At 38.8% G+C, this 144179-nt stretch overlaps 4 protein-coding genes, 1 long non-coding RNA gene and 2 other non-coding genes across 8 annotated transcripts; 1 reads left to right on the top strand and 6 right to left on the bottom strand.

Moving 5' to 3' along the window:
• Positions 1-6221: 6221 nt before the first annotated feature.
• LOC104598264 (RHOMBOID-like protein 13) lies at positions 6222-8123 on the bottom strand. The gene has a single exon (XM_010260227.3). The coding sequence runs from the start codon at positions 7495-7497 to the stop codon at positions 6682-6684; it is 816 nt and encodes a 271-aa protein (XP_010258529.1). The 5' UTR covers positions 7498-8123; the 3' UTR covers positions 6222-6681.
• Positions 8124-13881: 5758 nt separating this feature from the next.
• Positions 13882-39156, bottom strand: MED21 (mediator 21). Of its 2 annotated transcripts, none has more exons than XM_010260229.3 (5): positions 38702-39156; positions 26312-26556; positions 24286-24363; positions 21926-21977; positions 13882-14491 (listed from the first exon to the last, which is right to left on the bottom strand). In XM_010260229.3, the coding sequence occupies exons 2-5, from the start codon at positions 26516-26518 to the stop codon at positions 14463-14465; spliced, it is 366 nt and encodes a 121-aa protein (XP_010258531.1). In that variant the 5' UTR covers positions 26519-26556; positions 38702-39156; the 3' UTR covers positions 13882-14462. The 2 variants fall into 2 exon arrangements, with proteins under 2 accessions (XP_010258531.1, XP_010258530.1); XM_010260228.3 differs by having other exon boundaries at positions 13882-14496.
• A 2447-nt stretch (positions 39157-41603) lies between these two features.
• LOC148790334 (uncharacterized) lies at positions 41604-65525 on the top strand. The gene is made up of 2 exons (XR_016078889.1): positions 41604-41775; positions 65085-65525. It is a non-coding gene; the product is annotated as an uncharacterized LOC148790334 (long non-coding RNA).
• Positions 65526-71703: 6178 nt separating this feature from the next.
• Positions 71704-71813, bottom strand: LOC148790335 (small nucleolar RNA Z103). Its single transcript, XR_016079069.1, has one exon. It is a non-coding gene; the product is annotated as a small nucleolar RNA Z103 (small nucleolar RNA).
• Positions 71814-71900: 87 nt separating this feature from the next.
• On the bottom strand, positions 71901-72002 carry LOC148790336 (small nucleolar RNA Z103). Its single transcript, XR_016079068.1, has one exon. It is a non-coding gene; the product is annotated as a small nucleolar RNA Z103 (small nucleolar RNA).
• Positions 72003-81509: 9507 nt separating this feature from the next.
• On the bottom strand, positions 81510-84531 carry LOC104598267 (cytochrome b561 and DOMON domain-containing protein At3g07570-like). Its single transcript, XM_010260231.2, has 3 exons — positions 84231-84531; positions 83416-83812; positions 81510-81817 (listed from the first exon to the last, which is right to left on the bottom strand). The coding sequence occupies exons 1-3, from the start codon at positions 84408-84410 to the stop codon at positions 81699-81701; spliced, it is 696 nt and encodes a 231-aa protein (XP_010258533.1). The 5' UTR covers positions 84411-84531; the 3' UTR covers positions 81510-81698.
• Positions 84532-105087: 20556 nt separating this feature from the next.
• On the bottom strand, positions 105088-107692 carry LOC104598268 (uncharacterized). The gene has a single exon (XM_010260232.3). It carries the CDS (start codon positions 107512-107514, stop codon positions 105343-105345), a length of 2172 nt encoding a protein of 723 aa, XP_010258534.1. The 5' UTR covers positions 107515-107692; the 3' UTR covers positions 105088-105342.
• Between the last annotated feature and the right edge of the window lie 36487 nt (positions 107693-144179).

Raw genomic sequence — 144179 nt, forward strand, 5'->3', positions numbered from 1 at the left:
ATTGTTTTGGCATGAAACTTGAATTTTAACAGACCAAGCCATTTTATTATAGTTTGATGCGATTTCTAATATAATTTGGAGACTTCACGCCATTCTATGATTCTATTGGGCTTAACTCAATTAGAAAGCCCAAATAGCACCCTTAAAAATTAAAAGTTAAAACTAACTTTATTATTTTATTATAAAATTAAAAATTTATAATTATGGTTTGGTTTGGTTTAAAAAGTCCAATAAAGCAAACCAATACCATAAACTGCAATTTTAGAAAATGTCAAATTAAACCAAACTATTTTAAGAGACCGGATCTACTCCTCACGCAAGGCACCTCACACGCACATCTTACCATGCATTAGGAACATCTCCCATACTTATACGTTATTATTCACGGGAGATGTTCCCAATGCATGGTGAGATGTACATGTGAGGTCGGAGTGAGGCGTTCTGTGTGAGGAAAATATCCCAATCTCTATTTTAAAGTATTGGTTTGGCTTTGCAATTTGAACCATACAATGAACCAAGGTTCAAAATATCGATATAGGCCGATACGTTGGAAGGGTGTATTGGCTTGTATCTGTGCTTTTTTTGTGTTTTATTTATTTATTTTTTCAAAACTGATTCAGAGGGTTCAATTTAAGTCCCAACTACCATCTAAACCATGGTCTTACCCGATACACCCCCTATAGGGGCATATTAGGAAGGCCTCAACATGATACTGTTAATGCTCAAAATGGGTTGAGGACAACTCTATAGCTTCGCTTCTCGGACAAGCTGATAGATGGAAGAGTCCAAGGGTTGCTGAGGTCGATGACCAGTGGAGTCCGAGGTCTGTTGTGGCTGAGGACCTATGGAGTCAGAGAACTGTTGAGGCCAAGGACCAGTGGAGTTCGAGGTTTGTTGTGGCCGAAGACTTGTGGAGTCCGAGGTCTACTGTGGCCGAGGACCAGTGGAGTCCGAGATCTGTTGTGGTCAAGGACCTGTGGAGTCCGTCTTGTAGGGAAGGGAACGTCAGAGGCCCTAGGTCGATGCTCGGGGTGGGGACTCCAATGGTCAAGTTAGTAGGAGTGTGGCAAAGAGGTCGGATGGGGCCTAAGTAGAGTAGCTCAGACGAGGTCACCAAGAAAGCTAGAGAGCTTGGGGTAGCTGGTTTCTAGCCTAGGTTCCAGATTCATACCTTTAGGGAGGTTAGCTCCTATTTATATTTAAGACCGCCTGGAGGTAGACGGGCATGGACGGTTCGGATGCGATCTAGCCCTGGGAGTGCGACCATCTGAGGTCGCCACATGTGGTCGTGCCATTGGTCCCGTGCTGCACACTGCCCTCAGCCGCGTGTCGGCATGCTACTGGCCTACCTAAAGCACCTATATTATTTGCTCTCCACTCTCGAGGCCATGGTGGAGGTCTTAGCTGAGGACCTCGGCTTCGGCCAAAGAGAGTGTGTCATCCTTGCTGGGAGACGCTGAGTGGCCTTCTATGGCAAGGGCCTCGACTACGGCTGAGCTGGTGAGAGTGGTCTTCGGGCGTGGAGGTGCATGCCTCAATTTTGGAGATGTTGAGGATAGCCCGACTTGGGAGCGTGGAGACATCAGTTCTGGCTTAGACTAAGTGCTAGCCTATGAGCATGTAGACATCGTCCGAAGTGATGGTGCCCTGAGCAGAGGAGGTGAGATCTCTGTTGAAGAGGGGTGCGCATTCGTCGAGAGGTGTTTAAAGGGGGCTGCCGATGTATGGCCGCCGTCCGAGGTGACGATGCCCCGAGCCGAGGGGATGAGACCGCTGGCGAGGAGGGGCGGGTGGAGGGGGCCGTTGAGGTGTGGCCACCGTCCAAGGTGACGATGCCCCGAACCAAGGAGGCGAGTAAAGGAGGCCGCCGAGATGGGACCGCTATCCGAAGTGACGATGCTCCGAGCCGAGGAGGGGGCGCATTTGTCGAGAGGCGGGCAGAGGGGGCCGCCGAGGTGTGGCCGTCATCCAAGATGTGGCCACCATCCGAAGTGACGATGCCCCGAGCCAAGGCGGGCAGAGGGGGCCTCCAAGGTGTGACCTCCATCCAAAGTGACGATGCCTCGAGCCGCCGTCTGAGGTGTCATTGTTCCCTTCAACATGTATGTTTTGCCATGATTTGTGCCAAGCAGAGGGCCAATGCTAGCTCTTCAACCTAGATAAGGACTTGCTCGCTTGGAGGGTCTTCCGAGGCTGAGGCCAATATCAAGGGTCACCTCATTAAATGCAGTCGAGGTCCCTTAGATCTCTTGCAAAAAAAAGGGCAAGCAAGCATGTGACCTCCAAAGGGTCGTATGCCTTGGGTCGACATCCATTCTTCAACCTACATTCTTTGATTGTTGATTTCTCCCTCTACTCTTGCCGCCCTTACCCTATTCGATCTCTAGTTCTTGGAAATGATCAAAATTGGATCTTGATATTGTTTCTTACTGAAAAAAACAACATTGAAGTCGTGCTCACACCCCTTGCGTGATTCTTGCTGAAGAATTAGGATTCTCACTAAAGAATCTCCTTGCTAATCCTGCCTCATCCTACACTATGTCATCTTCAGTGGAGGTGGGTTTTGGTAACCTCTTTGGGCGTGAACACCTACGTTGGGAGCTACTTGCGTGGATTCTGTATCAGGTATTCCTCTCCATTCTTTGGTTTCAGATCTGGTTTGGTTTGTTCAAGAAAAACCTTTGAAAAACGTAATTTTTCTAAAATTGGGAATGTGATTCCCGGAAGGGAAAAAGAAATTTTTGAAATTTCGCACAACCACCCTACATGGTTCGACCATCCATATGATGGATCTCCCTTCCCTTCAAACTGTGGATTGGGGGAAGTCTTAGCAGTCATTCCCACAGACGACGCCAATTGTTGATGCTCAGAATGGACTGAAGACAACTCTATAGCTTCGCTCCTCGAACAAGCTGACAGATGGAAGAGTCTGAGGGCTACTGAGGCCGAGGACCAGTGGAATCCGAGGTCTGTTGTGGCCGATGACCTGTGAAGTTCGAGATCTGCTAAGGCCGAGGACCTGTGGAGTCCGAGAATTGCTAAGGCCGAGAACCAATGGAGTTCAAGGTTTGTTGTGGCCAAGGACCTGTGGAGTTCGAGGTCTACTGTGGCCGAAGACCTATGGAGTCCAAGGTTTGCTATGGCTGAGGACCTGTGGAGTCCGAGAACTAGTGAAGTCTAAGGTTTACTGTGGTCGAGGACCTATGGAGTCCGTCTTGCAGGAAAGGGAACGTCAAAGGCCCCGGGTCGATGTTAGAGGCGGGGACTCCGACGATCAAGTTAGTAGGAGTGTGGCAAAGAGGGTAGACGAAGCCTGAATAGTGTAGCTCAGACGAGGTCGCCAAGAAGCTAAAGAGATTGGGGTAACTGGTTTCCAACCCAGGTTCCAAATTCTTACCTTGAGGGGGATTAGCTCCTATTTATACTTGAAACCGTCTGGAGGTAGACGGGCATAGACGGTCGGGATGTAGTCCAGCCTTGAGAGCACGACTATCCAAAGTCGCCACGTGTGGTCACGCCATTGATCCTGTTCTACACGCCACCCTCAACCACGTGCCGGCATACTATTGGCCTGCCTAAAGCGCCTACATCAGATAATCAGCCAATATGAGCCAATACGTAACAGTATTTTGAAACTTGCAATGAACACCGCTAAAGAGGCCGAAGTTGTGGTCTATCAAACCTTCCCATCTTTTAGCTTATCACTTAGTCTTCTGAGCACACGACGCCAACAACCCATTCAAACTAAAGTTCCTCTCATCTAATAGTTTAACCAGTTGAACCTACCTTTGTCAAATTGGATTCGTGACTTTTGAAATTCCATTTTTAGTCAAACTTATTTGACCATCTCTAGTCTTCAAAGCACCCCCACCCGAACTGGAATCACCCGCCAACAAAATATGTACCAACTTATATCTCACTATGAAGCCCATCATAAAAGTGAGATCGGTCATGTATGTGGTTGATCCGGCCTCAAACTCCCCTCATTGACTCACCCTTCTACTCAAATAGTTGGATAACATTACATGCAATCACCTGCGCATAAGATTTAACCTGGGCCGTTGGATCAACCGCTTATGTATGAGATTTTCTTATAAAAGAAGAGCCATGTTCCATGCCTTTCAACTTCCAGCCTTTTGCTCTTCCTTGTGTTAAGTTCTTTCCCTCAACATTTTGGCCTCGTTCATTTAGAACTTTGCAACTTACCAGGTAAACATTTCCTGGGTAAATTCATTTACCCATGTTCTTTTATTTCTCAAGTTTTCCAAGTAATAAAATTACATTTTTACTCATAAAAAGTTGATATTAAAATGGTCAAAGTTGTCCTATCATGTTTTGTAAAATTCCCCCAGGGAAAAAGTTACTTACTCATCCATTAGCCAACTTTCCCCACCTTATTTACTGTAAATGTAAATGAATGGGGCCTTTACGTCCTTTCTCTTTTCACATACATCATCATCTTATTCTCCACCGTCACCTCTTCACCATCAAGCTTCAATGGATGAAACAATCCATGCTTCATATGCAACCCCATCAATGAAAACTTCAATAATACGTGGCACCAGCTCTGGTTTTCAACCATCCTTATCCTGGCTGCATTGAAGGTCAGATACATCTAGAAGTACCAATTCTCCTCTACAAAGTTTTGCAATCTTTGTGCACAGAGGTAGCCCCAATATTCTCGAGAAATAGCCCCTGTCGGTTTCAATACTTTTACATTACTGGAGTAAGCCCACCTTTGTAATGTTACCAGTTCCTACTTGGTCACTACTGATGTCGCAGCAAACTATGACAAACACTGTGGGATAACTACCACTGCCTTGTTTACTTCAAAAGGAATAATCTTTATCTTGCCTGCAAACTTCAAGACCCCTTTTATTTCTTCACCCAACACGCTCAATCTTTTATTTTTTCTTTCACCGAAAGCACTAATCTCTTTTGTCATTCTTTAGAATCATTAATCCAAAGTTTTGGTTTCTCTGACTTTGTAATGAAGAGAGCATCCTTTCCAGAACCAATTTTACCATTAATCTTCTCAGTTGAATAGCTGACCTGCGCTTTAGTTTCTTCCTTTTTACTTCCCCTCTCTGCAATTTTTTGAGTTTCAACATTGCTATCCAAGCACTCTTTTATCATCCTTGCTATCTGCATCCATCCTATAGCTCTTTTTCCTTCTGGGAAACATGTGTATTGCCTTCACCTTCTTCATAAATCAACCCTTCCTTTCTCTTTCCTTTCTGCATAATATTTCCTACCTTCTTTGACATGACAGTCCTTCCATTCCTGTCTTGGTTCTGCTCCTTTTGCTCCCTCCAAAATCTTCTGGAACACAATTTTGCTCTTCCTGCTAGTATCAGGGAAGCTCTTCTCAATTCTACAATCTTCAAAACTGTAGTTTTCCTTGTTAACACTTCTTCCAGGATGAACATCTTTGCCTCTGTCTTCGAAACCTTCATCTTCTTGCTGGTGTGAATTCTTCATCTTTTTAGAGAGTCATAAAATTATCATGGTACAACAATCACACATAGCTCATCACTCTACCTTAGTTTTTGCCAAAGAAAAGAGGAACTCAATATATAATGAGAAAGAAGACCAAAAGAAGTAAAAGATTTTGCATTTTATTTCTTGCAGGACATCAATCAACAAGAAAGAAAAGTTGCAAAGCCCAATGGAATAGGTACTTCATTAGACATTTTATACTGAAGTACCTATTCTATTGGACTTTGCAACTTTTCTTTATGAGATATTTTATAATGAAGCATGGTTTATTATGTCCATTATCTTTGTTTAAGTTGTTATAGTAATGTAGATTTCATATTGCGAACATGTTTATTGTGTAATGAAAACAGACATATTGATAAGAAAAATGAAAAAGAAAAACTCGTAAAGCTTAGGCCTTCCATTTTTTAATTATAATTTCGATGATGGATAATTCATAACAAATTAATGACATGGTTAGGACCAAACAATTTAATGTCAAATGAGTAAGTCAAAAAACTATTGACTAACATTTAACAACAAGGTGTCATCCTATCGAACCTTGGCAATGGAGTCAACTTGGGGGAGTCAACATTCAATGAAACAAACAAATGCGTATAACTCAGAAAAGCTTCACAGCCATGCATTCCACATATAACTCAGTTGATCACAAACAAATGCGAATTTCTTACTTTAATTTTTATTTTCTGGGGGATCTTCAAATGCAAGACAAGCCAAAACGGTAGAATCTAAAGCAATCAAAGTCATATATTTCAAAAATCCAAAAGAATACATCTGCAAAAAATTATATGGAATATTACAGAAGTTCAATGATCTGTAAGTTTGAATATCATATTTGACAGTGATTTGCATGTCAAATTAGTCAAAAAACTGCAACAACATACCCATATCAGTATATCACAATAGAAGATTCACCCATACAAGAATACTTGTAGAGGGATCATGAACCTCCTTGCAGTACCAACCAAAAGCAACTGTACTAGAACACCTGTTTCACACCATAGGAGCTCCGCATATTTAAAAGACTTCAACGCCTTCAACCAGAACCTTATAACGCATTGCAATTGCAAGACCCAGATACTACCTTGACAAAATAGGTACTGATACAGTGTTGATATGGTATAATTCTGTATAGAGTCAACCCCTCCTCCAAAACGGGTGGAACAGGGACTATATCAGAAGCTAGACAAGTTCAGAACCTCCCAATGAAAGTGTGTTCCTCTGTAATGTTCTACCATTTCTGGATGCAAGAAAACCAACAGAAGGCAATGAAGGATCTGTAACAGGTTCTATCTCAATAAAGGCAAAGTCAAAGGCACCAGAGCGCTTCAAACTGAAGACAAATACAAGTATGATCCATCCGACCATAGAAATAGCCCAGTAATTGTTCATCCCATGGATCAAACCCCAAGCAATAGAGTACCCAACAATAATTCCTGATAGATGTCCAAGAAAGCTTGCCTGTGGAACAATTATTGAAGTAATGATAAGAGACTCAAAAGGTGCAAAGCTGATAGGAAGTGAAAGGAATCCAAACAGGTCCAGCTTAGAGGATGGTTGCTTCACTGCAAGGATTGTCATCCAACCAAACACAACACATGAGTAGCCAACAGCTGTCACTCTTCGAAAATAGTCTAGCTTAAATTTCTGGATCAAAATATGGTAAATTCCTAGAACCAGCACCCCTGATAAGACTACCAGAATAAGAGTATAATGGAGATAGAATTTAACACCCAGACCCATGTGCCCTAGCTGCTCCACCACTCCAAGACTCCAAAGGGCGCTCATATTGAAAACCAAATGAAGCACACTTATGTGGGAGAATGCAGAAGTTATTATTCTCCAATAGTGGCCTTCAATAGCCGTTTCATGACTCAAACCCACATGTGCATACCCAATGCCTTTCTTCTGTATGTAAAACCAAATTGCACTGCATATCCCTATTATACAACTTGTTGCAGGCTTTTGCAGGATCTCATAGAATAGCGGTCTCCCCATCTCGGGAGGACCTATTTTTGTTACTCAAGCCTCAACCTACTTGAGTAAGACCCACTTCAGCAAGCCCAATTAATAGTGATGCTTGAATCGGAGTTCTTAGAACCCAATAACCAGTTCCAGCGCAAGGCAATCTCACTACATCATCCAATATACTAAACCCATTTGCACCAATTTTCTCATCGAAATCGTTCAAAACCTAGAAGTTGTACGAGACATTCACAATCACGTTACCAGAACAACCCTAAAAAATCTGAACTTCAACCCGTTTCACCATTTCATCACAAGAAACCATCCAAATAAAGATGAAACTATAAGACACAACTAAAAGAAACCCAACTCTAAATTACAGTTTTCTAGAAAGAACACAGAAATGCCAATGGATTTGAACGGAGAAAACGATGAAGTGAGCTTTCCTTGCGTGTTTTGCACGTAAGAGAGACCTCAAATCTAGGGCTTACAAAATCAAAACAAATTACATAAAATCAGGGTCTTTAAGGGATCTCCATCACCTCTCTGCAAGGATCCGAGCTCTTGTTTTGCCCTGAATTTCTGGCTTCTGCACGGTTACGGTGGGAACGTCGGAGCCAAACTGCTTCTACGTCTAGTTCCTTCTTCTCTCTAGACTTCAGTATGGTGTAATGAAGGTCTATTTAATGTGACTTAATTACCCCTATTAATAATTGCAATTACCGGGACAAGGACAACTCCTGAAATTTTAGTGATTACCCAAACACAGAGAAAACTTTGGCTGTCCGCTTGACAGCCTGTGCTGCACACAGGCTCCCTCCACGTGATACATTGATTCATTAGGTGGCGTTTGGTATAAATTCCTTTTATTTGATAAACAATGCCATGCCATTGCCAAATCAGTATTTATCCTATTATGCGAATTCATATGCATAGGTATTGATAAAAGTTGGTCTTAATTTATGTGCATGGCAATTGTTGGGAAAAACTTCATTTTAACGATTTTCCCAATAGTTAAGGCTTAGCTACCTAGATATGTAAATCAGGTTGTATCGTCTATAGCCTGACATGATTTTGAACCAGCTGGGCATGATGGTTCATGGGTCGTGCCCAAAACAGCATGATTGTATAGACCATGTCGGGCTTGGGGTTTCAGATCCGCAGGTCAGGTCGGCATGACCCATATATATTTATATTACATAGTATATAATATATTAATAAAATAAAAAAATTGTTTTCAATTTTATTATACAATTTTGTTTAATTATATTGTATATATAAACAATTGTATACAGCAAAATTCATAAAAAATAAAAATTTTAAGATTTTCTTTTCAATTTTCTAAATAAATAACTTTGTCCCGATCCATGGCCCAACCCGTGGCACGACACGTCATAGCACAAGCCCGTGTGGGCTTGGGCCATGGGCCGTGCTAGGCCGATCCCCCAAAATATCCTAGGGAAGGGAGGCACGACTCGGGATAGCACATGCATTTTGCACGAGCTACACGTGGGTCGTGTCGTGCTAGCCCAGCACAACCCATTTTATAGCTCTAGGTTAAGCATTTTATTCATTGTTCTGCTAATGTGGTGCCTAATGGCAGCTAGTTGTCAATAAATGATTTATCAAGTACTTTTTCTTGGTTTTGAAGACAATTCAACCACAAACGTTTATTTAATAAACGAAAGCTATACCAAACACCTATTTAATCTTCACTCTATTTGTTTCTCTTTTTGTTTTTTTTATGAAATCTTACCTCTAACTCTTGCATAGTTTTTATGCTAAATAATAGATTACGACCCTTTATAGTGGCATTTAGGTGGCGTTTGATAAATCTGAAATCTGAAAAATTAAAAAAATATTAAAGGCGTTTGAAATCTAAAAATAGACATAAATGCTTTTTGACTTTTTAGAGGCTCTAAACAGAAAAGGTTGTTTGTGTTGGACTTTCATTTGCAACAAATACCCTCAACTTTCACATTTCAACACTTTGCTTCCTCTCCATTAGAATTTTGTCGATTAATTTTAGAAGAAAGACTCTCATGACTGATATTTGTTTGATAAACATTTTTTTATAAGTAAGTTAAACATGCAAGGTGCCAATCAGCTGATTGATAAGGTCTCTTACTAATCGTAGCAGAGACTTGGGATCGAATTCCGCCTGCACCTAGGTTGGGAGATGGGATACCCCATTGTGTAGCCCTTCAAAAAATATAAAAAAGGAAAAAAAAAAAAGATTGACCTAGGGAGATGACCATACAAAAGTACTCCCCTCCAAAAACTTAATCTTTGAAACAATTGTCCTTTTCCATCCAAAGCCAACACTATTCTCGGCAATGGAGATTATCAAGATTCCTTTCCACAATGAGAGCCATCTCAACAGCTTTTCAATTCAGCTTCATAGCATCTTTCATAAAGCCAGATTTGCGTCCTTTAGCCATAATAAAAGTTTCGTCCTTATCAAAACAGTACACACCAAAAGATATTCCAATTATAATTTGTTTTATACATAATCCAATTCATACTTCTATCCCTATTCAGAAAAAAGCATATCATTCCTACTAAGGATGTCAATGGATCAGCGGTTTTGGATTGGACTCCGTCCAGTCCAAAATCAATTTGGACAGATTGGACAGACCAACAAGACATATTGGATTGGACCAATCCGGACCAAAATATTTATTAGATTGGATTGGATCTGGTCCATCCTAACAAATTTATATTGGATTGTGTTAGATTAAGCCAATATCTGATTCATTGATATAAGATAAGAATATATGTGTCAATGGACCGGGTTTAGATTAAAACCAATCTAAATCAAAATGAATTTGAACATATTGGATGGTCCGGACATTGAATTGGACCAGTCCAAATTGATACAAAACGTTCATTGGATTGGATTGGACCTGCTCCATTTATAAGGGACTCACATTGCATTGGAACGGATTGGATCAAATCCAGTCTAATTGGCACCCCTAAATTTCCCAGTAGTCAAAGTGAAGTATCAAGTAATCACTAACCAAGAGACAATATTCTGGCACATTACTTTATTAAGGATTTGCTAATAAAAAAAAACGTCTGAATGAGCTGGAAACAAAATAATACACACCCGGCTGAGTTACTTATCACGGTTGAACACACAAGTACTCAATGTAGGCCCCATCTGGGACATAGCTGTACTGCACGCCAGTGTGTTCAACTGTGATAGGTAGTTCAGCCAGGTGTGTATATTTTTGTCTCCAACTAATCCGCTCCCAAAAAATTTAAGAGGTCCAAAATATCCCTCCACCCATTCTCATCAAACAAAAGAGTCTAAGGACTAGGAAAAAGAACCGAACGAACCAAGGGGCAAAAACATAGATATGCATAAGATTTTCTTGTTGTGATCCACAAAATATACATAAATCATCTTCTATGGTTCCCATCTTATACAATTTTGACCTAACTGGGATTGATCCCTGAATCAGTCTCCACAAAAAGAGTTAAGTTTCTTAGGAATTTTTAATTTCCAGGTGCATTTAAACTAAATTAAACCAAAATTTCTCCCAATCGCTTATTCGACCACAGTATTGTGTCTTCCCTCTTATTAAAAATGTGTGTGCCTAGGATTATTTGATATTCCAATGGGAAAATAGGCTGAATTAGATTCTAATTCCATTGACTCGTACCCTGAATTATTAGGTCTTTCACTGTTAAGACTTTGATGTTGTTTCTCAGGGGGGACCCATTAGACAGACAAATTTGCCATCCTCATAGATCCAGGGGAAGTCCCATATATTTAATTCAGAGCCTTTTTGGATTTGAAAAACTAATTGGCCTGCTAAAGCTCAGTTTGGAAAGACAGTACAAATAGATACAAAATATTACAAAATACCAGATTTTGCACCCTATATATTTGTATTTGTACTCCTTCCAAACTGAGCCTAAAGAGATTAGGCTCTGGTTTAAAGCTCTCCAGACATGAGAAGCTTCCTTTGGCACTTTTCTAGGGGTTTTTTTATTTGGTTTCGAAGATATTTACCTTTTAAAACCTTGGCCTACAAAGTGTCCTATTCATGCTAATTTGACTAACAGACCTTTATTAAGCCAGCCTAGGTTTATAAATCCTAACCCCCAAAATTCTTTGGTGCTCTCAGCTTCTCCCACCCCACCCATCTTAGCTTTTTCTTTCCATTCCCTTCTTGCCACCAGAAGTTTCTCTCAACTTTTTCCATCTCCTTAACTGCTATGTTTGGTTTGAAGGGAAAAGGTAGGGAAAGGAAGGGAGATGTAGGGAAACCTATATAAGGTTTGTAAAAGGTTTTTCTACATTTTCCCTTCCTTTCCCTACTTTTTCCTTTAAACCAAACACATCCTAATTGTTTTCAGAGAAAATTTGGTGACACTCATGCTATAGAGGAGAACCGCATGCAACACAGATTTATCAAGATAGGGAAGAAGCTTTCCAGCTGTTTAATTTTTGGTGCATTTTTTCCATCACATACTCTAGACTGATGTTTTTTATTTTTTCTTTCAAACACAGAGGGACCCTTAGATATCTTGAGTTTTTATCAAGATCAGCCATTTTCATTTGTCTCCTTAGCATCCTTTCTCTCCTGTGGAGAGTATTTTTACTGAAGAAGATACCTGATTTTTGGAAATTGACTCAAGTCATGAAAGTTTTTTTAACACATCTAAAATATTAACTGCCTCTTCTCTATTAGTTTTTCCAAACAAAAGAACATCTTAGCAAACAAGTGTGAGACTTGAGGGAACCATTTTCTTACATATTTGTATAAATCCTTTACTTATGTTTCTTTTTTCTTCTCTTATCTAAAGTGGGTGAAAAAAGAGATGATGTAAATTGCCTTGTCCATTTTTATCATTTTGAAATGTCATCCTTTCACCCATGTGAATTTTGAAAGGGTATTTTAGTAAATTAACCTTTTTCTGTTAATCTAATTAATAGAGAGAGGAAAGTGCTGAAATCTAAAAGTTTAGGGATTTGTCTCAAATGAAAGTTTAGGGGGCTAACTTTCACTACCGCCAAAGTAGAAGGTGGTAATCTATAGTTTCAGAAGAGAGGTCAACTGATTTATATTCTAGATTAACTGGCAAAGGTGAGCGACAGGGGAAGTCTCTGGTGGAGTGTAAGTATTCTTATCAGGTTTGGACTGTAAGCGCTTGGTCCAGCTAGGTGGATAGCTTATAAGTTCAAAGCGCTTCTCCCTGATATGGAGAGGGTGCTCATAATGATCACAAAACTGCCGGAAACATTGAGAGTTGTAGCATCAAGATTGGGTGGAACTCTTATTTAATATGCTCTTCTTGAAGAATTAGTGCATAAATCTTATTGAGAATCAGAAAAGGAACGAATGGATCATGTTGAATGAGTTCCCTGTCTCATGAGAAATTGGTTAACTTTTCCTTTCTCACATTCACCACTGCAATTGTAGTTAGGTAGGTGATGGAAGCGAGCTCATCATGAAGATTGAAGACACTACCACAGATAAATTTCTCTGTTGGAGCGTCATGCTTAAGTTGATGTATGCATGTAATAACACCTGTCCAAACCTTTCTTTAATGAAGGCACAGTTTTCAAAACTGGACTGGACCGAACGGTCGGACCAGAAAAACCGAGAACTGGTTCCATTTTCCCCCAAAACCATTGATTTTGGTCAATAAACCGCTGAACCGGCCGGTTAACCATTGAACGGTTTTGACTGTTTTTCAGTTTTTTAATTTTTTTTATTTTTTGTGTAACGAGACCCTTCGTTTTTAAAAACCATGAACGAAGGTTACAATATGAGAGCATTCTTTTTTTGGATTTTGAGAGGGAGAAAGTTGGTCAATGAGATTTTGATTCCTACTAACCAAGAATCCCATATTCATTTTTCATATTTATGTGAGGACTAGGGAAAGTTTACTTTTCTGGATATGTGATACCCATCTCCTAGATGGATAAATAACTTTTTCATCTGAATGAAACAAAAAATGTCCTTGGTCATTACCTTATTTACCTAAGAAATAAAAAAACATGAATAATTCACTTATCCAGGTCTTAAAAGATCCAAACTACCATTGAATTATATTTGATCGAGATGCTTTAACTCGATGGTCTCGACAACTATCCATCAACAAAACCATATTTATTTTTGGCTCGTAAGACGTTCTTCATCGCACGTTTCCAAGTCCAGAAATTGCCACCAAGGCAAGAAAAATCAGACCAGCTCCGGATTATCACAAGGATGAGATAAAAGGGCAAATTCATCGGATCGGATCTGATTTCCATGTTGGAGTTTCCCACAGTGGAACTGGAACCTCCGCCATTAATGCAGACCAGAGCAGAGCAGTTGGAGAACAAAGGAAAAAAAGAAGACAAAAAGAAACAGATCAGAGTTGGTTAGGCTTTGATACATGATAACTAGCACCGAAGAATGATGCAAACTGACACAATATTATTCATTCGATGAGTATTTATAGATACAAGTGTTCAACAGCCTTAGACAAGTGGGACCACGTGGCCTTTATACAATAAAGTTGTTACAAGTTAGAACCGACTATGTCTTACTCTCGTCTAACAAGGAGAGAAGAAAAAAAGAAAAATCTTTGTCCATGTCTGTAGTTCTTGAAGCATTGTCCTTGTCATCGCCACCGGGGTAAAATGAGGCTAACAGATCAGGTTGGTTTTAGGCATAACGAACTTGTTTGGTGGAATCAAATCCCTTTGGTTCCGACCTTCCAAACTTTGGCCGAAAGCACACTACCTTCACTAATTCTAGATATAATGGTCTAATCACACCAAGAAAACCAGTTAAATTAATCTCAAAACTAAGCATGAAAAGAGACGTGCATCACATCTATCACATACTTGAATTATAATCTATATCATTTTACTAGGCAGTGGAATCCAGAATTTAGGAAATATGTTCAATGCCAGAATTAAACTCATGGGGTCCCAAAATGGTGTTAATCATCAATCAGGTTTCTTCAAGTTTAAACAGTTGTCTGCTGCTTGGTTAAATAGCTCCTGGACCTGTTTCAATTCCTGTTCTGGTAGCAATGAAAGCATAGAGTTAGTTAGTGTAAAGCAAATAGCAAACTGTCTAAGTTTACAAATCTATATATAAGAGCAAGAGGAGTGTGTGGGGGCCAAGGGTCTCTCACCGTAGGCCTGGAAAGGAGTCTCTCTTCCTCTCTCCTTCATACATGTAAAATATTAAAAACCTTCTTATGCCTCCTTATAAAACCCTCTTATGTCTTAATTTTCTCTATTAAAATAAATCATTACTCTTCTCCAATAAAATAGTTCTTAATTCTCTCCCCCCATCTTTCTTCGATAGTCAATGTATATGACATCTTCCCTTCCCCCATTAAACCCTTATATCTTTGAAACTCTTTTGGCCCTGTTTAATAAAATATGGGTATAAATTAAAATGGTCGGGTGGGGTTAAGGGCCAACCTTGAACAAAGACCTTGGCCTGGAACCAAACTGATATCAAAACCTAAATTTGCCAACCCAAATCTATCAAAATTTTTATTCAACCCTATGCATTTGCATGAGTTTGCTTGCCAGTAATGGTATAAAGACCCAGTGAGCAATGCACACTGAAGTAAAAAGGGAAACATGGGCAAAAAATAAGGAAGAAAAACATCAATAAATGCCTGAAGTGAAATAAACAAGTAACTTGTCATTCTGGACCATACAATCTGTGCTGTAATTTTTTTCTGAACCATATGCTATCATTATTTTGACTGTGCAGTTGTTTAGTCATAGTGATTTATCATAAAGTAATTTTCTTGCATGGTCCTTGTCAAGGCGACGCCTAGGTGACAAGGCACCCTTGGAGACTCACCTCACCTAATCGCCAAGCAGTATTGTATTTGTGTTATAAATACTTTTATGTTCTTAATTTTTTGAGATTATAATTATAAAGTAGACATTATAACTTAAACTATTCATTTTGTGTGTTTATATACTAATTTCTTTATATTATTTTCTTATTTGCTAGCAATGTTTTTAAAATCGTGCAATTCATGATTTGAATCTAATCAGCCCCAAAATGATTCAAATTGTATGTCCTAATCGTTTTTTAAATTAATCGTGCGACTTATGTTCCAATCGTTGTATCAAATCATAAATCACAATTTAGAACTGACTTAAACGATTAGAGCCAAAACATAATTTAAGATAAAAAGACCATTTAGTCCTCCACTTTTTTAAAAGCTATACATTTACATCAAGGGGCAGCATTGTCATTTTATTTTTATCAACTTAAATAGCATCTTTAATCAATCAAAAGAGGCTTACTATTGAAGCTCCAATCCTCATCCCCTTGTTTGCATGAAAGGTAAGGATTTTTCTTCGTTTTTTTTTTTGATCAATAACAATGAATTTTATTAATAATTGAGAAAATCAGAATTTGCAAGGGAAGGAGCTAAAGAATCTTAACTCCCTACTACCCAATGTACACCCTAACCATGAAACAATTACAAAACAGCCCAAAAGATGGAGTTTCTGTTCACCCCTTGCCTGGCTAGACCGTCTGCCAATGCATTTGCATTTCTCTTTATCCATGTACAATGAATTTCAATGTCCTTGGTGAGCCACTTGAACTTCCTCTTTCATTGTTGTATTTCCAGAGCATAGAACTGTCCTCTTTTAGCCAATTCACCACAATTCAGAATCACCTTCAATGATCAACTTTTTAATATTCATTTCCTTGACCCTTTGTATCCCTTCAAGAGCTCCTAGACTCTCAGCCCTCAAGGAATCTCCCACCCCAATTGGACCAGGATACATAGCTAACAAGTTCGCTTTTTTCATCTCTTATCACTCCCCCTACTCCAGAGGGCCTTGGATTGCCCATGCTGCTGCCATCAAAATTCAGTTTGGTAAACCCATGAGGTGGAGGTGTCCAGCAGGAATTTAAGGTCTCCTTAATTGAGACTGAATCTGCAATATCCTTCCAATTTCTTATCATCTCATCAACTGAGAACATTGTAAACAATTCCAAGGTTTTCAACCAATGTATCACCCTAATGTGGATCGTCTCCAAGATTACTTCCAAACTTTTCTCCTTATTTGAGAATATCCTTGAATTTCTCTCCTCCCAAACAATCCAACACCGTAGGCCTTGCACATTCAAAGGGGAAGTCCACCTGCACCCAAACAAAGAAGTAAACCATTCCCAAATAACTTTAACAAACTGAAGAAATTAATAAATGGTATCCAAACTCACCATCGGATTTATAAAGGACACACCAGTGAGGAGACAAACAACTATTGGGTCTTTTTCTTTGAAGTGTATCCCCTGTATTAACTCTTTCTAGAAAGGCTTCCCAATAGAAACTCCCAACCTTTGGAGGTATAGGTCAACACCACACTTCTTTAACAAGGAAAGACAATCCAATAGGAAAAGGGGGTAAAAGGGCCTTAAAAAAAGAGGCACAAGTGTAGGAACCTGAGGGAGTGAGTGTCCATATTCTATTATCTGTCTTTGATGGCTCAATGAAGACCCCTTCAAGAATGGATAATAAGGCTAAAGTACAGGCTAACTTTGTGTTCCTAACATCTCTTCTCAAGCTCAAGTTCCACCCAAACCCAGAAGGCGAATTAAAAGGTACAATAAAAGAGGAAACTGGTTCAATTTTTAAGGGTAGAGATAGCAAAGAGGCCTGGAAATTGATCTTTCAAAGAGGAATCCCCAACCCAAACATGTTCCCAAAATTTAATAAGGTTACCTAAGTGCAAATCATACCTGATCCATGGAGAGAACAAGGGCAAGATGGCTTGAATAGCTTTCCAAGGAGAATCTCTTGTAGTCCTTGCTAGGATCCCAAAGTCCCATCCATTGTTTGCCAGCTCATGCATACTTCCCACAATCTTAACCCACAGTGTTTCTTTCTCCAATAAAAATTTCCACAGCCATTTCCCTAATAATGCTAAGTTCCTAATCCTTATGTTCCCAATTCCCAAACCTCCCTCCTCCTCCCCTGGCTCCCAAATAAAATCTTTGATTAGTTTTTCTAGCATGCTAGCCACCTTAGCCGGAATCTTAAAGATTGACAAAAAATAGATAGGAAGGTTAGCAAGACTAGACCTAATTAAGGTGATTCTCCCTCCAAGAGAAATAATTTTTCTTCTAGTTGGCAAGTCTCTTTTCAAACCTCTCCACAACAGGGGCCCAAAAAACACCTTTTTAAGGATTATTCCCCAGTGGTAAACCAAGGTAGTTTAAGGGCCAATTAGATACTACATACCCCAAAATGTTTGCACACTCACATACCTCCCCTTCCCCCGTATTGACTCCAACTATACAACTTTTTCTCAAAGTTCACTCTAAGGTTTGGCATTTGCTCAAAAAGTTGTATAGTGAGCTTTAGGTTTCTAATCCTATTGATATCCCCTCCTTCACAAAACAAATTTGTGTCATATGCAAATTATAGGCGTGTAAGTGGTATGTTTTCTCTTCCAACTCTCCAACCTCTTATTAAATCCCTAGAATCTGCTTTGGATATTAGTCTCCCAAGTACTTCTACAACCAATGTAAACAAAAAAAGGGGATAAGGAGTCTCCTTGTCTAATCCCTCTCAAAGCTGGGAAATAGTCTACCACTATCCCATTCACCAAAATGGAATAATGACAACCCCTAATGCAGCCCATCACCCATTTGCACCAATTGTCCCCAAACCCAAAGTTAATCATCACCTCCAATAGGAAGGGCCAATCAACCAAGTCATAAGCCTTTTCCAAATCTAATTTACAGACCACCCCTCTTCTCCTAGATCTCTTAAAGTCCTCTAGACTCTCATTTGCTACAAGTATCTGATCTGTTATCTGCCTCCCCTTCACAAAAGCTCATTGATTATTTGCTATGATTGTTGGGAGCACCTTCCTAATTCTAAAGGACGACACCTTAGTGATGATCTTATAAAGGCTATTAACTAGACTATCGGCCTGTAATCCTTCGGAAGACTTGCATCACTTTTCTTGGGTACCAAAGCAATGAAAGTGGAGTTTAGCCCAGGGTTAATTACTCCTCTGGTATGGAATTCATCGAATACCAACATTAGATCTTCTTTTAGTATTTCCCAAAAATCCTGGTAAAAAGCCATCGTAAAACCATTTGGGCCCGGTGCCTTTGATCTATCCATTGAAAAAGCTGCCTCTTTTACCTCTTCCAAATCAAATTTCTTTTCCAACCACTCCCTATCTTCTCTCTTCAGTGTTGGCCATTCCAAACCTTCCAGCCACACCCTATTATTTAGGGGCCTTCTAAATATATGCTTAAAATGATCTGCAAATGTTCCTGCAATTTCTCTTTGACTTGTGACTGTTACCCATTCAATCTCCAAATTGGAAATAAAGTTTCTTCTCCTTCTGCCACTTGCCAAAGCATGAAAGAACTTAGTATTCCTGTACCCCTCTTTCAGCCACTTGCATCTTGACTTCTGCCTCCAACTTATTTCCTCCTGAAGTATATAACCCTCTAGCTGCTTAGGCAATTTCCATCTTTGTTCCCCATCCTCTACTGTTAGGTTGCCTCTCTCTTCTTTCCTATCCAAATCTTCAATTTGTGTAGTCACACTCTACTTCCTTTCCTCCAGTCTCCCAAACTCTAGTAGATTCCATTCCTTGATTCTAAATTTTAGATATTGGAGTTTTTTGTGAAACCGCATCCCACACCACTCCACTGCTGGATTGCTCTCTGACCACCACTCTTCTACTTTCTTAATGAAACCAGGGTGTCCAAACCACGTGTTTTCAAATCTAAATGGAGCGGGACCCACATTTCTCACCTCCTCCTTACAAAGTACAACAGGCCAATGGTCAAAGGTCACCCTTGGGAGTGCTCTAGAGTTCAGATTCCCCCAATGTTCTTCCAAATCATTTGAAAACAAGAATTTGTCCAGCTTAGAGCAAATTGGGTTGGCTTGGAGATTGGACCATGTATAACACCTTTGTGACAATGGAATTTCCTTTAGTTCAAAAGCATCATAAAATTGGTTAAATCTCCTCATAGTTGTGGTAGACCTTTGCCTAGGACTATTAGTTTCTGCCAAGAATCTGATTATATTGAAGTCACCTAAGCACCATGGCCCATCCCACAAACCCCTTATGTCAGCCAGTTCTTCCCATAATTTCCTCATTTCTCTATAGTCATTTGGCCCATACACATTGGTATGCACCCATTCAGATTCATCTTCCACTTGCCTAAATTTCAAGGAAACTGAAAATTGTCCTATCAATTCCTCCAGACCTACAATTACCTCATTCTTCCACATTGTCACAACACCCCCTGCAGACTCCCATGAAGGTAAAGCCACCCAACTAATCCCCCTACCTCTCCACACACTCCTTGCCCATTTGATGTCGAAATCTGCTCTTTTAATTTCTTGTAACAGTACCACATCTGGATCTATTTTCTTGATGGCCTCTTTTATTACTGCTCTCTTTCTTGCACTACCCAGTCCCCTAACATTCCAGCTAATAAAAGGGTTTTTCTTCTTCTTTTGACGCAAAACAGGGGCTCTGCCCATTTCTTTCGTTCTTCTGGTTTTTTTGCATGGAAGGTAATGGTTTTTCTTTTTTCTTTTTCTGATTTCTGTTATTATTTTAGTTGTAGATGAAAGGGGTAAGGTCCAACCCTTCTTTTGACGCAAAACATTTCTTCTATTCTGTTTTTGCATGAATTTTTTGCAATGAAAACAGGGTCTCCGCCCTATTGCATTTTGCTCTTTTTTTGCTTCATTTTTTTCCTGTTTCTTTTGTATACAAACATAGGGGCTTCAACCTCTTATACTTTTCTTTTTTTCTGATGCAAAACAAGGGCTCACCCCCAATTTTCTCCATCTTATTTTTTACCCATGTTATGTTTTCATTATTTCATAAGACTTTTCATTTTATCTATGTGTCATATTTTAATTTTTAAGTTAGTTGTTCTTCTTGTTATGTGTCCTTTTGTTTATAAATGGTTGGAGGCAATGATAGAATATTGCATCCTTGCTGAACACTGAAGAACTCTATATTCCTTATTGATCAGTGAGGATTTTTTTGTTAGCTTCAGTGTATAAGTCTTCATTTATGTTGGTTTAGTGGATATGGTTAGGCTTATGATTTGGCTAGATTTGTAATTTATTATACATGTCCACATAGCATCTCTTTGGTTGTTTAGCAGTTTATGTCAATGGATGTGCTTATGAGTTATGGCCAATTATGCAATGGCATTAATTACCAAAAATATTATTAGATTTTAGAATTTAATTTCTTTAATTGCATTGTTTCACTATTGTATTCTTGTATTGATGATTTGGCTTAAATTATTGAAACTTGAAAGACATGAATATGAACATGATGTCATGTAAAGCTCATATTTATATAATTATTAGATCGTATCAAATAGCAATACAATTAAGGATATAATTTTTTATTGCTTAAAATTGAAGTTGAACTTGATCATGCCCATGGCATCTATTGAATTATGATTTATGAAAGTGGTGTAATTGTCAGACTCAGTACCAGTCTACTACTATAGTACTACTACTACTACCTATTTATGTTATGTATATAGGCTAAAAATTAGTACAAAGTCATTCATTTTCATAATTTTTTAGGGGTTTAGGCATTTTTGTAGTTTTTTGACAATTTTTATAAAAATCAGAATAAATCTTACAACTTACGATATGATTCGATTTAAACCTCTTTACGGTTTACGATACAATTACGATTTTCAGAACATTGTTTGTTAGGGTTTAATCAACATAGATGTTGCAAACTGCCATATTGAACCCTCGAAGACTTCAAAACCTGAACCAATAAGTAAGGAAGAACTTAAAATTTTATTCAATCAACACATTTTCTTCCTCGTAACATCTTCTTCAACATTTTCTTTTCTTCTTTTCCTATAAAAAAAATAGGAATTCAACCCCTATATTTTTTAATTTTCTTTTTTTTCTCATGAATATGCTGATTTTCTACATGAAGTTCATACTTATGAAAATTATGATATTATTAAGGAAATATGGTTATGAAACTTAGGGAACGCCCCTAGAATATGTGTTTTTTAGTTAAAAATCCATCCCCTAGGTGACTAGGTGACAAGGTGCCCCCTGTTGCCTAGCCTCGCCTTGGTGCCTTGAAAACTATGGTTCCAAGTAAATGGTGAGCTACATGATATAATTTACTGTGGTTCAAACATAAAATAGATGCCTAATTATGCATTTATGGGTGTGATTCTGTCCCCCCTGTACAAGCCTCTAATATGGTATTAATATTGTCCTATGTCTTCTAGATTACACTAATCAATAAGAGAATATAGATACTAGGATATAAATTAGATATTAGGATATTTTCCTCTCTACCAAAAAAAAAAAGATATTAGGATATAAATAATCCGGTTTTAATGACTTCCATAAGACCCATATATGCTAGTATACAACAAAAGAGCATTTGAACAGCAGAAAAGGCTAAAGAATTTACCTGCAGCTTCTAGTTGCCTCTGAAGTTCTTGCCCAACAGCTTCATTTTCAGCCTGGAAAATTATGAAATCAAGACTTAGCATTGATTTCAGGATCTAAGTAGCAAAATTTCAGAACAGGGGTGAGATTGCAGGAACAGAAAATTTTAGAAGCTCCCAACTTTAGGAGTGCCTTAGGAGTATTTATTTGTGCATGTATACATGTACACGTGTTTGAGAGTGTATGTGAGAGGGTGACTGAGGCAAAGAATAAATGAAGAAAGAGATAGAAAGGGGGTAAAATGGATATATTAAAAATTCAAAAATAAGGCAGAAAACGGAAATTAAATAAATTTTGTTTGAAAGATAAAAAATGAAAGAAAGAGAATGTTGGATGGTGGCAATACTTATCAATAATGAGTGATGGTTTTGAACACAGCTTTCAATTGTCAAGTCTATCATGAAAAAATAAACACACTCAAGAATATTCAAAGGATAAGGCCCTAATAATCTTCTGCAATTTTGTGGCCGGCACTTGTATTATTTCTCTTCTTTGTTTGGGTGCAGACAGACTCAGCGGTGAGACATTAAAAGCCTCTTCAGATCATGTGGAAATGTATAAGTGCAGCATTATTGGGCTGCATGTAAGAAGAAAGGAAAGCAAGAATTTTCAAAGGTAAGTCTAAAAGTAAAGAGGCTATCATAGAAAACATTATCATCAAGGTTTTGGACCCACACCTCATTTACAGTATCCATCCACAAATAATACTGGTTGATATGAGGTTGCATGAAATTTACTAACCAGCCCACAATTGTATAATTTTCTTGTATTCACCTTTTATAGGCAAGACCATCCTCCTTGGGTTGCTTCTTACTCCTAGTAATATACCCCCATTTTCCTCTACTGCAGACATGGATCTTAATTGACTGAAACCATGCTAGATAATTAGTCCCATGTCCCATCTAACTTCATTGAGGTTATGCCCCCAACAGTCTCCACAAACCTTGTTGGGCCAAACTGGGAGTTTGTAGGTTGTTTCATTTTCATCTCACCTCCAATTTGCTCCATTGGCCAAACGGAAACAAATGAAAATAAAGTTAGAATGCTACTAATAAAGACTCACTGCCCTAAGGCCAGAAGGCCCAGAACTAGTCTTCAATCAACCAAAGAAAGAATTTCACTGGACCCGGCAATACAAGAGAAAGGGAAAAAGTCTAGCCGCTCATACCAAAGGCTCCAGAAACCTCTCCAACTTGGAATGATCTCAAAGGTAATCAAAAACCTACTATTCTTACCCCAAGCACCACTTCCGAACTCCCTCTATACCCCTTAATCCAAAAACTCTCTAGTTAACTAGGGTTTTCGGGAAACACTCCAAGATCCTGCCTTGGGCCTCAAAGAAGCACTACAATCTTCTCCACTCCAAAATCCTCCTCCAACTGGGCTGAATAATTGTTAATCAATCAACTAATCAACACACCATATAACTTGTGTATGGGACTAAAAGAGAAAAGGAAGAAGGTAGGAACCTTGCTTTGATACCAAGTTGTAAATCCCGCCTGTAAAAGTCTAAAATAAAGCAAAAAAGAAGAGGAATAATGAAAAAGATGGAAAATAGGAAGTGTAGAAGAAGAAGATGGAAGAGAAAGAAAGAAAGGGAAGGAAGAGAGGTTGAATCTCCCTCTAGTCCCCCAAAATTATATTTTATTGTAATATCAACATAATAACATGAACACCCTTAGTAGGTTGGCCAGCACTAAAAGTAATAATAAAAGAAAGAAAACAGGCCCACTAATCACAAACATAAACATAAACAAGACTAAATAAAAACAAGAAACTATAGCCCATTTGGCCCATCATCTCTACACCCTCCAATGATTTTTCTTAAGGCTGTGTTTGGTTGCAGTGCAATTTTATTTGAACTAATACAAATACATGGGAGTGCAAATGAAAAGAATGCAAATTCTGGTTTAATTTTGTTCTGGGTTTTACTTTATTCTGCTTCAGGTCTTATTTTATTTACTTCATTTGTACTGCAATCAAACAAATGAAGGTAAATATTGAAATAAAAATAAACCATAATTTGCACCAAAATCATTTGCATCAGTGCAAATATATTCGCATTGCAACCAAACACAGCCTAAGGCTCAGTTTGGAAAGAGTACAAATACAAATATGTACAGTAAAAATACATACAAAATAATACAAAATACAAGGTTTTACACTCAAAAATATTTGTATTTGTACTCCTTCCAAACTGAGCCTATGGTGTTTGCATAGCAGTCTGTTTCCAAACATGAACAGCAATTTTAAAAACCTACCTCCCCCTATATACACAGTTCTGATTACTAAGGTCAGGCAACAAATTAATGAACACCATACCTGAAGTTCTGCAATCCGTTTCAATTGTGCTTCTTCACCTCCTTCTGACAATGGAAGTGCTGCAACCAATGCATCAAACTGGAAAAAAAAAAAGAAAAACCATTATTTAACTGCAACCAATGCAAGGTGCCAACTGGTTGGTTGGTAAGGGGCTTGGGATTGAATCCTGCCTACATCAGGGTTGGGGGATGGGCTACCCCCCCCCCCCCAATTGTGTAGCCCCATCTATAAAAAAAATAAAAAAACAACTTGAAATATTTCTCAAAAAAACAGATATAAAATCCAAACAATTTAGACAGTAAGACACCAATTGACAGTAATCTGAACAATCAAAAATATATATTGATCGTTATGCTCTCAAAGTTTCATAATATTCTGTCAATAAGCAGCAGATATCATTAGGAACACTCAATGTGCACAAAGAGTTAAAGACACAATTTACAAGTCATATGCATTGCTTGAGATTTTGGATGTGGTGTTGTTTCAAAAATCAAACTAGTTAGAAAATAGTAAGCAGAGACCATCCTAAGACAACAAATTATTCTATAGTCAGGGCAAGAATCATAACCCTGATCTTTTTTTTTTGATAAGTGAATTTAGATTTTATTAATTCTGAAAAATATAATCATTACAAGCATCCCTCAGAGGCATGAGATGCTACCTCTCTATAAACAAAACAGAAAAATTACAAGTGAGCCCAAAACAAAGATTGTCTATTCACCCCTTGCTTGGCTAGAGTATCAGCTAATCCGTTTGCCGATCTCCTCACCCAGTGTATCCTCAAATTCATATTCTTGGTGATCCACAAAATCCTTTTTAATTCATCCCTGTAGCACCATATCACAGATTCTGGATCCTTTAACCACCCCACCACCAATAGTTAAATCAGGGCAAGAATCATAACCCTGATCTAACTATTGATTCATTGAATGCTTGGAAATAAACCAAGAATGGTGCCACAACCTCCCTATGCATCATCTTTTCAATGGGTATATGGTGTGGCATGGCTGGCTTCTCTCTATATGTAGTTAGAACAAAATTATTAGGCTCATGCTAGCAATCTCACTTTTGAGAAAAGGGGTGGTTGATGATGGTGAGCATGAGTCCAGAAAGATTTTGTTGACATTTTTGTTGGTGTATTTTGGAAGGAAGGATTTAGTAGTTTATTGTGCAAGCTATGGGATTAATTCCTTAAGGATGTGTCTAAACCTATAAATAGTAATCCACCCCTTATTTTCCAAAGAAATGAAACAATCATTTTTTCCTTTTTCTTTCCCACATAATTTGCTTGTTTGTTTTTAGAACTCTACTTTTGAAGGTGAAGAAAATTTTCACTCTCCATTGAATCGATCACATTGCAATGGAGTAAGACTCTAGCCATCATCCACCACTATCACAATCTCTTCCTATTTTCCTCCTTTTCTTTTCTGTGCCCAACCACCGTTAACCTTCTTCACACCTTAGTTCAAAAGCAGTGTTCACACTACCAAGGAGAAGCTAAGGGGTCCTACCCCCCATCCTTTGAAAATGTGTCTAATATATGTTAGAACTGATAGAAAGACACCCTCCTCAGTGATGAACCTTGGTTCCACTCCTGTGTACCAGAGTTTGGACCATGCAATATTAATGTATTTGTAAGAAGACCAACTTTCAAAGGGAATCCCAAGTACCAAACAGGTAAAACCTTAACATGTACTGGGGCTTTTTGTTGCCATGTTGGACACATGCACTTATGCAAGAGGTTAGATCCAACATTAATGGATTGCATATGGTGGTCATACAGGGGGAAGGAGGGAAAAGACCTGATCACATGATATCATAACAATCTATTACATTCTTTACATTTAACACAGCCTAATCCATCATCTTATTGGATTTGTCATTAACCTTTTACCTTTAATGGACCTTTTGCCATGTCAAGTTCCTGTTTGATTGTTATTACCCACTATTCCATTTAGAAGCAGTACTTTACATGCATAAGATACTACTAATTTTTTGATTAATCACTTCTTAAAAAAAATTTCACCTGCTTAGCAGCTTTAACCAGAGTAGCACTCATGAGCTTGGGTTGTTCTGCAACATTTATTGCATCCTCTGAAGGATTAGCAGGTGGTTCTGGATAGTTTGGAGAAAGCCGCACAGGAGGGGCATCTCTTTGTAGTGTCCCAAAGGTATTGAAGGCAAGAGCAGCAATTGTATTGACTTGTTCTTGCAGCTGAGAGATGATGTCCATCTTACACTCTAGGGCTTATAAATCCAAAATGAATGATCCTGGATAAGAAAATGAATGAACAATCAACAAAATCAATATATACTCTGTTACGACCAAAGATTCCTGAAAGAATCTTAGGTTTGATCATCTTATACTTGTTCATGAGTAGCAATGCAATGATTCAACTCATTGTTTGTAAATTATTAAGATTTTATGACAGAAAGCAGAGCTTTTAAGTGCAACAAAGTTGCCACCTACTGCTACTAATTTCACTTTGGTTGAATCAAGAGTTCAAGACACTACAACCATCTTATAATGTTCAATTTTCATCCATTTCCTAAAGAAAAAGAAAACAAAGAATGAAAGAAAGGGAGAGTATAATCAAAAGGTCTACAAACTTTGGTTCATAAATTAATAGTTAATAAAAAATAGTTAAATATATAAAATAAAACAAATTCAGATGTCCTTAGTTCTTCCATGCCATGCCAGACCAGCTTTATGAGAAGTACACATATGTCTATATGAAGAACTTAGTAAATTGCCTTTACTGGACCAGATCCAGATCTGGAAAAAGGGAAGCAAAAATATCCTTCCCTATGAAGAGCTTCCCAAATCAAATCTCAAAGAGAAAACCCTCTTCAGTAATGATTTCCTCCATCTATCCTAGTTGACTGAAAGTAAAACCTATCACTATCACTAACATGCACTGCCAGCTTCTCCCAACCACTAAAAACTAGTGGCTATTAACCTTGCATTCTTTTTTTTTTTAAGAAAATATTAACCTTGCTTTCTACCTCTCATGAACTATGAGAATGTTCAGATGAACCTTGTAAACATGTTATACCGCTATCAGAATTTTCACATTAACATCTCAGTCACGTCCATGGTAGTAAGAAGTTTGGGTGTATCTGTTTTAAAACATCCTTTCATGGACTGCAAGGGAAATGTCCATTTAATTTACGCTATTTGTCTGATTTCAAGTATGGACTATGCTTCCTTTCTTATTGCTATTAGTTGTACTGTACCGTGAGAAAGTTGAGCTTATTTTGAATCTAATGCCCAATGTCAAGCTGCAAAACTATTAGAATCATCTTAGTTTGGATGCACTCAGTAAGTCAGTAGGTGGTCAATTAAACAGTCCAGGTAAGTAATACATGAAGATCAACCATCTGCTTACAGATCAAAACTCTAATATGGAACTTTGCCCACATGGGGAAATGGATAACTCACAACAAATATTCAGAAGCCTCTTTGAAGACATTGCAACTATAATGGTTGTAAATTCTGTTATTTGTGACACAAGGGTACTCTTGTCTTTTTACTCTTAATGTACTGCCACCCTAATATAAATAAGGTACTAGGTGCTCCCAGCCTAGTCTTTTTAGACTGAAAACTTTTCTCTATACTTCTCTTCTTCCTCTCTCTTGTTTTCTCTTATTTCTTGGATAATATGGTATCAGAGCACTTTTCTAGGTGCTAGAAGCAGATCAGTTCATGTTCTATGTCAGAAACTTTCCATTTTTCTTTTCTTTTTTTAATGAAGACTGTAGAAATACCTCTCAGCCTGATCTGAAGAACTAGTTTCCCCCTTTTTTTCTCTTTTTTCTTGGTTGTAGTGCCAAGAAAGATTATTTTGGTGGTGGCTGAGTGCTGTAATGGAAGCCTAGAGACCCCATGAGTTTGTGGATCATGGGGTCCTTCTACAGCTAGGTGTAAGCCTTGAAAGTGAGGTATGATAATGTTTTGCTACTGCTGAATGTATGATTAGTGCTTATGGTGAAAGGGTGAAGAAGTTATCCCTCATGGTTACTGAGGATTTGACTACTGTTGTTACCTCTTCAGAGGCTATGCTGAATGATGGGACGGACAGCATAACTTTTCCTATGGCTATCACACCTTTGGATGGGCTAAAATTCCTGGAATGGTCCAAGAGCATTAAACTTTACATTATAGGAAAGGGGAAAGCTGGTTATATCAATAATACAGTTAAAGAGACTAAGGTTGGGACTGTAGAACATGATAGATGGGACTAGGAAAATAGTATAATTATGTCTTGGCTCCGTGCTTCTATGCAGCCACAAGGAAGAATTTCATGTGGGCAAACACTGCTTATGAGATGTGGGAGCAAGTAAAGGCGACCTATGCAGAATAGAGGCATTATGCTAGGGTTATACCAGCTACAGGCTGATAGTTGTCAAGGCGACTAGGCAAGGCTAGGCGACCATGGGGCGCCCAGGTGCAAAGGCGTCGCCTAGGCGATGGAATCTATAAATTTAAAATCTATAGATTTTTATACTTCCTAAAGGACCTAAACTATTTTATAAGTTACATTTGCTTACTAGCTACACATTACATTAAGTAAACTATTCAAAATAAAGCATAATGCAAATCAGAAAATTCAATATTGCAATATTCACGTATTTCCTAAATCCTAAGTAAGCAAGCAACCATAATGCAAATCAGCAAATATTGCAATATACTTATATACAAATAGAAAAAAAAAAATCAGCCCTACAATCAAAACAAAACTGATAAAAAAATAAAAGAGCATTAGAGTAGTTCAGCCATGTAAAAAAAAACGTTAATGAAACAAAACAAAACTTAAAACATTTCAAATCTCAGATTTTAGATTCAGCATAGCATACAATCAAGTTTCAGTTCAGATTTTCAAAATAAAGCATTTCAAACATTTCAAATCTCAGATTTTCAAAAAAAAAAAAACAAAAGAATGGACTCAACTCAAGGAGTCAAGGGGCAGACGACTGTTGAACTCATGGCCTCATGGGGCAGAATGGAAGAAGAAGAAGAAGAAGAAGAAGAAGAGTGGAGAGAGGACTGACTATTGAGAGGAATAAAGGGGCTCCGCCCCTGTTTTTTCCAAAAAAAAAAGGAGGTTTGGTGGAGCCCCTGTTTTTTCAACTGAAATTTGAAGAAGAAGAAGAAGAAGAAGAAGTGACTACAGAAGAAGGGAGGACTGGCGCCTGGCCTGGCGGACTGTTTTTTCGAAAGAAAAAAGGAAAAAATGTTGAAGAAGAAGAAGAAAAACTTACCTGTCACTGCCGAAGCTGAGGTGCGATGGAGTTGGGCTGGGACTCGGATGCTCAGTTCGGTTCTCCTCCCTCTCCAATCGAACAAAGAAAACCCTTGTCTTAATACTAAAACCCTTTTGTTAACTTATCTTAATATTAAAATGATACTATAGCTGAATCTTCAAAATAGTGTTCCTTGCAAAAACAAGGAAGAATTTCTGCGGCCAAACACTGCTTATGAGATGTGAGAGCAAGTGAAGACAATCTATGCAGAATAGAGGCATTATGCCGAGGTATACCAGCTATAGGTTGAATCTTCAGCTTGTAAGCAAGGAGAATGTAGTCCATCAATTAATTATTCTGCTCTTACTTTGGTGTGGAATGAGTTAGATCACTACCAGAGCAATGACTAAAAGGATCAGGAGGATGCCAAAGCCTACAAGTAACCAGTGTCACAATAGAGAGTAATTGCTTTAATGTTGGATTTGAACTTGACCTTACTCATCAAAAAAAAAGGAGAGTAAGAGAACTGCTATGAATACTTTCTGAGGGGAGCCGATTGTTCTAGTTGCAGAGGGTGGTGGTAATGACGTGAGGAAGGGTGATCTCCATTGTATACCTGAAACTGATTTTGCTCCCACAACTATCATGTGATAGATACAGGATGGGTCAACCCATAGAAGGGTTTCAATTTATTCAAATGAACGATTTGAACACCTATTGATTCTAACAACTGATTGCAGAGTTGATCACTCGGACCTTTCAATTCATAGATGTGGATCTCGGACCTATGAATGGGGATATTCCCGAAACTCACAAAAAAAAAAGAAGTGACTTAGACAAAAAGAGAAGTGACTTAGACAAAAAGAGAAGTGACTTGGACAAAAAAAACGAGGTAACTTAGACAAATCTTGTTTGTCAATAACCTCGGGCCAATCAATCAAATATTGATTAATACCTAATCAATCGAACACTACTTGAAAACAGCTCTTCTGCTCAGAAATGAAATGTTCCAAATGTTCCTAGAAATTCTTGCTCCCATTGAACCATTTGTGTCTATATGCATCAACCCAAAAATTGTAAAAAAATGTAGAAAGATTACAGAAAATTGCAGAAATTTTGCCAAAAATATTGCAAAAAAAGTATGAAAATGCAGAAAATAAATGAAAATGAAAAACAAAATTGTAGAAAGTGCAAAATTCTGCAGACAAATTACATAAAATTAAGAAAATTGCAGACATTGCAGAAATTTTGCCAAAAATATTGAAAAAAAATGTATGAAAATGCAGACAATAAATGAAAACGCAAAAAAAAAAAATTGCAAAAAGTGCAAAAATTTTGCAGAAAATGTAGAAAAATTGCAGAAGTATTACAGAAAATGAAAAAAAAAATGGAGATATTGCAAGAAAATAGAGAAAACCTATCTTCTTTGCAAGCTCCGGCAATTTCTCCGATGTAAAAAAATAGAAAAACCCTTATTTTTATTGCTTACATCAGAAAAACCTAATACATTCTTTCTAGAAAAGAAAAATAATTAATTACAGACAAAACTGGAATTGAATAATAGAGAGAATGGAGTTTACGCAGAAAGCAACCTGAAGAAGAGTTCTGAAGGCTGAAGCTAAAAACTTTTCCTTTGAGATGTTCAAAGTAAAAGGGAATGTAACGTTAAACATCAGAGAAGTGAGGAAAGCCATGGTTTTGCTGGTAGGTATGGAGGTGATTGAGTGGCTCAAACTGTTCATGGAAGGAGCACTACAGTCAAGCAAACTTAGACTGGAAGAGCGCTAAAGAACAACAAGATCGAAGATACCTAGTAGAAAGAAGATGGAATATAAAAGGTAGATTCATTGCTCTGACCGAGTATTTTGGAGAAGGAAAGAAACAACTCGTCTGCTTTCCTGAAGGTAGAAAAGGCATGGTTTGGAGGGAGATAAAAAATATTCTACAGGACTTCTTGAAAGAGATGAAGGAAGGTACCGAGGGTGTTCAGTTTACTGGAGAAGCAAGAGTATCTCCAAGGGAGAAGGAAGAAAATGCTGGGAACATTCTGGTGAATGGCTTGGGAAGAGACAAGTTGGTTTTCAATACCAAGAAGATAGAATGGGAAAAAAAGTTGGAAGTTGAAGTCAAAAAGAAACCAGAAGATTGGAGGGTTGTAGTAGCAGATTTACTCAAGATTCTGAAGGTAAAAGGTCCAGTAATGATCACCCCTTATGAAGACTGTAAAGCAATTTTAGATCTGTTGGAGGAGGTCTTAGTAGTTAGTGCTTCAAACATCCAGTTGCAGAATGGAGCAGCTACAGTGATGAGGTGGTCTCCTAGCTCAAACCTGAAGGACTTCTCAGTGGAGGATGGGGTAATCAATAAGGCTTGCTGGCCTACCCTTCCATTTGTGGAAGCTAGAGTTATTTCAATCCATTGCTTCCTTGTGCAAAGCTAAACTGGAAGGTATGTTCCTAAAAGACCTTCGATCAGCAGCTATGAGAGTAAGTGGAGTAAAACCAGAAGAAATTCCCAGGAAGATTGAGGTTTATGTTGACAGTGCTTTCTATTCGGTGTGGCTATTCCTCCATTGAAGTAGCTCTGTGGAAGGAGTCCAGGAGGAAGGAAGATGAGGAGGTAGAAGAAGACTACCTACGTGGATCACAAAGATTGGTGCATTTCAAATTAACTGAAACTATCACAGAATTGGAAAGCTTAAGAAGAGATAACAAGAAAGGATTACCCGAAGAGGAAAATGGAAAGAGTGCAAGCAAAGGCAAAGCTTCAGAGTTCAAAAGAACTTTTGCAGAGGTGGTGACAGGTGTGTTAAATGCAAAACCAGACTGCCAAGGCTCTTGGATTGGTGGGACTGACAAGGGGGCTAAACAGAGAGAAGTAAAGGTCACTTCAAAACTCCAAGGAGAGAATGGGCCTAAACAGACTTTAAGTAAAGCGATAAATGGGCCTTCAAAGGGGCTCACAAAGCAGGACAAGTGTTTGGGTTTGCAAAGTGGGCCAGGCAGATTAGAGAGGAGGTTATGTCACTTTTTAAGTAACCATGTGACTTTAGAAAAAGACAAAAAGAAAGGGGACAATAACTTGGGTGTATCATCGTCCCCTATCCAACCTGTTTTGAGTCTTCCCCAGCCGAGAAGCTCTGTTATGGAGAAATTTGAATGGAGGCCAAGGCTGGTCTGCTACTCAACCACCCCTGAACGACAAAATCCGAGGTATGATAGAAACAAAGAGGAAGATGGAGATTTTGACTTGGATTGAGTAAGCTGTGAAGAAGAGAAATTAGAAGAAGAGTCCTATGGCCAGTCTAGTATCAGCAGCATTAAAAGCAGTGCACGGAATGTTCTTTTGGAGGATGTAGATTTAGGAACAAGGCTACTCTTCGAAAACTCTTTGCTGGCCCCAACCAAACTTTCTTTGGAACCTCAGAAGAGCGACGGTTTGAAAAGTTCTCCCTTGAGAAGAGAAAACACCCCTTTCAAAGACAGTAGATCCTTCCCTTTCTAAGAGACAAAACCAGGGTGTTCGTAGAGAATTTACAATTTCTCATCACTCGGAAACAAAAGCTGTAGATGGCTCCCCTTCCCCTGCTAGCTGTTCAAAGGTTAGATTGGAGGAGAACTACCCCCAACATCGGCCCTGTTCAGAGTCAGCCTTCTTTGCATGACAGTCCTCCTTTGTTTCTAGGTTCTGGTATGGTTTGTCAATTTTTAGATAATTCTATCTGTGTTTCAGCTAACCCTCCCCACCCTCCTGTGTTTGTGGTCTAGCCTTCAGGTGACACCTATTCTTGTCCAGCAACTGCCAATCCTAGTGTGTCGTTGGAGGCAACAGAAGTGTTAGGAGATATTGAGGTTGTAGAGGATCCTAAGGAGGAAGGGGAGAGAATCTGGGAGATAATAATGCAGCTCTTTGATCAGTTGGTTCAGGTAGAAATATAGTCTAGAGAAGGTTTGGAGGAGGAAGGTAATAGTCCAAATCTAAAGTGCTTGAAGGAGGAGAAGGAAGAAAGAAAGAGGGGGTTGAAAGTCAAAAACACAAAAGGAAAAAAACAACAGAAAAAAGAGGTAGGAGAAAGGAAAAGATTAGAAAATAAGGAGTTAGAGTCTGAGATGTGGAGTTGATTATGAAAAAGGAGGTACAAGCAAAAAGGAAAAGAAATTGAGTTAGGTTAAGAAAAACCTCAAGGGTCTCAACATCTGATTTTCTCATGAAAATAATCAGTTGGAATGCTAGGGGGTTGGGGAGTCAAAGAAAAAGAAGGGTGATTAAGAAAGTTTTTAGAAAAGAAAAGTCAGATATTGTTCAAATTCAAGAAACAAAGTTGGAAGAGGTGGACAGAAGATGGGTTAGAAGTTTGTGGTCAGCTAGAGGTTTAAGTTGGGCTTGTGCACAGTCGTGGGGAGCCTCAGGAGGCATCCTAACAATTTGGAAGAATGAGGACATGGTCTACATTGAAGAACTGATCGGCAACTTTACAGTCGCAGTGAAGTTTAGGAGGAAACAGGACGGGTTAGAATGGGCTTTAACTGATGTCTATGGTCCAAATTTATACAAGGAAAGGGAAGAATTTTGGGAAGAACCGGTAGCCATAAGGGGTCTCTGGAGTGGGCCTTGGTGTTTGGCGGGAGATTTTAATGTCATTAGATTTCTGAATGAAACAACGAACCATAGCCATAGGATCACCTCTAGCATGTGGAAATTCAACCTTCTTGTGGAGTCCTTTGAGCTAAGAGAGAGCTGCCCATGCTACAAGCCAGTTTCACTTGGTCCAACTTTCAAGAAGAACCCCTGTGTTGTAAGCTAGATAGATTCTTATTCTCTGCAGATTGGGACTGCTTGGAGGAGAATGGTAGTAAGGGCACTTCCTAGACCAACTTCGGATCATTGTCCAATTAGGCTCTCACAAGAGAAATTAGGAAGAGGACCTTGTCTGTTTCGTTTTGAGAACATGTGGCTACTTCATCCTGAATTTCTAAAGAAAGTACAACAGTGGTGGGAAGAAGATCAAGTGGAGTTCAAATGGAAAGGTTATAGATTCTACAAAAAGCTACAAGTTCTAAAAGCTATGATCAAAGAGTGGAACAAAGAGGAGTTTGGAAAAGTCGAAGAGAGATAAGAATGGATTGCTAAAATGATTCAGGAAATTGATATAGAGGAAGCAAAGAGAAGATTAAGAGTAGAACACTGTGGATGAGAGAGGTAAGTTGGAGACAAAAGTCTAGATGCAAATGGCTCAAGGAGGGAGATGGAAATACTAGATTTTTTCATACCCTGGCAAATGGCAAGAGGAGGAAGAACACTGTGGAGAGGTTGGAATGGAATGGAGAAGTGCTTACAAGGGAGGAAGAGATAGCGTTTGTAGACCACTTTAAAACCATTTATGACAGTCCTAACAGGATGAGAGAGGACATTTCTGATTTTCAGTGACAAATAGGGAGTAGAGAACTAATGGAGGAATTGGAAAGAAATTTTGAAATCCAAGAAGTCAAAGATGCCATTTTCTCAATGGAAAGATCTAAAAACCCAGGTCCAAATGGATTCACGATGGCCTTTTAACAAGACTATTGGGGAATCATAGGAGAGAATTTAATGGAGGTGTTTTTAGAATTCTTTGAGAGAGGGAGGATTAATTCAGGTGCTAATGCTACTTTTATATAACTCTGGTCCCCAAAAAGATGGAAGCAAGACACCCAAAGGATTTTAAACCCATTAGTTTGATTGGCAACATATATAAGGTCATCTCTAAGGTGTTAGCCTCAAGAATTAAAAAGGTATTTCCTTATCTGATCTCTCCAAACCAGGGAGCCTTTGTGTCTAGGAGACAAATCACGGATCAAATCCTTATTGTTAATGAGTGTGTTGATTATAAAAAAGAGAAAATGAGAGAAGGGGTTGATCTGCAAACTTGATTTGGAAAAGGCTTATGACTTGGTATATTGGGATTTTTTATTAGAAGTTTTAAGAAACAGAGGTTTTGGAAAAAAGTGGTGTAGATGGGTAAAAGGTTGTGTGACTTCATGCCACTACTCTATTTTGGTGAATGGGGTAGCTAGGGATTTCTTCCCTGCAAAGAGAGGTCTAAGACAAGGGGGCCCTCTTTCCCCCTTCCTTTTTACCTTAATAGTGGATGTTTTGAGTGTTATGATCTCCAAAGATGACTCCAGAAATATTTTTCATGGATGGAGAGTAGGGAGGCAAGAAGTAGTAGTTATTCATTTACAGTTTGCAGATGATATAATTATCTTTTGTGAGGGAGAACCTGAGGAGATGATCAATCTAAAATTGTTGGTAGAAGGTTTTGAAAAGGTCTCTAATTTGAGAGTGAATTGGAATAAAAGTTGTGTGGCTGGGGTTAATAGATCAGATAAGGAGGTGTCTTCCTTGGCTAGGTTGTTAGGCTATGAGTGGAGTGATTGGCCTATAAAATACTTGGGTTTATCCCTGGGGGGAACCCAAAGTCAAAAAGTCTCAGGTACCCAGTCTTGGAAAGATTCACAAAGAGGCTAACAGGGTGGAAGAGGAATTACATCTCTTTAGGAGGTAGAATCAATTTAATTAAGTTAACTTTAGCAAATTTGCCAGTGTACTTCCTGTCTACCTTCACAGTGCCTGTCAAGGTGGCAAATCAATTGGAAAAAGTAATGAGAGATTTCCTCTGGGAACCTAGGGAGTCAAAAAAGGATCACCTAGTGAAGTGGGAAATGGTCTCTAGGACAAAAGACAAAGGGGGTTTAGGGATTGGCAATATCCGTCTAAGAAACATAGCACTCTTAGGTAAGTGGTTGTGGAGATTTCCCAAGGAGCAAGAAAGCTTGTGGCATAGAGTGACAGAAAGTATACATGGATTGGCAGCAAATGGATGAGATGCTGGTATCAACCCAAGGGCTTTTCGTTCCCCTCTATGGAAAGACATTGTTGGTATCTTACCCACCTTTTCTCCTTTCATCAAGTATGACGCTTGTTCGGGTAATAAGGTCCTTTTTTGGGAGGACGTTTGGGTTGAGGACCAGCCTCTTAAGGATAGGTACCCGGCCCTCTACTCCTTGTCCTTGAACAAATTTAAAGTTATCTCTACCTTTCGTGTTTCTAATGAGGTGTGGGATTTAGAGTTCAGGAGAGGGTTGAGGGAGTCAGAAATAGGGTTGATAGATGATCTTTTCTCCCTTTTAAATTCAGTGTTTTTGGATCATTCTTGTCTTGATAATAGAATTTGATCTGAAGAGTCCTCTGGTTGTTTTTCATGTTGTTCTTTCTTCAATGCTTTAGTGCACTCTTCCAATTTAGTTTACTCTTTTCCTATAAAAGAAGTGTGGAGTGCTCTTGTACCTCCAAAGGTGAGGGCTTTTTGTTGGGAAGTGGTTCTCCAAAAAATCAACACTTTGAACTTGCTTCAGAAAAATAAATAAATAAATAAATAAAAATAAAAAAAGACCGAATTGGTTCTTATCTCCTCATGTTTGTAGCCTTTGCTTGAAGAGTGGTGAGACGGTAAATCATCTACTAATATCTTGTCCTTTTGTTACTCTTATTTGGGATTGGTTTTCCTCTCTCTTTGGGTGTAGGTGAGTTCTTCCTACAAGCGTGGTTTGAATCTAGCTTTTTTCATCAATCAAAGAAAAGAGGAAGGATAATGTGGAGAGCAACGAGGGCAGCAGTTGTTTGGGCAGTGTGGGAAGAGAGAAATAACAAAATCTTTCAAGGGAAAGAAAAATCAGCACATGAAGTCATAGAAGGGATCACCATCAAGACCATACATTGGCTGAAATCGCTGGATCTGTTCAGAGACTTCTCTGTAGATGACTTAATTAGAGGGTGGAGTGCGGTAGCAGCTTCTTCCTGCCCCTCTTTAGCTATTTGAGAGGACTGGTCGCCTCCGTTATCTTTGGATGTTAAGTTAAACTTTGATGGCAGTTCTATAGGTAATCCAGGCCCCTCTGGAATTGGGGGTGTCTTTAGAGATGGGGGAGGAAATGTCCTGGCCCTTTATTCTGGCCCGATAGGACTGGAGGACTCTCTTAGAGCAGAAGTTTTGGCACTCCTACAAGGGTTCAAACTAGCTAAACAGCAGGGTTTTCAACAGTTGGAAGTGGAAGGAGACTCAAAAATGGTAATAGGTTGGATGCAAACAAACAGCTTAGGCACCTGGTCCCTTAGACAACCTGTAAGGGAGATTATGCAACTAACAAGGGAGCTTAAAGTCAAGTTTAAATGGAGTAGGAGATCAGCCAATGCAATGGTTGATACTTTAGCAACCTTTTTTGGGCCTGTTTGTAATCTGTGGAGGGGTCACCTTGTTTTTTGAAGGTGACAGTTGTACTAAGTTTCTTAAAGAATTAATGAGAGTTACTGTTTCCAATCAAAAAAATTAAAAAAAACTAAAAAAAGAAGTAGAAATTTTGCAGAAATTGTAGAAAATGAAGAAAATTGCAAAAAAAAAAGAATATGCAGAAAATGAAGAAAAATGCAGAACCATTGCTGAAATTGCAGAAATGCAGAAAATTTACAGAAATTGCAGAAGAAAATATGCATAAAGATTGCAGAAGTATTACAGAAAATGAAGAAATTTGCAGAGGTTGCAGAAATTATGCAGAAAATGAAGAAAATGCAGAAATAGGGATGGCAATTTCACAGGAATTTTTGGGTATCCGACCCATCCCAACCCTATTAGGACCCAATGGGTTTTGAGACTTTAGGGTATCCGATACCCAGTTTTAGTTGACATGGGTACCCATTCACCCGGCTATTTTATATATATATATATATGTGTGTGTGTGTGTGTGTGTGTGTTTTACTTTTTAACATTAATAAAAAGGTTAACCAAATATTAAATTCTCAAATATAAATTCAATTATCATTTAACGATTTATAAAAATATATAATTTTTACTCCAAATAAATCAACTCTGTTAACTTTTATAAAATATATCATATGCAAATTCATAATTTTTAATTACTAAAATAATTATTTCATTATTAAAATTTGAACTTCTATCTGAAATTTTATGTTCTTCAACCTGAAATCAAATGCCAGGTAGCAACTAGAAACCATACACTGAGAAACAGCGGTGATTTGAGATAAATAAGACGATTCCATCTTTATTTCCTACTTCAGTATGCAATCACTATATAACAACTATGAAATTAAAGAAGGTGAACAATGTCCAAAGATTTACCCATCCAAAGCTCCGATCTACACGTGACTTAAGAACTCTGAGAAACAACGGCGTTGAAGATAAGAGAAAAAACTTGCTTCAATGGAGGAACATACAGAGAATTGAGAGAGCTGAGAAAAAACTTCGACCCTAACAGCTTCAAAGGCGAAACAGCGGCGTTGAAACCCTAGAAGCTTTCGACCCTGCCCTCCATTTGGTGACGGGTGGAACAGAGAACTGAGAGAATAACCTATAACTAATTCTTCAATGAAGGAACAGATTCTAGGTCCTAATAGATTTCGACCCTAACAGCTTCAATGGTGGAACAGAGAACTGAGAAAAAACTTGGAGAACTCTGTTCGACTGTTCCGACTTGCAGTGTTCTCTCTCGACTCTGTCCTCCACCTAACTGACCCCGACCCTTTACGACCCAATGGGGTACCCCTCAACCCAACTCCACTCTCACCCAAGGCTGCGTTTGATTGCAGTGTAATTCTATTTGCATTAATACAAATGTATTATGGTCCAAATTTTGTTTAATTTTGAACTAGATAATGACCCCGTCCTAAATGTGTGTTTAAAGTTTACATTTAGTTATCAAAAATTAAATTAAAAAAATTAATATAGGTTTTGCATCTTTGTAATTGATAATTTATTCTGACTTATTTTATTTAAAAAATATTATTAATTTATTTTTTAATTTGATTTAATATATTAAATGAGATTTTATTCATAAATAATAATTCATTTTATTTAGTATTCATTATTTATCTAATAAACATATTTTGAGTTATTTATTTTTAAAAATTAAGTTAGATTGCTTCTTAAAAGTTAAATCAAGTTTGTAGTTAATGAAATACTAGCAGTAGGGGTTTGTTCATAAACTATAAGGCTTGAGCTCAATTCAAATTAGAGACTTGAGTTCGAGCTTAAGCTTCGTTCGAGTCAAAAGTTTACAAGTTCGAACTTGATTACCTTTGATTGTAGGTCTCTCAATTAATCGAGCTTCCGAGACGAGGTCTCCCTCAATTGCTAAGGTGACAACCCTAGGTCTCCCTCAACTACTGAAGTGTCAAGCTAAGGTTTCTCTAGCAGGAAAGGTGTCAAGCTAAGGTCTCCCTTAAGCTATGTTTGGTTTGAAGGAAAGAGTAGGGAAAATTAGGAAAACCTATACAAAGTTTGTAAAGGTTTCTCTACTCTTTCCTTCAAACCAAACAAGCCTTAGTTGACAAGGTGAGCTGAGGTGTCTCCCTTAGTTGTCGATGTGCTGAGCCGAGATCTCCCTCAGTGATCGAGGTGCTGAGCCGAGGTTTCCCTCAGTGGTCAAGGTATCATCTAACTCGAACTCAATTTGAATTAGAGACTTGAGCTTGAGCTGAAAAGTTTGAGCTTGGCTCGGCTCGAGCTCGACTACCTTTGATTGCAAGTCCCCTATTAACTGAGATGTCGAGCTAAAGTCTCCCTTAGTTGGAGAGAAAGAGAGAGAGAGTGACATTCCTGTATTTTATAAGGAGAGAGAGGGATGGCATTCTTGTAATTTGCAAGAAAAAAAGCAAGAGAGAGAGAGAGAGCTAGTAGGAGAGAGTGGCATTCTTGTAATTTGAAAGAAAAAAAGCAAAAGAGAGAGAGAGAGTTGGTAGAGAGTGGCATTATTGTAATTTGAAAGGAAAAAAAAGCATAATTTACTATTAGATTCCATTTATTGGCTTCTCATGTTGGGGCTCGCTCATAAACTATTAGACTTGAGCTCGATTCGAATTAAAGACTTGAGCTTGAGCTCGAGCTCGGCTCGAGTCAAAAGCTTGAAAGTTCAAGCTTGGCTCGAGTCAAAAGATCGAAAGTTCGAGCTTGGCTACCTTTGATTTCTCTCAAGTAGTTGATGTTTCGAGTAGAGGTCTCTCCCTCAATTGTAGGTCCCCTAGCAGTCGAGATGCTAAGCTGAGATTTCCTTCAGTTGGAGAGAGAGTGGCATTCTTATAATTTATAAGGAGAGAGATGGCATTATTGTAATTTGTAAGAAAAGAGAGAGAGAGAGAGTTGGTAGGAGAGAGTGACATTATTGTAATTTGAAAGAAAAAAGCAAGAGAGAGAGTGATATTCTTGTAATTTAAAAGAAAAAAGGCAAGAGAGAGAGAGAATTGGTAAGAGAGTGGTATTCTTGTAATTTGAAAGAAAAACAAAAGCAAATGAGAGAGTTCGTATAGAATGTCATTTTGCAATTTCCAAGAAAAAAAAGGCAAAAAATAGTGTTAGGTTCCATTTTCCTCATCCTTATGCCTTTTTACATACACATTTCAGTTTAATATATTTATATAGATTTTCTTTTTGAAGAATAATCATTTAAAAATAAATATATGTTTATGGTAATCTTTTAATAGGTCCCACCATTTGTATTTAATAAACTATTGTTAAACATGTGTTAAGCTAATAAATAACTATCTATTGAGAATGTTTAGGAATGAAACTAACAACTTTTTGAATCATATTTCTTAAATTAATAGGATAACACCATACTAAATGATGGTAGTGGGTTGTGGGTTTTAACACCAATTTCTTAGAAAATGCCACATGCCTATCATTCTAGAAAAATGAAAATGCCACATGTTTAAATGGTGGGGGGCTATAGTCTGGTAGTGGGTTGTGGGCTTTATCAAGAATTTCTCAAAAATTGCCACGTATATAGATTTATAGAAAAATGAAAATGCCATGTGTCTAAATGGTGAGGGGCCGTAGCTTGAATATATTATATTTGGTTTTACTTTAATATGCTTCAAGTTTAGGTCTCCTTTTACATCATTTATACTGAAATCAAATAAAATAAGGTAAAATTTGAAAAAAAAAATTCAGAAATTTGGACCCAAACCATTTAAATTACCATGGTTTTGCATCAATGCAAGCAACCAAACGCAACTTAATAGATCATTCGACCCACTGTTCGAACGGATGGGTTTCAAGCGGGTGGGTTGGGTCGGTTAAATGGGTTTGGGTCAAATTGCCACCCCTAATTAGACAGTGGACAGAGAGAGCGAAAGAGAATGCAGTGAGATGGGTGGCCAAGAGAATGTAAAGCATCTCGAAGAGTGCTCTGTTTCCAAGTGAGTTCATTCCTCTTTCTAGAAATTTTATCCCTAGTTGGTGATGTTTTTGATTTAGTAGATAGTATCGTCATAGCAATTGCTGATTTTAGGCATTCCGAGTTACACGACTGGATGTAGAAGGAGAGACAATCTGCTTTCAGTAATTAAAATGGAGAGATCAAACCCCTTTTTATCCTCTAAAGAAAAAAAAGACACCTAGTAGCAAGAAAATTACCTGAGATTTGGATAACATACAGTCATTGATTTTTTGTATGTTCATTTACCAATATCAGAACGAAAAACAGAACCCAAAGCCAAATCAATTCTATCAATAAATATGTACATCTCTCCCATGTTTCTTGCCTTCAATTTTCATTAAAATTGTTTGTTATGATAAGTGAGCCTTTGATTGTAAATTAAGTTACAATGAGAAGAAATCTTTGGAAAGGCATACTTGTCTTTGCTTATTCAGGTATTATGCTAAACATGGAGAATCGGAGATCAGATGCGTCCACCCAAGTCTCCTTGTTTCTCCTGGTCCAAAATATATGGTATAGGGGACAATGCTTCCTTGGAACCCAATTTGCTTGTGTTTAAATCTTTGACAGATGCACTCTTTCATGCATACAGATTGGCAATCAGTCATTCTCCTCAACCTCAATTCATCCTATAACCCATATGTTAGATATGGTGCAGGATAGTCCAATAATTGTGGGAGGTTGGACCATTAAGTTCCATTTTCTTTCAACATTTTAAGCTTGCCTATTCCAAAGAGGCAGTGATATCTGAAGTTCTCTTTATGAGTAATAGCTTTTGGTAATAAGCCAAGAAGCAGGTTCTCGTATGGTATTTTGGGTTGCTTTTGATGATGCTTGGTGCTTCATGTAAGACCCATATACATGTTAAAATGTGTCCAGCCATGAAAACCTACATTGTCACTAGAGGGTTGTTTTAATACATAATCATGTAAAGCCCGAGAAGATTAGAGAGTATAGACCCATTTACATGATTGGATTGGGTTTGACCACTGGATCCTTGAATTGCAAATCGAATCAGTGAGGTGAACGTGTTGAACTGTTGATACTCTACTAGAGGCTTGAACTGAATGTTGATGCGTGCTTGAGAGGCATTATGCTTTTTTTTCTTCTTTTTTTCTAATTTTTATTTTTTCCTTTCCCTCCATTTCTTTCAGTTCAGTTTAGACGTATGAGGCAAATACATTACTTCCTTTCATTGTAAACTTAGATTCTTATCCTTTTCTCATTTCTTGAAGTTTTTAAGCCAAACCCGTTATCACAGATTGATAAATATCATCAGCTGAAATATGTTGTTTGTTGAATCAGATATGTGCCATATAGGAGTTCATTTATCTTGATCTGCTTTCTTCTAATTGATGGAATGGATGCTTGAATTAATTTCTTTACCAAAATCCCCCATAAAAATACACTTTAGGCCAAGCTTTTTTCCCCTTTCATTGAATATCATTTTGTCCTTTTTTAGTTGATACTCAATGTCTTTTCTTTTACTATTTTTTTTTCTGTTTTTATGTGCTACTGCTTATTTTCCTCAAATCATAATTCTATCACCTCAGTGCTTGCATGGACCTATCTCTCCTTTCTCATTCATATGATTTATTTATCGATCTCTTTTGAGAGAAGACAAATTATAGTTTCATTAAAAGGGGAAACCCTCCCAAGAAGGCTTTACAGTGAGAAAAACTAACATCCAAGAATAAAGGGAAGGTACTATTATCCACCAAATTCCATCAAGTTCATAACTATTTTTTTGGACAATTCTTTGGTTTCTTTTTTTTTGGAAAATGGAAACGTAATATTTATTGAATCAAAAGCTGCACATACAAGCTGAGATCAGTCCCAGAAAGGCAGACTATTCAACTCAGCAATTACATACTCCACCAAGAACTGGAATGAAAAACAACAGACAATTACAGTTTCTGAACTCCTCAGAGACTGATACCCAAGAGATTAACTTTGCTACAGCTTTCTGGATTAAATCTTCTGGACTTAAGGCCTTATTACAGAAAAGCCTACTATTCCTCTCAGACCAGATGGACCATAAGACAGCACTAGGAATGGTCTTCCACACTATCTTCCTTTTCTTGTTAAGCCCTTTGATGTTCCAGCAACACAAAAGCTCCTTTACCGATCTTGACATAGCCCATCTTAAGTTCATGGAGCTGAAAAAGTGGTTCCACAGCTGAGAAGAGAACGGGCAATGAATGCACAGATGATCAGTAGATTCAGAATTGTTCCCACACAGACTGCACGAAAGGTCCAAAAGCTGAATGCCCCTTCTCACAAAATTAGCTTTAGACAAACATTTATTCAGAACCATAGTCCATACTATGAAGTTGGATTTAGATGGGCTAATGGGATTCCAAACCTGAGAACAAGGGAAACCAGTGGCACCCATTCTACAAAGTTGGGAAGCCAAAGACTTGACAGAGAAAACACCATTTGGATTCCACTTCCAATACCACTTATCTTCTGAGCAGAAATCAACCTCTTGAGTCTGAAGAACAGTCAACATGTTCATTATCTCTTCCATCTCCCAGTCGAAAAGATTCCTTCTAAAGGTAGGGGACCAAATAACTGAATCTCCAGACAAGCTGCAACACTCAGCAACAGAAGCCTCTTGATTAGATGCACACTGAAAGAGGAGAGGAAAAGATTCAGTAAGAGAACCATCCAAGCATCAAGGATCCTTCCAAAACTTGGTTCTACTACCATTGCCAACCTTAATTGAGATCCCATAAGCAAGAACAAATAAGTTCTTCATTATCCCTTTCCACAGAGAGTTTCCCCAACTGGGAGGAGGGTCCCTAGTTCTCCAGTTTCCCCACTCCACTCCATACTTACTAGCAATGAAAATCTCCACCAAGCATCATTTTCAGCCGCAAATCTCCAAATCCACTTACAAATAAGGGTAGAATTAAAGGTTTTCAATTTCCTTATGCCTAAACCACCTTCATCCTTGGGGAGGCAGGCTTGATCCCGACTAACAAGATGAATTTTTTTCTCCTCTTTCCAACCCCTCCAAAGAAAATTCCTTTGAAGTTTTTCAAGATTTCTTGCAACTTTGTTTGGGATAAGGAAAAGGAAGAGGAAATAGGTAGGTAAATTGGATAATGTGCTCTTAATCAAAGTCACCCTACTCCCAACAGAAAGATATTTTGCCTTCCAAGATGCCAATTTTCTCTCCATTCTTTCAATAACTGGGTCTCAAATTGAAGACAACCCATAACTCGCCCCCAGAGGAAGACCCAAATATTTAACTGGAAGGGACTCAATCTAACATGCTAAAATCTCTGCACAATCAACTAAGTTGGATACTTGACCCATTGGAATGATTTGACTTTTGTTCCAATTGACTTTAAGACTAGAGACCACCTCAAACCAAGATAATATCCCCAGAATTAAGTCCACCTGAGAGGGAGAAGCATCCACAAAACATAGTGTATCATCTGCAAATCGGAGAATGTTAACCTTCTCCCCCTCTGGAGTAATTGCAAAGCCTTCCCACTCACTAGATTCAACAACCTTTTTACAAAACAAAGTGAGGATCTCCATTACACATATAAAGAGTAATGGAGATAGGGGATCACCCTGTCTAAGACCCCTGGAACTATCAAAGAAGCCTGCAGATTGTCCATTAATCAAAACAGAAAATTTTGGAGAGGTGATACGTACTTTAGTCCAGTTCCTCCATTTCTGCCCAAAATTCATTTGCTGCAACACAAGATCAACACATCGCTAGTTGACATGGTCATAGGCCTTTTCAATGTCAAGTTTACAAATCAACCTTGGGGAACCCTCTCTTCTTCTTGAATGAATCGGCTCATTAGCAATAAGAACTGAATCAAGCATTTGTCTACCCGGAACAAAGGCACTTTGATTGTTAGAGATAACACTACCTAGAACCCCTTTCATTCTCTCAGCAAGGACTTTGGCTAAGATTTTATAGAAGCTATGTAGAAGACTAATCGGCCTGAAATCTTTTATGTTCATTGCACCTTCAATCTTCGGAATAAGGGTAATAAACATAGTGTTTAAACTCTTCTTCAATGAATCTCTCTCATAAAAACCTTGAAAGACATTCAAAATATCCTGTTTCACAAAGTCCCAACATTTAATGTAGAAAAGATTTGTAAGTCCATCTGGCCCTGGGGATTTTTCATCTGCCAACATTTTAATTGCTGCTTTTATTTCCTCCTCCGTAAAAGGTCTTTCAATGAAGGTGGACTGAACATCACTCAACTATTTAAAGGGAAGGGACTTAGGAAATGGTCTGAAGAACCAAGATTCTTTATAGAGCTTTTTATAAAAACTGGTTGCCACTATCTTCATATCTGCCTCAGACTCCCCTACCCTCCCCTCCCCTTCCAACCTAGTAATTACAAAAGCTCTGGCTCTTGCATTTGCCATTTTATGGAAGAAGTGTGTGTTTCTCTCCCCCTCTTTTAGCCAAACCACTTTAGCTCTTTGTCTCCATTTGATTTCATCAGTCACATCTAATTTATCATACTTCAACTTCACCTGAGATCTTTTCTACACTCCTCTAATAAAGGACCCAACTCTTCTGCTGAATCAATCTCCTTTATGGTACTCAAAAGAGCTTTCTTTTCCGTTTCTAAATTGATGTTTTTCTCCAATTTCTAGATTTTTAATCTTGCTTTAATGGCACCCAGTTTTTTTTGCCAAAATGAAAGAGCTGGTTCCCATTACTTGCAAATCTTTCCACACTGTCTTCAACAAAGGGATAAGATTAGCATCTTCAAACCAGACATTCTCAAATTTAAAAGGGGGTCTAACTCTACCTTTGGCACCACAGACTAACTGAATTGGAATATGATTTGAAACTGGCCTAGGAAGGGCAATCTGCTTGAAATCAGGGAAGAGCTCTTCCCAATTAGAAGTAACCAAAAACCTATCCAGTCTCACAAGAGTGGGGATATCTTGATTATTGGTCCAAGTAAACTGACTACCATGGAGAGGTAAATCAATCAATTCAAACCTGTTGATGAAGTCAGCAAATTGAGCCATTTCCCTGGATCTTCTCCCTCTGGAATTTTTCTCTTCAGCAGACAAAGTGACATTAAAATCACCACCAATAACCCAAGGATAAGACAGATGTCCCCTCACCACAACCAGTTCCTCCCAGAACTCCTCCCATAGATTTCGATCAATAGGACCATATACATTTGTGACTTGACAAATATTTCCATTTGCAAAATTCAGAACTAGGGAAATCGAAAAGTTTCCAATGTGAGAGGAGATCAAGCTACAAACTGATGGATCCCACATGCTCAACAGCCCCCCTGCACTCCCAACTGCCAATTTAGCTTTCCATCTGACCTTCCCCTCCCCCCAGATGCTTCTAACTACTGCAGCCTCCACACTGTCCAGCTTGGTTTCTTGCAACAGAATGATCTTCGACCTCGACTTCTTCAAGGACTCACACACTACAAGTCTTCTTCTACCTGACCCCAAACTCCTTACATTCCAAGATAAAAATTTTACCTCCATTACAAATCATAGATACAAGAAAATTTATTTCTCAAACTTTTCTCCGCCCCCCCCCCCCAACTCCCCTAGTTGTTGCCTGCCTTGTCGTTTAAACCCCATGTTAGCCTCATCATTTCTCTGCTTCTCTTGGAATTATTTCCCCATTTCTTTGCTGCTACCTTCCATCTCTCCATGAGAATTCTTTGTTCAACTTCCTCCAGATATTTGATTGTCTCCTCCTCCATCCCCTCTAAAGAAATCCCCAGGTATTTACCCAAACCCAACAGTTTCGACGATACCCAAGAAGGGGCACTAGAAGTAACTAGTTGCTTACCTTTCTGAATCGATTGGTTCATCACCTTTCCATTGTTCATATACGGCTGCTCTGCTATTCCAACACCCTCAGTAGTTTTAATACCTCTTCTTGCTTCCTCCTGAGCTCTATCATGGTCTTGATCCACTCTCCTGTCTTCGGGTTGTAAACCTGAAACCACCATCGCAATCGGATCCACCTCTATGAGGGAATCTTTCACTCTTGACAAGGCTAGGTGATGGACTTTCGATCGAGTCTCTTCCCCAAGAGAAGCAACGGGCGGAGACAAAGGATTCGAAGAAAGAGGTTAAGAAGCCAAAACTCCCTTGCAGCCTTTCGACTCCACCCGCAAAGGAAATAGACGCTAATTTTGAATTCCCTGGCTGACCCATGAACTCTTTGGAGGTTGGCTAGACCATCCATGGTCCTTGTAACTCGGGCTGCTGGGCTTCCTTCGACTAAGTGGATGCCTGGGCTCATTGATTGCTTTGGGCCTAGGCCCACAACCCGAAATAGGGGGGACCTTGACTGGGCTGGAAGTGGCGAAACAGGCCCATTTCCTTCTAATAAATTCTCCTAGGCCAAGCAATTCTCGAAAATAGGCATCTGTCGGTCTACCCCCTGGCTTTTTGGCGAAGAAACCTCCCTAGGTGCCATGTGCATCTCAACAAGGCATTGTTTAATCAAATTTTTGATATCTTTGACTCCCAATATTTGCCCACTTTCCCTAGATTTTGAATTTTGAAACCCACCCACCGCAAATTCTTCAGTTGCCTCATTTGGACCCTCCACGCCCTTTAAGATTGGACGGCTCGGGTTAGAGCTGAGCTTGTCGCTATCTTCTCTTCCAACGGCCGCCGGAGAACCCAACCGAGCACGAAACTCCTGATGCAACTCCCCAGCGGAGGTCCAGGGTTGGACACTTTCACCGATATCTTCCAGGACCAACGTATTAGTATAGTTCGAGACTACTTTCCCCTCTTTCTGGAAACTCCCAAGCCCCCCATCTCCCCCTCTCCATCTACAAATAGTCGGCAATATTTCCGGCCAGATTTGGACGGAAAACAGAGCTTCCCTCGCTGCAACTTCGACCTTGTTCGGAATGGATTCCCCCCTGCGTGCCTTTATTCTAACCCACTCATAGGTAGCAACCTCTGGAGGCGAATCGTCCGTCTCAATGAATCCCCCACAAATGTCTCTGATGGTTTTATTACACTTGGACACCAGAGAAGAAGGGGAAGACCGAACACCCTGATCCAGATTGACTCCATGTCCTCACCTTCAGAGAAAGGATCCGGGTAGAAGCATCCCACACTCACACCCCACCAGTCCAGCAGGAGTGAATTCCTTCCCATATGCCAAGGCCCATTACGTAAGACCCATTCCGCTTCGGCTCTTGAAGGGCAGATGAACAAGAAAAGGCCATCTGCCATTTTCTTTACTCTTATTCCCCCACCTCTCTCCACAGTTTACTCACCCATGTTTCCAATTCACTAATCCCCACCCCCCACCGAAACCTTCCAGCCAAACAGTTCTGCAAAAACTCTCTTCTTGCTTCCACCGCCTGTGATTCTGTGACCACAACCCGTTTATCATCAAACTTTTTCACCTCCGTCGACCCAAAACCAGGCCAAGCTCCTGCCGCTGCCGCTTTACTGTAGGAAAAATTAGCCCTTGTCCTCGCATTTTCTCCTCTCTTCGATACCAGTTACTTGTTTCCCACCTCCTCTTCCCACCAGTAGATTTTCTGGGAGGAAAGTAACGAAACATTTGGACTGAGAACAATCTCCAATCACCCAAAAAAACAGTTGCCAACGTTAACAGACCCCACTTTTCAGAGATTTATCATACAATCCATTCACTCCATTAACCTTGCACTCCTCTTTGTAAGCAGAGCTGACCCAAAATGTTCCCAAGCTTCATAAAACAAACCATTTTGCAAGATGTTCCAAAGTGCCAACAAAGTGCCACCGGAATAGAACTTCCTTGAGGGTCTTTGGGAAACAGACCCCACTTTTGCAAGACATTCACACCGTTCCTTGAGATGCCTCTACTTTTCCAACACAATAGAACTTCCTTGAGGGTCTTTGGGAAACACCAAGAGCGCTTTAACATGTTAATAAACTTGTACCATACCTCCCATGCCACAGAATAATGGATTGTCAAGGCGTCACCTAGGCAATAAGGCACCCGTGGAGGGTCCCCTCGCCTAATCACCTAGGAATTTTCTAAATGGTGCTATTTTATACTATTATATTCTTTTTTTTATCAGTTTAGTATACTTTTATATTCTTAATTTTTTGAAGGTTCCCATTGGAGGGCCCCTCGCCTCCTAGAGGACCGTAGAACATTATTTTGAAAACCACAAGACACAGGGGCATTAGAGGGTACCTATTGCTTCCTTCAATCTTGAAGGGGAAGCCATACTCTAGTTCTAGTGGTTTTGGAAATGTCACCCTCCTGTGACTTGGTTAGAGTTTACAGAAGCTCTTTGTACCCTTTTTGTCCCTTCTGGTTTCAATGATTATGATGACGTCTTGTCCAAGTTATGACAGATCATATCAGTTTGAGATTATTAGATTAAGTTTGAAAAGCTCGCCTCTAGGGTGCATAGATCTTTTTTTTGATGAATCTCTAGGGTGCATAGATCGACAAAGAAGACCTTGGTTGGGTGTTTTTACTGGTGGGCTCAGTCATGATATTTTGTTTTGAAGATAATAAAGAAGAAAGTTTTATTAAAGGAAACTGTATAAAATACAATAGGTGACAAGGAATCACCTGAAGACCTCACACTCAAACCTGACCTCCCCAAAATCAATAGAGATCAACCAATATCAAAACAAGCACTCAAAACCTCCCATATGCAAAACCCAGAAGAAAAAGCATAGTCCCTTCGAAAGATTTATCTCCCATCTATCCAAAATCAAACAGGCAAACCACCCAAAGATCCCTTACCCTATGCAATCATAAGACCCTTCCTTCCAATCATTCATTTGTAGGAATCAAAACCTCTTTTTCTTCTTTATTGCTTTTCTTGTCTTTTTTACCCTTTCTCTATTGGCAAGTCCACACCCTTCTCCCCTTCCACAAATGAATGTCTAAAGTCAAAAATTGGAAACTCCTTCCCAATCTTCATTGCAGATTCTTTCATTGATTCTTCCACTTAAAAACATTCCTTGCAAATTCCTCTCCACCCAAGGAAAAAAAACCAGTGTTTGATGACCATATTCAGATCAGCTTTATTTTTTCAACCTCGTGTATTTCATCCATCAAAATCTCGCCTTCCTCGCCTTCTACTTCATCTCCCAAGTCATCCACAATAGGTAGCATTCCTCGCCTTCCTCGCCTCCAACACATTTTCTTTTTCCCTAACATCTGCTTCATCATTAATCTCACCCATGTCTAGGGTTGTCAATTGGACTGGATTTAGTTCAATCCAATCTAGTCCAACATTGGTCCATTTACAAATGGACTGGACCAAATCTGGTCCAAATCCCATACAAACCAGATCCAATCCAGTCCAATTGAAATGCAAATGGACCGGATTGGACCCAATCTAGTCCAAACTAAATGAAACTTTAAAAATTACATGAAGCCCAGGAAATATAAAAAATTGCAGAAATATGTTATTAAAAACTTTAGAAAATATAAAAATTGAAAAAAATAAAGCCTACATTAAAACTGTATCAAGAATTATACAGTTGCATATATGAGTATAATATACAGTTATATCCAAGGTTTTTAAAACTGAACTGGACAGGGAACCGTTCTGGGGATTGGTTCCCGGGTTGAACGTCCAACCGTTTGAACCAAACGGACTATCCGTTCGATGGTTCGACTGCTTGGGTCAACGATTCGCTGACCAAATCAACGATTTTTGGCCAAAAAGTGGTTTTCGGGTAAAACAGAACTGATCAAGTGATTGGTTCCCTATTTTTTTGATCTGGTTGTCTGGTCCAATCTGATTTTGAAAACATTGGTTATATCAAGCATTAAAGCTTGCATTCTTTTATGCCAATCCAACCACAACAATTTCATAAGGAAAATCAAGTTAAGTGGGTGACGTGGATTATGGATAAAGAATTGATCCCTAGACTTCTAAGCAAGGTTTTTAAAACCAGACTGGATAGGGAACCGTTCTGGGGACCAGTTCCTGGGTCGAACGGTTCGACCATTTGGGCTGAACAAACCATTCGTTCCCAGTTTTTGGCCAAATCAACGGTTTTTGGCCAAAAAGCGGTTTTGGGGTGAAAGGGAACTAATCAATTGCCTAGTTCCTAGTAGACCTGTTCATGGGCCGGGTGGCCCGACGGGCCGGCCCCCAGATAGGCTTGAACAAGATTTTTGGCTCGCAGGCTTAACCTCGGGCCAAAAAGCCCGGCCCGCATAAAATTCGAGCCGGGCTCGGGCTTTGCCAAAATAGCCCGGCCTGAGCCCGGCCCGACCCGACCTATAGTTAAACCTAAGTAAACCCGACCCGACCTATAGTTAAACCTAAGTAAAAACCCTATGTGATGTCCATTTTTTGATTTGAGAATGTTGTTGATTCACTTGTAGGCCCATTGTTCATTTAAATAGGGGAAAAAAACACCTAAATTGAAATAGAAAATGTCCTTTTGAATAGGGAAAAATTCAAAATTCTTTTATTAGGTCGGGCTTCGGGCTCGGGCTCGGGCTTCGGGCTTTTTATCAGGGCCGGGCTCGGGCCCAAGTTGTAGGCCCGTTGGTCGGGCTGGGCTCGGGCTCGGGCTCGGGCTTGGGCTCGGGCCTAACATTTTTCTGTTAATAAAGAGTCAAAGCCCGGCCCGGCCCGGCCCATGAACAGGTCTAGTTCCCATTTTTTCCGGTCCGACCGTCCGATCTGGTTTTGAAAACACCGCTTCTGAGGTGGGTGGACCCAACCAAATCTAGATCACATCTGAATGGTAAACAGTTTTTTTGGTGAAAATGGTAAACAGGTTATTGTCCCAATATGTGATATATTTGTGCATCGGGGCAGATCATATACTATCCAAATTTGGTAGGAAAAAATCCATATTATCGGATCAGGTTCGGGTTCATTTCAAAATAATATGAACTTCGGTAGATGATCGAAATCCAAAATATGAGTAAGAGTAGGGTCAGATCTTGGATTGTATCGTTTTGTTTCATCACATCGCATTGAGAACCGAGAAGGGAAGAACATGAGTAGGGTCGGATCTTATTGCAGAAGTCTCTGTAAAATGCGCCTTCTTGAGTACAATACATATGGTGTCATCTCTCTGCCTACGTGAGACTGCATGAGACTGCCGTTTGGAAGTTTCAAACGAAAGGAACGGACCAACAGACTTTTGAATTAATCCAACTTCAGTCCATTCTATACATGGACGATTTATGGTATGGGTCCAACTATCCGAGTCCATACCATCTTTAGGACCATCCAATCCTTCCATACCACTTTCAATTTGGGCGGCATCCAACCCGAAACCAGTCCATTGACACCCCTACCCATGTCCTACTTCTTCCCCAATCTATCCTCTTCTTCGTCTTCGTTTAACCTTTCTAGTATTTCTCACCTTCTCATCCTTACTTTTTCCTACCAAGCTCTCGGTACCAGCTTCCTCTCCACCTATGACCCCCTTACCAAACATTTTCCTCATATCAACCCCAACCAACAAGAGTTATGGCAGTAGTGGGTTTGGCCTGCCTTCAAAAGGAGTGACTCAATCACCTAAGACCAAGCCCATACCAGCTCAATCCATTAATCAGAGAACAATCCAGAGCTACAATATTCGAGCGTTGTGTGGTGGGAGTGAATTTAGGGAGGGGAGAGATGGACAAGCTAGGAAGAGTTCTGGAATGTGAAGTAGGGGATTGGCCATTACAATATTTGGGACTACCATTGGGAGGAAACCCTAATGCAGATAGCTTTTGGTACCTAGTGATTGAAGGATTTACAAAGAAGCTAGTATGTTGGAAAAGAAACTACATTTCTTTGGGGGTAGAATAACTCTAATCAAATCTATGTTAGCCAATTTACTGGTTTACTTTCCGTCAACCTTCACAAGTAAAAGTGGCAAACCAACTAGAGACAATCATGGGGGATTTTCTATGGGAATTGGGGGATACTAATAAGGATCTTCTAGTGAAGTGAGAGAGAATTTCCAGGACTAGAGATGATGGAGGCCTAGGGATAGGTAACATCAGATTATTAGCATACATGGATTGAAAAACAATGGTTGGGATGTGTGTCTCGACCCTATGACTTCTCGTTATTCTCCTTGGAAAGCTATTCATGGTATATTGCTCACTATGCTTCCTTTTTCTCAAATACGATGTTTGTGCCAGTAACAAAGTATTTTTCTAGGAAGATGTTTGGACCAGGGAGGGTTCCCTTCCATTTACTCTTATCTCAGAAAACTAAAGAAAAGTGATATCCTCAATGTTTATTGATAACTCTTGGGCTTTGGGTTTGAGGAGAGGGTTAAGGGAGTCAAAAATGGGAATGGTTGATGAACTTGTGTCTCTACTAGGGACAGTTTACATAGAACAATCTTGTTTGGATAGCAGAATTTGGAAACCTTCCTCTTTTGGCATTTTCACTTGTTCTTCCTTCTTTATTGTCTTCCTTCAATCATCTAACTTTGTAGGAAATTTTCCAACAAAGGAGGTTTGTAGCCCTGTGCCTTCAAAAATTAGGGCTTTCTGTTGGGATATGGTACTCCAAAAAATCAATACCTTGGATTTGTTGCAAAGGAAAAGGTCATATTTATGCCTTTCACCCCATGTTTGTATTTTTTGTTTGGGATATGGTGAGATGACCACACATTTATTAATCTCCTGCCCTTTTGTGTCCTTTATTTGGTCTTGGTTCTCTTCTCTGTTTGGTTATAGTTGGATCCCTCCCTCAGATGTGGTAGGCCTCGTTGACCCAATTTTTTCAGGCAACCAAAGATGCGGGGAAGAATTTATGCAGAGAGCTACAAGAGCAACGATGCTTTGGTCAAGTTGGGAAGAAAGAAATAATAAGATTTTTAAAAGCATGGTTAGATCCAAGGAGGAAATGTAGGAGTGACTAAAAATTATTCACTGGCTGAAAACAATTGGTGTATTTAAAGACTTCTCATCTGAAAATTTTTATAGGAACTAGGGTGTTGTTTTTTTTTTTATCAATAACAGAGTGTTGTGGCAAGTATAAACTCTCTTAAACCTGTGGTACGAGAACTTTGGTCCCCGCCAATACAAAACGAGGTGAAGCTGAACTTTGGTGGTAACTCTATAGGCAACCTGGGACCCTCGGATATACAGGGTGTCTTCAGAGATGGAGAAGGGGATTTGGAGTTGGTAATTGGATGGCTGTAGTTAGGTAGTTTGGGAGCATGGACACAGAGATAGTTGTTAAGGAAAATTGTCATGCTAAAAAGGGAGATTGGTGCTTGCTTCAAGTGGACAAGAAGATCAACTAATGGATTAGTGGATGCCCTAGCAAAACAAGGGACTGTTAGGGGGAATATGTTTTGGGTAGTGTTGTAATTCAGTGTTTGTAATTCCTTGTCACCTGTGTAACTAATTTTTTGTATAGTTGTTCTTTTGGCACTCCCTGTAAGAGTGCAGTTTGAATGTTTGAGATCTAACCCACAAATTGAGGGGATGGTGTTTGCGATGTTGTCGGCTCTTTTTCCGGTGATGGGATCTGGTAATGTCGATGACTGGTTTTAGTGAGTTTTTGTAGTTTTGTTTTTTCTTAGTTCATATGGCACGCTACTTCCCTTCCAGCAAATCTGCTGGGGGGAAGAGAAGATGGGAAGCTAACAACTGGTACCAAAGAGTGGAGAAAGAAGGGCGGACAAGGGCCAACTTTTCCTACAGCAATGCAGCGGCAATAGGAGCCTGGCCTGATTTTGGGTCGTCGGAGGTGAAGAAGGTTGGCGGCAAATCGGTTGTAGTTACTGACTCTCAGGTGGTGGATTCAGGAAGGGAGTTTTTGCGGAACTGTTTGGTGGGGAGAGGGGATTAAGGACGTGGAGACTTGGGTAAACAGGCAATGGAGAGTGGTGGGGGGAGTGAAAGTGAAGAAAATGGCAGATGGTCTCTTTCTTTTCATCTACCCTTTGAGAGCTGATGCGGATTGGGTTTTACGAAATGGGCCATGGCATTTGGGGAGAAATCCACTCTTGCTGGACTGGTGGGGTGTGAGTGCAGGCTGCTCCTACCCAGATCTTTTATTGAAGGGGAGGACTTGGAGTCGGTTTGGATCAAGGTGTTTGGTCTCCCTCTCTTTCTCTGGTGTCCAAGTGTAATAAAAGCTATAGGGGATGCCTGTGGGGGATTCATTGAGACGGATGATTCGTCACCGGAGATTGCTACTTGTGAGTGGGTAAGAATCAAGGTTCGTGGTTGCGGGGGAAGTCCTGTTTACTGTCCAAATATGGCAGGAGCTTCTGCTGTCTATTCGTAGATGGAGAGGGGAAGAAGAGAAGCTTTGGAAGGTTCAGATAGAGGAGAGAGGGATTTCAGATTGTACCAAGACGTTGGTCTTGGAAGAATCTGGTAAAAGCTTCCTTCCCTGAACGTCTGTAGAAGTGCAACATCAGAAGTCTCGTACTCGGTCGAGCTCCCCGGTGGCCGGTGGTAGAGAAGAAGGTGAAGGGCTCAGCTTTATCCCGAGCCGTCAAATCTCAAAGGCAGCGAAGGGTCCAGATGTGTTAGCAGAGGAATCTAGTGGGAAGGGATTTCGAATTTCAAATTTTGGGGCTAGAGTGTAGACTTTGGGAGTAGAGGATATTAAGTGCCTGATTAAAGAATGTCTGGCTGAGATGCACGTGGCACCTAGGGAGGGCTGCTCGCCTAGAAACCAGGAGTTGGACCACCAGCTCCCTCATGCTGAGAACCATATGGCCCAAGATAACTTAGAAGAAGGTACTGGTTCTAGCTCGTCTCCTCCAGCCAGTTGGAGTTTCCCCTCTTTTTTTCGGATGTTGGGCCTGGGCCCAAAGCAAGTAGTGAGCCCAGGTTTCCTCTTGGTTGTGGAATGCCCAGTAGCCCGTCTTTCAGGAATCTTGGCTGGTCCATCCAACCTCTAATGGGTTTAGGGGTTAACCGGGGCTCTCAGGACCAGTGGTCGAGCTCTCTGCGGATGGAGAAGAAGGGCGGGGGGGGGGGTTGGACCTTCTCTCTCCTGCTTTTAAGCCCCTGCCTCCTCCGGCTGCTTCCATTGGGGCCGGGTCCCAGCTAGATACTTATCAGTTTGTTGTGTTGCAAGTTGAAGGTGATCTGATTGAGGTGGATCCAATCGCGATGGTGGTTTCAGATTCACAGGTCGAAGGTAGGGGAGATGATCAAGACCATGTTAGATCCCAGGCGGAAGGAAGAAAGATTTGTGCAACTACTGAGGGTGCTGAAATAGCAGTTCAAACGCAGGAGAACAGTAGTTTGATGTTGGTTCAGCCGAGCCTGGGAGGTAAACAACCAGTGACTTCAAGTGCTTCTTTGGTCTCATCAAAGCTGCTGGGTTTGGGTACATTTATGGGAATTTCGTTAGAAGGGTTGGAAGAGGAGACAATCAAATATTTGGAGGGAGTTGAACAAAGAGTGCTTCTGGCAAGGGGGAAGTTGCAGCAAAGAAGGGGGTAACAAATCTAAGAAAAGCAGAGAAATGATACGGTTGACGTGGGGTTTAAACGACAAGGCTGGCAGTAGTGAGGAGGGGAGGGGGAGAAAATCTTGAGGGTCATGCTTTCTTTTGCTTTAGGTGTTTGTAATGGAGTTAAAATTGCTCTCTTGGAATGTTAGGGGTTTGGGGTCGGGTAGAAGGAGGCTAGTTTCAGATCACATTCCAATTCAGCTGGTTTGTGGTGTCAGAGATAGAGCAAAAGTCCCTTTCAAAATGGAAAATGCTTGGTTTGAGGATGCCACTCTTGTTCCTTTGTTGAAGTCTTTGTGGGATGATCTGCAGGTATTGGGTACTAGTTCTTTCATTCTGGCAAAAAAATTGGGTGCCATCAAAGCAAGATTAAAGATTTGGAAATTGGAGAAAAATATGAGTTTAGACACTGAAAAGAAAGCTCTCTCGAGTACCATAAAGGAAATTGATTCAACAGAAGAGTTGGGTCCTATATCAGAGGAGCATAGATTAAAAAGATCTCAGGCAAAGATGAAGTATGATAAATTGGCAGTGTTGGAAGAAATTAAATGGAGACAAAGAGCTAAAGTGGCTTTGCTTAAAGAGGGGGACAGGAATACACACTTCTTTCACAAAATGGCAAATGCAAGAGCTAGAGCCTCTGTAATTACCAAGTTGGAGGGAGAGGGCAGGGTGGGTGTCTCTGAGGCAGATATGAAGTTAGTGCCAACCAGCTTTTATAAAAAGTTGTACAAGGAGTCCTGGTTCTTCAGACCTTTTCCTAGGACCCTTCCTTTTAAACAGTTGAGTGTTGTGCAGTCTTCTCGTATTGATTTCACGGAGGAGGAAATAAAAGTAGCAATCAAGTTGTTGGTTGATGAAAAATCTCCAAGGCCTGATGGTCTTACAAACCTTCTCTATATTAAATGTTGGGATTTTGCAAGGCAGGATATTCTGAATGTCTTCCAAGACTTCTATGAGAGAGGTTCCTTGCAGAGGAGCTTGAACACTACCTTCATAACCCTCATTCCGTAGATTGAAGTTGCAGTAAACATTAAAGATTTCAGGCCGATTAGTCTTCTGCATAGCTTCTACAAAATCTTAGCTAAAGAGAGAATGAAAGGGGTTCTAGGTAGTGTCATCTCCAATAACCAAAGTGCCTTTCTTCCAGGTAGACAGATGCTGGGCTCTGTACTTATTGCTAATGAGCTTATACATTCCAGGAAAAAAGAAGGTTTTCTCGGGCTGATTTGCAAACTTGATATTGAAAAGGCTTATGATCATGTCAATTGGAGATGTGTTGATCTTGTGTTACAGCAGATGGATTTTAGGCAGAAATGGAAGAATTGGGTAAAAGTTTGTATCACCTCACCAAAATTTTCAGTTTTGGTTAATGGACAGTCCGTAGGCTTCTTTGATAGTTCCAGGGGTCTTAGACAGGGTGATCCCCTGTCTCCCCTACTCTTTATATGTGTAATGGAGATCCTCACTTTGTTCTGTAAAAAGGCTGCTCAGATGAATTTTGGGCAGAAATGGAGGAATTGGGTAAAAGTTTGTATCACCTCTCCAAAATTTTCAGTTTTGGTTAATGGACAGTCCGTAGGCTTCTTTGATAGTTCCAGGGGTCTTAGACAGGGTGATCCCCTGTCTCCCCTACTCTTTATATGTGTAATGAAGATCCTCACTTTGTTCTGTAAAAAGGGTGCTGATTCCGGTGAGTTGGAAGGCTTTGCAATTTCTCCGGGGGGAGAGAAGGTGAACATTCTCCAATTTGCAGATGATACATTATGCTTTGTGGATGCCTCCCCCTCCCAGGTGGAATTAATTCTTGGGATCTTATCTTGGTTTGAGGTGATTTCTGGCCTTAAAGTCAATTGGAATAAGGGTCAAATAATTCCAGTGGGTCAGCTTTCCAATTTAGTAGATTGTGCAGAAATTTTGGCTTGTTAGATTGAGTCCCTCCCAATCAAATATTTGGGTCTCCCTCTGGGGGTGAGTTGTGGTTTATCTTCAATGTGGGACCTGGTAATTGAGAGAATGGAGAGAAAACTGGCTTCTTGGAAGGCAAAGTACCTTTCTTTTGGGGGTAGGGTGACTTTGATTAAGAGTACACTTTCCAATTTACCCACCTATTTCCTTTCTCTTTTCTCTATTCCAAACAAAGTTGCAAGTCAGCATGAAAGCCTTCAAAGGAATTTTCTTTTGGAGGGGATGGGAAGAGGAGAAAAAAGTGCACTTGGTAAGTTGGGAGCAAGTCTGCCTCCCCAAAGATGAAGGGGGGTTAGGCATAAGAAAGTTGAAATCTTTTAATTCTACTCTCCTCGGCAATTGGATTTAGAGATTTGTGGCAGAAAATGATGCCTGGTGGAGATCTCTCATTTCTAGTAAATATGGTGTGGAATGGGGTAATTGGAGAACGAGGGACCCTCCTCCTAGTTGGGGAAACTCTTTGTGGAAGGGGATAATGAAGAATTTCTCAGTTCTTGCTGTTGGAGTCTCAATTAAGGTTGGCAATGGTATTAGGACCAAGTTTTGTAAGGACTCTTGGTGCTCGGATGGCCCCCTTGCTGACTCCTTTCCTTTCCTCTTCCAGTGTGCTTCAAGTCATGAAGCTTCAGTTGCAGAGTGCTGTAGTGTATCTGGTGGTTCAGTTCTTTGGTCTCCTTCATTAAGAAGGAACTTTTTCGACTGGGAGGTGGATGGGGTTTTGAATCTGTTGACCTGTCTTCAGAATCAAGAGTTGGATTTCAGCTCAGAGGATAAGTGGCAATGGAAGTGGAACTCAGATGGTGTGTTCTCTGTCAAGTCTCTGGCTTCTAACCTCTGTAGAAGGGGTGTTTCTGATTTCCCTTGTCATCAGGTGTGGAATCCTACCAGCCCAGCTAAATCTAACTTCCTAGTTTGGACTATGGTTCTAAATAAATGTCTTACTAGAGCTAACCTTGTGAGAAGGGGAATTCAGCTTTCGGACCTGTCATGCAGCCTGTGTGGGAGTAGTGCTGAATCCACTGATCATTTGTGCATTCACTGCCCATTTTCTTCTCAGCTGTGGAATCATTTCTTCAGCTCTATGAACTTAAGTTGGGTCATGCCAAGTTCGGTGAAGGAGCTGTTGTGTTGCTGGAAGCTCATGGAGTTGATCAAGAAAAAGAAGATTGTTTGGAAGACTATCCCTAATTCTGTGTTATGGTCCATCTGGACTGAGGGGAATAGAAGGATATTCTGTAACAAGGCTTTAAGTTCGGAAGAGCTAATTCAGAAAGGAATGGGCAAATTGATTTCTTGGGTGTCTGTGTCTGAGGATTTCAGAAATTGTAATGTGTCTACTGTTTTTCTTTCTAATTCTTGGTGGAATGTGTAACTGCTGATTAGATCAGTTGGCCGTTCTGGGACTGATCTCAGCCTCCCTTGTGTATCTCTTATCTCAATAAATATTATTTTACCTTTTCCAAAAAAAAAATTATGTTTAGAGACAATTTATTTTAAGTTTAGTAGAGACAGAAGTATTACATGCTTTTCCTCATTCTTAATTTGGTGAGGGGATTCTCATGCCTTTCCTTAGTTCTTAAGTGGGCACCCACCAACTTTGATAAGTAAATACATGCACAATATTGAAGAAACATTGAAATGTAATAACCATGAAGCCCATGAATGGCACAAGTATATATAATATGCCAATATCAAATCTCAGGTAATGTTTCAAAAATGGACCAGGATTGCTATGTCTTTCTAGAAAGCTAACCACCACCTATTTATTCAGGTCACTGATTCATTAGTTTGATCTTGTTCTACAGGTATTGAAAACACTAGTTTAAACTAATGTTATTGGTTCATTCTCCACCTCTTTCTGGACTTGAGAGTAGGACTAGTACGATATTTTTATATCTATATCTATATCCATATCTATCTATATCTATACTAATGTTAAAAGTACAAATGAGTTTTATTCATAAAAAAAAAGTACAAATGAGTTTGTGAAACTTTTCTTTTGGACTAAAATATCCCTATTTTTGAATTGGTCCCTCTGTAATTGGGAGGGTAGAAAATGTAATTTGAACTATTACTTTTCACCTTTAATTTACTCTCATTTAAGTCTTATTTTTAATGTATCAACTTCCATTCTCTCTCATTAAATCCTATATTTAAGGTATTTTTTCTCACTCATTAATTCTACTAATTAGAGTTATGTCCAATACTTTTAACAATATAAATCCCATGTTTTTTTAGAATGATCCAAAAATAAAACCATTCTTTTATCTAGGTGGAAAAAATTTGGAACATCTCTAATATTTTATATTAATCATATTAAAGAAAATAAGTGTGATAAACAAGAATTACTTTTATTGATAGAATGAAATACAAATTTTAAAACTCACAAAAATGAAATTGTTTTCTTGTCTAGTGGTGGGCCGATAGTTCAACATTTTGGGTTAAATGTGTCAACCCTTGATGTCATAATTAGATAACAAAAGAAAAATTAAAAAATATTAAAAAAATACTAAAATTTTGTAGGAAACATTTGGTTACATCTCTAATATTATGTATTCATCATATTAAACAAAAATAAGTGTGATAATTAAGAATTATTTCTATACACATTGAAATATAAAAAATTATAAAAAAACTTGGCCACATTTCCTATTATGTGAAAAATTCTAGCACTAGATCCATTGAAATATGAAAAATTCATATTGCCTGAATCTACAGATCACCTAAGTATCCATTGAAATATAAAAAATTCTAGCACTAGATCCAAACATCTCCAGTTTACATGATCATTGGCCCTTTCAATATCCAGTTTACACACCAGCCCTGGAGTCTCCTCCCTTTATCTTGAGTCAATGAGCTCATTTGCCACAAGAACTGAATCAAGCATTTGTCTCCCCAGGGCGAAAGCATACTGATTGCTTGATATCACACTACTCAGCACCACTTTCAATCTTTCATTCTTTCAGCCAACACTTTTTCCAGAATTTTTTCTTGTGGGCCATGTGGACTGATGCCTGAATTTACAGATCACTTAAGTATCCATTGCTCAGTCTCTTCTAGAGTGCGGGAATATTTTCTTATGTCTGCTGGAGTCTGTTGGGTCATGCCAAGAACAGTCAACGACCTCTTGTTTAGCTGGAATCTGACAGGTTTGAAGAAAAAAAGGAAAATTAGTCTAACAAGCCAAAGAGCTCTGATGAGGTGGTACAGCAGGCCAGCAAGCTGATCTCCTGGGTGTCTGTAACTGCTAAATTCAAGCACCTGAATGTGTCTGAGTTGTTCAACTCTCAGTCCATTTGGAATCTGTAATTTCTTGTTGTTTCCGAACTAGTAAATATGTCTTGGAATCTGTTGTACCATGTTTTGTTTTATGAAATAAATTTTACCTTACCTTTTCCAAAAAAAATTGCTTTTAACTTTTTATTATTTATTTATTCAATATAATGTTTCAATATTAAGTAAGATAGTACAGATATTAACCATTTAACACTGACACCCCTCCCCCTAAATCCCTTTAAACAGCCCATTGGTAGGTTCAAAAACTGATAGGTATTGTATATGCATCAATATGTTGTGATAGGAAGGAACTGGGTAGATATTAGAGGTGTTTCAGTCCACTATTTCCTATTTGATGGGTAGTCAACCTAAGTAAGTTGAGTTGTTAATATTAGGGCTGTCCATGGGTTGGTTTGGTTTGATTGTATTTAATTTTGTCAACTGAACCAAAAAAAGTCGGGTTGACTTTGAGGCGAACTAATACCGACCAACAAGGAGGGAAAACTGACCTCAATTTTCCATTTTGCTTGACATCGGTTTAATCGGTTTTAATTAAACTGAACCAAAATCAATGGTTGCAGCTTAAAAAGGTCAATTTTAAATAAGTGGGCTCAGCATCTAATTATGCTCCCTACACCAATTGCAGTTGGCCAGTTGCAGCGTTGTGACTATTCTTGATGAACAATTATGTTGTCTCTTCAGTCCTCTCCTGGTCTCATAGAGTCACAGTTAGCTTTTACTTTTTGTCAGTCAGCTTTCACTTTTTTTGGCTTTTTGTGGAAGTATGGAACAAAAACAAGAGGATTGAATGAAGAAAGAGATGGGTGAGATGACAGAATGTGGAGAGTAGTGGTTGTCAAACAAAAACAAAAAAAAAAACAAAAAGGCATAATATATATATATATAAATGTATGTGTGTCAGTTCAGATCGGTTTCACATTCGGTTACAAAAGGCATAACTGCAACCAAACAAAGTCATTAGGCTCTGCCATTTTCTAAACTGAGACCAACTGGATCATTTTAGAAACTGACCATCTTGGAACAAGCTGGTCCAGTTTGGTCGGTTTACAACATCTTGTGAACTGTCCTACTTAATATGCAATTTTGTAGAAACTGACCACACTATATCCTCATTCCAGATCAATGAGGATATGGTGTGGTCATTCAGGTTTTTAGTGGTCAATCACAATGCAAGAGGGGGTGCAGCCTTGTTAATTGGCCTACAGATTGCCTACTGCCTATATTTTTTTTAATGGTGAACAATGAAGATCTGAAGCAAGACCTTTAGTAACCAAATTGAACCCCTCATTCTGCTTAGTTCTGAGATCTGCAGTTATAGTTGCAGGTAACCCAGGTAGAGGTGTTCTGAAAAGAAAGCATTGGCATCAAGGTTTACCTTGTTTTGGGGTGCTTTTGTATATTTATATAATGAAGCCAGTACTACAAAAACAAGAAGCTCAACTATAAATGTAACACAAGGCAAGGTGTTTCCTTGAATGAAGTGAAATAGCACTTTGAAAAAAAAATCAAAAATATATTTTATATAAAGAACTGTAAATATAAATTCAGATAGAAATAAAAATATTTCAATGTGTATTAGCTTAATTGGTTCAGGTCTGTGAGCCTGGGTGCAGTTATTTTTTTATTACACTGAATTTTTGGGGGTTTTTGTGAGCCTGTATACAACATGATATCCAAATATATACTGTTAAGTTTATTCTTTAATAAAAGGGGAGCAATTTTGTCGCATGCTTTTTTTAATAAATTGGGCATATCTCTAGTTAAAAGACAAGGAAACCACAGCCAGAAGGAAAATCTTTTTGTCTTTTAAAGCATGAACCTTTTTACCAAACAATTAGGGGTGTGCCACTATTAAAAATTGGATATGCCCAAATCAATCACGTAGTATGATATGCATTGACTTTGCAACAAAGAAAAAGAGGAAGATGCTGTGTTTTAAAGGTTTATCTGTGATGCAGTACTGCTGAGATTTCCTCCAATTCTATCATGGGCCAATGGTGGTGCCAATCATGCCATGATGGCAGTTGGTATCTATTATGATTTATGAAGTATGCTGTGATCAAAATGATTGTTGCTCTGTGCTGTATGTTTAGGTTAAGTGCGTATGACAATTGGAACTAATCATCCTTCTCCCTCTTTGTATTGTTATGGTTGCAATGAGGAGGCTCTCTGATCAGTAGGGTTGTGTTATTTTATGGTGGATGGATCTGTGTGTTCTTGCCTTCTTGGTGGCATAGTAGCAAAAGAAAAAATTGTATTTTCACCTGCAGTTCTGTAACAATTAACCAATTACCAAGGAACCTCTTGATCCTGAACGTTTCCAGTTTTCTTCATAAATGCTATCATGCTTAAATATCCCATAAAGAAGCATATTTGCCTTGAGGCTCAGCTGGTAGACCTTAAAAGTTATCGAAAATTTTCCATATGAAGGGTATACAGCATATCCTGAATCTTTCCAGTTTTCATTATTAATTAAAATGAAAAGATCATGTTTGTGTTGTACATGTTCTGAAGAAACTTTACTAGCAACATAATCCATCCAGAGCTGATCTTCACAATCACTTGGTATTTCTAGACATGATGTTTTACCTCTTTTGTGCAGCCATGCAAATTTGTCCTCGCTTACTTCAATATAGTGGTGATCAGATATTAACTTGTGGGATGTCTGTAGTGCACTAGGCACATGGGTTTTCTCAGTAGCAGGAGCTTTGCTTGCAATTCCTGTGGGGATACGTCGGAAGTCTTTAGCACCCTTGGTATTCTTTGGGACAACTGGTACTATGCTCGATATTATCATGGGAATTAGTGCATGTGAAAGAGAACGTGCAGAACGCCAAATGAAGCTTTTGGAAGCACAAAATCTTGCAACTGATGCATCTTTGGTAGACTGGAAATGAATCTTAATGTTATCAACCTGTTTGCACTTAATGTTTTTGAGGACTGGTTTCAACTTCTATTGCTGTGTAAAGCAAATACTTTTTGTGGATAAGCTTTTCATGAGTTCTTGTATCAATGAAATGGATAATTTGTTTCTTTGATTTAACCTTTTCCCCTTATGTTCTCTGATTTCTGATATTACTACAATTAAGCATGGCCTTACTGCTAAAAGGGATGAGATTATTTGGCTAAATCAGGTGATGCTCTTGGATTTATACAAAAAGAAAGGCAAATGTTCTTTGATATCATTGGGGATAGAATACTTCAAGAGGGTGTTCTTTAAACCGAAATATGTTGTTTGTTGATTCAGATACATGCCAGGTAGGAACTAAGGGTGTCAATTGACCGGTTTTGGATGGATTGGACAGACCAATAAGACATTGGATTGGACCAATTCAATCCAAAATATTTATTAGATTGGATTGGACCTGGTCCATCCATAATAAATTTATCTATATAAATATATTAAGCTGAAATGTGTACATAAGAAGGCCTGAGGATGAGGGAAATGGAACCTAACAGTATTTTTTGCCTTTTTTCATGGAAATTACAAGAATACCACTCTACCAAATTTATATTGGATTGAGTTGGATTAAGCCAATATTTGATCCATCGATAGTGTCAATGGACCAGGTTTGGATTCAAACCAATCTAAATTAAAACAAATTTGAACAGATTGGACAGTCCAAACATTGATTGCACTGGTCCAAATGGTCCAAAATATTCATTGGATTGGATTGGACCTGGTCCATTTGTAATGGACTTACATTGGACTGGATTGGATTGGACCAAATCCAGTCCAATTGACACCCCTAGTAGGAACTGATCTATCTTCATCTTCTAATTGATGTAATGGATGCTTGAATTAGTTTCTTTACCAGACAACCCCCCCTAAACATATGATTATTCAATGTTTTCTTTTTTCTCTGAATATCATTTGGTTCTTAATTTAGTTGGCACTCAACATCTTTTCTTAGGGCCCGTTTGGCAAGATCTGGGCAGCCTGAAGAACGTTTGACAGATGCACATCTTTTCTTTTCGTTTCAGGTCTTTTCGTGCGAGATTAAAACGCGAAAGACGCGAGAAGCTTCATTTGGAGCTTCTCGAAATCAGCCCAAAATGGGCTTCTCGCATCTTTCTGGCATTCAGTCTTTTGGCGGCTAGATCTTCCGTGTGCCAAATGGAAATAGATCGATTTTTTGTCTTATTGGCTTGTAAACAGTCAAAAAACTGCACGAAAAGATGTGCCAAATGAGTCCTTATTCTTTGGGCCCGTTTGGAAGGGATTTCATGCAGCAACATCAGGCTTTGCAAAGTGGTCCCTGCACAAAAAGCCTAGAAACTATGTTTGGTGAAAACTCTGGAAAGCCTTATTTGGGCTTTCTTCTGTTCACATATATATATACTTTCCTAACACGTTCTAACATCATCTGTATACGCACATCCCACCATGACCGCTTTACAACATCCCACAGCACATCCCCACCGTGTATTGAGAACATCTCCTAATGATAACATCACTCTCGATGATGTCATCATTGAGAGATATTCTCAATACACAGCAGGGATGTACTGTGGGACGTTGTAGGGCAGCCCCTGGTGGGGCGGAGATGTAAACTCAAAAAGACCTGACAAACAGTTTTTTTTCCTATTTTTATGTGCTTATTTACCTCAATAGTTCTCCCACCCCAATGTTTCCATCAACTTCTCTCCTATCTTCTCATTCATGTGATTTGTATATCCATCTTTTTGAATTAAAAATAGAAAAAAACCCACATTAAAATCCTCTATAAATTGCATTTAACTCCTAGAGATGTCAGTGGGTCTGGTTTAGGGGTAAACCCACCTTGAGTCAATCTAATCATGTCAGGCTTGGCCTTGGTCTAAATGGGGTTTCAAATCGATTATATCTTTAAGTATTATTAAATATATATTAACTTTATTTTAGGTAAATTACAAAGACCCCCCAATGGAGTATCAAGTAGATTATATCTTTAATTATTATTAAATATATATTAACTTTAATTTTAGATAAATTACAAAGATCTCCCGTACTACGGGTCTGTGACAAAGATCTCCTATACTTTGTTTTGCGACAAAACCCTCGTACTATAACCGTCAAAGAAATACCCCCTTCCATTAGCCTTCCGTCCAAAAAACAGTTATCTTCCCCGACCTCACGACGGCAGTAATCCTCCAACGGCTACTTAGAAAACTGGGTATTTAAACCAGTGCGAGTGAGTGAATGAAAGAACGAACGCCAAGAAGATGGAGCAACAACCGCTATCAGTGGTCCGCCACAACAACGAAGACGATGACGATTTCTATGAGAACATCGAAGCCCCCAAGTTTGTGGATTTCACTACACCTGATTTATCACGCCCAGACGATCATCTTTGGTTTTGTTTGCGTGTTGATGAGTTATAGGTCTATCTCTTTTCGTTTAACTATGAATTCCGCTTGGTTTTTGCTCCAGTTCTGCGGATTTCAATGGTTAGGCAGTTAATTTTGCGTAACCTGACATTTATATCTCCCCTGTTTTCTGCCTAAATCGATTTTGTTTTCTTTTTCACTGTCTACGTTGTTTATTTGTTTCTATTTCCAGATCTGTCGTTTGTTTTTCATGCAACTTAAAATGTCTACACTTTCCATCATTCACATTCTCGTCTACCGACTAAAATCTGCTCCTATGTTGCTTTCACTTTGTCTAATCCAAATTAATTTCAACCTCTTTGTTTTTAACCCAATCTTTTCTTTTTATGCTGGTCTTAAATATTAAACTGAACTAGTGTTTGAGAACAAAGGTAAGAAGTATTTCTTTTAAAACATGGGATCACACATTAAGTGGTTTATAACTACTTATAGGTGTTTTGTACAAAAGTGGGAAAATACTTTTTTTAAAATACTTATTTGAAAAAATGTCTTCAAGGTTATTTTTTTAAGTATTTCTCCAAAATAATAAATCGAATCAGCCCCTGACAAAGTTTTATAATGACCAAAATCCCCCTGTGAGGTTATACCTCCTCCCCCTTCTCTACTCATTCACCCTCAAACCCTAGCAGCAGTGGTGCACCAGTTGGCAGGTCCACCGGCGACGATCGGTGGTGAGAAACAGTGGCCGGCAGACCTGTCATTTGGTCACTTCCTCCTATTTTCTGAAGTTTGTTTCTAATTTTAATCATTTATTTTGGTTTTTTTCCCCTGTTCTTCACAGGTCTACACTTGAATTCCCTTGTTCGAATTTCTTCCTAGTGTTTTTTTTTTAACTTGAAACTCGACAGAGATCAATCTCTGTTATTTCTTTCTGGTTTTTTAACTTGAAACTCGACAGAGACCTCGAAAAAGGTTTGATAATGATTTGCTTAGTTCCCTAACCCAAAATTAGACATCAACTTCAACTACATCAAAAGACTGCTTGGCTGTTATCCTCAAAAGCACATACCTTATGGAAAATCTGTTTTGCTTCTTCAGTTATTCTTCTTTCTTGTGGATTTCTTTTCCCCACGTACTGTGTGTGAAACCCACTAAACGACATGTCCAATTTTCTCACGGGTCCCTCCATGTTTGAGGAATGCAAGAGTTGCATGAATTCCTATTTTATCTAGAATTTCTCAGTAGGCTACACAGTTCCTAACTTATATGATAACAGTGCGGCTAATTGTGATTCAAAGACACTCTGGAATCTGGATCCCTCAACTGTTGAATGTTTGAGGAAGATCTGTTCAATGTTCTAATTGATTCAGGGACACTCTTCAGATTTGGCATTGACCACTGAAAGCCTACCTATTTCAAAGCAAGTTTCCAATTGTTCATGTTCTAATTTCTGATTTGTGTGTGACTAGGAGTCTAAAGTCTTGGCATTGACCACTGAAAGCCTACCTATTTCAAAGCAAGTTTCTTCTCCACATCTTACAGCTAGAAATAGGTAAATTCAGACCCCTTTTCTTTACAATATTCAGGGTTTAGAAATAACTCAAAAAGAATGAGGATATTCCAATGCTAACTTCACAAGAATCTTATTCTTTTCAACATTTTCACATTTTCCTAAAGCATATGTTGCCTCACTTTTTACATTTTAGAAGCTTATATGGTTATATGATTCAGAAAAAAATTCACAACTTTCTTCATTCTGATATGTCCTTGATTATTTTTTGGTTGCATTAGCTGAATTTATACTATGCTGAAAAGATCTGATCAATTGCAAATATGCAACTTATTAGAGATAAACTTGCTATTTGCTGAAATGAACTCTTCAGAACTAGAAATTTCTATGCCAGGGGCTGGGCTGAAATGAATTTGTATTTTGCTTGATAGAGAACTCTTCAGAACTTGTCCATTGCCAACACCTTGTGAAAAGAAAAAACCAGCTTTGAACCCCTGACCCTAATCCTAACCCAACCCAACTTTCAACCTGATCTAGGCAATCCTAACCCAAAGTTGAATTCAGGTTGGGTGTGCCCCACCGGAACTTCTCCCACTCATAAATTATCACATTTTGATCTTATTTTTATTGGTATTTGATCGTTTGATGTTGTTATTGGTTATTTTAGTACAAATTGAAAAAGATATGTTTCAAATGTTTAAAATCTTTTATGAATTATGATAGATCACTCATCGGAAATCTAAAATCATGAAATCATCAATAATAAAACATAAAACTGTGAAACAAAAATCAGTGATGATAACTAGTCCTTAGGATTAGGGCATAAGAATTGAGCCAAAACAACTACTCAACATTAAGAGGTCAACTAAGGGTTACCTAACTTCATGGATAGTTGAAAATCCCAGAAATTTCTGATCATAATTCATACACTTGGCTTTAGGTATTTATTCTTTTAGAGCTAAACCTAGGTCAACTAAAGTGTCAAACTGTCAACCTAAGCTCATTGCCACCAAGAATTCTAAGCCCATTCCAATCTAGGCCCAAGCTCATCTCAAACTGATTCCATGCTCAGCCCAACTCGGCCAAGGCCATGTAGGCCGGCTGTATCCTTAGGTCCAAACCATTCCAACCCACATCCAGAATCTGCCAAGTCCAAACACATTTCAGCCTATGGCCCAACCAAGGCCAATGTCAAATAGGCCTAGGCCAAGATATCTGTCTAGGGTGTGAGGTAGGATGTGTATAAACATGTACTTATGTAAAAAAGATAATAAAATGTAGCCATGAATAATTCTTTGGATTCTCCCCCAAAAAAAAAAAAAAAGAAACAAGAACAAAGTGATATGTTAAGTGGGGTAGAGCTAAACCTACGTCCAAGCCCATATCCCCTTAATTAGTACAACTAAAGTGTCAAACTGTCAACCTAAGCTCATTGCCACTTAGCCAAATGCAACTTCCCTACACTTTGTTGTGAAATCATTTGTCAAAAGAAGTATCTTGAGAATAGTACTCTGCAGCTCAGTGCAGAATTCTGAATTACAGTCCCCAATAGCTACGCCCACCCTTCTCATAAATCGCATCTTGATTTGGCATCAATCCACACTCAAGATTCATCCAGTGTGGTGAGAATTAATGAATTCTAAGATGGGCTGATCAGTCATTCCCCCAAACATTTTACTTCCAATTTCCGGCCTAATACCAATCCTAGCACCAAGCAAAATGCATTTGAGAAATCTTTCACATAGCAATGGGCTATATTTTGTAAGGATTTTTTTACTGCTCAGCCATTGCAGATCTCCATATAAAGGATATAACTTTTAAATCAAATCAGCCTCCAAGAATCCTTGTCGAAACAGCATCTCTGACTGACTCAAGTGGCCATGAAGTGGGTCCAAGCATCTCTGATCCCTATGAGCCACCTTTGGAAGGTAGATTCAAAATTAATGTTGATGCAGGTTTTAACTTGCTACTGGTGTTTCTTTTGGTGGAACTGCCTTGGAGAGCTGGTTCCTTTTGAAGTAGTTCATCTTCATTTTCAAGCAGAGGCATTGACTATGCTTTTTGGTTTAAATCTAGCAAGACTGGTTGGGTGAATGCAACTTCATTTTAGAAAGTGAATATAAACTTCACAATTGTAATCAGAATCCTTAGACAATCATAATAAGAATAATTCCATCAAATGAGAGAATGTCAATCTATCAAGAATGGAATGAAATTCGAATTGCATTCAACCAAACAGTTGGGATCAGTTCGTCACTTATTTTTCTTCTGAAGCCTTTCGTTTCTTTTATGAAAATTGAGCTCTTGAAAAACTAAATCAAACCAATATAGCAATAAAATCATACCGTTCTCTCTTGATAACTAAAAACAAAGAATAGAAAATGAAAATTAGGGTTGGAAGAAAGATCAGAGATCTGGCTTTTAAATCTCCGCTATGAAATAGTGGAGAAGAATGAAGAAGCACAGTTCGAATCAACGTCGATCATATGGGGAAAGTCTCCTCATTTCTAATTCCCCCAACCCAACAATCAGACTGGAATCGTCAAAACATAGTTCTAAAAGTGCAACCTACTGGTTAAAACGAAATAACACAGATGGATGGATCAGATTCCTGGCTTGCATTTTCTCCAAAGAGAAAATTTGATAAAAAGCTCAGTATAATCAGTGTCGATCATCTGGGGAAAGGCTCATCCTTTCCATCCATCTTAACCTTTTAGTTCGCAAAGGGAAGAAAGGGAATCAAGAACAAATACTAAAGAAGAAATAACCCAAAGACAAGATTTCCTCCGTTTCTGCTCTCTAAATCCTTTAAAAAAAAATTGGATTTTAGGGTTTGCAGACATGGAGAACGAGCAATTGTAGCGTCGGCTCATACACGAACACCCATTCAGAAAATAGAGTGCCGGTAATCAGTATTCGACGCAACCATGAAAAAATCCTAAAATTCATAAAAAGAAAGAAAATGAGACGGAACCGGAGAGAGGACGAGAATTGTAATCAATCAGAGACCTCGAAATTCCTGATTGCTTCTCTCTCCCCTCTAAGCTGGATCGGCGAAGTTAGTCGAGAGATCTCCTAAAGAAGGAACATAAATCCTGATATCGAAAAAACAGCATTCTAATCCCGTTATTTATAGTTGAGACTGGAACTCAAAAACCCTAAAACCCTAAACCTAATTACGATAGAATTGGCGGTCCGTTTAGGCACCACGTGTACGGTTCATATTTTAATGGGAGAATGAACAATCAGCGTACTTCTCCGTATTTTAATTCCGATAGAAACCTTTACCATTACGGCATTAAAATGATCTGAGAGGCGGAGTGGAAACTATAAATCCAAATATTGTGATTTGCTCCTCACATACCGCTACTCACACCGACTCATCTTGGGAATATCTCCCATGAATTTTGATTTGGAAGTACGAGAGATGTTCCTGATGTGTGACTGGGATATGATGTGAGGTTTGTGTGAAGAGTGCTATTTGAGGAGCAGATTCGGGCATTCGACTTATTCAATTAAAAACTAAATTGAGTAAACTGAAATTTAAAAAACTGAAATAAAAAGTGAGAATCGAATCGAAACTGAATTACAAGAAAATCGAAATAATCGAAACCGAATCCAAATTTCACTAACAAACATAAAATATATATTATAACATAATATTAATATATAGTTATATATGAAGTTGAGTTTCATTATAATATATAATATATTAATAAATAAATATATAGTATATTATATATTACATGTTATATAATGAAATTTGGTTAATTCAACTTTTTCGATTAATTGAATTTCTAATTCTAAAAACCAACCAAAATTTTGGTTTTAACCAAATAATGCTCACCCTTAGAGAGAAGTAGTAACTAAAATTTAGAACAAGTACAAATTAATGATTAGATGAAAATTTGATATGGATGACTGAAAATTGGCCTTCATATAAATGAACATGGTGAAGGGATGAAAGTTGTTTATCATATATTTTCTATTCTCTTTTTTCTTTTTCTTTTTTTCAATTTATCAAAAAATAGGCAAATCATATCTCTTTTTTATGGAACCAAGAGGGGGGGGGGGGGGTAGCTCAACCCCAAAAATCAAAAAGGCAAACAAAAACAAAGAAAATAGGAAGGCTACAGAGACTAAAAGAGACTAAACTGTGAACTAACTTCTGAGCTTCATGAGTGAGCCAATCTGCACTCCACTCCCTCCAATTGGTCCTTCAGCTTTAAGCAATCCTGAATTATGTTCCTTAGTTTCCAACGTGGGTCAATCACTTGTTTGACACAAGATCACTAGCTTTGAATCGCCCTTTATGATGATGGGATGGTCTTTGAAATTCATCGTCTAAGTTGTGAGCTTCCCAAGGAAATAAGCTTTCTGAATCATCCTTTATGATGATGGGGTGATCTTTGAAATTCATCACCTAAGTTGTGAGATTCCCAAGGAAATAAGATTTTCCATCAACAATTTCATCCAAATGATTTCTGGCTATTGTCGCCATTGAGCATGTGCCCCCACTAAAACGGGAAGCATCAAAATTTATTTTAATTGGTGACGGGATTTGCTCCTCACAAATGGGTGCCTCACAGGCACATACACTGTGCATTGGGAACATCTCCCATGAATATTCACTAATAAGTACGGGAGATGTTCCCAATGCATGGTAAGATGTGTGTGTGAGGCACCAGGTGTGAGTAGTAGATCCGGTGTCTTTTAATTGACCCATGTTTCGGAGATTGCCATGTAATTGCCTTCCAAATCTTGGAAATATTCTCCTTCAAAACAAATTCTTTAGCTTCTTTGATTCCTATTTTTTCACCAATCTATCAGTCCATATTAGTAGGTCCCTCGATATTAGGCCTGACCATATGCCAAATTTGCTTAGCAAAAGAGTAGCTTTCGAAAATGTGCTTTGTATCCTCCTCATCCTCATTATAAAGGTTGTAATCCCCATCTATATCTATAAGAATAGGCAGCTTAGCCAATAGGCTAGGTTTATGAGTAGGAAATAGCAGCTAGCTATATAGGCCATCCTTCCATTCGTCATTTCCGGAAGAAGGCAGAGTTGGCCTTCTCCGTCCTTCTTTGATCAATGGTAAGTACTACGTATCCTCCGTCCTTCTTGTTTTCATCTCTCTCTCTCTCTCCCTCTCTCTCTCTCTCTCTTCCTTCTTTCGATTTAGGCTCCTTCATAGCCATATGGATGAGGATTGGTCTTCATATCCTTCATCAACATGAACTGTGTCTTTTTATTGATTGTGGAAGACTTTATTTTAGGACGAAATGTAAATAGGTAGGGAAGATTGAAATTAGTGGGTGAATGTCATCATGAAATATCCCATAGTGATTGAGTCATCTTACCTACCCCAATTTCTTCTAACTAATCATTGATTCTCCTTTTTTCAATTTACTATTCCATCAACCTTCCTTGATAATTGTCCAACTTTCCTTAGTTATTCCCTTCTCGATAATGCTGATAAAGTGTGATATAAACTTAAAAATGTGTTAACCCTCAATGTCAAAACTAAATAATAAAAACCTAAAAAAAGATAAAAACACAAAAAAAATATAATTATGTAGAAAACATTTTAGCACAACTTCGGATTTCATTTTTGATAATTGGATTTGATACTTCATTTTAGAGGCAATGGACCCTCATTTCAGCTTTGAAAACTCGATTTTCAGTCCTTTGATAGTGACTCCCTTCTCCATCCAAAAAGGCACATAATCAAGAGATTTTGGATTCCCAAGGATTGGGAGAGGAAAAGTGTTTGGAACCCCTCTCTCCAAGTTGTTGTAGTAGCCTATTATGAGAGTTATTTAGGCTCATTTCTAATGAAAAATAAAATAAAATGATTGCAACAATTTCCAAAATCTAGAGAAAAATGCTCTTAACTTCTCTTGAGAGCGATTTTGAGGTGATGCTATCAGGCCTTAGGTACTAACTTCCCTAAAACCCTTACCTCTTTACCTCTTTTTCTTAGTCTAGATAAAATTGAGAACAATGGTTTTCCAAGGTCTCAAAACTTCAAGCAACCGAAAAAATAAAAACTCGATCTAAAAGAAGGGGTGAGAGGCACTTCCAGCAGTTGAACTAAACAAAAAAGTGATTGAATGAGCTCAATAGAGGTTTGAAACTGTTGAATGCTTGGAGGTTTTGTGCAAATTTTCAGATCTGAAACACAGTGGACGAATTTAAAGTTTTATAGAGATTTTGTTGAGAGTGGGAGTTCTACAGAGGTTAAGAATGCTCTTGAGGTCTCTCTTCTATTTCTCCCTTCTCTAATCCACCCCCAGAGCTTGAGTTGGGTCTCTATTTATAAAGAAAAGGAGGGGAAATCAAAGAGCTTGGGCTTCAAGAGAGCTTTTATAAGAAAATGACCAAGATTTTTTACATAAAAAAGGTACTCAGTCGACCTTTCCTTGTTGGCGAAAAGGTTCTCCTTGATTTGGAGTTGTTTTTCTTGGGTTTTGTGTGACCAATTGGAGCTTAGGGCATGCTTGTCATCATAATCACATATTTGGGGTTATTAGTGGCATAAAATGTAACTTTGACTCACTTGTAAATATTGTTTTGTGTTTTCTTAACTTTAAGTGGGGGTATCTTTGGGTTTTTGAAGTTTACTAGACCTAATTTTATTAGTCCAGGTGTTTTAACATGTCAAGCAATGGGCTAATGTCAGCCCTCACCCTTTTAAAATCTCAAGAGGGGATAGCTGATGTGGCAATTTAATGCGATGTGTCAAAATTGAGCCTTTCTAGATTAATGGTCAAACGGGTAAATTAGGTCGTAAAATTTGATGTACAAGGGTTTTTGGGTTTTTGAACACAGTGGTGAGGCATGATTGGTCAAAAAGGGTTGGGATGATGGAGATCTACGGCTGAAAAATTCGGATCAACATGATTTATTGAAATAGAACCTTTGCTCGATGAATGTTTAAATGAATGAATTTTGGGATGAAATTTGGTGGGTAAACACTTTTGAACATTCTGTATTTGATGAAGGCGATGCATCTTTTATTAGAGGTGTGGATTGATAGATTTGGTTTGGGTCCAAGTTTTCGCCAATGATTTATTAATTAATAAGAATGTTCGAAATAGAATTTCACTTTTTTAACGGTCAAATAGAGGAGTTTGGTTATGAAATTTGACGTAGAAGGTTTTTTGGTTTCTAGACATAGTAGTGAGGTCTGATTGGCCAAATAGGGTCAAGATGATGGAGATTTATGGCTATCAAGTTCAGATCAACAAGATTTGTCAAAATAGAAACTTGACTTGATGGAGGGTTAAATGAAAGAATCTTGGGATGAAATTTGGTGGGTAATCACTTTTTAATGCCCTAAAACTGATGGAAGTGATGAATCTTTGATCAGAAATGTGGATTGAAATATTTGGTTTGGAATAATGTTTTGACTAATGAAAAATCCAAAGTAGAATCTTGTTTATTCTAGAAGGAAATGGAGGAATTTAAGGCTAAATATGATGGGTGATTTATTTTAAGAATTTTGGACTTGGGATATGACTTTTTGTGTGGTTTAATTGTAAATGTCAAATCAAAATCTTTATTGGCTGAATGGTTATGCAAAGAAATGTTGAGTTGAAATTTGATGTGTGGGCACGAATTAAGGTTAGGAGTCGAGTGGATGGTTTCGATCTAAGAAATAAATAGTTGATCTTGGTTTTCTAGCTCTAATTGTTTAGGGTCGTCGAAATGGAATCTTAGTATTTTCAAGGTGGAATTTGGGGGGTGAGCCTATCTTAATGTTGCTGGTGTAATGAACGTGTCAGATTTGGATTTGCGAAGTCACGGTTTGGACATCGTGTAGATCGGGAGCGCTAGAAAGGAGGTTGGCATGATGAAGTGTAACTAAAACTTAGTTTCCTAAGTCTAAGGATTATATTTAATCTAATGTTTGATCTCGTTTGTCATGTGGATTGCATCAAAAACAGGAATTTTGGGTTTTGGCAAGGTCTAATTTTGTTTTCAAGTGTTGGGGGCTAAAAAGAGGTAGGTGAAGGGACCTAACAAAAATTGGGTGCTGGCAGTAGGTGTTTTGGGGTTTGACATGGTTGAGGGGGTAAACAAGCTTTAAATTAAACCCTTAAACCAGTTTGAAAAAAAAAAAAAACTAAAAAGTCCACAACTTGATACACCCCAACCGACATATCGGCATATATCGATATTTAGAACCTTGATAAAAATGATAGTGAATAATAAACCGTTTAACCAAATTTTTTTTGTATACTGTCTATGAAATTCACCCTTTTAAACATAAGATACAACAAAAATTTTATATATACTATAATATATTATAATAATTGATTTGGAACAACAATAACCAATCCCAACCCAATTATTAATCGAGACACAAACCACATAATCAGTTCAGTTGGTTCGGTTCTATTGGGTGGACGCAACCTATTTACAGCTTTAGGTTCAAAACCTTGTAAAACAAAAACAGAAAAAAAAAGAAAAAAGCTCTAGCAAACAGCCCCTCTAGACAAGAATTGTTTTTAAGTAATAAATACTAAATACCCAATAGATCTAAATAGAAAATGGAACAAGTTAAATAAATCATAGTGCTCCAACTATCAGGAATATTATTAAGTAGTATACGTATGGTTATATTCTTTGAAAAGAAAAAGGTGTTTCTTACAATTTGCTTAGACTCAATATTTTATTTATTAAAGGATAAAACAATAAAATTTTCAGTTCAGCCATTTCAGCTATTAGCAAACAACCCCTCTAGACTTCTGGACCCAGACATTCATAGCCAGAAGCAAAGGTGCTTTTGGGTTGCCGGCTGGTTCTTTGAAATGTTGATTTAATCAAGTTTATTAAAAATACATGCATATTTTAATTAATAATTAATTGGTATTATATCATGTAATATCTACAGTTTTATGATTATTTTTATGTGAAATCGAAATAGGTTTAAAAATTAATATATGGAAACCATTTTCTATATTCTTCTATCCATTTTTAGATTTTTATTTAAGTCAAACAATCAATCTCATAACGTTGGCCTTTGTGAATTGCCTAGAAAGAAGAATTTAGCAATAACATTTATAAGAACTAATATATATCTTGTGGTGGTGGATAAAACTTAATTGGGTGCAACAAAAAAGGCACCAACCGTTTGATAAATTTTCTCTGTGGTTCAACCACCAACCCTTTCTTAATTGAGTGCTCAAGCATAAATACCCATGTACGTAGCTAGGCATCTTGCAGCTAGCTAGCATCCGTTCTTGTCATGTCAAGTAGCAGAGTTCGGCCATGGCAAGACTCCACTCCAGACTATTTCAGGATGATCGATTCGCCGTTGCAAGCAGTTGGTTATAACCAGATCGATTATGGCTTCAGGGGTCGCCATGAGTACTATCATGTAAGACAAGCATTTCTCAGAAGTTACCAGTTCTCTACACAAACAAGTTTCAAAGAGAAACTGAAGAGATCAGTGAAGGAGCTCAATGAGAGAGCCATGGATGTCATCGTGGAAATTTGGCAGGAGATGTCCCCCAGAAAATTGAGAATCAGAATGCTTCGCTGCAGATTGTCCCATTTCCCATCTTTTGTTTTCCGGTGTTTTTCTGTTCAAGGAGACAGAAGGAGATGTTTCAGTGTGATTCGTCTTAATGGATGAGTGGTTGTGCTGTTTTTTCCTTACCTGTATTTTTAATTCAGTGTTCTCAGTTTTTTACTACTGTTTGTTTTTTATTGTTTTGGAAACAAGGGGAGTAGTTTGTTTCTGAAAACACCCCAATTACTGAAGCTGAAAACAAAAAACTTTCAAAAGCTGAAACACTTTTCTCTTGTTGCAAAGCATCCAAGAACGTAATCATAAACTTCTCTAACTTCAGCTTTTAGACCCAAAAACGAGATCGGACTGGACGGTCGGACCGGTTGACCCGGGAATGGTTGTGGCTCCAGGTCCGGTTTTGGACTCCAAACCGTCCAACCAGGGTTTGGACTGGATGGTTGGACAGTTTAACCCTGGAACCGGTGGTAAAATCGATTTTATTTTAGACCCAATTTTCAAAACCATATTTCTAATCCGGTCGGCCACTTGATTTCCTTCTCTGTATATATCCAAATAATGAAATTCCATATCTTCCTCCCTGCTGATGATATGTAGGATGCAAGTTGAGCCAGGTTAGGCCACGTTGAGATTAACCCTAATCCAACCCTAAAATTTCAAGTTGGATTGGAATTGGTTTGGATTGGGCTCGGTTAGTCTTGGGTTGGCCTGACTTCTTTACTTCCTTCTGCTGAGTGTACTTATTTCCTAAACTTCATTGGTACATGTTAAATCAGTATTAGCGTTGTAGAAAAAAAAATGTTTTTAAACTTAATATTTTTGGCATGCAATATACATGCAGTGGAAAATACATAAATATATAGATATATATTTGTGGATACAGAGTAGCATATATATACACGCATGGATAGTGATTACACATAATTAACCGAGGGCTGGCTAGTTGGTGTGTTAGATGGTTTGTTCCAACGTTGATATGGAATCAAATCCCGCAACCAGCACTTTGGGGAAAAAGGGGTAAGGGGAAATTATTAGTGGTGCATAGCACTGAATACCAAAAAAAAAAAAGGAATAGTGATTACACATATAGATAAGTTTTTACATGCATAAATACACATTATATAATATTAAGTTTGGGTTCAGATTGATCAAGGCTTTTTTAGGCTGGGTTCAGGATAATCTAACCCAAGTTGCAGTCTTAACGATATGACAATAGCCTTGAATTAGCCAGGATGTCCTGTTCACTTTTCGGTAAGTTACTTATCCGGGTAAATGCAATTACCTAGGTAAGTTTTTCCTGGCCAAGAACCACTTACCCGGGTAACTGCAGTTACCTATGTTCTTTTCTTTTCCAGGTAAATAAGGCAATGACCATTTTAGCCATAACAATTCATTATTAAAAGGGGCATTTTTGTCCCATTCAAGTTTGGCAATTTTCTCCCATGGTGGGAAAGTTATTTACCCACTTAGGAGATGGGTATCCAGGAAAATAAACTTTCCCTAATCCCTACATATATCTAAAATAAGAACTTGAGATTCATGGGGAAGGGCTAGCATGCAATGCCCCATCCTATTATCCAGCTAGTTTAGGTTCAGTCCAAAAGGATCTTAGTTAGATTTGTTTTTTTTTTTTTTTTTTTTTTTTTTTGATTCCTGGGGAAAGGCTACTCCTGTCTTATGTAGCCCTTAAGTTTTTCCTATAAAAAAAAAGAACATGAGATTCTTGGTCAATAAGAATCAAAATCCCATTAACCAACTTTCCTCAGCCCCCTCTCAAAATCCAAAAGAAGAAGGCCCCCTTAGTGAGCCAGGGTCAGTCTAGGATAGGTCCACTCTTGAGAAACTCAAGGACTAAACCTAGGCCCAGTCTAAAAATGAAAAGGCCCAAGATTTTGGATCTGGGTTCAGCCCAAGGATCAAGTATCCAACCCAGTTCATGTAAAATTTCAGATTGGGCAGTTCAGGCTTGGGTTGGGCCCATCCTAATTGCACCCTCTACTAGCAAGCCCTTGGAAAACATTCTAGAATAACCTAATATCCTATTAGCAGCTTCTACTGGTTAAGGTAACATTCAGAGCGCATTAGCAGCATGCAATGACTAACTAAATAGTGTGAAATACATTGAATTGATAAACAAATTCCCTATAGGGAAAATCTATGATGCCGGAAAGATATTATATCGGAAAAAACGGTTTTGACTAATCACAACCCCCATGAATTTTGATGAAAATCCATTTAAGTGATTCCTACTTATATGATGCCGATTGATTAATTACAAGTTTTTCTGTATCATATCTTTCCGGCATCATAGTCAAACCCATTTCTTAATCATGTTAGTTTAAGTCTTGAGGACCTGATTCTTTGAGGTGCCTTCTTTGCTCCAACATTGAGGAGATCAAATCAGCCCCCCACAAGATTGCCCCCCATAACGTCTCACAGCATATCCCGGCCATTATTTGGAAACATCTCCCGGTGATAATACCAGAAATGATAATATCATTATTGGGAGATGTTCCCAATACACGACGGGATATGCTGTGAGAAGTTATGGGAGGCAATCTTGTGGGGGGACTGATTTAAACTCAAGATTGAGGTCTAATTACATTTACTGAGTTCAAAGGTTGCATGAATCATTCACAACTCTGATGTATTCGATGGAGCAGTTAAATAAGGATAAAAAACAGAGACAAATGAGGAGATGGTTCTTATTAAAATAAAAACGTCTAACAGGTAAAACTGATAAATAATTAAAACATGAATACATACAATGATACAAAGCTCCAACACTCAGAGATCACTCACAAACGAACCCCAAAATAATGAAAAAAAAGAAGGAATAGTAAATTCGGTGCAATCATCAAATAAACATAGGGAGGATCAAAGCCAATATACTGAAAACCCCATAGGTATTTCTTCCACCTGAACTTTTGTTTTTTGTACTACTCGAATCTGTTGTTGTATTTGTAGTGCTCTTACCTGTTTGTAAACAACCCAGAAAAAAAAAACCAAAGAAATTAGTAGATAGAAATTAAATAGTTGTTCATATTAGTACATAATATAAGCAATTAAGACAAACATTTACATCAATTCTATCTATCTAAATAGAGTTTGAATATAAGTATATTTACTAGTCATAGGTTGAAGTCTTATGAGTTATTTTCAGTTCAAAGTAATGTTTATTTATTAGTTATAAATGATCATTTTTTACTTTAATTTATCAATGGTATTCAATATCTGAACCAAACCTGAGTCCCATTTGAATCTGAAAGCTAATAGGGTTGATCATTTTTACCTAATTCTGCATTATTCGGCCTGATATAGGCCTTAAATTTTTAGGCATAAACAGCCCGTCTTGTAACAGAAATTATATATATATATATATGTATGTATGCATTTCCAAACAAATAATTTTATTTATTTATAGGATAAAATATAAAAACCTCTCTTGAAGTTTCTAACAATCATAATAATTTCCTCTGAGGTTTCATTTTAACAAAAACCTCTCCTGTAGTTTTATAAAAACCTACAATCACCTCTCTTCCACCTTTGTCCCAGTTATGGAAACCTCAAAGTTACGAAATTACCCTTGCATCTTATTAGGGCATCTTTCAATATAATTTAAAATGTCAGATTTTCCGTTCTAGACCGCACTAAACCTAACATTTTTATAGAGTAAAATTACTTCATTCTTCTCAATGTAGCTTCAGGGATTTTTTTTTAATTAAAAGTGAATAATTCTTTGAGGTATTTTAATAAATTTTCATATGAAATGATAGATATAAGAGTAAAATGGGTATTTTTGAAAAACTGATGCAATAATAAAAGGGAGGTAACTGCAGGTTTTTTTAATACTACATGGGAGGTGCAAGGTGCCAACTGGTTGGTTGCTAAGGCCTCCTGCTGGTTGTAGTGGGACTACCCCCGTTGTATAGTCCAACGGCGGTAAAAAAAAAAAAAAACTACATGGGAGGTTTTTATGAAAATAAATCTCATGTTAGTTTTTTATGATTGTCAGAAACATTAGGGGAGGTTTTTATATTTTATCCTAATTTATATGAACGGACCTGGGTGTGTAGCCCGGCTCTAGGTCCAGACGAGTTGGTATCTACTGCGACGGGCATGGCCAATGAAATATGAACACACCAGCATTTGACTCAAATTAAAAATCAGTTTATGTGATGTTTTCAAACGCTGGTGTTTTCGGATTGAGCAACAGGTTCACAGCAAATGTGAATTAGGCCCAGACGTATATTATCAAGCCCAAGGTGCAGACCCGTCCCGAGAAATTTGGACTCAGTCCTCATCACTTGCAGTTGTGCATTGAAAATATCTCTCCATGAAAAAAACATACAAGTAAGGAGATATAATCTCAATACACAGTTGCAAGTGGCTGTGAATATGGTGTGAACACGGTCTTGTGAGGATTGAATCTGGTCTCTATCCCACGGAGCCTAAAATGCTGTTATTTCCCTGTAATAAGTCTGCCCATGCTCGGCCCATGATCATCTTTAACAGAGAAGATTCAATTCGATCCATTTACAGCCCTAACAACTCTCCATACAGGCTGCACTTACCTGCGACAAAATTCAATGTTGCAGAGGTCTGTGATCGGTGCTCCGACATGAAATAATCCGGCGAAGCCGGAAAGCTGTTCTGTGGCCCAATAGCATATATCAGATTAGGGTTAGGCTGAGTGGTTTTGAGTTGGAAGGCAAGGTACAAACGTGATGACCGAGAAACAATGGTCATGTTTGCAACTTCTAGTTCCCCTTTGTCTGGGGTGCAGGTCTGTGGCTTCATTCCTCCTAGAAAGTACTGCTTTATTACTCCATTGCTTCCTGTAGGAACCCAACCTACAATTGAACTAGACCCAACCATTCTCCCATTAGGGGAGAATCCAATGGCTACATATGAACTCTTGTCTGGCACTGAGAGAAGGAAATTCCACAAGCTTGGTCCATTCTGTTGATACTGCAAAATTTTCCCAATGTTAGTCCAACCAAGTATATGAAAGTAATGGTTGCAGTGCAAATTTCATTTGTGTTAAGCTAAAATGATGGGAGTGTAGATAGGCTGATGTAAATTCTGGTTTAGTTTTGCTTCAGAGCTGACTTTGTCTTGGTCGTTTGTAAGAAGTAAAATGAAGTGATCTCCACCTTTTATACAAGAGAATGGTTGTAGGAGCCAGGAGGAGGGCTATTTGTTATTGAGAGTGAGGTAGGAAGCTAGATGATGTGATCTCCACTTTATATATATGATCAGGAATTGTGGTAGAACCGTAGAAAGAAGGTGGTGCAAATAAGAAAGCAAAACTGAACATAGGGGTGCAAATTTTGCATCGATCTGATTTGCATTGGCATTTCGAACAAACAAAGCCTAATGAACTTACCCTAAGTATGAAATCTTCAGAACTCCAAACTGGTTGGCAAATAAGAGAAGTTGTGTTGAAGGGAATACCCACGATTTTGAGATTAGAATTGCAAGAATCTGTCTGAGAATTTGTCAAGGAAGAGAAGCCAAGCAAGCAGAGGAAGTAGGATGTGGCAACAAAAGAGGTTTTTATCTCCATCTCTCTCTGTGTTTTGCTCTCCCTCTCTCTTTGGTTTTTGCACTTGGGATGATATGAAGTTGCAAGCAAATCCAAATGAGGAACTGTGTGAGATTAGTTTGCGTGGTGGTCAATATAAGAAGAGAAGGAATTGACTTGCATATGGCATATGTGACAAGTACAATTTTGCTTGGCCGTACAGATTACAAGTACAAACACTAGAACCCTTCACTGAATGTGTCCAGGAGAAATCTTAAGTAATTGCAAGGAAATGGAACCATTTCATTCTACTTTTGCCTTTTCATAGATTCTGAACCTATCTTCATATAATTTAATATCAGCCTGGTCAGAAAAATTGCACATGAGTTCATTTGGAAAGAAATGAAATAAAATGACCTCATCCCAATATTTTATTTGCAAATTAGAATTCACAAAAGATCCCTTTAGATTATGATTCTTGATTTAAATATGTGGGGAATTTTGACTTTTTGATCAACAGAATAATCAAAATATCACCATAACCACTTGCTTTCATCAGGCTGTCTTCTTAATTTTTTTTAGGGAAAATTTCTGATTAGTATCTGTACTTTCATCTTACTGTCACTTTGATCCTTAAACTTTAAAATGCGACAATTTAATACTTAAACTTTTAAAACGTGACAATCCAATACCTGTTGTTAAATAGTTGTTAACCAGCCATTAAGGGATATTTGAAAAAAAAACACAAATGCCCTTCAAGTGCTATTTAATTTTTTTTATCAACTATCTAAACGTTGACAAAAAATTAATAGTCCCAAATGTTTGCCTTTTCCATTCAAGAAAGTTGGGGCCATGTTTGAGTGGGCATTCTGGTGACCCCAATTTTCTTGAACAGAAAAGGCAAGGATTTGAGACTGTTAATTTTTTGTCTGTTTGGATGATTGATAAAGAATATTAGATGACACTCAAAGGACATTTGTTTTTTGCAAATGCCACTTAACGGTTGATTAACAACTAATTAACAGTAGGTACTGGATTGTCATATTTTAAAAATTCATATATTAAATTATTGTATTTTAAAATTCGAGGACCAAAATAGCACTAGACCCAAAGTACAAGATAATAATTGAGAATTTTCCCTTTTTTTAAACCCCTTTTTAGTCTACTTTACTATTAAGGTAGGGCCCAGTCAACGTTGGTCCCTCACCCTCTTACATTGGGCACCTACACATGGTTCCAAAGGATGAAAGGACTATTGCACAGTCATAGGATAGGCTAGCTCCAAATTTTATTCATTTATGTTTTGGATCCGAGTATAGATTGCAATTGGATATTGAATAGCATCAATAATTAAGTTTAAAATATATCAAAATATCATATTATTGAATCAACTTAGTAAAAACAAAATATTTAAATCAATTGTATTTATATTAAATCTGGCTTGACCCGTATATGGTTGGGTTAGGGTCAATATATTTGGCATTAGGGTTGTGTTAGGGTTTTGATTATTCAATCTGAATCGGATTTGAGTTTTGGCTGACCCGTCTTCTGGGTCATGATACCTTGCATATATACAATATATTCTTGTAACTTTTTGACTTCTAACTCTATAGTTTTAAAGTTTAAGATTTATTTACATGTTGGTTTTGATTTTCTTCTTTTTTTTTTAATAGGAAAAGTGACATCTTAAATTCTATAAAACAATTTCCTAACTTAAATTAATAGATTTTAGGTCTTTAAAACATGTTAAAAAATATAATTGAAATACTACGGGTCAGGTCAGATCGGTCTCGGGTTAGACCCTATAGGTTCAGGTTGGATTTAGAAATCATGTATTTTAAGGCGGGTCGGATCGGGTTCAGGTTGAGGCAAACCCGTGCCAAACCTGACCCGTTGACATTCCTACTTGGGCACGTAGGTCTATCAGGACAAGTATTTCCTAGGTAAAACTTACCCGAATAAGATAAGTTCCAGCATTCTTGTGTGAGACAAGTTACTTGAATAAAAGAAAAGATGGGAGGGAAGGAGCATTATTTTAGTACAGATAAATTATTTATCCATCCTCCAGGAGAGTATTAGTTATCCAGTAGATATCAATTACTCTTCAGAATGGTTGCTTATCATGACACCCAATATAGCGATTACCGGCCGATTGTCTTTCCGGGAGGATTTGGACGGTGAGGGAACTTCTACTATAAAATGATACAAATTACTTGAATAAAAGAAAAGATGGGAGAGAGGGAGGCTGTGCTATTTTAGCACAGATAAATTATTTACCCATCCTCTAAAAGAGTATTAGTTATCCGGATATCAATTATTCTTTGGAATGGTCGCTTACCACGACACCCAATATGGCGATTACCGGCCGGTTGTCTTTCTGGGGGGATATGGACGGTGAGGGAACTTCTATTATAAAATGATCGTCGTTCTGGAAACAATGTATAAATTACAAGGCACCTTGTCATGGCATTATTTTAAATATGGAACGCATGGAGAATTACAAAACTGTAACGCCACAGGTATGCGTCATGTGGGTTCACACTAAATACAATACAGAAAGGTCTTCTATTGGACGGTTGAGAAATGAGATGGAGGAATATCTCCTTCTGCAGCTGGTATAATCACTGGTTCTACAATAAGTCTTTCATAGCACATTAACACTGACCATGTGCCAGAGACAAGTTGGTCTCATCAAGGATTATTTTTTTTCTTTTTTAATTTTCATTGACAGATGGACATGGACCGGCGATGGTGGGCTTTTACGTGGTGTTAGGATTAGATTCTTGGCCCACGTGGTTTGGTCGGTTAGCTGGGTTTAATTATGAATACTGTTGCCTTTCAATAAGAATATACAGAAGTTCTCATTCCTGATACCGCCTTACACTTGGGGAAGGGATTTAAAAAACATAGAAAATTTTTGTTTGATGGGTGCGACTATGATATAGAAAACATATGATATCTCAAACAACTGACCAATACGGTAGAATCATAAACCTCTGGTAGCAAAATAAGGTGTAATTTATCAAAATTTATGGATGGATTTTGATTAGTCAAAAGCTCTTTTCATATCATATCTTTCCCGCATCATAGATTTACCCAGTATATTTTTGTGTTTTTTGAATTATTTCTGTTCAAAATGTTTAATTTTTTATCTATTTATTTCTAATTGATAAAAGAATGGGACCCACTTGATTAGCTAGATTTCCTAAAAGCAAAAACCATAAGAATGCTCTGAAAGCGTAAGGAATCTCTTCCATATATGTATATTAAATTCATATAAGATGTTTTGATGCAGGGCTGAAATCCATACTCTCAATGTATTTGCATGTAGGGGGTCGCCACGAGCCGAGCTTCTCATGAGTTATTCGAGCTCGGCTCATGAAAAGCTCTGTTTGGATCGGTTTAAACTGAGCTTCGAGCTGAGCTCGAGCCTGATATATAGGCTCATTTGCTAATCGAGCCAAGCTTGAACCCAATGAAACTCGGCTTGTGAGGCTCGCGAGCCTAGTATAAAAAATGAATATTTTTTTATTATATACATACATATATACATACATACATACACATATAAATATATATAATAAATATTTTTTATTTTATATAATAATATTTTATATATCATATTTTTATTTTTTATGTATAATAGTAAATAATTTTTATAATTCTTCTTTTTTGTTTGTAAAATAATTTCTTTATATGTATAATAATAAATAATTTCTATAATTCTTAATTTCTGTTTGTAAAATAAAAAATATTTTTATATGTATATTTTTTATTTTTTTTTAAAAATTGGCTTGCAGTCGAGCTCGAACTTGCAAGCTTTGAACCAAGCCGAGCTCAAGTTCAAGTTTCTAGCTCGACTCGAGCTCAAGCCTAGTACAGTTTCAGCGAGCTAGGCTTGAATAGCCAAGTATTTGGCTCGGTTCAGCTAGAATCCACCCCTATTTGCATGGTTTTTGCTTTTAGAAAATCTTGTTCCTTGAAAAAGAGGATGGTTGAAGGTTTATGGGTAAAACTCAGGTGGGGTTGGGATGGATTGGAGGTTGATGAAACAAGAAATGGAAATTTCACGGGAATTATATTTTAGGGGTGCTCAATTGGTCCCAACCCTAATAGGACCCAATTTATCAAAACCTATAGGATTTGGGTTTTGACCTTAGGGTAGCTGGTACGATAGAGAGAGAGAGAGAGAGAGAGAGAGAGAGAGAGAGAGAGAGAGAGATCACCCCAATCGAACATCGGAGTGCAAGGTTATGGCCTCCAAAAGTTTGCACATAATTAATTGTGCAACCCGTAACCCGATGACTGGGTCAAGGGGGTCAATGGTTGAAATGCCTGGGTTCGACGATTTTTGATTGAAAGGGAGAGCCTCAACAAAACTAGATCTAAAATCAAGGCTGAGTGGCGGTTCAAATGGTTCAATCAACCGGGTCAATGATGGGTTGAAAACACTGATGATAGATAAGAAATATTTTTAGTAAAGGTGGAATGGAGTATAAAATTTCAAACAAATTGGAAATAAAATTATTTTCCTTTACTATCTTATTAAATATCATATCTAAGTTATATTCTCTTATTAAATCTTATATTTAAGATATATATTTTTTTTACCAATCAACTGGTATAGAAAATGTGGTAGCCAATTAGATGTTATTTATCAAAATTCATGGGTGAATTTTGATTGGCCAAAACTCTTCTGGTACCATGCCTTTCCACCATTATAGATTTTTATATATTAATTATGTCAAACAAAATTAAGTGTGATAAGTAAAGGTTATTTATATAATGTAGATGGAGTATATTATTTAAAATTGATCTAGAAGAAAAGTTATTTTCTTATTTAAATGGTGGGTCAGTTATCCAACTGTTCTAAGAAACTCATGATGTCATAACTAAAAAATAAATATTTAAAAAGATAGAACACAAAAAATGAAAATTATAGAATTTTGTCAAAAACATTTAGGAACATTTCTAATGTTATATATTCATCATATAAATAAAAGTAATTATTAAATAAAATTGTTTTTATTTGTGATAGAAATGGAATACAAAACTTAATAATAATAATAATAATAATAATAATAATAATAATAATAATAATAATAATAATAATAATAATAATAATAATTGTTATTGCAATTTAAAATTTCCACTGTAGTGCATGTGCACATTTACTATAAGTATTTAAATTTATTTTTAAACATACTATTGTTTTTGTTAATTTTCAATTCCTATCTTAACTATGATATATCTAAAATTCAAGTAATTAATATGAGAAAAAAATCTTACATGCAATAGGCATGTTTAACTACTAGTGGCATAAAAGACTTCAATATACCTTGAGTTTTCATAAATTGACTTAAATGTACCCTAAGCTTTTCAAAAAGACTTAAACATACCAACCATCAATAAAAAAGTACATTTTAGGTGTCAATTAAAATTTTAAAATCCTATTTTACCCTTTTGGGCAATAAACAAACATACACAATATATATGTACCAATAAATCGTGTATGTGCATTTGCATGTAGTTCATACTTTCATGTATTTGCTGCATTTATTTAAGCCTTATCTATTTTTTGATGATAAAGTGTGGGGGCTGTACGTGTTATTTCTCTTTTTCATCTCCATGATACTATCGTCTTAAAGACTCTTTAGTAGACCTTTTCTTATACAGTTAGAAGTGGGCAGTTTCATACATTTGAGGTGTCAATTAAAATTTTAAAATCCTATTTTACCCTTTTGAGCAATAAACAAACATACACAATATATATGTACCAATAAATGTGTACATGCATTTGCACGTAGTTCATACTTTCATGCATTTGCTGCATTTATTTAAGCCTTATCTATTTTTTGATGATAAAGTGTGGGGGCTTAGAAGTGGGCAGTTTCTAAAGTGAGGGTAAGGCTATGTTTGGAAGGAGTACAAATATAAATTTGTAGAGTACAAAACCTTGTATTTTGTATTATTTTGTATGCATTTGCACTGTATATATTTGTATTTGCACTCCTACCAACTGAGCCTAAAGGACATATATACCCTCTTTATGCCCACTGTATGCTTATATATACATATATATATCGGGTTGGGTTCAGGTTTTGATTGGGCTGGGCCATGCTATTTAGGCTTGGGCGGGTTGGTTAGGTTTGAAAGAATTTCTGTATAAAGTTTTATATAACTATCTTTTATTAGGTTTTACGAGCAGAATTAATTGAAAGTAGTTTATTTAAAAAACATGATTTTTTAGTAAAAACAAAATATTTAATACTGATATAAAATTCGAGTATATATAAACATATGTATTTAAATTGAATCATATCGGATGAGATAGGATGAATTACAAACCGATCAAATTCGAGTCACCCCAAACCAGATCGAATTAGAATTTGGATTCGGACATGTTGAGAGGATGAGGATGAGAACTTGTGATTTAGTTAATTTCCACCTTGAAATTGACTTGGAATAACACATAATGTGGCTGAGGGGATTTGGACGGTGAGAGAACTTTGAAAGAAACTTTGTCAATGCATCATTTTAAATATAGAAGGCATGGAGAATTACAGAACTCCAACGCCACGGATATACATCATGTGGGTCCACAACAAATACGGAAAAGTCTTTTATTGGACGGTTGAGATTTGAGATATTTTTATCTTTTTGGATTATCTTTTTTGATAGAAATTATTAAAGAATGCTTGATTATGTTAAAAATTGCTTTTAATGATACATATAAGAGGGCATTTTTTTTTTGGATTTTGAGAGGGGGAAAGTTGGTCAATGGGATTTTGGTTCCCATTGACCAAGAATCCCTTCTTTTTTCAGATTTATGTAGGGACAAGGGAAAGTTCATTTTCCTGGGTACCACTTACCCGGGTAAGTGATACCCATCTCCTAGTTGGGTAAATAACTTTCTCACCTAGAGGGGAAATTGCCAACACTTGAATGGAACAAAAATGCCCCTTTTAATAATGGATTTTTATGGCTAAAATGGTCATTGTCTTATTTACATTAGAAATAAAAGAACATGGATAAATGCACTTATCCAGATAAATATTTTCCAGGAAAAACTTACCTAGATAACTACATTTATTCGAGTAAATAACTTACCGAAAAACAAACCAGGTCTAAATAATGTATTCTCTTAAATAATTGCTTTTAGTGATAGAAAAACTTAAAAAAAAGAACAATGTGCAATAAGATAAGGGCCACCTCCTTATAGAATAATAAGTCAGAATTGAGAATGTGGGAATCTCATTATGGTATATATAATCACTGGTTCTAGAAGTCCTTCATAGAACATTAGCACTGACGCAAATACACAAGTTGGTCTCATCAAGGTCTTATCCATTGATATTTATCAATTAGAATATGTTTTTTCTTTATTTTCTTTTTTCTTGCATTCGTAGATGGCATGACCAGCGAAGTTGGGCGTTTACTTGGGGAATGAGATTAAAAGCATAGAAAATTTTTGTTTGATTTAAAAATAAAAATATATAAATGTGATTATATTTTAATTTTTGGAATTAATCATTGTAGACATTAAAGCTTTCATGGGCTCCTAAACGGGCCCTACCCCCATAAACTCAAATTTACCCGTGGACCTTAATATGGATCATTCTATTTGGACCATACTCCCTACTCTCAAATATGTGCATGAGCCTTAACACTTGGCTTTGCTGTTGGAAATCTATTAGCATGGTGGAATGGTCTTATGTGAGACCCACTTTGAAGTCAAGCTTAAATTCAAATTTGAATTACAAGTCTTAGTGGTTTATGGAAATAATCCAACTATAACCCATCTCAAGTTCTAAAAATGGAAATATAGTTAATGATTGAAAAGGGAATAATTGATTGAAAATCATTCTCTCCACAATGGCAAATTGTTAATTTTCTCCTATATGAAAAGGCAACTAAAGCTAATCAAATCTCTAGTCAATTAAAGCACATTTTCCCATAGATGGAAACTGAGTAATGATTGAAGAGAGAGAATGATAAATTATTCTCTCCAAGAATGTCAACAATTACAAACTTTTACTTTTTAAAAAGGGTAAGAAGAACTAATCAAATTCTCAATCAAGGGGAAGAAAAAATTAGACCAAGAGATATATAAATAGGGGTTCCCATAAGAGGGAGGGAACATTTTTTGGTCAAAGAGGAAAACTAAGTGAAGTAAGAAGGCTCTTGAGAAAAAAGAAGCACACACACACACACCATCTTCTAAAGAGGAAAACTAAGTGAAGCTTTCTAAGCCCAATTTTTGGAAGTAATCCCCATTGTTGTCTGAAGTATGGGAGCACGCCATTCACACAAATATTCATCAAACCTTAGCAAATTTTCACACAAATATTCATCCAACCTCTCAAAGAAATAATCATAAAAAAAAAACAAAAAAACCAAACATGGAGGGGAAGAGTTTGGGCGAACTCACATTCTTGTCGCCGGCTTCTGGATGGTGGGATATCAAAGTTGAAGTCGCCCAAACACAGATTTGCATCCAGAGAGAAAATGGGAGTTTCAAACTTCAGAAAAAATGCAAAAAATAGCCTCAAATCAATGGAATACTATAGAAAAACAAAGATAAGAGCAAAACAACAGGTTCATTAGCCATTTTTTGCTCACCGTCGAACGTTGTTGGTGGACCTGCAATTGACGTCATCGCTACCTGGTATGTTGTAGGGTTTTGAATGGAGGAGGAGGATGATAACCTCATGCGGGGGTATTTTTGTCATTAAAAAATAGGGACAGGTTCATCCCATTTGAATGAAGAAGCACTTCTTCAAAAAGTGTTGAAAAAAAAGCCACATCCAGGTCACTTTTTAAAGAAGTGCTTCTTTTAACAAGAAGTACTTCTTCCCCACTTTTTTACCGAACACCTATAAGTATTTAAAAACCACTTAATGTGTGGTCCCATGTCTTAAAAGTACTTGTTGAAAGAAATACTTTTTAAAAGTGGAATCAAACAGGGCCTAAATCCACCAACATCATTAGTAGTACAATCAACATCATCCTCATCATCATCTTCCCTATCAAGTTCTATGTCTTCATCTTCATTATCCTCAATGTTTCTATCCCACATTGAGTTTTCTTATTCTTCTTGTTCTTGCACAACACTTTTTTCTTTGTCTTGCCCCTACCATTGCTTTTTTTTTTTTTTATCAATAATGAGTAAACTTTATTAGAAGAAAGTTTTCCCTATCAAGTTCTCTGTCTTCTTCTTGTTCTTGTCCCCTATCTTTCCCTTCCTTTTCCTACCTTTTCCTTCAAACGAAACATAGCCTAAGGGAACTAACCAAGCCAAGATGCCTTGACTTCAATGTCTTTTGTTAGCCATTTGAACTGCTTCCTTTTGTTGCTGTAATTCTAGAAACCATCACTTTTCTTCTTTATCCAGTCCACCACCAACTTTAAGTCTCCCTCAATAATCAACTTTCTATGTTCAGTTCCTTCACCCTCTTAGCCCTTCCATAGCTACCAAAATCTCATATCTTAATGAATCGCCCACCCCAATTGGACTTAAGAATAAAGCAATTATATTTCCTTCATCATCTCTAAAAATTCCACCAATTCCTCGTTGCCCTGGGTTTCCAACATTACTCTCATCAAAATTCAGTTTTACAAATTCATTAGTTAGGGGGCACTAAACCTGAATTAAGGCCTCTTTAGTCAGAGCCGAGGAAGCAATTTCCTTCAAATTACTTAGTAAATTTTCCATTGGGACATCTTTAAAGAGATCCATTGCCTTTAACCAATGCATAGCTCTGTTAAAAGCCACCTCAATGATAGCTTCTTTGCTTTTCTCTTTATCTGAGAATAGCCTTAAGTTTCTTTCTTCCCAAGTGGTCCAAATTATTGCAGTCCTTACACATCTCCACATTACTCGACCTCTCTTCTTTGGACAACTAAAAGCTGTAGAGCAAAGAAGTTTTGCATATTTGGTGAAAGGAACTACCTGTACCCAAACAAAGATAGAAACCAGAACCAAATACTTTTAGTAAAAGTGCAGGAGATTAATAAGTGATAATTAATCTCACCATCAACCTTATAGAGAATGCACCAGTGAGGGGATAAGCAGCTGTTAGGTCTCTTTCTTTGAAGCAAGACACGTGAATTGATTCTTTCTATGAAGACTTCTCAGCATAGACTCCCAACCATAAGAGGAATAGGCCTATTCCAAACCTCTTTCACAAGGAAAGAATGTCCACCACTATCAATAGGGTGAGTCAAGGATATGAAAAAAGAGGCACAAGAGAACATACCAGAGGGCGATGTGGTCCCAAATTCGGCTATCAAAGTTATTAGGGTCTAGGAAAATTCTATTAAGAATATTAAGAAACACTACTCACCACCTTCATGAACTGGCTTCAGTTGCTCGGCCTATTTGACCCCTCAATGACTTCAGTTGCTCCTAATGCTTCATCCATTTTATTCTATGTGAGATCACCACCTTCATGAACTGGCTTATATGATGGGTCTTTTCCAACAAATAAGAAGATTATAAAAATAAAATATTCTAAGTTTTATAATCAATTAATAATATAATTATTTACATGCTCAAAGGTGCTCCTAGTTACATTCACAGGTAAAAGATGTATATGTGAGACCTAATATGCATAATGCAATACGCCTAAGGTCCAATGTGCAATGTCTATAAGTATGCTACCAATCAACTAGAAAGTATAAATTACAAAATAGAGAAATAAATTAAATTAGAAAATACAAATTTAAATAACAATATAAAAATATTAATGAATTAACAATAAGATTCTAGAGATAGATATTACTTAGATATTTTGTTTCTTATTGTGTAATTGTCATTTCCTTAGAAAATGCATAATGGGCATATGCTTATATTCTTCCAATTGATGAAAAATCTAATCTTGAATTTCAATATCACTTACCATCATCTCAATGCAATCTACAAAATCCATCTCAAACTTCTCAATTGATGTTTTATCTTCAACTTTAGCTTTATAAAAGATGGTTGGATTGAGGAAGAAACTAGCAAGGTGCACAAGATGTTGCATCATATTATTCTAAAATTTGTAAAACATTTCCAAAATGGACTTATTTTCTTTCTCTCACCAAAATTTGTTTTTATCTTTTCTCTTGCCTATTCCATTGCATAGTATAAGTACCCCATGTAGGTTTTCATCACCATTAACCAATCGTAAGACCTCCACAATTGGTTGGGAAGCTAAAAAAGGAATCCTTATATTTTTCTAAAATATAACAAAAAGAATAGTGCTTAAGACTCTTAAACCCTTTGGTTTGTTTGCCCATTTACTTTTATTCCATACATCACTAACAAATAAAGAATGCAATGGCTCCTTGAAAGTGATGTCTACTTCATATAAGTAAGGAGGAGGAAATGATGTCTACAAATATAGGTCATCACTTGTCATGCCTTAGCAATATAAGTAAGGAGGAGGAAATGATCCTTCAACATGGGGTTTAAACAATGAACAATGTAAGAAGTCCAAAATAAATTCTTTCTCTTTGTCTTCAAAAGATCACCTACAACAATATAAGCAGAGTGGTCATTAATAATCACTTGCACCACATGTTCTCATATTTCCTCAACAACCTTATCTATCAGTTCATATAATTAAGTTGCATTGTGGATTTCATTGGAGGTATCAACTAATTTCAAGAGAAAGGTACCTTTAGGAGAATTCACTAAAAAGTTTATCAAATTTATTTGCCTCTTATCTGTCCATCCAAGAGGCCTCATATTTCTTAAAAAGAAACTTTGTTTTCTCAACCTCCCCTTTCAAGAATAGCTCTCTCAACTCATGGTAAATTGGAGGCTTGTACCCATACCCAAATTGTGCAATTGTTTCCACCATAATCTTAAAACTCTTCAATTTTGTTGTGTTAAAGAGTATTCTGGCTTGATAAAACCACTTCACAACAAATTCATTCACCTTTTTCTTTCTTTCTTTTTCAACAGGCTTTTTATGCTTGTTTGCACTAAATCTCCTTTGTGCCTTGCTTCTACTACTTCTTCTAGACTTGGCCTCACAAAAGCATCTATGTCCTCTAACATTTTCCTTCTTTTTTTTGGGCATTATGTGGTTTAATGTTTGGGAACTTCTACCAATTGAAATGTAGTCACCTACTTTTGTAGGTTGGTTACTTTCATAACATGATGCTCTCTTAGAAACCATTTGCCCCTAGGGCCCACAATTTTTCTCAACTATAAAATAATCTAATGGTTTATTCCTCTTAGTTTTGAACATGTATTCTTGCATCTTCTTTGCAATACTTGTAGTTTTCAAGCACTTATTAATGTCCCCAAGTCCTTCAATTAAATGTTGTTTTATTCTCTTAATTCTTCCTTTGACAATCTTGCCACATAACACGTAATAGCATTTATGTACTCCATATCATGCCAATGCTCATATTTCCATGTTGGATCCTTTGATTGAGTCTTATTCCTAATGCTAGAAGTGTTTTGATTTCCCTCCTCATTTGCCATTATCTAATGAAAATAAAACCGGTGAGCATTAAGTCAAAGACAATAACAAAATTAAGTTAATTAACAAACACAAATAAACAATAACAATAATAAAACATTTTCTTAGAATTACTAAATCTGATTTACATTCACTAATGATACATCATACATGAACGAAATCTAATTCACATTCACTAATGATATTAAAAAGGCTAATATAAGTGCAAAAATTCGTGGACAAACATAATACATGCAAAAATAAAAAATAAAAAAAATAAAAACATAATCAATATAAAAGGTAAATGATATGTATCATGTATGATCAGTCCAACATGCAAGTCAATGTCCATTTATTGAATTTTTTCTACTTGCTACTTTCTATTTTCTATTGGAAAAACCCTTGATTTTTATAATTTTTTTTTTACACAACAGGTGAAGAACAAGCAGAGGTGAATCCCAATTGTTTTTACACAAAAATGAACAAAAAAAGGGGGGTGAATCCCTTGTTTTATCAAAAAAGAATTAAAAAAATAGCAGGGGCTAGAGCCCCTATTTTTTCACAAAAAATTGATAAAAAACAAGGTGTTTTATCACAAAAAATGAAAAAAAAAGCAATAGGATAGAGCCCCTATTTTTTCACTCAAAGTTGACAAAAGGAGGGGGGTGAAGCCCTTGTTTTGTAACGCAAAACTCAAGAAAAAGGGGTGGGGGAGGGGGTGGAGCACTTGTTTTGTCATGCTAAACTAACTAGAAAAAAAAAGTGGGGGAAGTAGAGCCCCTGTTTTTGTTACACAATATAAAGGGGGGGGGGGGGGGGGGGGGGCTGTTTTGGGGGACTGGGGTTTTTAGCAACCTAAAGAAGAAGAAGAAGAAGACAAAGCTTAGTTTTAAGACAACAAATAGAATCTTGTTAATATATTACGAGGTGTTTGTTAAAAACATAAAACCACCAATAATATTTCATAAAAAAATTTAAAAATGTCAAGATTAATTACACTAGGTACCTGACTTGTATTTAGTCACCTAGGCAGCCGCCTAATATCTTGGGTAGGTGCCTAATGTTAAAAACTTCAGTCGTCTAGGCGAGGCAATCTCTGAAAACCGCCTAGTCACGTAGGCAATTTAGAATTTTAGAAATTGAATGCATGATATTTAGAATTTTAGACCTTTTGGATTAGAATTTTAGAAACTTAATCCAAAACCACCTTTCGGATTGAATTTTAGACCTACAAACTGAATGCATGATGTATAGAATCAATTGAAAACTAGTTGAAGTAGCAAGCAAATCAATGGGCATAGACAATAAAGCACATTAGATGAAATACTTGAGATTACACAGAAGCCAATTGTAACAAGTTTGATGGACATTTCTAAGGATGGGACTGAGGAATGGTATAATTTCCAATTTGAGAAATTACCAGTTTTTTGTTACCTTTGTTACATTATTGGCCATGAAGAATGTAAATGCTTCACAAATTATGATTTGGAAATTGAAATGAAGAGGAAAGGGAAAATTCTGCTGAAAAGAAAAAATAACCAGCAAGGATCCAACCCTTATTCTTATGGGCCTTGGCGTTATGCTATATCTCTATGGAGTGGGGGATGAAGATCATAACATAGAGTGTGAATGAGATTAGAGGAGTTAGTTAGAAAAGCTATTTGGACTCCTCAATAGGTATGGAAGGAAAATCTTTGATAGCTAGTTAGGTGTTGCCAATCTTAGATCAAGCTTCCCCAATGGAGATTAGTTTTACAAAACTTCTTGCATCCATAAACAAAGGAAAAGTGGTGAGTAATAAAGATGATGCTAGCGGCTGCAGTAGGGATGCAAATGGATTGGATTGGATTTGAATAAGGCTATATTTGAATTTGATTCGACATTGTTAAGAAGTGATCTGAAGATCCGATCGGATCTCATAAGTATAGATTCAAATTCGAATCCGATGAAGAATTTGGATTTTTGGATCTAATTCGATCTAATTTAAATTTCTCAAAAAATTACTAAATTATTAAAATAAAAATATAATATAATAATTTAAAAAAGAAAAACAAAAAATACAAGTATCTTTTCAACTATTTTCATCATATATATATACATATTTTTTGTTAAAAAATAATTAATATAACAAATTTACAAAAATTCAATATAAATAATATGTTTATAAATAAATAAATAAATAACATATATGTGTTATATATATATTTATAATAACATATATATACAATATTTTTGAACCATCGTTCACCCGGACGGTTAGATCGTTCAGCCTAAAAACCGTCCAAACAACCGGTTCCATTTCACTCATAACCCGCTCCTAGGTCAAAAACCATTAACTTTGTCAAAAAACCGCTGACCCGGACAACAATTCGCAGTATAAAGTTGCAGGAGAGAAGCACTCAAACTCAGATCTGAGTTCATGTCTTAGATTTGAAGAAGAAGAAGAAGAAGATGAGAATTTAGATCTCAGATCTGAGAACTCAGATCTGTGTTTGTTGTCGCCGCCTCGCCTTGCCGTCGCCATTATCGTCACCGGTGAGTGTCGAACCACCCTCCTCTTCCTTCTTCTTCCCTCCTTCCCTCCTTCCTTTCCTTTCTCTTCTTTTCTTTTTTCCTTTCTCCTTTCTTTATTTCTTTTCTTCTTTCTTTTTTTTTTTTTTTCTTTCTCAGCCGACATCTCTTCTCTCCTTTCTCAAATCTCATAACTAGTATAAAATATTTGCCCTAATATGCAAATTGTCCAAACCATTCGACTCGGATGGTCGAACCGCCGACCCAAAAACTGGTAGCTAGAATGGTTCCATTTTCGGGTCGGTTTTTAAAACCTTATATATATATCATATCTGATCTTCTCGAAACGGATAGGGGGGATCTGAATCCGATCCGATTTCTGATCAAATCCTATTTCCTAATCCGATCCAAAGATCCGAACAGGGGAGATCTGAATCCAACAAAATAGGATCGGATCCATTTGCACCCCTAGGCTGCAGCTAGGGATGTCAATTGGACTGGATTTAGTCCAATCCAATCCAATCCAATGTGAGTCCATTATAAATGGACCAGGTCCAATCCAGTCCAATGAATATTTTGGACCAGTCCAATTCAATGTGTGGACCATCCAATCTGTTCAAATTGTTTTGGTTTAGATTGGTTTCAACCCAAACCTGTTCTATTGACACCTATCTTCTTATCTTATATCAATGAACCAGATATTGTCTTAATCCAACCCAATCCGATATAAATTTATTATGGATGAACCAGGTCCAATCCAATCTAATAAATATTTTGGATCGGATTGGTCCAATCCAATATGTCTTATTAGTCTGTCCAATCCGTCCAAATTGATTTTGAACTGGACGGGGTCCAATCCAAAACTGGTCCATTAACACCCTTAGCTGCAGCAACAAGATGTGGGGAAAGAGACCAGGTTAACTCAAGCATCAAAATCCAAGGAGACAAGCACATGGAATTGGCTGATGTTCTAAAAATTATGGAGATACATAAGAGTGAAGAAGTCTTTCTTTAAGTGGTATCTTCCGTTAGCCTACAAGTAGACAAGAACTATATATAAATTAGTGGGGATAGACACTGATACAGGGTTGTCCTCTTTCCATCTTGGTCTGAAGGGGAAAGACTCGTGTAGAAATAACAGGAATACCCCTTCTCAAAGACTCATGTGAGCCTATAAAACAAGAACCGATAAGTCAAATGACTATTATCAGCTACATAGTTACTTCCCTAAGAATACTCATGGTTGTTTGTGAAATTGGGTCTAGGTCATTATTATTTTATGGGATTATAGATGATAAGGACAACTTTTGGGTCCTAATATCATTAAAAATAGTCCTTTTAATATAATTTCTAAAATATGTTAACTTTTTAAAAAATATATCAAATAAGGAAAAAGACACTGTTTATCATCTTCCTCCAAGCAAATCAGTGGTGAGTTGCCTGAACCCAGAGGATTGCTGATGGCACTAAGCACCCGGTGGTTGGCATTGTTGAACAGAGATCCGTGACTCGAAGGTGCTTAGTTTCCTGAACCCAGAGGATTTCCGATGCCCCATCTCTCTTGAGATTATGACCAGTCCTGGTGGTTTCTTTCATTTTAAGATTAAAGTGTCATCCCTCTCTTCTCCCCTATTAGTTATTACCAGAGTATTTCGGTAACCCTTTCAATTTAAATGTGGCATCTCTTCTCCCCTGTCCCAGAACAGGGGAGAAGCTAACAAAATCAGAGTTGGTCCCCAATACAATTCTCAGAAAAAGCTCCATCTCTCTTCCCCTCCTACCGCCTCTACATGAAGCCATTTTTCTTTTGGAGGAAAAATGATTCAAAGAAACTCCATGTCAATAGATTGGCGGTAGTCATTGGTGTAGTAGAGGCATGTTGTCAGATTGGCGTTTCCAGAGGTGAGTGGAGGTGGTGGGGGCGCTGGTGGATGATGGTCATTGAAATTCGCAGGGCTGGGGCGGAAGTAGTTTGGAGGAGGAAGAAGATGAATAGTGTTTTTGTCCTTATTTGATATATTTTTTTATAAAGTTAACATATTTTAGAAATTATATTAAAAGGATTATTTTTGTTGATATTAGGGCCCAAAAGTTGCCCTTATCAACTACAATCCCTTATTTTATTATAATTTAAAAAAAAATATTGTTTTATTAAACTGAGTCCAGTTGCCTGGACTCAAGACCTGTACAGGTGGTTCATTCAAGCAGTGGAGCAGCTAGGTATGGGAATCGATTGTGTTACCCACCACAACATTGCTAGCCACCTTCAAGTACTCATCTTTCTTAGTTGTTGAGACTGTTTCCTTCGTTAGCTCACTTGGGTTTTTTGAGAATTTCATCAACTTTTCTAGTGTTAAAAAATATGTTGAATCTTGAAACATAGCTGCCGAAGAATGGAGGCCATACGTGGGGAGCTCCAGCTTGGCTTTTTAGTTTATACAAGTTCATGAGAAGAGATTCCAAAATCTGAAATCTCGACTTATATGAAACGAAAAGTATATGTATCTGAAAACTTGTATTTCTTTTACCAAATTTAATGAGAATATTCAGAGAATTATATAATTTTTATTTTTGTAGAAATGTCGATCACATCGGAAACATTTGTTAGCATGGGAGGCTGAGGCGGGGAGCTGGAGACAGAGACAACAAATGTACGGTGGCGCCGGAGGAGGGAGTGTGAGAGATATGAACCCTCCTAGGTGTCCAAGATTCAAAGTCTGTGTGGTGTGTGTTTCGATTGCAAACAAAATGTTGGGATTCGAGCCAGATCTGCAATGGCAGCGGTATGCTTTGTTGCACAACAGGTGAGAGTTCCAGAAGTCAAAACATGATGGAAGATAGGAGGAAGAGGAAGAACAAGTCGGGTTTGAGTTTGAATAATTGAATTAAACCTGCAAAAAAAAGAGTTATAACAACCCTTTGTTTTTACTATGAAGATTGAGCTGTTCAGTATTTCTGCTTGATCCAAGATAAGAACTCCATTACCCTATTCTCTCAAGGTAGTACCAAGATCGTTCTCTACTTCTCTCTACCAAAACAACGTACAGACAAAAAAAGTGGGCTAGTCACAGGAAATTAAGATCTTATGTTGAGCTACAAGAAGTGAAGAAACCTCCAAAGTTTACTATATAAACAAAACAAAGTTGAAAGACATACAAGGAAGTATTTGTCATATCTAGAGGTATAGATCGGACCGTGCTGCCAGTGGCCCGGCATAAACTTGGACTGGCCCGGCACGATAGTCCACGGGCTGTATTGGGCCTGGGGTTTTAGGTTCATGGGCCGGCACAACATGGCACGACCCATATATATATTATATATATAAACAATATATTATAATTATATAATAATATATTAATAAAATAAATATTTTTTTTAATTTTATTATACTAATTTATTTAATTATTGTATATATAAGCAATTGTATACAGAAAATTCATATAAAATTAAAATTTGAAGTTTTTTGTCAATTTTTTTTTAAATAAATAGCTTTGGCCCAATGCACGATCCAACCTGGCCCAAGGCTCGGCCTGCGGCACGGGCCCACACAGGCCTGGGCCGTGGGCCGTGCTGGGCTGACCCCCGAAATTTTCACTGGGAAGGGCGGCACGACCCGTAACGCCCTGCACTTTGCACGGGCCACCCGCGGACCGTGCCATGCCGGCCCGGCACAGCCCACTTTACACCTCTAGTCATATCCGACCTTTCTACCCAACAACCAGATGATTTAAGAAGTATACAAAATCTATATACCCAGATACAGAAAGCAAACGGCTGGACATAGTGTCAAATATTAAACTTACACCAGAAGTTGGAATATCAAAGATGGTATAGCAGACATCTACAGGTATCCAGGTATCATAGAAGAAACTATACAATGCAAATTTAATACAAATTCATAAATGAAGAAAATGGGCAAACATATATAAACATTACAAGCAGCTGCATCTAAATATATATCAACTATGATGTTAACATTCCTACCTATCCAAAAGGGTATAAAAGATGTGAAAAGAAAGCACAACAGAATAACAGTCAATAACATAAAGCGAACTTAAGTAGCTAATGACAAAAAATACTGTAAACCACTCAAACTTATGAATACTTTCATCAGTTCATGTATTGCAGAACAAGTTTTCTAGATCATATGTGCTGTCCATTTAGTGCTGTCCATGTTGTTAAGTGTATACAAAATTTTCCCTGCTGCACAGAAGCAGGGATGATGAAATATTTATTAACTGATTCTTTGAATGATATGGACAATTCCCAGGATGCTACCACAATCAATTAATTTTATATTAAGTAGAACTATTCCTTGAAGAGAATAATCATGTCATTTGCTTCAAAGTAAATTCCATACATGCATGCCAACAAAAGCATAATGAGGAATATCAGAATTCAGAACCCTATGTTACCCAGATACACAAGGATATCCAGGTACTATAGATGTCTAAAAACTCAAGGTTCTTTTTTTTTTTTTTTTATATATCTATTATTCACTAGAAAACAGCAAGGGAAAGAGAGAATGAGAGGAAGAGAGGAGAAGAGAGGGGAGAGGAAGAGAAAAGTTTGAGAGGCAAGAATCTGGGCTAGCGGCGTCCCCTTGTCTATTTATACTTAAGTGACAGAAAATAAAAAGGGAAGTTACAGAAGTGCCCTTGTGGCACAAGCTATTATAAGACATTGTTACTACATCTGATCTTTCTTCAATTTTCTTGACATAAAATCAAAAGAATAGCATGTCATAAAAAATGTCTACTTGCACCAAAATTGTCATAAATCAAGTCTTACCAGAATCTAGGGTTTACAGATGAAGGATTGCAGGTTTACTGTACTTTTTTGAAGGTAAAAAAGAAAATTCATTAAAAAGAAGCAAATATAACCTAGAGAGGTGTTGAGGTTACACCTCCAAACAAAGCTAAGGATTGCAGGTTTATTGTATGGCCGTTGATGTTATCGATACAAATGGTGGCATAGATAGTGCTCCAAGAACTGTGCAATCAGATTTTTTTTGAAGATAAATAAAAAATAAACTTTATTAGAGAGAAAGGAAAAGGAAATTACAGCAGGGTGATACGGAATCACGCAACAATAGCAGACCTAAAAAACATCAGACCCACCCTAACAAAGCCCCTAAAAACAGAGAAAAAGCCTACAGACACACCAAAGCACCTTAAGAAACAAACCCATATCCAAATATATCCAATTCCAATATAATATGATGAATAATCATCGAATATGATGATTTAGGTTAAATAAGAGTCAAATAATGAAGAATAATAGAAAAGAGGAAGAAGGAAGAAAAGTTTGAGAAAAAGGGGCAAGTATCTTTCTTGGTTATCATACCCCAGTCATTAGTATTTGTACTGAGTGTGAAATAATTACAAACATACCTCTCATTAGGTGCCCCATTATTAGATTGATTACAATGACTAAAATACCCTCAACAATTATATTACCCATTGAACATAATTGTTGCAATGGAGAGTATAAAACAAGCAAGTCTGGAGAAGGATAAAGAAAAGAGTCAAGAATCTCGGGTGGAGGTAGAAAGAGAAGAAAATTTTTGGATTAGGGTAAAGAAATGACAATAGTGTTGGTTGAATTTCATAAATAGCTTCCGTTATGTGATATCTTTCAAGAACAAATGGTGCCTCACAAGGTACCTGACAAAATGATTATAATCAGCATATAGGTAGCATAGATAACTGAAGTTCTTTGCCCCCCCCAAAAAAATCAAGTATACCAAATAAGAAACTACAAACACTACAATTTGAATAGAATAATACCAGAAAAGTTTGTACATTCTATGCAACCATTAGCAAAATATACTACATAAGGAAAATATGGTTGTGCATAGGCCAAACATATACAGAGGATAATAGGATAACATAGTCAAGGGCATGGAAATGGGAAAGTAATGAATGTAGTTCATTCTTCATTCAGGAGCCAAAACAGTATTAGGCTCCAATTACAAACTTAGACAAACACATCCAATCATGAACTCAGACAAACTGTTTTTCAATTTGACCATGATCTCTTCTCTTAACCCTTTTTTTCATCATTTCAGACCACCTAGAAAATAAATTGGCAACTTCAAACTTTCCAGAGAACTTCATTTTCTGAGCCAGCTCCCCTAAAATATCAGGCTTCCCAGCTCTAGAGTAATCAGCTGCGAACTTATTGTAATCAAGCTGAGGAGCCTTCATTCCTTTCTCTATCATCTCCTCTATGTATTTACAAGCCTCTTCTGGTCTTCCTTGTCTTATGAGCCCCCCGATGAAAACAGTATAAGAATTGTCATCAGGGCAACACTCCTTCTGATTCATCTCATCCCAAACAGCACACCCCATCTCATAATTCCCTGCTATGAAGAAGGATTTCATGATCATGTTATAAGTGTGGATTGTTGGTTGGTTACCACTCTCAATCATCTTCTTGTAAACCCTAACTGCATCATCTGGCATTTGCCTATTGGTCATAAGTTTGATCAAGGCATTGTAAGTTCGGCCATCAGGAGGGCATCCCTTCTCTTTCATCTCCTTCAGCAGTCCATACACCTTATCCATCTTCTTTTGGTTTCCGAACCCCACAATCAAACATGTATAAACAGCAGGGTCTGGCTGGCAACCACAATCAAGCATCTCATCAAAGTACTCAACAGCTTGTTCCATCTTACTACCCTTGCACAAATCTCTTATCAAGATGGTATAGCTTCGGACATTTGGAGAAGGACCCTTGGCCTTCATGATCTCAAACAGCTTGATTGCTTCAGATCTCTTCTTACCCCTCAACAACCCTTCAAGCATTATGTTATGGGCTACAATGTCAGGTTTAAGACCCTTATCAATCATCTCATTCCATACTTTCCCTGCCTCCATTAAATTCTTCACTTTACACCATCCAGCAAGGAGAACTGAATAAGTCTGCAAATTTGGTGGGAACCGATCCTTCAACTTCTCAAAGAGAGCTTGAGCTTCCTTTCCAAGCTTTGCCCTACCCAAGGCGTCAAGCAAGCAATTGAATGTATCAACACCTGCTTTGAACTTATGCTTTTTCATCAACTCAAAAATCCCAACTGCTTTTTTCATATGCCGTGCAGCAGCAAAAGCCTTGATAGCAATGGAGAACGTCTCTACTGTTAGAAGCCCTTGTTTACCCATTTCTTCAAGCATAACCACCATGCTCTCAAACTGCCTCGTCTTCCCAAGTATGCCCATCATTGAATTATACGTTATTGAATTATGTGAAAATCCAGGCCTCTGTCCTGCCCAACAGAAGAATCGGAATGCCGGACGCCAGGCATGCCGGAACCGAGCCAGCACATCCACAACAAGGTCATGAGAGATATCAACTCCACATTGATCAAGAACCGCTTCCATGCTCCTGTCTGATGTAAACAATTCTTCAATCACCTTGCAGACTCTTTCCACCTCTTTTGGATCTGCAGTGGACTCGAAACACTTGTCCTCACTCCTAATATCCCCACCTTCACCATCTTCCTCCATATCTCCTTCCTCTTCATTTATTATTGTATCCTCATCTGAAACCCCAGAAAACAACCTAATGTTTGAAGCTTTTGAATTCAAAACAATCATTTTTTCTGGTAGAACGAAGTGAAGCGGCTGTGAATAGGAGCGTAGCCAAATAACTGGAGCAGCCCCACTAGAACCATCAAATCGATGATTCAGACAATAACGCAAACACGAAGGTGGCGCAGATCTAGCGCCGAAACCGCCACCACTTCTAGGAATGTCGATTTCTTCCATTGGGTGTCTGTGTGTCGAATATTCGTATGAAACCCCAGAACAACTCCCAGTGCTAAAAACCCTAGAGCCCAGGGCTAGCATTTCTTCTTGTAAAACAAACTCGAGAGACCGTGAAAAGGGATATGACAGAAAGCACGAAACTTCACTACGAGAACGATGGAAACGACCATGAGGAGGATAATGAATAAAACGAGACAAGGGCAAAGAGCTACCACTAAGAAGGCGCATTTGCTGTCGCCATAACCGTCCTTCTCGTCTGGTTCGTTGTCTCTGACCTCCAGAGCATAGCTTGGAACAGGAGCAGCTGCCATGGAGACCTGGGATTGTAGAAACTTTAGTACCACAGCAGTGAAAATGTCGGACAAAAGTCGAGTCCTTGACGAGGGTTCTCAGGGATGGAGCCGTCATTCGAACGCCATAAATGGAGGAGAGAAGATGGGTATGAGCCTGAAAAATGGATTGAAAGATTTGATGCGGCTCGGAGACGGAGACGGAGATCGGAGATGTATCCAGATCCAGTTATGAGTCTACTCGGAGTCAAGTACAATCAAATCACTCGCTCATACCACGATTCAAGGATTCTGAATTTCTGACCAGAAGAATTTATGCAAGTTGTGGGACCCGTTTAGTTCATGGGTTGAGTTCAAGTCGGGCCGCGTTAGGTTGGGTTTAAGTGCACCTTACCCAACCCGAGATGTTAAACCCTAATCCAAAGTTGGCGGGTTGGGCTCAGGTTAATCTGACTTATGTTTCACCATGTGAGTTAACCTAATTATGGGAAATATTTCTAATGTACTGTACGGTTGTATTATAGTATATGTTTGGTTCCTTTTATTTTGGTGATGTGGTGTCTAATGGTGTCTATGTGTCATAAACGTCTTCCTTAAATGTATTTTTCAGTTTTACAATCATACAAGTACAAAATGTTTACCGCACATAAATGAAACCAAACACCTTGAGAGTGTTTACATGATTTTTACTTTCAAGGAGTTTTGGCCTCTCACTGAAACCAATGCACGGCGAATAGAGAATGAGTAAGAAAAACGAATAGAAAATCCTGTTTGCACAGAGTGTTCCTCACGCCAACCTCACGGCGTATTCCAACTGTACATCGGGAACATCTCCCGTTCTTGTTTATAATTTTTTCTAATAGATGTTCCCAATAAATAGTGGGATGTGGAGGTCAGCATCAATACTCTACCTTTGGCAAATGTTTTCTTTTCCTTATTCCTAATTTAAGAATTGTGTCAATTCCGTTTTAGCGTTATATAGGGAAATAGACTTAAACCTCCCCATGGTTTATGCTAAATACTAAAACCTCCACTCTTTTCAAAACGGGCTAATGCCTCCCTTGTCAGGTGACATTATTAGACAAAAGTCTCCCCTCCATTAAGAATTTATCAAGACCAGTTGCATATTAATTGACATATAGTTAAATTTTTTCAAAAATCCAATTTTGCCCCTCTAAAATATTCCCCATTTAGCAAAAGAGACCCATGGGCATTCAATTGACCATTGCAACTACTATTTCATCATCAAGTAGTAAGTTGAAGGAAAAAAAAACAAAGAAGTCGAGCGCTCCCCTTCCAACGTAGGAATTCTAGGTCTTTAATTCAGAAGATAAAGGATTTTGTCATCCTCTTGATTTTCTTAGGGACTCTGAGTCTGACTCAATCCTTCTATCTACAGCTATTCTTTGTCTATAGGAGTATTACCTTCTCGTTTATTGGTCAAAGATTTCTATAGATTATTATTAATTACTCTTAGTTGAGTCAACTATGACTTCTACTACAAAATACCTTGGTTCTTGACCACTTATGTTATGATCCATTTATCCCAAATTGGTAGTATGGGGTGCTATGTGAAGTATACCACATTGATAGTATGGGATGTTTTGTGGGGTATATATGTGTTTGGGTTCCCTCTCTCTGTCAACTAGCTTTTAGGGGTGAGTTCTCCTAAGGCACATAACAAATGGTATCAGAACCTACACTATGGCTCCCAGTTGCAATCATGTGGCGCAAGTGGTGATGTCAGTATTGCAGTGTTCGGCCGAGACTAGGTGGACTAGTGCAAAGCCAGCATATGTGGGTGCCGAGACTATAGAGCATGGTGGAATGTTATGATCCATTTGTCCCACATTGGTAGTATGGAATGATAATGTAAAGTATCTCACACCGGTAGTATGGGATGCTGTTGTGGGTATATATGTGCTTGGGTTCCCTCCCTCTATCAGATAACTTTTAGGGGTAAGTTCTCCTAAGGAACATAACAACTTCCATGAACCTCAACCAGAAAATATCACATTTCTTGATGTAATTTTGACATTCAAAAAACTTCATCTAACTCTAGACATTAGAATGCATTTAGAATTTTTGAAAAATAAAGCATGAAGATCCAAGTTATTTGTTTACTTGATGAATTTGAGCAAGGAAGAATGCTCGATGTTGTGAAATTATGAATTTTCTTTATCAAAAAATTAAGGATTCAAGCAACAAAAATTTTGTAAAACTAAGATTGAGCTTCTATAGGAATAGGTTTATAATCATGAAGGGAACAACAAATCAACTGTATAAGTACTCAAAAGGCTTCATTTCACTCACTAGGTATTGCAGATTCTTGCTTTTTGGATTTAAAGAAAAAGAAGAAATGGGTTTTGGAAATTAGAAGAAGGCACAAAAGGTGAAGAGTCTTATTTATCAGGAAATTGGGAAGACCTTTGTTACTATTCCAATTATTGTCCAATCTCATTGGATTTGATGAGAGATCCATTTATAACTTCTACCAAGCAAACTTATGATCGATCATCAATTTCTCAATAGATGAAATAATGTCACTATAGCTGCCCAAAAATGGGGAAAATGCTTCTCAAGACACATTTTTTCCAAACAATGCTCATTGAAACTTTATTTCACAATGGTAAAAACAGTTGATACCCATGGCCTTGAGCTAAGATTGCTAGAGAATTAGGAGAAATTCCCCTTCTTCATTGGTACTCTCTTCACCCCATCTAGTTACACTAGAATCCAGTGAGATGGCTAGTATTACTGTTCAGTTGGAAGAAATATGTTGGATTGGTAAGAGGTGGCCCCAATCCCATTGTTGATAACTTGTGTTGCCTAATGGCCTAGCCCAAGAGGGGGAGGGTGGATTGGGCTTCTTAAAAAAGTTTCTTAAGATTTCTTCTTCTATTGAGGATGCAACAATGAATAAATGGACAACTGTTGTAAAACTAGATGTATATACACAAGTATGTGTAAAAACAAAGATAACAAGAAAGCATATAAGAATTATAGAGGTTTGGCTATTCACAACCTACATTCTCTCCTCAGTTACACTACCTAAGAGTTTTCAATCCATTAACCAATTAGATTTTTGGGTGTTAAAAAAATCTTACAACTTCCTAGATAGACTTATAGGTGCTATGCAACCTTTCAATGTTCAATCCCAATCATAACAACAATAACAGTGAAGAATGTATACAACAATAATGAAATGCCTCTATAAATTTAATATGCAAGTACAATGCAAAACTATTCAAATGCAACTGTGCACATATACAATAATACTAGGGCTCAAACTCTCAAGAGAGTTAGATTTCTCAGTTAGAAGCCAACTATAAATCAAATTCATCTTTTCATTTTCTCACTAAGATTTCACTCTTTTTGGCTGAAGAACTCTCTTAAAACTCTTTTCTTCTCTTTCTCACTTGTTTTCCTTTCCTTATTCTTGTTAGGGTTTTTCAACTGAAAACATGATTAAATACTCTTGGATCCAAATCTTGAATTTGAACATTTTTAGTCTATTGAAGAGTAATCAAACTTCTATTGGAAAGTTTCAGAGATAATTTCCAATAGGTTTCAAAGCTTGCTTGAAGAGGAAAGAGTTGTTGCTCTTCAAATGGTCAAAATTTTCCTCTTGTTAGAGAGGAATCTATGTAAAGTAGTTGACTATTAAACTCTAGTAATTGACTAAATCTATCTGAGTCACGGGACTCTAACATGCTTGACTGGAGTTGACTACGTAGCCTTGATAGTCGACTCTCAGATGAAGAGTAACTTTCCTAGGCTTGACTATCTCAGTTAGTAGACTACTTGGTCTAAGTAGTCAACTACTTGTGCCTTGCTTCCAAATCAGCCTATTGCAGTTAGTTGACAATAAGGGTTAAGTAGTCAATTGCTTGCTACAAGTTTCTTTGTAAAGCTCAAGTAATTGCTACAATAAGGGTTAAATTTTCTTCTTAACTCAAGGTTTGGGAAATTTCCTAAGGCCTTACTTAGCCTAACCATTGGTTCCTAAGGTATGAGTTGAACCATTGTGGGTCTATAATGAGCTTATGCATTGCACATGCATGCTAATTACATCAAGTTTGTATACAAAAGACTCTTGAAGTTCTTGAACTTGATCTTGTTAATCTTCCAAAGATAAAAGTTTTGCATTTCTTGCTCAATTTCCATTTCAAATGCAAGAGAATCAAAATTATCTATACATCTGGAGTCGCATCATATTAATACCTTCAACGAGTTTGTTATCATCAAAACACATATGACCAACAACTTGTTGCAACAATGATGGGAGCAATGACAACAGTTAGTACTGCTAGAAGGTTGAAGATGTTTTTTTTTTTAAAGTCTATCTAAGCCCATATGGGCATATTTGTTTTTTAACAATTTTGTTAGACATAATGGCTAAAAATATATCTTGTAGGAGGTATTAGTCCATTTTAAAAAGAGAGGGGATTCTTAGTATTTAGCATAAATCTTAGAGGAGGTTTAAGTCTTTTATCTTATCATATACTAGTGTATGCACGTGGGAAAGTAAAGAAAAAAGAACAAAAAATTAGAAAATGGATTTTAAATTAATATTTGGACAAATGTTGTTTGTAAAGTATTACTCTTATATATATAACATGATGATAATATGATTTAACTTTGATGGTAAACTAAGTATCAACATTATATACTTATAGATAAACATGTTTTGGAAAAGTTTTGCCTTTAAAATTAAAATTGTTGACATACGTACATGCATATACAAAGATAATAACATGTGTACATACATACATTTATAGATGCATAGTTGCATATATAAATATATGCATATGCACATGTAATACACAAATACCCACATGTACTTACATACATAAATATATGTTTATATACTTTCTTTAAGTTTGTTTAACATTATATTGTGAGAGAATTAAAGTGTAACTTTATTTAAGTTAATGGAATGGCCTTTTGGGGCTTCAAAAAGAGAAAAAAAAGTCAAGTTGGTCAAGTCCACAACCCTAACTCAACCCGTACAGCTGCAAATTGATCAAAGTGAATTTGATATAGGTAGATCCAAATTTGATTTATTTATATTCAAATTCAAATTGGATCATATCCATCATATTTATATTGGATTCAAATTGAATTTTGATTATAATTGAATATTGACTAGGATTAATGAACATAGACTAAAATTGATCAGAACATTATGTATTATTAATAAAATGAATTAAAAGTGACTCTGATATTGTATTTCATGAAAAAAGTGAACCAAAAATAACATGTATGAAACTTGAATCTATGACAATTTAGTAAAGGCATAATATTGAAACCAAATTTATAAATAGACTATAAAACCTAAGTACACACACATACATACATACATATCGTACATACATACGTACATACATACTACCAAATTCATACAAATGAATACAATATCTAACCCTACCAATTGGAAGTTAAGTCAGGTTCATAGTTTTCAACCAGATGCCTAATTATAATTGTCAATGCATCACCTACGTGCCTCATCCAAATGCCTAGCAATTAGGCACCTCTCTAGGCAACAAAAATGATGATGTATGCACCTTATTATAATATCATCTATATTGTTACATCTTATTTATCAAAAAAAAAATGTTACATCTTATTAATATGTGTATTGACATTCTATTACATATCATTTATACTTTGTTTTAGTTTATTATTGAAATTTAAAAGCCCAAAGGGCTTTGAGCGAAAAATGAAGAAAGAAATAGAAGTATAGAGAAGTTTCTCTTCAATTAAATAAAACAACAACTGCATCCTTATTTTCATTTTCTATTTAACTTTCCATCTTGAATTTTTATTATATAAAATTAATAGCCTCCCCTAGCTGCTAATTGATATGAAATTGCTCTTTACAAATAGTATTATTTTTAAAATAATGAAATTTATATATTTAAAATATTGTTATTTTTTAGGTTGATGGTTTGCCACATTTTGAGAGGAAATTTAATGTTATTAAGAAAAAGAATGTTATTTTTCAATTAATGTGCATGTTGAATGGTATATAACATTAGCGAATTAGCTAGATAAAAGTTAGTTCTTTATTTTGTAAAATTCTTGTGGCCTCAGTGTTGTCTAGTGTCACCTATAATCACTTAGACACCTTAACAACAATGCCCCTAATCCAAACTTCAAACCGACCCAACCTAACTTGACTTTTTTCAGGTTTTGTTTTAGTCTAACTTGAACCAAGCTGCAGCCCTATACGTGGGTGCCAATGATAGGAATAGGATGTCAATGGGTTGAAAAGATTTGAAAAAATCAAACCAAACTAACCTAAATATATAATGTCTGGGTCTTTAGTATGTGTTATCATCATAATTGGGTGGATATTGGGTAATGATACTTTGTCTTTTGATATATAGTTGAGTTGGAACTGGTTTTGGTTGTTCCAATCAAATAAGATCCAAATCTATGTGTATATTATAGGGGTGAGAATGGGTCGATTTGGTTTGGTTCCATGGTAGAACCTGAAACCTACCCTGTAGGAGTTGATTCTAGGTTATTGAAATTGGAACCCGCCATTGACCTGGCTAGTCGAACCATTCAAACCGTCACCCAACTAGGATTCCAAGTCTAGTTCAGTCAAGACCCGTTAGACAGTCAAAAACCATTGACTTGGTCAAGAACCATTTGACCCGATTTGTTTGACCATTGACCCGTTTGACTTGGTGACTGGGTCGTGGGTTGCACACTTAGTGCATGAAAACTTTTGAAGGCCATAATTTTGCACTTTGATGCCCGATTGGGGTGATATTTTTTTATTTTGGGTAACTTTTTGAGATCTATGCGTCCCAAGGTGGTGTAAGCGCCTTGCCTTGCTATTTTCACGAAAAACCCCTTTTTTGTCCTCAAATTGCAATTTTTAATATTTTTAAAAGTAAAAAATACTAAATTAAAAAGCATAAATTAAATATAAAAAAATGGTATGGCCTTTGAGTCAGTTTTTAAAACATTGGTTCTAGGGTCTACCCATGGAACCTTTCTTTCTCTACTCTCCTTCTAAAAAAACTAAAACATGTCCTTTAAAAACTTGATTTTCAATAATGATAATATATAGTTTAAAACTTATATTATGTTATTAATTAAATTAAGTAATTTAATGTAGATTATCATAATATATTAGTATATGGTTCAAAATTTGTCATTATAATTTAAATTTTGTAAATATTACCTTTTGCATTATTATTATACACATTCAAATATTAAAATGAAAATAAATGATCAAATCACTTAAGTAACTCAATGGTCAAGTGGGACCATGGATTTTGTAACCATGAGTGCTTGAGCTCAAATCTTCACAAACTTAAAAATATTTTGGAGTTTATTTCAAGGCCAGTTTATTGGGTCGGTTTGGGTAGGGTAAACCCCTAGACCTTGGAACTGACTTTGGTGAGAGTCAATTCCAAGAATTTGGAACCAAACCCTACCCTATAACAAATTGGGTAGGGCCGGTCCAAGGCTGGTTCGAGGTCGGCTCCAGGTAAAACCTACCTATTTGCTCGCCCCTACTATATTATACCTCAAGTCTAATAGCTATTTTCATCATAATATACTTGTAATATTATGGACTAAAGGTGCCAACATGGCAAGTAAATTGTTAAATATAAATTATAGGTTAAAAGAATTGTTGTCAATTATAATTGGGTCTTACTAGGTCAACATGGCAAGTAAATAGCTCTGGTTTGGAGTTGGTTATGTGCATTTATTTATCGGGTTAGGACTGGGTCAACACTAATCCAGAAAGAACCAACCCATTGATAACACTAATAGAAATAAAATAAAGGAGTTATATAAACTTTTGCTCTCCCTCCCAATTCTCTAGTCAAGAATTGTTGGCTTTTGTTTGTTGGAATTCAGGTAGATTAGCTTTTCTTTTATTTTAATTTTCTCATTTTTGCAATATATTTTAAGTTGCATAAGAAAACAACCAAATGAGATAAAGAAAGTATGCATGTATAGTTGCTACCAAATCTGGAGACAAGGGCAGCTCCATCACTTCCGAGGTGAAGAGGCCAAGGGTTCCACCTACGAACAGTCAAAAGACATCAGAGTCCCCGAGATGTGGTCTCAGAAAGAAAGAGCGGTTGAGACTTGAGAGTATTAATGTGTGTAAGAGAACTATTTGAGGCCATGGGTCGTTTATATAGTCAATGCTACCCGGGAGTCAACATGGTGTGTGTTGTGTAATGGCTCTACACGTTAGGGACCTTGACTGTGGGAGTTAATGGTAACGTGATCCACGCGACCAAGCATTATCCTTCCATAAATGTGCTAGGGATGGCTCGACCAGGACCGTAATGCCTGCAGTGAAGGCTCCCGCATTAAAGACAATGAGAAAGGATAGAGATGCCCTTGTATGAGGCCGAGATGATAAGAATGTCCCTTGGGCGCACCGAAGTGACCAATAACACCTGTATCAATTGCCCTCCATTCCCGAGGCTTGGGCCGAGGTCAATGCCAGCTTAGGCATATAGACCTTGACTTCGGGCGAAGGGAGTAGAGATACGAAGTTTAGAGGTTGTTCCTGACGTCACTTTATGTCTTTGTCTTTTGATGAAGGTTGTGGTTCAGTATTGCATTCTCGTCCATCGATCGGTAAAGGTCGTGACATGGGACACATTGAAGTGCTAGTTTGAGGGGGTCTGACCTAGTGGGTGGAGACAAACTAGGATCAGGCCTCTTGGCATCGTTTTTATTATCAAGACTAGTGCCACGTGGAGGTTGTTGTGTCGGGTAGTTGAGTTGAGATAGTGGTGATTGTTGGATGCAAAAGATTTGGAATGTCCATTTTACAATAAAAAAGGAAGGAGAGAAGGGGTTGGAAGCCTATCATTCACATTCCATCATTGCTAGGGAGCTTCTAGAACACCTTGGCCAAGGCCGTACAATCAGAGTTGGGTTGCACCCTTCATTATGCGGATATAGATGAGACTTTGTGATAAGTACCATATCCCCGACGACTATAGGGCTAGGATTCCTTGTGTGGGTGACAGGCCTTGGTCAACCAAGGAAGGCGAGGTGTGCACTCACAAGCATTATCTGCAGTTCATGCTTTAGTTTCCTTTGCATCCCCTCATACATACTCTCTTAAATCACTACAAGATTACCCTCATCATGTTTACACCTAACACCATTAGGACCATCATTGTTGTCCTCATAGTGGCACACCACTAAGGGGTTTTATTGATGCTCAATCTCTTTATAAACTTGTTTGCGTTGAGGAAGCATCCTATTGGTGAGGGATGGTGTTACTTCTAGCTCCAACAGGGGAAGATGGTGGATCAAGGTCATGCCCCTAGTGCAGGAGGAGCCTATTAGCAGAGAAGATAAAGTTGACCAACTCCAAAGAAGAGGAGGTGCTATTAAACGGTTTAAGGATATGCAAGATTTCAAGGCTAAGCCCCTGGTGTGGGAAGAGAACTTAGTAGAAGCTATTCTCAGCCCTACCCCCCCATAGTAGTGACACTTCCATTACCCATTGTCAAGTGAAATCTTCCTTGATTTGCTTTCTGACTTGCACTTTTCTTGTGCAGATATGGATCCTTCCCAAAAGAAGTTGCTTATCGAGGCTACAAAGAAGATAGTTGCCGATAAGGGTAAGACTGTGAAGAAGGGATTTGAGGTTGTGGCTGCCCAAAAGAGGGCAACAGCCGATGCTATAAGAAAAAAGGTAGAGGCCAAAGCTGCCTAGAAGAGAGTGGTGGCAACTAGGGGTGTCCATAAAAAACCGAAAAACCAAACCAAACCAAGAAAATCGAACCGCAAAATATGGTCAACCAAACCGATCGGTTTGTGTTTTGGTTCAAGATTTTTGAAAAACCAAAGGACCGGTTCGGTTTTCGGTTAACCTACAAAAAAACCAATGGGTAACCGAATCGGCCGGTATATATATTTTTATGTATATTTTTAATTTATGTCACATATTTTCTATGCATTATATTTAAATATATATTCATTATATATATAAATATATACATATATTATATTTATAATGACCTATTTATAAATATATTATATATTTTTCAAATATTTATAATATATTATATATCATTTATTATTTATTACATAATATTATACATATATTTGTATAATATATATTATAAATATAAAAAACCAAAGAACCGAACCGGTTAAAAACCAAAACCGGCAGGCCAATTAACCGGTGGTACCGGTTCGGTTTCGGTTTGATGAATTGGAAAAACCGGTACCACCGATTCAGTTTACAAAAAGGTGCCATGGTTCGGTTAACCAAACCGTGGACACCCCTAGTGGCAACGAAGACGCCTTCTGATGGAAGAAAGGACAACATGCCCTAGAAGATAATAGATGTCAACAAATGGTTCTTCACGCCGAGATGAGGGCCCTTCCACAACTCCAACCCATTAATAGGTGGTGCTTCTCACTACCTTGACTGCATTGCTAAGGAATAAGGATGAAGAGCCACTAATCCACAAGCTCCTTTCCACCCCACTTAGAATGCGAAGGAGGGCGATACAATCTTGAAGGAAGGTGTCAGCTAGCAACTCACAGTGGGGATAGTTGCTCCTTGAAAACCATTAATCTTAGTTTTAGGAGTCGTCTTCAACTATCCAGGGGATGTTATTAGACAAAATAGCCAAGATGAGTGTTTAACTTTCCTTTCGTTGGCTAGTTATCCTATTATAATTTGCTGCTATATCCTAACTTGTTTGTATTATAGTTGGCTTTGGTATCTATCGGGTTTTGTAATTAATTCAAGGTCTAATCCTAATCGTTGAGATATGTGAGGACCAAGACCAAGGTCAAGAGCAACTTTAAGCGGGAGTTGGTTGAGATAAATGGTCATGTAGGCATTTTAGACCCCTTTGCTGAAGTTGGGCAGGACAAGACAAGCCTGAAAACAACTGAGGACAAGTAGGAGATTGAGGCTAAGGGGTAGACTAGGGATGCCCGAGTTTAATTTTATTTTTTCTCTTTAAAGATGTTCTTGTTATCGACCCTGCATGCCCTTTTGATTTTGTTCTCTCTCTCTCTCTCTCTCTTCAATGGAAATTGAATTTTACGCTTGGTGTAGTTGTGCAATGTACTTTGGTGTGGTGCGCTGGTAGTTAGACTTGTGATGGCCAAGGGCTATTAAGTCTTAATTATCTTAGCACCTAAACAATAGCAAGGTCTAGTGGTCCTTCGTTTGGTTGAGGTGACCTATTGAGCATGTAGCCGTTTAGGGCTGTATGCCTTAGTTCGTAACTAAGGTCAAGTCGGAGTCATGAGAAGTCACATACAAAATTGCACTAAGTAATTAAAAGTGCAAGTACAAGAGAATGGTAAAGAGAAAATTTTGGTTTTTCATTACACTTGAGACATCAGCTTACATGAATGCTAATACATTCGAAGGTTCTCTGAATTCCAAGTGTATGGCACTGATCTTCCATCAAGGTGTTCAAGTTGATAGGTTCCTGGTCTCACCACTTGTTTGACTCTATATGGCCCTTCCAAGTTGGGGTCGATCTTTCCCATGCCAAGTTCTGGAACGTTGACTTTTTTGAGGACTAGGTCACCTTGAATTGATGTTTTCTGACTCGGGAGTTGTATATCGTGCTACTGTTTACTAGTAGGATACAACTCTAATTTGAGATTGTTCTCGAACACCTTCTAGTATGTCAAGATTACCTCAGAGTTTTTCACTGTTCTTAGCCTCATCTTAGGCTTTAATTCGAAGTATCGTATGGTCTTTAGGCCATCAAGGTGTTGTTCTATAAGCCCACAATACACTTGGGAGTTCATCTTTCCATAGTTCTTTGGCTCTGTATAGTCTAGTCTTTAGGCCATCAAGGATGGTTTTGTTGGTGAACTTGGCTAAACAAATTGTTTGAGGGTAGCCAATCAAGGTGTACCGCTACTTTATCCCAAAATTTGTGCACCACTCCCTGAATTTGGCATTATCAAATTGTCCGCCATTATTAATGACAAGCATGTAAGGTATGACAAAATGGTAGTCAATGTTTTTACAGAAGTAGTTATGGAATGTTCCTCGCTGTGATGACTGTAAGGGGCTCAACTTCCACCCACTTGGTGAAGTAGTCGATTGCCACAGTTAGGTGTTTCCTCTATCCCGTTGTAGGAGGAAAGGGGAAGAGGATGTCCATCCCCCATTGTGCAAAGGGCCATGGGATACTAAGGAAGGAGAGTGTTGTGGCAAGCTAATAGGGCATGTTGGAATGTCTCTGGCATCGGTTGCATTTCTAGACTTATTGGAGCACATCTTCCTTCATGTATCTGCTTGAGGATTGCCATAGAGGCCTTCATGCATCTCCCTAAGGACATAATTCCCCTTGTCTAGACATAGGAATTTGAGGTAGGACAGTGTGAAAGATCTTTTGTAAAGCTTGTCTTCAAGTAGTACATACCAAGCCAATTTGTGCATAGCATTTCTGGCTTCATTCTTGTCATCGAGTAGATGTTCATGACGTAGATAGGCAAGGATTGGGTCCCTCCAGCATGGCACCATCTAGATTGGGCACACTTGCTTCTCTTTAATACTGGGGTTAGCCAATTCTTCAATGCGAATAGTGCGGCCGAGGTCGAAGCCCAAGGAGTTGGTGAGCTTAGAGAGGGCATTAGCTTCTCCAACCGTGGCACTTATAATAGAGTGAAGCACAAAAACTGTCCAATTCACTCTTAGTCTTTTCTTAGGTTCTTGGCCATGGTAGGTTCTCTAGCCTCGTACTCCCCTTTCTCCTAGTTGATAACTAGTTGTGAATCGCTAAAGGCCTCAACTTGCTCTAATGCTAAATCTTTGGTTGAGTGCAGAGTAACTAGTAAAGCTCCATACTCAACTTCGTTGTTTGAGGTGGACAAACTGAACCAAAGTGCATATTCTACTTTGTTATGGTTCGGGGTCAATAGGATGAGGCCAAATTAGCTCTCCTTGGTCTTAGAAGATCCATCTACATGCAAAGTCCAAGTTGGTAAGAGTTCTTCTAGTGCTAGGACGTTGTTGCTGAAGGTATATTTGACTAGGAAGTCTGATAATGTTTGGGCTTTGATTGTAGGCCTCAACTTGTAAATGATGTCAAACTTTGTCAGCTCTGTTACCCACTTCATCAGCCGACCCGAGATCTCTACTTTTGCAAGTTCTACTTCAGAGGTTGGTTGGTCATGACGACTATGGAGTGAGTTTGGAAGTTGTGTCTCAACTTTCTGGACAAGGTATCTAGTCTTTGCATTGGGAAGAACCTTGCTCACCTAGTACACTAGTTTTTGAATCCTGTCTTCTTCTCGAACCAGTACTGAGTTGATTGCTTCATCGCCCATCAATAGTTACAAGTAGATTTCTTCTCTTGGGTTTGGCTTGCTCATTTGTGGTGGGGAGGCCAAATATGTCTTTAGCTCATCGAAGGCTTTCTAATAGTCCTTTGTTCATTTGAAGTCTTTTAGTTTCTTAATGGCTCAGAAGAAGGGTAGGCATCAATTGGCTGATAGAGACATGAACCTATTGGGTGTTGTTATGCGGCCTGTGAGCTTCTATGTTTCCTTGGCCAACTGTGGGGGTTCCATCTCGAGGATGGATTGAATCTTCTCAAGGTTGTTTTCCATGCCTCGCTATGTGACTATGAAGCTGAGGAACTTGCTCGAAGTAACCCCAAAGGCACACTTTGTGGGGTTCAACTTCATTAAGTACTTCTGTAAGACTTCAAAGACCTTGTCGAGGTTGATAATGTGCTAGTGGGCTTTGAGACTTTTCACCACCATATCATCGATATAGGCTTCGATGTTGTGGCCTCTAATCCTTGAACACTTTGTAGGCAAGCTTTTGATAGGTGGTATCGATGTTCTTTAGTCCAAAAGGCATCACCTTATAGTAGCATGTGTTGTGCTCTGTGATGAAGCATATCTTCTCTTCATCTCTAGGGTGCATCCTGATCTATTTGTAGTTGGAAAAATGCATTGTTAAAGTTGAGGAGTTCATACCCAGAGGTGGCGTCGATGAGGCAAATCTATCCTCGGTAAGGGAAAGCTATCCTTAGGGCAAACCTTATTTAGATCTGTGAAATCGGTCTCTTTGATCACTTCCTAGCATTCTAGTGCATTCTTTTTCCAAACCAACTTATAACTTAGGTCCACACTCAGCCTGTAAGTAATGACGAAAGGGTCAATTTCTGTCATTTCAATGATAGTCCAAGCAAAAACGCCATCATTGACTTTGAGAAAGCTTACCAATTCGGAAAGGGTGTTGTTAGAGGGGAGAAACCCAACTTATATAGTTTTTTTAGGTTTGGCCTTGTCTAGGGGTGTGGTAATGAGGTCTTCCATTGGTTCATCCCTAAGGTCAAGCCCTTCAACTGGTAGAGTTTCTTTGTTCTTTCCTTTTAGTGCTATTATGTAGCACTGCTTGGCTATCTGTTGGTCACCTCGGACCACCTCGATGTCGTGCTTCATGGGGAACTTCATCACTAGATGGTATGAATATACCACCACCTTGAGTGCTTGCAGGGTCGGCTAGCCGAGGATGGCATTATACAATGAACCAACCTTGACGAACAAAAACTTGGTCATCAGGGTAGTGTGTTGAGATTCTGCCCCCACCATGAGTGGCAAGGTGATCTTCCCTTTAGGGTACATGGCTGCCCCAAAGTAACTGACCCAAGGGACGTTGAAGGTTGGAGTTGATCCAAGGGCAGTTTCATCTTCTTAAAGGCCTCAAAGAACAAAATGTCAAATAAAAAGTCGTCGTCTATGAAGATCCTTCCAACTTCGTAGTTGGTGATTATGACCACTAGTGCATCATCATGGGGTGTAGAGACCCCTTTCAATTTGCTGTTGGAGAAAGTGATAACCTCCTCTAGCTTTTGCCTCTTCGGTGGCTTGTGTCCTACTTGCATCTATTGGGCATAGACCTTATGGGCAGAGGAACTTCCTCCTTCGGATACTGTGCCTCTAGAAATGACATTGATGACCCCTGCAAGGGGCTTGTTTGATTGGGAATCGACTACCTTCAAGGCCGATCTCGTTAGGCGTTCACCCTAGACATAGTCCTTGAGATGCCCTTTTTTGATAGGGGACTCTACTTCGTTCTTCAACTTGCGACATTCTTCTGTGTCATAGCCGATGCTACGGTGGTACTTGCAGTATTTGTCTTGGTTGCCTTTTTTGGGGCTTTTCTTCATTTAGTTGGCCATCGCATGTACTCTTGGTCGCCGACTTAGTTTCCCTTTCAAGTAGTGTTCAACAGAGTGTAGCTATTGTATGATGGTGCGAATGGCTTCTTTTCTTTTCTTTTCTGCCATATGAGCTGTTGAGCCTTGACTAGTCTCTGTCTTTCCTCTTCCTATCGGTTTGCTCTTGGGCTAGTGGACACTTACTGGCTTCGGTCTTCTTAGCATTGATGTATTTCTCTACCCTCATTAGGAACTTGGCCATGTTTTGAGGTGGTTTCTTAAGGTCCTTTACTTCTAATGCTTCAATGTTGAAGCCCTAGATACAACTCTGCAATGATTCCTTGGGCTTCTATTTTATGGCCATGAGGGCAGCCAAGGTCTTCTAGCATCTTCAGCTGCTAACAAAATGTGATAGGAAGAGGTCTGGCACTATCGATTGTTAACAATCAGTTAACCATTTGGTTTTGGTTTCCATTTTTTCAAAAACCGGTGGTACCAGTTAGTTCAAAAAAAGTGTCATGATTCTATTAACCAAACCGTGAGCACCCCAATCAACATCTACTAGATGCCAAAGGTCTTTATCCCTTGTAGGTAGTGTATATGGATACTATTAATAACAAAGTGGGGATAGAAATATAAATTTAGGAAAGAATAATTTTGTTGTAAGAAATCAAAGAGATTTGAGAGAAAATATTTAAATAAAAAAGTAGAAAACCAATAACAACAAGTAAAAGAAAAAGGAGAAAATTGGACTTATCGACTAAGGTGTGTCTAGGACATTGTCCTTAAGTAGAATTTTGCCTCCTCCGAATTAAATCCAGCGCATACAAGGTATGTAGGTGTCTTGTTGTAGGATTCAACAACCTTTGGTGGCTCCCAATAACTATGCACTCAAAAGTACTTGGTCACACGAATTGTAGCAATCTTCCAACTTGGTTGATGCAATCCAATTTAGTTAATGCAACGTATGAAAACGGGAAAATGCCAAAAACAAGTGTAGAAAAAAATTAGGAGAGGAGAATATTCTTCCTTGTGTGTGTTGATTCTCAAATGCCTTTAGGTATACAGAGATCCAATGGCACCTTGTGACAAATGCACCTATGAAAGGTTACCAAATTCTAAATCAAAATACACTTAATAAAGAAAAGGTTCCAAATAGGGCTGCAAATAAGTTAAATCAGATCCAATTTGAATCCAAATTCAATCCAATAAGAGCCAGATTTGGATACCTCCCTTGATACTAACAATTTGAATGGGATCGGAAAAGTTTGATCCATTTAGTTAACAAATTGAATTTTGATATCCCTCGATCTGATCCGCCACAACCCAATCCGATCCGATAGTTATGAAATATTATATATTATATTATATAAATAATATAATTGTATCATAAAATTTGTTATTACAATTCTAATCGAATCAGATATCCGATAGGATATTCCAATTCAAATTCGAATCATACTCTTGAAAATCCATTGGATTTCTTCTCATATTGGATGGGATATATCTTTTTTCCAAATTGGATCCGATCCATTTGCAGCCCTAGTTCTAAATGAAGAGTTGCTAATGAAAAGTCACTAATAAAAGACATGTTTAAAAAGACACTTTTAAAAATGAAGAGGCACTTCAATGGAAGTTCACTAATTTAAATTAAAAGACATATTTAAAGAAACTTTAAATGAAAAGATATTTTAAACTGAAAAATCATTTAGAGTAAGAAAAGTCACTTAGTGATGAAAGGTCATTTAAAAGTTTAAATTTAAATTAAAAAATTATTTAAAAGAACTTTGGATAAACTACACATATGTTTTAATTCATAAGCATGTGAAAAAAAAAAAAAAAAATTACCCCTACAAAACTTTTCAATCAAATACACAAAAAATAAAGGGAAATTGTCTAAAATTCACCATGAGTTTTGAGCATTTCTCTTAAACTCACCACAACTTTTCAAAATATCTAAAACTCACCATGTCACTAACTTGACGTTAAACAAACTAATAGGTGTTAATATATTACCATTTTAATATTCATAGAAAAATATAAAAATATTTAAAAAATAAATTAACGGTGTTAATATATTACCATTTTAATACTTGGACATGAAATAAATGGAAAAAAAGTTCAAAAAAACATAAAAGCATAGAAATTACAAAAAAATATAAAAAAAAATTATAGAAATTTCAAACAAAATAAAAAATTGTTTTCAAATTATAGAAACTATAGACATTGAAAAACAAAATCAAAAAATAAAAATTGTAGAAAAAGAACTAAAAATTATAGAAAACACAGAAACTGCAAATAAATAGCAAAAAATATAGGAAAAATTATAGATTGTACAAAATAGAAAAATGTAAAAAAACAGAAATTATAAAAAACACTAAAATGATAAAAAAAACAAAAATATTGAAAATTGAAAAAGACATTTTCCTCTAACTCGCCATTCAAGGGTAATTTGGTTATAAAAATTGTTATTTGTGCTGACATGGACACCTCTGCTAAGAACCATTAACGATTCACCAACAGAAGGTGAGTTTTGGAAAATAAAACTTACCGACATTGTGAGTTTTAGACATTTTGAAAAGTTATGGTGAGTTTAAGAGAAATGCTGAAAAGTCATTGTGAGTTTTAGGCAATTTCCCAAAAATAAAGAAATGCAAGATCCATTCTGATGATGCACAATTCGCCCGGTCTTAGCTGTCAATGATCTTGCCTCTGAATTGAGTAGCGGGGGACCTGAAACGGAGGAGATGAAGAAGCTCCGAGGAGATCCCGGTGTAAAGGCTCCGAAGCTCAAGTTCGAATCCTTCGAAGGCAAGATAAGCCAGATAGCGCAAAGTTAGCATACCTCGTTGTTGGGGGGTAGGGAGCCTTTTATAACCACCTCGCGCACTCACTCCCAGGCTTCTGTCAGATTGGATGTTAGCCCCTCTGGCAGGGCAGAACCGCCACTGCTCCTTTTGTCGGAGCCGTCCCTGCAGTTGGTGACGACGGTGGCAGGTGGCGGTGGCAGGAGACCGTTTGAAGTGCGGCTGTCAGGCGTCAGATCCCAAATCAGTCAGAAGCGCCGCCCTTGGATACGGACTTCCTCGGTGTCAGGTACGTTTGGTCAGTCTGGTGTTTCGGAGGTGAAGTACTAGGGTGGCGAGCGAGATGGTCTTGAGTTCGGTTTGGGGAGTGTTCCGAGCTACCGTGGACCAGGGCCTAAGAGAGAGTTCGGGCTCCTTACAGGGAGCTCGGGTTCTTAGTGGGGAGCTCGGACTCCTAGTAGGGAGCTCGGGTTCTTAGTAGGGAGTTCGGGCTCCTAGTAGGGAGCTCGGGTTCTTAGTAGGGAGCTCGGGTTCTTAGACTGCTGGTTACCTTTGGTGCTTGTGTTTTGGGCGCTCTGCTGCCCCGAGCTGCTTGCTTTTGCTACGTGTCGGGTGATTGCGAGGTCGGGCCAAATTTCCCTTCATCAATTGCCCCCACTCCTTGCGCTAAGGGTCCTGTCTTGGCGTGGGGAGTTTGTAAGGTAGCAGGAGGGTTTTGGCCCGTACCTTGAATTTTTACTCAACTGATGGCGCGCATTTTGATTTTTCAAAAAGGCGCGCGTTTGGGAGTCGGTAGCCGTTTTCTCAAATTTTGGGAGTCGTGCTGCAGACGCTTTTATTGCGAAGAGACGTGCACTGACACCCTGTCAGTTTCGAAAAGACGCGTGCCGGCGCCCCGTCATTTCGGCAAGACGTGAGCGACGCCTCGTCAGTTTTCGAAAAGACGTGATCCGGCGCCGTCCGTTTCAGAAAGACGTGCGCTGGTCACGTCTCGGCTTCGGAGGACTGCGGTCAGCGCGGCTGTGGTCCATTGGGTTGGCTTCGATCTGGACCGTCGCTTTCTGGTTGCTATGGATATAAATCGGGGGGGGGGGACCCCAGTCGCTGCCATTGTACCTCTCGAGCTCACGTCTAAGTTTCAGTTCGCGTCCAGGCTCTTCAGCTCGCATCCCAGGTTCCTTGTGCTTGTTTGAGCTTTCGTGGTCTACTCTAGTCTTCTTACCGGGTGAGTGCTTTTTCTGGAACTCTCTTCCGTTCCTGGATGTCTATCTCGAAGGGTTCAAATAGTCCAAGCGGGTCTGATGCTGGTTCTACGAACCGATTTGCATCCCCCGGTAGTTCTAGCGAGCCTGATGTAGATTTTGAGGAAGAGGTTGAACCTGTAGGTCGAGGGGTTTCAGGAAGTTTTGCGTCCACCTCTCGTCGGGGTCGGGTTTTGGACCAGTTCGGGCCTTCGACCATGACGCCTGAGGGACTCCAATCCCTCATAACTTACTATAACTTGCCTGGGGAGTATGCCTATTTTATCCCTACGGGCAGCTTTCCTTGGGAACACGGTCCTGATGAGATCGTGATATTCCAGGAGCAGCTCGCTGCGGGGCTGCGGATGCCTTTCCATCCTCTTCTTGTCGAGGTCCTGAACCACTTCGGTGTAACGGTCGGCCAGCTTCACCCAAACTCCATTAGGATTTTAGTGGGGACGATCTCCCTATTCTGCGACGAGAACTTTCCTTTGGACTTGGAAATTTTTTCTTCCATTTTAATGCTGAAAAAGCAAGCGGGGCACCTTCCTGGGCGTAGGCGGGCATACTACCTGTCTCCTCGCCCAGGCTTCAAGCTTTTACACGAACTCCCTAATAAGGTCCCGACGTGGAAGCGGGACTATTTCGGGGTGCGAAGTGCACTGGGGTGGCTATTTCAGACCGGCTGGGGGATGACTGCTCCCGACTCCGGCGTCACACTTGATAAAGAGACGGTGAAGGGCCTCCGGCAATGGGCGCGGCTTGGGCTGACATGTCAATAGTATCTGATGGAGGCCAAGCTTATTGCTGCTGGCCTGAGTTCGGGTAGGTTCTTCCCCTAGCGGTCCTGTCATGCTCTTTTTTTTTTGTTTGTTTTACTGATGCTGAACTTCTTTTCGCAGGTGCGATGGACTCTCGAGGGACCCAAGGTGGGCACTTATTCCAAGGCATGAAGAGGAGAAAATGGGTGGCCAAGCGACCTCGCGCCGAGCTGCCCCAGGGTGCTAAGTCGGTGGATGATCCGAAACACCTACCCCGTGCTCGACACCAGCGTCATATCCACTTCGAGCATTACTCAAGAGATGGCCAACGCTGCGGATGCCAAACCGGACTCCGAGTGGGAGGCAGGGCCTTCGGGTGTTGTCGAAGTGGCTTCTGATAATGATGAAATAACCCCAGACTTATAAAAATGGAATGACTCCTTTTTTTTTTTTTTTTTTTTGTATGTACACCTCATCATCTGAAATGAAGAAGCTTTTTTGTTCAAGTGTTGGTTGTCCTGTCTTCGAGCTGTGTTTTGTTGCCGAACTGACCATTTCGGTCCTTTAGTTCATTTTTTACCTCGGTTTCGGGGTACTTGCCTTGGTGGTTTTATAGGTAGTACCTTCTTAAGTTGACGATGTTCCATGCTCGGGGTACTTGTTTTCCTTCTAGGGTTTCGAGCTCGTATGCCCCCCCGAGTGCTTTCTTTACTCTGTAGGGTCCTTCCCAATTTGGTCCAAGTTTCCCTACGCTGGGTTCGGGCACCATGATCTTACGGAGAACCAGGTCGCTGACGCGGAAGTTCCTCTTCTTTACTCTGGCGTTATAGTACCGAGCTACCTTTTGTTGGTAGGCCGCAGTTCGGATGTGCGCGAGGTCTCTCACCTTGTCCAGTAGGTCGAGGTTGGTGCGTAACTCGCCCTCATTTGTTTGTTCGTCGTATGCTTCTAGTCACAGCGTAGGTACTTCGATTTCCGCCGGGATCACCGCTTCGGTGCCGTAGGTGAGGTTAAAGGGGGTCTCTCCTATGGCGGTTTTCTCCGTGGTTCGGTGAGCCCATAGAACACTTGGTAGCTCGTCTGCCCACAACCCTTTGGCTCGGTCTAGTCGTGTCTTCAGTCCGCGGAGGATGGTTCTGTTCATTACTTATGTTTGGCCATTTGCCTGCGGGTGTGCGACCGACGTGAAGTTCTGACTAATTCCCATACTTTGGCACCGTTCTTGGAACTTGATATCCTCGAACTGTTTGCCGTTGTCGGAGATCAGTACCCGAGGTAGCCCGAAGCGACATACAATGTTCTTCCAAAAGAAGTTCTGTATGTTTCGGGCTGTAACTATTGCCAGAGGTTCAGCTTCTATCCGCTTTATGAAGTAATCTACTGCTACCACTAGGAATTTTCTCCCGCCTGTCGCTGGTGGGAATGGTCCCAGAAGGTCGATTCCCCATTGGGCGAAGGGCCATGGACTGGTGAGGTATTTGAGGTCGGCAGCAGGCTAATGGTGCATATTGGCATGCTTCTGACACTTGTCGCATCTTCTGACGAGCTTGATGGCCTCTGTCTTCATCGTTGGCCAGTAGTATCCTTGCCGAAGTGCTTTTTGGGCGAGGGCTCTGCCCCCCAGGTGTTCGCCGCACAAGCCTTCATGAGTGTCGCGGAGTACCAGTTTGGCTTCGGCTGGGCGCAAGCATCGCAGGTAGGGGAGCGTGTAGGATCGTCGGTACAACCGTTCGTCTATCATGACGTATTTGGCTACCTGGTGCTGCATCCTCTTGGCTGCGTTGCGATCTGTGGGGAGGGTTCCATCTAGCAGGAAGCTCGCGAGTGGGTCGATCCAACTCGGCTCTGCTTCAGTGACAGGAGCGACTCTTCTGCCCCGCCGAGAATGCTGGGCCGAGGTAAGTCCTCTACGTACACGGTTCTCATGGTGTTGTGGCTCGTGCTGGCTAGTTGGGATAGGGCGTCGACTTCAATGTTCTCTGACCTCGGGATTTGCCTGATGAAGTGTGACTGGAAGTTGAGCAGAGCCTCCTTTACCTTTGCCAAATATGCAATCATTGCGAGTTCGCGCGCTTCGTATTCGCCTGTAACTTGGTTGACCACGAGCTGGAAATCACTGTAGATAACTACGTGCTTTGCTCCAACCTTGTGCGCTAGGTTCAGCCCGGCTATCAGTGCCTCGTACTCCGCCTCGTTGTTGGATGCCGCGAACTCATAGCGTAGTGCGTATTCCAACTTTGTTCCGCTCGGGCCGCGTAACACTATTCCAGCTCCGCTGCGTTGCTGGTTCGAGGAACCATCTACGTGAAGGATCCTGGGCTCCTCATCCCAGTTCGCACTTGATCTAACCAGGAGAGATGTTACACTGGCTGCTACTTCACGGGGTTTGGACTCGACTGGCTTGGGAGCTCCGAGCTCGCCCGAACTGGGGATCTCGCGCTCGACCGGCTCAGGGGCTTCGAGGCTAAACGTGCATTCTGCGATAAAATCTGCCAAGGCTTGGGCCTTAATGGCAGTTCTTGGCTTGTAGTGGAGATCGTACTCGCTGAGTTCGATGGTCCATTTCGTCAATCGATCGGAAACCTCGGGTTTGAGTAAAACTTGTCTCAGAGGTTTGTCGGTCAGGACGATGACGGTGTGAGCTTGGAAGTACAGGCGGAGTTTCCGTGCTGCTATCACCAGTGCATACGCTAGCTTTTCTATCTACGGGTACCTTGTCTCTGCTCCCTGCAAGATTTTACTAACATAATATATGGGTCTTTGGACCCGGTCTACTTCCTTTACTAGTACCGAACTGACCATCTCGTCGCTTGCCGAGAGGTATAGTTCTAAGACCTCGCCCTCCTCGGGCCGGGCTAAGGTCGGTACACTGGCGAGGTAACCTTTTAGCTCGTCAAACGTGAGCTGGCAGTCTCGGGTCCACTCGAACCCTTTGCCTTTGATTGCTTTGAAGAAAGGTAGGCAGCGGTTTGATGACTTGGACATGAAGCGGCTTAGAGCGGCCGTTTAGCCTCTAAACTTCTTTTACTTTCCGAGGTGGTCTCATATCTAGGATGGCTTTTACCTTGTCCGGGTTGGCCTCGATGCCGCGCCGATTGACAACGTAGCCTAGGAATTTGCCCGAGGTGACGCCAAAGACACATTTGTTGGGGTTCAACTTCATGCTAAACTGACGCAGGATTTGGAAGACATAATCCAAGTCTTTTACTAATTCTTGTGAAAACTGTGTCTTGACGACCATGTCGTCTACATAACACTCTATCTTCGTGCCAATCAGGGGCCGAAACAGCCTATTTACAAGCCTTTGGAAGGTCGCCCCGGCATTTTTTAATCCGAAGGGCATGACCTTGTAATAGTACAGACCGAACTCGGTTATGAAGCTGGTTTTTTCCTCATTGGACTGGTCCATTCGGATTTGGTTGTAGCCTGAGTAGGCATCCAGGAAGCTTAGCAACTCGTGCCCCGAGGTTGCGTCCACTAGGCGGTCAATTCTGGGGAGGGGGAAGCAATCTTTCGGGCAAGCTCGGTTCAGGTCGGTGTAGTTGACGCACATGCGCCACTTGCCGTTCGCCTTTTTTACTAGCATAGGGTTGGCCACCCAGCTCGGGTAATGGACTTCCCTTATGAAGTCTACCGTGAGGAGCTTCTCGACCTCCTCGTCGACCGCCTTCCAGCGTTCGGGGCTAAGTTCCGTTTCTTCTGTCTAACGGGTCTGACTACAAGGTCAGTGTTAAGTTTGTGAGTTATAAGGCCAGGGTCAATACCGGGCATATCGGCCGCGAACCACGCAAAAATATCTAAATTTTGAAGTAAAAAAGTCACCAGTTCGGTCCATAGGGGTTCTTTGACAGAAGCACCGATCTGGAGTGTGCGAGCTGGGTCCGTAGGCGAAGTTGGGATTGCGATTGTTTCCTCTGTGGGCGAAGCTCGTTCCTCGCTTTGCTCCGCAGGCCGCTCCAGATCGAGGTCGCCGGCTGCCTTGGTCTTTCCCTTTAGGGCGGCAACGTAACACTTGCGGGACTCGAGTTGGTCGCCCCGCGCTAGCCCCACACCGAAGTCTGTAGGGAACTTCATGGCCAAATAGTAGGTGGAGACCACCGCTCGTAGGATATGCGTGATCGGCCGCCCTATTATGACATTGTATGGGGAGGGGGTCGCGATCACCAGGAAGTCGTGGTTTAGTCTGACCACACAAGGCCACGTGCCGATTTCCACAGGTACTGTTATTTTTCCGAGGGGTCTGACTTCCTCTCCGCTAAAACCCACCAGGGGAGTGTTTGCGGGCTTCAGTTCGCTCCTCCGTAGCTGTAGCTGGTCAAACACTGATTTAAAGAGGATGTCCGCCGAGCTGCCCGAATCTACGAGTACGCGTCTGACCTCGAAGTCGCTGATCCTTAGTTTTATGACAAGCGCGTCATCGTGGGGGTAGCGGACTCCTTGCACGTCATCTTCCGTGAAGAGGATTGGTTCTTTGGTCTTCGGTCTTTTTGGGGGGTTCCGCTCCTCGAGGACCGCTTCGCGAACTGAAGTCCGGGCTGTTGCCGAGGTACACCCTGCTACCACCGAACCTCTCACAATCACATGGATGGTTCCCCGAACTGGCCTCTCCACCGGAGGCTGTCACTGCAATGGTTCGGCAGGCCTGTTGCTAGACTCGGGGGCATCCTTTTCGTGCTCGCCTGGCCGATCTGCCTTATTGTTATTATTGTTGTGCTGTACAAAGTTTCTCAAGTGTCTGCAACGGATGAGCCCCTCTATCTCATCTCGGAAATTATTGCACTGCTCGGTACTGTGACCATGGTCCCTATGGAAACTACAATACAAATTCTTATTTCTTTCGTTCGGATTTCCTTTTAGGTGAGGTGGCCACTTCACGTATGGGGCGTCCTTGATCGTCATTAGGATCTCGGTCCGCCATGTGTTCAGTGGTGTGTAATTCGTCCGAATTGCTAGGGGAGCTCGAAACGACTGGTTCGACTTTGGATCTCGGGCCGGGTTTTTCTGATCGACTGGGTTAGAGGGCTCGCCTTCCCTCTTTCTTTTCTCGTTTCCACCCTCGGTTCGTTGGTTGATTTCTTCCTCTGTCCTCATGAACTTGTCCGCGAGCTTGAGGAATTCGGCCACGGTTGCAGGCTGGTTAGCTACCATGTGCCATTTGAATTCTTTGTGCGTTACCCCTCTTTTTTCCGCTGTGAGCTGCACCGCGGGGTCTAATCGTGGTATCTGCAAGCATGCTTCATTGAATCGCTTGATGTAGCCCCATATGGATTCTCCTTCCCTTTGGACTACTCCGAAGATGCTTTCCTCTACTCGGGGGCACCGTTTTCTAGTGACAAAGTGGGCGGTGAAGACCTACACGAACTGAGCCCAGCCCGTTATCGACCTGAGGGCCAGGTTCCTGTACCAAGTGCGGGCTACCCCCCGGAGGGTGGTGGTGAAGGCAATGCACATACATGATTCGCTGGCCCTGGCGATGTGCATTTGGGACTGGAAAGCGTCAACATGGTCGTTGGGGTCGAAGGACCCGTCATACTTGTCCAGAGGCGGGAGCTTGAAATCTCTGGGCAAGGGGACCGCCAGGAGTTCTGAGGCGAGGGGGGAGGGAACTGAGAGAATCGGGGTGACTTCTGCCTCGTCCGAGCTCGTCTCTTTGCCTCTGAGTTCTAACAGGACACGGGTGGCGGTTCGGCGACTTCGCCGGCGCCTTCGCTGTTGAGTGGGCCTTGTACTCGCATTGCTGGCCTCCGTGCTGCCAAGCTCGATGGGCCTGGAATGCTGGTGGTTTGCTGCTGCCAGTGCGCTGAATCGATTTCCCGCGAGTGGGAACTCGGGCTTGGAGCGCCGAGGTGCCGATCTCGCGGGCGAGGTGCCCGACCCGTCTGCGAGCTGCGAGGCGAGGATGACTTTTTTCTCTCTTCGGCCTGGGGAAGAGGCCTGGCTATTAGGGGGGTTCTGGGGCCTAGAGGCCTTGCCTTGATGGGGGTGTCCATCTTGCGGGGAGGCCTTGGCCGGCCTCGGAGCAGGGTGGCGAGGTGGAAGTAGTGACTGGTTCAGTGGCAGTTGGGGGAACTGTTGTTGATAGTGATACTGGGAGATGTTGTGCAGCACCTGGTGCTGGTGAAGCTGGTGTTGCTGAAACTGTTGCATTTGGGCTTGCATTGCCCGCATGCACTGCATCAGGTCGTCCAACCGGTTTTGGCTGGCTACCAGTGGGACGGCAGTCGGTTCAGTAAAGGTTGTCTCAATAGGGGGAGGAAAGGGGATGCTTGTGGCAGGAAGGTTTATGGGCGCCACTGCTTGTGGCGCATTTAAACTGGGGATTCCATCCACCGAAAGGGGGATGGTGAACTGTCCAACGCACACCACGGGAACTTGAAGCTGTTCCCTGGTGGTGTTTGTCTCTGTGCCACGTCCGGCGTTGCTGGAAGAGGCCATGAGCGTTGGGTTTTTTGAAGAAGAAAAAAGGGGGTATGAGAGTTTGGAGGGAGGCTTTTTGAAGCGATTTCCCACAGACAACGCCGATTGATGATGCACAATCCGGCCGGTCTTAGCTGTCAACGATCTTGCCTCTGAATTGAGTAGCGGGGGACCTGAAACGGAGGAGATGAAGAAGCTCCGGGGAGAACCCGGTGTAAAGGCTCCGAAGCTCAAGTTAGAATCCTTCGAAGGCAAGATAAGCCAGATAGCGCAAAGTTAGCATACCTCGTTCTTGGGGGGTAGGGAGCCTTTTATAACCACCTCGCGCACTCACTCCCAGGCTTCTATCAGATTGGGCATGATTATCTTTGAGCTCTTGCCAGTTCGGATGTCAGCCCCTCTGGCCGGGCATAACCGCCACTGCTCCTTTTGTCGGAGCCGTCCCTGCGGCTTGTGACGACGGTGGCAGGTGGCGGTGGCAGGAGACTGTTTGAAGTGCGGCTGTCAGATCCCAAATCAGTCAGGCATGCCGCCCTTGGATACGGACTTCCTCGGTGTCAGGTACGTTTGGTCAGTCTGGTGTTTCGGAGGTGAAGTACTAGGGTGGCGAGCGAGATGGTCTTGAGTTCGGTTTAGGGAGTGTTCCGAGCTGCCGTGGACCAGCTCGGGTCACGGCTTTGTGAGGCTTAGGGCCTAAGAGAGAGTTCGGGCTCCTTATAGGGAGCTCGGGTTCTTAGTGGGGAGCTCAGGCTCCTAGTAGGGAGCTCGGGTTCTTAGTAGGGAGTTCGGGCTCCTAGTAGGGAGCTCGGGTTCTTAGTAGGGAGCTCGGGTTCTTAGACTGCTAGTTACCTTTGGTGCCCGTGTTTTGGGCGCTCTGCTGCCCCGAGCTATTTGCTTTTGCTACGTGCGGGTGATTGCGAGGTCGGGCCAAATTTCCCTTCATCACATTCCACCCTTTCCAAGACTCGACAAACATTAGTTAGTGGCCTTTCAATGCGACAAGGGCATCTCTACTCTCGCAATTGAAGTAAATAGCTAGGTTTTGCTCTCACCTGTTACATAATTCCAAGTGACTGGATCTTCTTAGTCTAGTATCAGTTGGCCACTCGGCATCGTTCCCTTTGAGGATGTGCGGGTTCAAACCTATGGAAACATAGTCTCTCCAAATAATGAATGCAAGTGTGGTGTGTGGACCCATGCATGTACAGGTGTACCCTGACAATGCTGCCACTAGACCTGTTCACGGGCTGGGCTTTGGGTTTGGCTTATACTGTGTCAGGTTTGGGCTTCAGGCCATGCCTCATTCAAAATTTGGCAAAAGTCAAACCCAAGCCCAACCCATAAACAAGTCTAACTGCCAGCATTGCCTCACTAACTGGAATTCGCATAGATGGCCGACCAACATGTGCCCCATAGTACATCCCAACTGTGTATTAGAAACATTGTCATGATAGGTACGGGAGATATATGTTCCCAATGCACGCTGAGATGTGCATGTAGGACGCCTGTGGGGCATGCTCTGTGGGGAGCCAATCTTAACTCCACTAGGTTTAGCATACAACACTCACCACTTGTGGGGGCCAAAGCTGCATCACATGTACCAAAAAAAAGCAACTTGATTGGAGTTCAATGGTGTTCAATTGGAAGGTGAGGTATAGATGTGATGACTGCGATATATCAACCATTGAGTTGTTCATAATTTGATTAGTTGCCCCTTGAGCATCCCACACAGAATAGCAATGGAGAAAAGTTGTGCCAGATGATACAAAACCACAAAGGTAGCAATACCAAGGAAGATGAACAAATGTATCCACCAAAAATTCTTCATTCTCATCTCTTGTCTTTCTCCTCATGGGTTTGTTGATGGAATCAAACTACTTTTATTATAGTGGGAGCTGGTTAGAGTCAGTTGAGAATTATTGTTCATTATTGTCATACAAGGGGTCCAACATGAGAAATTTATCTGGGCTATAAAATAAAGCATGAGAGAATTATTGGAATTATAGTATTATTCATTTGGATGAAGAGTTCAATTATTGTAGGCCATCTTTCTCAGACCCAGCAGCTGAAGCTACCTCATTGTGTTTTTTAGTTATAAAATTGGAAGGCTTAACATTGAATACTGCAGAAACAAGGATATATAGTATCTAGGTTCAAGACCCATGCAGACATCTAGTGAATGAGTTAGGCGGTGTTTGGTATATCTTCTGCTTATTTGATAAACGGTGTTATATATCATCGCCAAATCAGCATTTATCCTATCATGTTAATTCGTACGTATTGGTATTGATAAAAGTTGGCCTTGATTTATGTGTGTGTCAATTGTTGATGGTTAAACGTTTATTTACTATTCCGCTGATATGTCATCTAGTTGTCAATAAACAATTTATCAAATACTTTTTCTCGATTTTAAAAATAAATCAAATACAAATGTTTATTTAATAAACAAAAGCTATACCAAATACATACCTAATCTCACCTAGAAGATTTTTTTTTTTAAACCCAACCTTCTAATAATTAAGCTGCATCCACAAACATTTGGATCATAAAAAAATAGACTCATGAAAAATAAAGGCAGTTGGATCAATGTCCTTTCATCAAAGAAATGGTCCTGTACAAGAGAGTAGTCATTGGACAACCACAACAAATTAAAATGATAGAATTTGCACAACCCATGTAATACAGTCTTGAAATAAAATAGTTGTTAACACTTCCTCCCTATATCTTACCCTTTTATTCAATTAAACTAGCTGGTGCATGATACCTATATTGGAGTGGTTGATCACAACTAAACCAACCCCCTGTATCGTATTACATTATTAACAACTGACCTAATCAAGATGACCTGTATTTCAATTTATTATTTTTATTGAGTTGGATTTGATGAATATGCAATAATAATTAGTAATTAATGTGATGAAGGGTAGAACAAAATTACCTAGGCACACGAATGAAAATGACCCCATAAAAAAAGAATCAAATTAGCATCACTGTGCCGGCAAATCAACATAATTTCCCCAATAATCCTAGAGAGAGAGAGAGTCCAGAACTGATGAAGCTCTCCCTAAGACTAGTGGGCCTTATGTTCATCCTGCACTGACCCCATCTGAAACTCTCTACTAGCACCGGCCAACCCACTAACTACAGGTCTGGCACCTTGCCTCTATAGGGATTAAACCGCATTACAGAAGTTAAAAGGGCTCACAGAGAGTTTGATACAAGCCATTTGATAACCATTGAAGTTGGGTTAATGACTTAGGGTCCGATTGGTTTGTAGTTGGAATCGGAATCGAAATCTGCTTTTGGAATCAGAATCAAAATGATTCATTCCCATAATCTGTTTGGTTCAGACAGGAATGAAAATAGGAATTGAAATTAGCAGGAATGAGATTTCATTCACAAAGGAGGAGCAGGGAATGGCCATTCCCTCAAATGGGAGAATGTCATTCCAGCAGAAATGGGAATGAAATTCTGATTCCGCCCAACTAAATAGTTGGAATTGGAATATTCTGATTCCGATTCTATACTCTCATTCCAGTGAATCAAACGGGGCCTTATTGCTAAAAGATAAAATATTCAAGGGTATTATAATCAACCCCATGATAGCTTCACCCGTTAAGGAACTTACAACCTCTTTTAAAAGCTTATTCACTTAAAGACAAAGCACTAAATCATTCAGTTCAGCCATTTTAGCTGTAATCAAATGGCATGAAGAACAAGAGGAATAAAAATAAAGTATACATGCTGTTAGTGAAAGCAAAGTATGAGAATTAAAGAGAGTGAAACTTACCTGTGAGGCCCTCTTCATTTTTTAGGAACCTATTTTCTATTTTCATAGGTAAGTGTATTTATCCATTTTCTTTTTTTGTTTAATTTTCTAGATAAGTATGTATCTTGTAAGGGCATTTTTGATCATTTCAATTTTTATTTTCATTTACCCTAGTTGAGAAACTCAATTTTACCCTCTACCAAGTAAGCGAAGATACTTGAGAAAATCAATTTCGCTATGAATCTTACACGTTTCTGAAATAAGAATATGGGTAAATTGATCGATGGGAACCACAATTTTGTTAACCAACTTTCTTCTTTCAAATCTCAAAAACGAATGGCACCTAAGAGGTAATAGATATTGACTATAGGTATGTCGTTAAAAATACAAAGATGATGTACCAAATGGTTTTGATGACAAGATAGTGTTCAGCATATGTGGAGATGCCTGAGAAAAAAAATTTCCAGCATACCCAGAATCAGCCCTAATTCATCTAACCAATATAGTCAATTAGAAGCCAGCTATATGTGTTCATGGCAGCAAAGCTTTATAATGAAAATCAATTAACAAGTTGAAAATGCATAAACATTAACCTAGATAACACTCATATACACATTAAATGAATGAGGATGGGGTAATATGATTGAAAACACATGCGAAGATTGTGTCACCCAGCAATGGATTGAAATCTTCAAGGTCATCATGCCATTTTACACATACACACATCTATTTATTGGCTCTATGAGTTGATCAAAACTTAGGGTGGGTTGTGAACGGTTGGTTTGTAATATAAAATAAGAGAAAAACAGAAATTGCAATGTTTTAAAAACTGACCTGGAATCGGAATCATTTTGGTCATCGGTTTCTGGGTTGATGGTTCAACCTTCCAATTCGAACAGACAACCCATTATTCACAAAAATTTTAAAAATAATTAAAATAAAAAGGCTAAAAACCGTTTAACAGGTCAAATGGGTCGACAGTTTGACTGCCTGGGTCAATGAGTTGTTGACCAATTCAACGGTTTTTAGCTGGGGACCAGGTTTGAGGTAAAATGGAATTGGTTGCTTGGACAGTTTCCAGTCTGAATGGTCTGACCATCCTGGTCAACGACGGTTAGAAAACATTGATAAATTGAGGGAACGACATCTTACCATGTCTTTTCAGTATCATAAATTTTCTGGACTATGATAGAAAGACATGATGGAAGAAAATTTTAAAGCCAACCAACTGGTATGATAAAAGATGTGACCAATAGGTGGTATTCATGCATTCAAAAAAAAAAAAAGGTGGTATTCATCAAAATTTATGGGGTTGTTTTGATTGGTCAAAGCTCTTCTGGTGCCATATATTTTCGGTGTCATAGATTTTCCCTAATTGAATATAGTAGAAATACTAGCTCTCTATCAACAACATAAATTCTAGATTTTTACCAGAGTGGTAAATAATTTAATTGAATATAGTAGAATTTCAATGGGATTCTTGGTGGACATATATAAGAGCAATACTAAAAAAAAACAATGAGAATGGAATGACTCGGTCCATGATGATTGGTCTCTTGAATCATTTAAATAGAGAAATTACAAGAGGATAACTATGTACAGAAGATAACAATTACAAAGTGAGAGTTTATCTAGGAAATTACACGATAATGAGATAAGGTGATCAGTTATCTAGGATACCATGATCAGTTATCTATGATAGCTATTAGAGATACCCATCCCAATTACAAGTCTATCATAACTATTGAGATACTCTAACATCCCCCTACAAGCTTAGTGGTCTTGTGGAGACGGTAAGCTTGGTTGTAAGGTCATGAAACCGTGTTGAAGGCAGCGGTTTAGTAAGAATGTTTGCAATCTGATCATGGCTGGGAATGTGATTGATCAGCAGAAGGTCGGCCACAACTTTTTCTCGTATAAAGTGAACACCTAATTCTATGTGCTTGGTGCGAGAATGGTGGACAGTATTGGAGGAGAGAAACTTGGCACTCAAATTGTCGCACTGGATGATAGATGGGCGAGGGAGCTTCAATCCAAGCTCCGTGAAATCAAATTACGACCCAGGTAAACATAGAAACCACCTTGAGAGTGATGATCAATAGGGCAACTAGCCCAGTCAGCATCAGAAAAGGCTTTGAGAGCCAATTTTGGAGAAGCACGAAAAGTAAGGACATGATCAATTGTGGACTTGAGATAATGAAGGATCCGCTTGACTGCACTCCAATGAACATCAGTGGGTTCTTTCATAAACTGGCAAACTTTGTTAATTGAGAAGCTGATGTTTGGTCGAGTAAGGGTAACATATTGCAGTGCCCTCACCACACTACGATATTCGGTGTTTTCTGGAAGAGGAGAACCATTGCTCACATCAAGTCTGGTAGATGCCGCCATTGGTGTATGAACAGGTTTAGCCTCATGCATCTTGGTCCTAACGAGAAGATCATGAATATATCTACGTTGGAATAGGTGCACCCCATTTGAACTGTGATGCAGCTTCAAACCCAAAAAGTAATGAGCTTCCCCAAGATCTCGAAGAGCAAAGGTGTTAGAGAGCTGAGAGATGAGCTAAGTAAGTGTAGAAGTAGAAGAGCCAGTGATCAATAAGTCATTCACATATACAAGAAGAAAAATGACATCAGTGCCAGTCCACCGCATGAATAAAGAACTATCTGCTCAGGATTCCAGAAAACCAAGGTGAACCAAATGATCCCTTAATCAAGTAAACCAAGCCCGCGGGGCTTGTTTCAAACCATAAAGGGAACGTTTAAGATGACATACAAAATGCGGCCATGCTGGATCAACGAAACCCATAGGTTGTTTTATAAATACTTCTTCATTGAGATAGCCATGAAGGAAGGCATTGCTCACATCAAGTTGTCTAAGATTCCAGCCATAGTGAACTGCGAGAGATATTATTAACCGAATAGTTGTTGGTTTAACCACCAGACTAAAAGTCTCAGCAAAGTCAATACCGGCTTGTTGAGTAAACCCTTGCACCACCAATCGCGCTTTGTATCTTTCAATGGTCCCATCCGGACGTCTCTTAATCTTATAAACCCATCTATTTCCCACAATGTTCTTATGAGGAGGTGGAGGTACAAAATCCCAGGTATCATTGTGCAACAACGCTTTGTACTCATCTTCCATTGCGAGTACCCAACGGGGATCTTTTTTGGCAATAGTGTAGCAAGAGGGTTCAACATCAGGGTCAACAGAGGCTTCCAAAGCATACCGAGGGTTTGGCTTGCGAATGCCACTCTTGCTCCGTGTCATCATGGGGTGAGCATTAAGTGGGGTCGCAGTGGAGCAAGAGGGCATATCTGATGGCGTTGATGATGATGGTAGCAATTCGGCAAAACTAACACCGGTATATATAATAGGTGGGCTAGGGGAGGTGGAGTCGGGGGGTACGAGAATGGTTTGAGGAGAGGTGCACAGGTATGTAACGATAGGAGGCCCAACGACAGTGTCGGTAACCGATTTGGGAGGTGGAGTTGGGCTACTAGAAGTGCATGGGAAGGTATGTTCATAAAAAACCACATTACGGGAAATATATAGATGTCCAGATGTTAAGTCCAAGCATTTGTACCCTTTGTGATGTAAACTGTAACTCAGAAATAAACAATGCTTAGATCGATTGTCCAACTTAGAACGGTTATAGGGTCTGAGATGCGGATAGCAAACACATCCGAAAGTGCACAACATAGTGTAATCGGGTTTAGTGCCAAAGAGACACTGTAAGGGAGAATTCATGTCCAGTATTGGAGAAGAGAGCCGGTTAATTAAAAAAATTATAGTCTCAAAGGCATCATACCAGTAATGTTTGGGCATTGAAGCCATAGCCAGGAGGGTGAGACCCATTCCAACAATATGGCGATGGCGTCATTCGACAACCCCATTTTGGTCATGAATATGAGGACATGAGAGACGATGAGTAATGCCTAAATCAGAGAGAATAGGGAGAAGTGGTTTGTATTCTGTACTTTCATCTGTTTGCAAAGTTTTGATAGAGGTGTTAAATAAATTCTCCACATTCTTCTTAAAAACAACAAAAATAGAGACAACTTGAGTTTTAGAGGTCATACGAAAAATCCATATATACTTGCTGTAAGCATCAACAAAAATCAAATAATAGCGAAAACCATGTCTTGTAGAGACAGGGGCTGGTCCCCAAACATCAGAAAATAAAACTTCTAATGGATACTTTGCAACAAAAGTACTACTAGAAAATGACAAGGTATGACTCTTGGCTAGTGGACAGGATGGACAAAAAAAGATGTCATTATTTGAAACTGGAAGCTGAAATGAAGATAAGATGTAGGCAACTACTTGCTTGCGAGGATGCCCTAGCCACTGATGCCATACTAAAAACGATGCTTTCTCACCAATGAACGCCGATGAAGCTGTAGATGTGCAATTTGTCTTTAGCTGATAGAGCCCTCCCTTAATTGGCCCTTGGAGGAGAGTTTTCCCGGTTGCTTTGTCCTTAACAGAGTAGCCAGTAGCGTCAAAAATAAAAGTTGCATTATTATCCTTACAAAACTGACTGGCAAAGAGCAAGTTCTTAGATATATTAGGAACTCTGAGAATATTTTTCAATACAATGGACCCATAATCAATATTCAAAATAGAAGAGCCAATATGAGAAATGTCTAGACCCGTACCATTGCTGACCAGGATATGATTTGTTCCATGTTACTCATCATAAAGAAAGAGATTCCCAAGATCTGAAGTCATATGATTGGTTGCCCCAGAATCAAGATACCAATTTTCATCACGAGCAAATCGTGAAGATAAGGCTGTATGAGCTTGCTTGGTAGGCTTATTGGCAGTGAGTTCCATATAATGACAACAAGTAGCTATTGTATGGCCAGGATACCCACAGAGTTGACAAACCACAGTGGCATTCTTGCAATTGGATATGCTGCAATTATTGTTATAATAAGAAGTTTTCTTGGAGTTGTCAGAACCACCATCATTATTAAATTATCGAGGCTTATAAGAAGAGGACTGATTGCAATTGAAGGTTTTCTTCTCATTGGCCAAATTAGCAGAAGGAGAATCCAATACAGATTGTGAAGAGTGACGCTCTAAGCGCTTTTCAAAGGTAAGTAACAAACTTTGAATTTCAGCAAAAGAAAGACAATCTAGTCTAGTAGTCACAGAGAGCACAAAGGTATCATATTCAGTAGGTAAACCACCAAGAAGATAATGAATTTGATCAACATCAGTGAGAAAATGTCTAGAAGCAGCTAAAGTATTAGATAAACTTTTAATTTTCTGAACATAATCACTGACAATGAGAGTACCCTTCTTCAGATAAGCTAATTCTAATTTCAAATCATGGATTCGAGTTTTACCGGTAGATGAAAAGGGAACATAAATTCGATCCCGTACTTCTCTGGATGTCTTACAACCAATTACTTGAGCCAAAACTAGTTCTGCTAATGAAGATAATAAACAGCTTATGATCAAGTGGTCTTGTTCGATCCATGCTGCATGATTTGGGTTGCTGCGGTTGGATCCTTGGCTACTACCATCTTCTAAGAAGAGTGGAGGACAAGGAAAAGATCCGTTCACATAGCCGTATAAATGATGCCTTCTGAGAGCTGGTGTAGTTTGAGAGCTCCAAAGCAAGAAGTTAGTACGATTCAATTTTATTGAGACTACATTCATAAAACTAGAAAGGGAGACCACCATAATGGTTCGACCATCTATCGATCAAGGCTGCATTTGTCTCTGGACAGCATGAGCAGTGGTGCTTGTTTCTGAAGCCATGACGTTTGTCAAAATGGCTCTGGTACCATATAAGAGCAATACTAAAAAAACAATGAGAATGGAATGACTCAGTCCATGATGACTGGTCTCTTGAATCATTTAAATAGAGAAGTTACAAGAGGATAACTATGTATAGAAGATAACAATTACAAAGTTAGAGTTTATCTAGGAAATTACATGATAATGAGATAAGGTGATCAGTTATCTAGGATAGCTATCCTACATAACCATGATCAGTTATCTAGGATAGCTATCAGAGATACCCATCCTAGTTACAAGTCTATGATAACTATTGAGATACTCTAACAACATAACTTCAATATATGTTTGGCATTGATGCTGCAGATACAACATCTATTGATGTGTGGGTTGAAAACACCATTTTTTGAGAAAACAAATGTCTTTTTTTTTTTGTTTGGAAACATTGCTGCCAGGTAGGACGTTTCCTGAAGCAACAACACCTTCTGTTTAGTACCAGTGCTCCATATCTGTTTTCAGCACTAGTACCCATTCTAGGAAGTCCACATCACTGCCACATCATATCCTCATTAATGACAGCAACAAGCTCCAATATGAGAAAATGTCGAATTCGGCGTTGCTCCAAACCATGCCTTCTCGATTTCCAAGGCATGGCTTGGAGCACTATTTTTTATGGAAAAATGGTTCCAAATATATTGGAATTTTCTGGAGCACCACTTTTTTTTTCCAATGTGGCGTTGATGTGTTGCCTTTCTGAAACAGTGACATCTATGCCAAACAGACACTAATGTGCTGAACCACGTAAATCTGTGGGTATTTCTTCTCTTTTGGTGTTTGATTTCTTTACTTAGTTTTTTACTCTTC

Source organism: Nelumbo nucifera, chromosome 7 (assembly GCF_055504915.1).
Source record: "Nelumbo nucifera cultivar China Antique chromosome 7, China Antique-T2T, whole genome shotgun sequence".
In the NCBI taxonomy this organism is placed as follows: Eukaryota; Viridiplantae; Streptophyta; class Magnoliopsida; order Proteales; family Nelumbonaceae; genus Nelumbo; species Nelumbo nucifera.

Bases quoted from the DNA above. Each gene is read 5' to 3' on its own strand.
- LOC104598264 (XM_010260227.3), bottom strand. From the start codon at position 7,497: ATGGGGAGACCGCTATTCTATGAGATCCTGCAAAAGCCTGCAACAAGT.
- MED21 (XM_010260228.3), bottom strand. From the start codon at position 26,518: ATGGACATCATCTCTCAGCTGCAAGAACAAGTCAATACAATTGCTGCT. The intron at 24,364-26,311 runs GTGAAATTTTTT...TTTTTTTTCCAG, and splicing joins TGGTTAAAGCTGCTAAGCAG to TTTGATGCATTGGTTGCAGC. The intron at 21,978-24,285 runs GTATGGTGTTCA...ATAATTTTCCAG, and splicing joins AACGGATTGCAGAACTTCAG to GCTGAAAATGAAGCTGTTGG.
- LOC104598267 (XM_010260231.2), bottom strand. From the start codon at position 84,410: ATGGAGATAAAAACCTCTTTTGTTGCCACATCCTACTTCCTCTGCTTG. The intron at 83,813-84,230 runs GTAAGTTCATTA...AAAATTTTGCAG, and splicing joins CTGAAGATTTCATACTTAGG to TATCAACAGAATGGACCAAG. The intron at 81,818-83,415 runs GTAAGTGCAGCC...GTTTACAAACAG, and splicing joins AACATTGAATTTTGTCGCAG to GTAAGAGCACTACAAATACA.
- LOC104598268 (XM_010260232.3), bottom strand. From the start codon at position 107,514: ATGACGGCTCCATCCCTGAGAACCCTCGTCAAGGACTCGACTTTTGTC.